Genomic DNA, 144,179 nt, shown 5'->3' with positions numbered 1-144,179 from the left:
TCATTTCTAGTCTGAGTCTTTGGAAGATCCATAATAAAATCCATGGCAATACTCTCTTAGGGTTGATCGGGCATGAAAAAAGGGTGGATTAACGTAGGCATCTTATGCCAATCGTACTTGAATTTTTGGCAAACTAAGGATTCCTTGAGATACTAATCGATGTTTGATTTTAGGCTTGGCCAAAAGAAATATTGCTCCAATGCTAAGGTCATAGGGAAAATACCCTGGTCATCTGCATATGGCGAAGCATGCGCTTCATCCATGATTTTCTTCGTCAATGTGGTCGCAACACAAATTTCTTGGTGGTGGTAGAGGTAACCATATTGAATTGAATAGAAATATTCATTCTCTCCATTCTAGAACTTTATCCAAATGGAGGAGAAGTTTGGGTTGTCCAGATACAAGTCAGGAAGTGATTCCAGTTCTTGGTTATATACATAAGTGATTGCATTCACCCTTGGCCATCTGGACAGTGCATCCGCCACCACATTCTTACTTCCTATTGTATGAAGGATTTGAAAATAAACCATGGATATAAAGTTTTCCCATGTAATTTGCTTCTTAGATAATTTCTATGTAAGTAAACACTGCAGACTTTTATGAACAATTTTGATCACAAAATCCGCTCCTAGAAGGTAAAGCTTCCAGGTAGACAAGGTGTGAATTAAAGCCAGAAGCTCCTTGGACTTCTCAGATAATTTCCGTTTGTGTAAGGAAATATCGTAGATTTTGATGGTCAATTTTGATCACAAAATCTACTCCTAGAAGGTAATGCTTCCAAGTAGACAAGGCATGAATCGCAACCATTAGTTTCTTCTCATAGATCGAGGCATGCAATTTTTCATCCTTAAGTTGTCTACTTTTATAAGCCATTGCATGGGCTTCTTCGTTAAGCACTGCACTACCACAATCACCTGAAGCATCTTTGTGAACCTCAGTGTGCTATTATCAAAATAGACACATAATTCAGTAAGTACTTTAGCTTCTTATCATGTGCCCCCATTTGAAAGGGGTTTTCTTCCTAGCTAGGTGAGGGAGTAGTTGTGCTTCATAAACCTCTGATAATATGAGCATAATGAAGGAGAGGATCCGGGAGCACAGTGGAAACGGAAAGAATACACACACACACACACACACACACACTCACATACACACCATAGCCACACACACAGGTTGGAGGGGAGAGCCAACACACACTGTGTGTCCCCCTTTCTTTCTTCTCTATCTTATGCACTAAGGCACAATACACATTGTACTTAGTGTTAGTGGCTCACACAAGTGTATAGCTATACACTTAGGGTTAGTAGCAATTAGTGATGGGCGGTCGGCCACATGGCCATTAAACCTAACATTCTCCCATTTGATGTCCAATGTGGGAGACCACAAGAATGGAAGAGGACCACTCTTCACCCAATGCTCATCAACTCACGACAGTGCTGAAACTGATGGCTAGAGAGACTTTTAGTGAGTGCATCCATTATGTTCTCTGATGTAGGAATCTTCACTAAATCAAGGCCCTTGTCTGCTAGGCATTCACGAGAAAAGTGATAATGCACATCAATGTGTTTGTTCTGGAATGAAACATTGGATTTTTAGCCAAGGCAATAGCACTCTAATTATCACAATGAATAACTGGTGTACATGGCTCCAATTCAAGATCTTTCACTAGGAAAGCAAGCCAAATAGCTTCTTTGCATGCCTCACTCAATCCTTCAAGACTGTACATCAAAGCAAGCCATCACAGCTTTTTCCTCAGCAGATTTGGGACAGTTGTTCTTGCTAAGTTTTAAATATGCAGGCAATGGAGTACTCAAAGCCGTCCCCTTATTCATGTTGAAACGATCAAGAACCTTGTGCACATACTCTTTCTAAGAAAGGAAGATGTAATGACATCCATTTGATCAAGCTCCATATCTTCAGTGGCAACCAAAGCAAGCAACATTCTCTAGTGGCCATCTTGACCACTAGAGAAAAGATTTCCTGGAAATCAACACCATATTCTTGCTTGAAAACTTTGGCCACTAAACAAGCTTTGTAATTTTCAATCTTCTTCTTGTAAACCCATTTACAAGGCAATGCTTTCCTACCTTTTGGCAACGGAACAAGTTCCCATGTTTTGTTCTTTGAAATATTGGACAGCTCCCTCTTCATAGCATGTTCCCACTGAACCTTATCATTGGCTGGCATAGCCTCTTTGTAACAAGAAGGCTCACCACTATCTGTCAATAAAACAAAATCCACACCTGGGAGAAAACATTCTGGCGGATGTGAGACTCTTTGAGATCTCCACGGCTGATCAAAACTCATACTAGCATGTGTAACTCAGGAGTTGTGTAGATAGGAGGTGATACATTGGAAAATGTCCCTTTCTAGAATTCAACCTCTTTCACTGGCTGTCTATGCATCTTAGTCTCATTAAAGACCACATCACTGCTACAAATCAATGATCGACTTTCCGGATCCCAGAAATGATAGCCAAATTGACCATCTACACCATAGCCAATGAAGATGCATTTCTTGGACTTAGGATCTAGCTTAGCACGTAACTCCTTGGGTACATATGCATAAACTTCACAACCAAATGTGCAAAGTTTTTCATAAGACAATTTATATCCTGACCATAACTCCAAAGGTACACGAAACTGTAATGAAGCATGTGGTGATCTATTGATCAAGTACACGGTTGTGTATAATGCTTCAGCCCAAAACGCTTGCGGTAAATTAGCCAGTGATAGCATAGACATAATCCGCTCTTGGATGGTCGTATTCATTCGTTCCGCAATACCATTTTGTGCAAGGGTATAAGGATATGTAAACGCACGCTTAATTCCCCTACTTGAACAGAAGTCTGTAAACTCTTTGGAGACATATTCTCCACCATTGTCTGAGCACAAAGCTTTCAACTTATGTTTAGATTGAGTTTCAACACTAGATAAGAACTTCTTAAAGCAAGAAAAGGTCTCCTCATCTTTAGACTTCATGGCGTAGATCCAAACATGCCATGTTGCCTTGTCAATGAATGTAACATAATAGGATGCACCATCATGGGATTTAGAAGGCATAGTCCCACATAAATCACTGTGCAACAAGCTCTAAGGGTTTTCTTTCTTTGTCAAAATAATGTGTATGATGTGTCCATGTTTGCTTTCCATAGTGACAATGCTCACAAAAGGAAAAATAAAAAATGACAAAGATGGTAAGTAGCCCAAGCAAGAGAGTGTCTCCATTCCCTTCTTTGACATATGTCCTAATCGGCTATGCCATAAAGCAACGGTTGGTAGCTCCGTTACAGAAACAACACTGGTTTTATTAGATACATAAAGGATAAAATGAACCGACTTTAGAACCATGGGCTATAATAAGATGACCCTTTGCAACACACTAAGACTGCTGATGAAAAGTGACTTTGTAACCCAAGTCATCAAGACGTCCAACCAAAATCAGATTGTGTGTCAAGGTTGGAACATGACACACATTATGGATGATAAACTTCACCCCATTTTCCATAACCATGGCAATATCACCTACGCCAACAATGTCACAAGAGTAACTGTCACCAGGTGTAATAGAGTCAATGGTTTCCTCGTACATAGTAAACCAATGCCTATGAGGTGTGACATGCAATGAAGCACCCAAATCAAGAGTCCATGTATGGGATACTTCACCACTAACAAGGAGTTCAGCTGGCATAGAACTCTGCAAAGATAGAGTTTCCTTTGCATCATAAAAGACATCATTATTTTCAGTCAACATATTAATGTCTTGTGCATCATTGTCATCCTGAACTATGTTCAGTTATTCAATATTAATAGAACTCTTTGGTTTCTCCTCTTTATCATCATGATCTTTGATTTTACCTTTGCCCTTCTCTTTGTCACGCTTCCGAGCATAACAATCCTTCTTTATGTGACCAAACTTATCACAAGAATGGCATTGAACATTGCTGCGACCACGAGACTTTGATCTACCCTTTGATGCATCTCTATCGCCCTCTTTCTTGGACTCACATTGCGAACAACAGCCCTTATGTTGCTTATCATCCCTTTGCACATAATGAGCTTCGCCATGATGCGAGCTAGTCATTGTCTTTCGACGCATCTCCTCTGACAAAAGTGCACTAGTAACATCATCGTACTTTAGCTTACCATTAGGAACGAGTTACTAACAGCTGTGCAAAAGATATCCCAAGAGGGTGGCAACGAACAAAGAAAAAAGATTGCTTTCATCTCATCATCAATGGTCATGCGATGTTCACGAATTTGGAAAAAAAGAGAATCAAATTCATTGATATGGCTGGCAATGCTAGCTGACTCCTTCATACGAAGGTTGAAAAGTTGTCACATCAGCTAGCCATATCCTTTTCGTAAGTGTCGCATAATTTCTACCATAAAGCATGAGCAATCTTGCATTCTAACACTGAAAAGTACACCGACTCACCAAGGTGTAGTCTATAATCATAGACCTACATAGCTCATCAAGCTCCTCCCACTGAAACTGAGTCATATGCATATCTTCAGTTCTAGCCGCATAGGCAATAGGCAACTTTTGCTTCTTTTGGAAAAGCACATCATGCATTTGGTTCTTCCAAAGCTAAAAATTAGTGTCATCAAACTTCTTTATGTCATAAATTGTCACGGTCTTTGCTAGTAGACATGCTGACAAAACTACCAAAAGATTTTGGGAAAATTTCGGCAGAGTCTCCTTTGTATTTGGGACTATACCAACCAAAATACGAGACGAAATGACCAAGTATGTCACTCACAAAGCATAAAAGAGGGCAATGCGTCTCAAAAGCACACTGTACAGAGACCAACTGAGGCGCATAAACTGTCAAATTGACGATAGACTCTCAACTCAGCGTCAAAAGCACCTATACCACTCTATACATGTCCTATGGCGAGGCCTCGTAAGGGATGCTCCAGCTACCTATATCACCGAAGGTATCTTCATTTGATAATACCCCAGCTCAATGAAAACCTCATGTTATCGACCCTCAACAACATAGGTTATGCAGAAAAACATATAACCAAGTCTCAAAAATGGCTAACATCCGGACCAAGTCTCAGAAATGGCCGGGACTGTACTGGCCAAAAGATGGCTCCACAAAAGGGTACAATGGCAGTATCCACAAAGAAGTACAAGTCTATCACGAGTCTCAAATAGGCACCAAAATCATGTGCATGCAAAGAAATATCCCTGCGGGGAGTCAAACTGCTCTCAAAAGAGCTCAAACACTGTCAAAAGTGCCAACATATGCATGTACACATACAAAATTACTCCAATGGAACCAAAATATCGCAAGCACTAAAACTTGTAGCTTGTGAGTTGATGCCGATGTCGTAGCCGAAGCCTAGATTGAGGCCGAGAAGCACAGAGAAAGCTAAGCAAGCCGCTCTATGTACTTGTACATGTACCTGTACGTGTATCTATATCTGTAGTCAAAGAAGACAATGCCGTCAAACTCCCACTCTATGTGTGTGTATGAGGCCACTCCGAAAGAGGCTACACACTCCTGAATGAGCCGTGGGCTCTTGTAGATGGAAGAGACTGTAACAATGGTTCCTGTAATGGCTATGCAAGCTTTGCAGCACAAACCACCAAAAGAGGGCTGAAAATTCAACTCCTGAACCGTAGCTCGAATGAGGTTTTTGATGGCATGAATGGCTCTGAAGGGGGGGTAAAGCATTAGGACACCTTCTGGAAACGCTCTCAGAAAGTTGAATTTACTGATGCCAAACTCGAAACTTATTTGCACTCTTGAAAGTGTGTGCGCGTGTGGAAGCGATTTTGGGAATGAAACCGCTCTAATACCAAATGAAGGAGAGGATTCGGGTGTTAAGTATGGAGCCTGATTTACCCTTGTAATTTTCTGTGGTAAAAGCGCACATTTGTAAGGCCCCCATTATGAGGAGAAGCCATCGTGCGTGAAGGAAAATCACTCACCGGAAACCAAAATTTTCACGGACAAGAATCAGGGGCAACTTTAAAGGCCGGAATATTCTTTTTCGCCGGAATATTATGGCCGGACGGCGGCCGGAAAGTGGTCGGAAAACAACTGGTCGGTTGGCCGGTGGCCGGTAGTCAATGGCCGATGGCCGGTGGTCGGAAGTCAATGGCCGGTGGCCAAATTCAAAAGCGGACTTGTCTTCTCAAGGGCGGCCACACATGGGCGAATTGGAGGGTCCGATTTGGACTTATTCGCACAAGGGCGGCTACACATGGCTGTCTCTCATAAGAGAGGGCAGCCCTTTTGGCCTATAAAAGGAGGCCATTTCTACACACATTTCACTGTGTGAAGTTGATGCAACAAGGTGAGTGTGAGGTGGTGAGAGTGAAGCAAGGCGGGAGCTCCATTAAGGGTATAATCCCTTTGTAAACTACTTCTTGTTTTGAAGTACTAAAGCCATTGAGTGGCTGCTTTCCCGTGGACGTAGCCCACATTGGGTGAACCACGTATATCGTGTGTACTCTCTCTCTCTCTCTACTCTATAATCTCGTGTATATAAATCTGTCTCTCTCCATTAAGTAATCTACTCAATTATCTATTTAGCTACGTCTTATTTCCTAACATCGGGAGCACAGCTGAAGAGGGAAGAAGAATACACACGCACACTCACACACACACCACCATAGCCACACACACAGGCTGGAGGGGGAGAGCCGACACACACTATGTGTCCCCTTTCTTGCTTCTCTATCTTATGCAATAAGGCACAATACACATTGTACTTAGTGTTGGTGCATCACACAAGTGTATAGCTGTACACTTAGGGTTAGTAGCAGTTAGTGATGCATGGTCGGCCACATGGCCATTAAACCTAACACATAATCCCGAAAATCTATGTATATCATGTACAATAGTGGGACTTGTCCAGTCTTGTACAACTTGGATCTTTGATGGATCCATACTCACTTGATTGTGAGAGAGTATATGGCCTAAATAGTGTATCTCTATGAGATAGAATTCACTTTTCTTTGCATTGATATGAAACTCATGCTTTTAAAATTCTTCAAAATTATATCGAAGTGTTATTTATGTTCCTCTTTTGAGTTAGAGAAGATTAATATGCCGTCAAAGGATACTTTTGTAAAGGTTGGACTGAAGATACGATCCATCATTTGATTGAATGTGGCACGAGTACTGGTTATGCCAAAGGCATCACCAAAATTCATAAAGTCCAAAATTGGTGCAAAAAGAAATCTTGTGAAAATCTTTAGGGATGATGTGTATCGTATGATACCCCCTTTTTAAGTCTATGCGACTAAAGAAGCTTGCACCATGTAACTTATCAAGAATGTCATAAATCTGAGGAATCATTCAACAATTCTTGATTGTGAGCTTTTTTAGAGATTGGTAATCTATGCACACTTTAAATGTGTCATCTTTCTTCTACATCAGTAGAATTGGAGAGAACTAGGGTAAATTGCTTGACCGTACTAGAATTTTCTCTAGAAGCACATTGACTTGCTTCAAAATTTCCTCTTGTAGAGCAAGACTTACCATGTAGGGGGTTGGTTAAGAGATCAATGCAGTAATATTTTAGACATTTTGAAGGTATTTTATCAAGAAGAGTTTCAGTGGTCATTGTACCTTTCAGTAAATTGAAAATCATGCTTAATTTCAATATTCGAGAGAGAACTCTCTTTAGAGTTTTTATGAAGATATAGCTTACAATAAGGAATACCCAATCCCCAATAGCATAAAAAATTTAAACTTTCTTGCCTTCATGCTCAAGGGTGAGGGACTTCTCCACATAATGTGGGACTGGTTGAATGTAGAAGTGCCATGGCATACCCAAGATGATATTACATTCCCGATAGGTGGCATCAAAAATGATTCATGGTCCTTGTACTTGCCAATCCAAAGATTGAGTTGTCCTTGCACAGTAGTTTCATTGGTGATCAACCCTCAAGTGTTGATCTAGATGTGACCAAAGTTCCTAGCTCAACAGGTGTGAGGCTCAAGAGCGTTGCAGTATCAAGTGACAGGAAATTGTTCGTTTATTCTAGATCATAGAGGATCAATACTTGTTGGTTATCCAAATATCTTCAACCCTTTAAAAAGGACGCTTCCCTTCTCTATTTTTGTATTCCCTTACACATCAGAAATAGAATTTAAGCTTGGTAAAGTGGGTTCCTTCTTTGTTCGTTCTTTCCTCAAAGATGCTTCTTCCTACAATTGCTGCACAATAGTGTGAATGATATTTAAGCCGCTTATAGGTGCCCTATGGATTCTCAGGCTGATCAGGGTCCTTAAGGGAATTCTTTCTGCGTTGGTTTCCATGATCATTATATACGCTTCTTTGTCTTGCACAGTACATGCTTTGTTCCATCCTTTTGGGGGTACCAGTGGAGTGTAGGTCTTGAAGCAATGATGGCCAACTCCATCATCCTTTCAAGGGTATCATGTGAATACACCTTTATATTCTTTCAAAACTACAATTGAAGGCCTGATTCTTACTTCCACATCTTATCCTCATCAAAAATCTTCATGAAAGGGACGACCTTCAAAAGAACTGACCAATCCTTGTCAACATAGGCTGTGAATTTCTCATGTTTCTTTTGGGTGAGCGAGTCCCAATCTTGATTTTTTACAGGTTTCTCATGTTTCTTTTGGGTGAGCAAGTCCCAATCTTGATTTTTTCCAGGTTTTCCTAAGAGCATTGAAGCTCTGCAAACCTATCTGGATTCCATTTTTGGAATCCCTGAGCGTAAGCAAAATCCTCCTTGCTCCTTCTCCATGATCGAGTATTTGTAAAAAGCACAAACACAATGGCAAAGAATCATAAATCTTATGCACAACCAATACATGTCGCTCCAAGCATAGAAAGCAACCTCTGTACACCAACTTGTTGTGACCACTTGCAACTTCATCTCAGTAGAACCTCCTTGTAGTAGCGCTAGCTTAACTGGTGGAAGTGGGGGTGTTGTTGTTGCTTTCATAGGCTCCAAAGGCTTGCCAAGATAGCAAGAGAGGCAATGTTTTTCTCCCAATAATAGCAGGTGAAGAGGGGCAATCGACGATAGATTTCTAGAGAGAGGAGAGAGATCGCTACCTATATGGTTTTTTAGCTAGATAGTTGGGAATTCCCCTAGCCAAGGACATGTTAGACATTCAGTTGCAATAACCTTCCAATAGAGTCATTGTAGAACTTGTCTTGGGGTGCTCATCAACTACCCAAGTGGAGAGAGATAGCAAGAGAGGCGATGTTTTTCTCCCAATAATAGCAGGTGAAGAGGGGCAATCGACGATAGATTTCTAGAGAGAGGAGAGAGATCGCTACCTATATGGTTTTTTAGCTAGATAGTTGGGAATTCCCCTAGCCATGGGCATGTTAGACATTCAGTTGCAATAACCTTCCAATAGAGTCATTGTAGAACTTGTCTTGGGATGCTCATCAACTACCCAAGTGGAGACTCGATGGCCATTTAAATCATCAGAATTACAAAGACCAAGGGCTCTTGGAATGTGAAAATGCAAGCATCAAATCAAGCTCTCAGGTTGTGAAAATGCAAGCATCAAGTTTGTCACCGCCAATCAATCCTCAGCTTTTGGCTCTCTCACATCGCTAGTGACCCCACAACCTACTCAAGGCAAAAGTATTTTGTTTTTTTTTCTTTCCCTATGTTGGTTTAGCCCATGGCACTTCCAAAACACACACACAGTCACAAAGTGATGATATGGCATGACCAAGTGGAAGAGAAATGGCCGAGTAAGAGAAACTGAGCCAACCAACTTTAAAAACTTTTGAGCACCGGCCGATGGCCAAACCCTAAAAATCCCAAAGCTTGAGGTTTGAGGCTAATTTTTGTAAAATGTGCTGACATGCTATGTGGTAGTCCATACAAATGATGATGTGGAACAACTATATGGATTTTTTACAAAATGCATTGGTGCTCGCAGCAGCCATATGGTACGCTGTACAAATTTTGCAAAATAGTGCTACAAAATAATGCTGAAGGTTTTGGGTAGATTTTGATGCTAGCTTTTGGGAACATATGATTTTGGAGTCTAGTGCTTTTGAATCTAATTCTTTTGGGGCTCTGCTTTTAGGCATCCCTTGTAAGTTTAAAAGGAACCTTGGGCCTCACTTTGTAGAGCATCTAGATGCAGAGTTTGGAGCAGTGGACCCTCAAGAGTTGTACTTTACAACTCGTAATAATAAAGAAATACCATAAGGGGTGCCAGTCTATGGGGCTAGTGATTCTTGGCATGGAACTCCACCATGTCCTGTCAACTCTCTCTCTCTCTCTCTCTCTCTTAGTGATTTGGCAATTTTTTTTAGTGTGTGTGTTGTTCAGTGGTATCCAAGCTTAGAAAGGGTCTTCTTCTACGGAGGATACAATCCCTTCTACAACACACATAGGTTCTTGAGGAGAATATGATAGATTAGTGAAAATTTTGTTTCTCAAAGAATCTTCGTGTCCTTGCCCTGGTCTTATTAGAATCTAAAAGAGTAGTTAATATTTTTCTTGTCAAAGAATCTTTGTGTCCCTGCCCCGTACTTATTAGCCACTTCCACCCTTAGTCCATCGTGCATCGAGCATGATTCGGCAGGCACACTCCCATCTGCATCACTCTCTCTTAAGGGGCATAAGCCATAAAGAACCCAAGACCACACATGGGTTCTCACGGAGAATCTGACAAAGACAACACTTCTCACTGGGAAGGCAAAGAATAGTTGGAGCCTGGCGGGTGAAGAAAAGAATGAAGAATTGGGAAAAATTTAACAAGGAAGTTTACCAAAGACGGAGTAAAAACGACAGCTGTAGGTTCATACAGTGTGGAAAGATTGATCAAGTACTCCAAAGACCCGAACTTTGCAAAAGACCTGAAGAATTACCCGATGGATGAGATTCACTCAGGATGGCATGAGGCCATTGATTCTCCTCTCAATTCAGGAAGAAAGTTGAGAGACAAGTAGAAAAGTGAAAATTGTACTCATAGAGCTGGAGAGAGCTCTTGACAAGAAGATGAACTAGATAATGAAAGTCTTGAAGCACTCTCACAAGAATATTTCCTCAATTATTTGGTTTGGAAGTTGAATTTGAGGTGGCAAGCAGATCCAAGAAGCGTAATTGTTTCAAGGATGACAAGATTTCTCTTTGTCTTGAGAGGGTTTTGATAGTTCGTCGTCCTCTAGTTCTAGTGAGGATGAGAAAAGGCAAAAGAAGCAGAGAAAAAGCAAGAATAACAAGAAAAGAAGATTTGGGAAAAAGTCTAGGAGGCATGGGAGGCCATCTAGCAGTTCAGAGGAGGAGAGCTTGTCCTCTTCTTCTAACAATGATTAGATGAGCAAGAAGACCAAGGAGTGCAAGGAAGGGGGTCACACCGTCAAGTTTGAGACGTTTTTTAGGCTACAAGGACACCCACTGAGCCCTTGAGTTTATACAACAATTTGATGTCGCCTTGTTTGGATATCAGTTCACAGACCACTCCAAGGTGCAAAGAGCGGCATCTTACTTGAAAGGAACTGCACATACATTGTGGTCTACTCTGTTGTTATGCAAAGAAGCAGTCAAATTCAAGAAAATGTTATCATCAACTTGGATGTCAAATGAAAGAGATGTCATCACGGATTGGCATCATCTGAGGATGACTAAGAAAGATACGTTAGATGACTACTACGAGAGGTTTTGGGATACTTATTTTCTAGTGTCTTCATTTCAAAAGATTACTTTGTGGGACTAGATTGAGCACTTTTGTTGTGGTTTACCAAAAGAGATTCCAAAGTATTGTCTAGAACAAAGGTCTGACTATATGAATAGACTTATGGGACATGCTAATCAAGATTTGGGATGCATGTTGGCCCATTGACTTATCCTACGAACAGGACAATATCCACCTCATTAGGGCAAGAGTCTTCCAGTGAAGAGAATGAATCAGGGAAATCAAATCACATGATTTGGTGAATCTAATGGTAGCACATCTGAGGGTTCTGACAAACTAAGGGAACCATATGCAATTTCATCAGGGAATTTTGAAAAAGAACACAGATCAGCAAATGATAGTGCGTCTTTGGGTTTTGATGATTGATATTGACGTTATGTGTTGAATCTTGCTACAATCCGGGATACTTTCCGCGTCCCCAAAAGCATGGTGCCGCAACCCCACTGCCACATCCCTTAGCAAAATCATTTATATATCGTCCGCATCTAGCACCTTGCTCATCAACCACACCAAAACAAGTCATCTTGCAACCCTGTTCTGCCCTTTGAATGGCCCATACCGACTTCACAACATTCACTTCTGGCCAATAATCCTTCATGGTAGTGGCTAGTGAAGCTTGGTTTCTTTGAGCATGCACAGGTTATGAGACAGTAACATACTCAAGTCTATGGCTATCCTCTTCAAGTGGCTCATCTGCATCAACAAATATTGGTCTCTTTTTTCTCACACTCTTTTCTCTAGGAAGACCTCTATTCATTTCAGGCGTGTTAAAACCCATATCAAGCATTGAAGAATTTGCCACATCAACCAACTTCTTTGCAGCACATGAAGTAGATTGTTGATTGTAGAATCTTTGTGCAAGGTCTTGTATTCCTGGACCGGTTGAAGTCCTTACTTCCTTCAAGTAAGCATTGTACTTCACACTCTGCAACACTGCCATTGACATGTCTGCCCCTACTACTTCAAACAAACTAATTTTATCTTTATAGCCAGCAGATGCTCGCATGCTAGCATGTTTGGTTTCGGCCAAATTAGTCGAGGGCACAAAGACACCAGATGCATCTTGAGTCAAAAACCTTCCACCCCAATGTGATACTCTTACATCCCACCAAGAAGCGTTCCTCCTGATTTCCTCATTCAAGATAGAATCCCTAACACCATCAAAGGTCAAATTGGGGTTATTGGATAATGAAACCACCAATGTTTCCCATGACTCAGGAAAGGTCATAAGCAAGAAGATAGCTTTCAGCTTATCATCAAAAGGAGGCAAGCCTGAGTCCTGTAACTGCGACAAAGTACCTGCGAACAAGGACAAGTGCTCTGCAATGCTCTTGGACTCATCTAGTTGCATGCCAACAAGTTTTCGCATCAAATGCACTTGGTTGACAGGCTTTGTATTCTCATACATTCCCTTTAACTTCTCCCACACATCAAAGGTGCTTGTGAGATCTTTGACATCAATGACTGTCTCATCGGTCATGGCCATTTTAATGTATGTAGCAGCCTTCCTGTTCAGGCTAACCCATGCTTCATCCGTCATATTCTGTGGCTTTACCTGTTCAAGTGCCCCTTCACAATCCTTAAGAAATAGGATTCCCTGAATCCTGTCTTTCCAAAGGTTGAAACCTGTTCCATCGAACCTCCTAATCTCGAAGAGATTCTTCACATCCGAAGAAGATGAGGCCATAGTTGCACAAATAAGAGGGCTAATATGCTGAATTTTGGGCAAAATGCACAAAAACCGGAGTATAGCCTCACAGAGGTGTGCACTACAGCTCCAAATGGTCACTGGAGCAATTTGGGGCAAAATAGGTCGATTTGAGCACAAAAAACAATTTCTGAAATTTATGCGCAGGAAAATTCAGCGAGTGAATTTGTGCTCAAAAACAACAAATTTAGTTGTTTTTAGCCTCATAGAACATACATAAGGCTAATGCATAGCCTTTAGAAGCATGTAAGAGCAAAAGCCCCAATTTGTAGCATCAAACTGCATAAAATTGAGCCACAAATGGTCATACATAGCCAAAATTTGTCAATTGTGCGTAGATTGCATCAATTAGCACTTTCCCCAATGTAGTCGTATCATAAAAACACTTGCAAAAACCTGCATAAATCTGAAATCTGCTGAAAACACTTGTTTTAGGACCTGTTTCAGTGTTTTCGGGTAGCGAGGACTTAGCAAAAATGTTCCCACACCTTAATACATCATTTGCAAAACCTGTATTTTGTTGTCATAACCTGTAATTTGCTGATTTTGACCTACTTTTAGCCTGTTTTAGGTCAATTTCACTTGCTGGGAACTCTCTAGTATCCGGGGACGAGTCCTTTGGATGAAATTGCAAAATCTCCCGTAAAAGTTGACCTCCTTGGCTGAAAATCAGCGTTTGCAGGTTTGGGAGCAAACCCTAATTGGGCTCTGATACCAGTTGATGAGCGCACAGCAGTGTGTGCAAGTGAAAGAGAATGCGGAAAAATGTACAAGGTGTGCCCCTTGGAGAGAGACGAGTGCAAACAGGAAGGAGGGCGCTAGAAGAACGATAGGACAGAGAGAGAGGGGCACGCTACATGATAGTTTGGGGGGAATAAGTTAGTAAGTTAAAAACTCACATTCCCTTTATTGATTTGTATAGGACCAATTTAAAGTTAGTGGCCAAGTTCAATGTGAACTTGGCCAAAGGTTAGGAACCTTTAAAATATACATTAAAGGGGGCCATTTGGGCCTTTAACCCTTTAACCCAACACTGTAGGGGCTAGCGCTATGGCTTATCTATCGCCGTGGAGTAGGAATGCCAAGGCTGATGTGGTTCAAAAACTTTAGGGCTTATCTAGAAGCAAAAAGCTAGCAGGTTGTGGGTGCTGCAAAGCCGCTAGAGAAAAGCTGCTACTAGTGCTTACAGATCTTCTGTGTGAAAACGTTGGCCTAAGCGCTCCTTATATATGACTTTTGGCCACATCAGGAAACTTAGGTCAAGTCGAGAAAAATGTGCAAATGAGCGCACACAAGCGACGACTCACTGTTCGGTGAACCATTTGACGAATCGATTGGACCGACACGTTACTCTAATCTAGACCTATATGCTCCTCATGCCAGATATCCATCAAAGTGTAATAACATTTGCCAAAACGCGTATACAACCCACTTATGCTCTTAAGAGGGTTCCAAAACTAAAAAATGGGCTCTAGAAGTTGATGAAGCATATCCACATGGCACATAGAGCCATTGTCACATTTCACATGTGTGCAATTGTTTGCTTTGTACATTTGAAGAAGGTAAACAACTGAGTTAAGAAAGGTTAATGATACTAAGTTGATTCTAAAATCGTTTAACCTCTGGAAGTTTCTCCAACTTCTTGGAAGATGAATCCATGCCTATACCAACTTTTGGCATCCCAATCCTAATGTGCATCAGTCCAGAATCAGCTCTCTTCCAACCAACCGACTGGCTGAAGATGTGCAAGGGTATCGTGTACAAATCAACGCTTTCAAATCACCTCCAACCTTCAAAAAGGCAGCCAAGACTTCGTTCAACTCTTCCTTGAAAATCAGCAGCACTTCTCGATCTCCAACCATTTGAAAATCACAAGTACACATGAAGTCTTCTTGCAATGAAAACATAACGGATATCGACCAGCCTCCCGATGACCCAACAATATTGATTCTAGAATCTCATCCGTGACGCAGATGGAGTCACACGTCCCACCGGTCGTAGATGAAAGCTGCAGCACCAGTACACCTTCTTATCTGACACAGTATCGAACTGCAGTGGATCATTTTCTTGTAGATATTATGTAGATGATTCAAGATCAGTCTGTTGATGTGCACAGTTGTCTGCCTTCTACTGTTAAGAAAGACAAACGATGTACTCTTGAGAAACTGAATCTCGGCATTACTTTGATCCCTGTCAAAACTCTGCAAGTTTTCCAACTTCTTGGAAGAGAGATTTACACTTGTAAGTGTTGTGCTCGAAGAATAAGCTGCTCCAACCATACACTTCTTCGGAGTTTACCACTTTCCTTTCTTCAAGCTCATGGCAAATTACATAACTTCTTGCATGTAAGATATTTGTTGCTTTGTTCATTTTGCATTCCCTAATCTTTGGATGTAGATTGTTTTGTTCAATTTTTGTTCTCTGGTCGTACGATGGAGATCACTTACCTATTAACAGAACATATCGATTCAAGCCATGGATCTTAACTACAAGTACAGACTTGCATCAATTCCGATAGTTTATTCTGCTTTATCGAACTCAAGACGCCATTCACCTTTCTGTATTTGCATTTGGTAAACATAGAAGTAAGATTTCATTGCTGCTTATGGTTTAGATAACGAACTCATATATGCAAGACTTGGATTGAGAATCATATCTAATGGCAGTCATGTGATTGGAAAAAGTGAGAAATTGATGATTCCCTGTGTTGTATTACTGCACAATGTGCACTTGTTTAAGAACCATTAGTGTCTTATTTCTATAAACTCTATTTATATGTATGTTGCTGTCTTTTAGAATTTAAATAAAGATTTTTTCCCTAGCAATATCTAAAACGATATAACATTCATGGATTAGGGATTCATCAAGCCAACACGTGACATGCATAATAATTATCTTCTCTTGTAGTGTCTTCAAATTAAGGATAGGCTTGGGTTATGTGTATTTAAAACGTGTTAATATTGTTTAGTTGACTTTGAAGTTGATTTTGAAGTTAAGACCTTATATATTGTACTAAGATCTATTGTTATTGCATAGATAAAACTATAATTTTTTTGTGTTTTGAAGTATAAAACACTCTTGCACTTGCATCTTGAAATGAAGGTACTTCTTGCTTCATACATATTTTTGCAGAGCATGCAATGTTAAAGTAAGTATGGATGAGTTGATTTTGAACGTTTACTAGAGTGAGCAATCTAAATACCGATTAAGAAATATGCTTTCATATCATATCTCTTTTAACATAAGATGGTCTTATATATGCACAACAAAGGACTCATTATAAGTGGCCAAAGTAGCTCTTATGATTATTCTTGACAATAACCTATCGTATTTTTGATAAGTTGTTACTGCGTTTGTGCTAATATCGTTGCCCAATAGTAAGGATTAAAAGGCTTAGAAAAGTGTATCTTTAATCATAAATGTGTGTGTGTGTGTGTGTGTGTGTGTGTGTGTGTGTGTGTGTGTGTGTGTGTGTGTGTGTGTGAGAGAGAGAGAGAGAGAGACTTCATGCTCTTTTCTAGATGTTTGTTTTCAAAAGTAAGTGTGAAGTTAACGTACAAATCAGTGAAGTGAAGCAAGTGTGATATTTTAGGTCACCTCTTTTGTTTTATTGACTCATCTTTGGGAAACACCTCGACAAATGGCTGTCACTTCGACCATATTTGTGTTCATTGCATCTGTACATTGGTCATTGCGTTATTATGTTGATCCATCTTTCAAAGGGACTTCGACAGCAGACGGTCGTCACTTCAACCATGCATGCCGTCGTTCAATCTATGCGATGATCATTTTTTTGGTTACATTGACCATCTCTCGGGAAGGCTTCGACAAATGATCATTACTTGGATGCAGTCTGGTGTCCTCTTAACCCAAGAGGGATCCTCTTCCTCGCTTTGTTGATATATCTTCACAGCAAGCTTCGATAGATGATCGTTAATTTGGTCGGATCTATCATTATTCAAATCAAAGAGTGGTAATTTTCTTTACTCTGTTGATGCATCTTTGATAGATAGTCGTTGTCACTACCGAGTCTATCATTATCTAAAGTATGCAATGGACATGTAATCTCTTGCCATTTCACTTTGACAGATGATCATGAAATCAATCAAGTGTGTCATCGGTGAAATGATAGAGCTTTTTACTTTTTACTTTGTTGACCCATCTCTCAGAAAAACTTTGATAGATAGTCGTTGCTACGGCTGAGTCTATCGTCACCTAAAACTATGCAGTGGACATGTGATCTCTTGCCATTTCACGTCAATAGATGATGGTGAAATCGATCGGTTGTATCGTGTGTGAAATTGTAGAGAGTTTTACTTTGTTGATCCATCTTTCAAGAAGACTGTGAACAGATAGTCATTACTACGGCTGAGTTTGTCATTACTCTATTGATCTATCTTTCAAAAAGACTTTGATTGATAATCATTACTATAGCTGAGTCTATTGTCATATGAATTGTGTGATAGACATGTGGTGAGCTCTTGCCATTTTACTTCGATAGGTGATCGTGAAATCGATCATGTGTATTGTTGGTGAAATGGTGGAGCTTTTTACTTTGTTGATGCGTCTTTCAAGAAGACTTCGACATATGGTCGTTACTACGGTTGACTTTGTCGTTATCTGAATTGTATGGTGGACGAGTGAGCTCTTGTCATTTTATTTCAACAAATGATCGTGAAATCCAAAAGGTCTATTATTGGTGAAATGATAGAACTTAGATCTGATGTGATTTGTTATTCCGTTTGATATTTAATCATATCATATGACTCAGTCTATCATCTTTTATTGGCAAATCATTGTGCATAAAGTCCTCGTTACATACGAACTTATCTTCCTGTGATGATGTCATTTTTTGTCATCAGATTACGTCCACTATGCTATAATACTTTGATTTTCTACCACTATAGGTCAAGAAATTGAAATAATTACTAGCTTGATAAATAATGCACCATCTATTATCACGGCATTGGTAGACACGGTGAATGCAACACATAGCGAAGGAGTTCTTCACAATGTTCATCATATATGGAACGTTCGGTTTGAATGCACCAAAGAGGGAATGCGCCAAATAGGACTATTCAACTCGGGCTTGGCTTTGAGAGATGGGATTGAGCAGAGATCAACTAACATCATAGCAAAGAAGACCACGATGCAAGACCATAGAGAGCTCCCGATATTCTAAATATTGCTTCTCCTTGTCCTTGAAATAAAGCAACCGATATGTATGCTCTGGCTTGGTTGATAAAAATGTTCACAATCTTTTGTGATGAATTTAAACACTTTCATAAAGTGAAATAGAATGGACGTGTAAAAATAGATACCAGAGTCAATAAAGAATGGACTACATAGTATAAATGTATTGTGCCAAAAAATAGAAAGATTGCCATTGATTTTTAGAGACGTTACATAAGTTTGACTTGAAATATGAAAAGTATCTACGACCGACTTCTGAGATGGCATAACATCTCACTTAAATCAAGAACTCTTCAAATATCAAATAATCTTTTATGCATGTACATAGTTTCTTCATCTTTTGTACATACGTATAGTCTTTTCACTGTCAAGAAGTTTTCGGCATCAACATACTCTCCTCTTTCCCTCCTGTGCTCTCACTTTATGAGGTTTCTTTATTCTTAAATATTAAGTGTATTGTGAGAATGTTAAATTGAGAAAAATATGATTATACATTGTTTCTTCATTCATTTGCAAATGTTTGCTTTCATTTTCATACTCCCAAAAAAAAGTTGTATTGTCAATCTTTATGTTGTAGAATCATGTGGGTTTTGCATGGCATGATGAACTTAAATCGATAGTTCTTGCATGGTGTGATGAATTAAGATCATTACTTCTTTGCTTCAGATAAATATTTTCTTATTTGGAAATATAGTTGATACAAAACGTCATACTTTATAAATTAAGCTTAATCTTTAGAAGCTAAAAGATCTTCTCTAACGTCAGTTTCTTCAAAAAATCCACCGTTCAACTGCTCTATAATATTAAGAATAAGAAATTGAGCTGGAACCTACATAAATTAAAAATTCCATTTTAAAAGAAAAAAAAAGGATAGTTCGATTAAATAGGTCGAAAGGCATTTTCTTCAGTGATATTTTCCTCGAGTAATGTTTCTTTTGACGATTAAGGTCGTATTGTAATTACAATAAAAATTTTATAAGACAAAAATTTGCTTTGGCATAGTTCAAAAATTATTTAAGCAAAATTTGTGTGTATTGAATTTTGTGTAGTTTGCTCTTCTCATCAATTGAGACCTAACTTTAAGAGTCTCATGCATCACCAAAAATAATTGTTGTTTAGCTCACAAGTAGGAGCTTCTATATCTCGTGTTAACCTTCAAACCTGCATCGCTATTCAGAATTGTAGTTTTGCTATTTTCTTGAATATCTAACATTTTCAAGGATTGAAAAAAGAAATCTTCTTTTGTGCATATGCCATGAGTTGTTAAAGGCAATGTATTATTATTTGCATGATGCAAGGTTTAGTATATTCAAAAACATGCTTGACACAAGATATCGCAATTTTCAATTACCTTTCTGAACTTTTAAGATCTTTTTTAAAATTAATATTGACAATATCATCGTTATTTGCATGTCATTTTAATATTTGCAAAAACCGACAGAGCTATAGTTCAAATATTTACATGTATTGAAAGCAAGTTCCATTTCAAATTTCTTTTAGCACAAGATAGTTTAATACCATGTGTCCGGCGATTTCCTTCAACATGATTCTTCGCTTGGTAATTAAAATCATCAAAATATATCATGGAAGATCACAACAACAAAAAATAGCCTCGATACACTTAAAAAGAAACTTAAAATGATTGCTAGAACTCTGAACAGTGCTCCTTTGACTTTAATTGAGGTCACAATTTAATGACAGATTGATAATCAAGATTGGATATGATTCTATAAACTCCAAACAATTGCATGATAAGAAGCACCTTTTTAAAAGACATGACTACATTGTATAGCCAAAAAAATATTATTTAAATAACTTTAATTATTTCACTATGACGAATTTCAAGATTGCACTGCCAAGTCAATCAAAATACATAGTGAAAATTAGACCCAAATAAATTATGACCCAGCTATTCAATCATTTGCTCGATAAATAACTGTAAATTAAAAAATGTAGGATGACGAATTTCAAGGGTGCATTGGTAAGACACTCAAAATACATAGTAGAAATAAGGCAAAAATAAATTATGACCAAACTATTCAATCATTCGCTCTATGAATGGCACTATAAATTAAAATACATAGACATTGATTGAAAAAACCATCTAGAGAGAGATAAATGCAAAAGGAGAACATGATCACATTGTACAGTAAAAAACATTACTTAAATAACTTTACTTCTTTCACTATTACTTTGAAGATCTCACTGATGAGACAATCAAGACACATGCTGATCCAATAATACATAACCAAGCTATTCATCCATTTGCTCAATAAATAATATTGAAAATAAAAATATATAGGCACTCATTGAGAGATCCACTGAGAGGAAGAGAATAACAAAGACAGATGCAGATAAGCGTTAGCTAAAATTTGTTGCAAAGTAATAGCAATAAATTCTCTCTCTCTCTTTCTCTCTCTCTCTCTCTCTCTCTCTCTCTCTCTCTCTCTCTCTCTCTCTCCAAACACTTTGGTAAACTTAAAATGGTTTTTATCTAAAGTTGAAATAATCTATTTTTCTTCTTGCTTTGAAAGATCTTTGCAATGGATGTGTCTTCTTCATCATTTTTTATCAAATCATATCTCACTTCAGTAGACATATTAGAGAAGAATAGGACATAGCTTTCGACATGGCTTTTCATTCTAATGATGCAAAAAATATAGACATTGATGTTATTTTGTTTTATTGTTTTCAATGCTATATATATTTGTTTGTTCTCGCCTAATATACAATGAAATTTTAATCTCCATTCATCTCATAGAGCCAAGCAAAAGAAATCAAGCACAATGTAGTGCTATTCTGCTAAAAGTAAAATGTGTACATTCAAAGAGAGAGAGAGAGAGAGAGAGAGAGAGAGCACTCCGATCGAGCTTAGCAAAACATCTGTAAGCTTCCTTACGAAGGGACAAAAAAGAGCTGTAAAAAAATGAACATGCTTTCGATGATGAATCTTCATTTCCAAAGAACACAGAACAATCTCGCAGTGAGCATCATTTCTACATCTCCCTTACTACTTCTCGTTAATATGTGACGGTTCAAAAATATCATATAATAATGCAGTAATCAAGATATCAAGCGTGCACAAAGGGAATATCTTCTTGAGAATATAATCTCCAGACCTCAAAACATAGATCTGATCAATCTTGATGAGGATAATAATGATGATGACAAAGTCATCGCATATCAAGCAGTCCCTCAAAAGAAATTTTGCTTACATTGCTTCACATTACTGATCTTTGTGGTATGACATCTTGATTTGCTATAGAAGGATATATGTTGAACAACTACAGTGCACACAAGATTAACGAGTCATTCAGTAATGAATATTTCAAAGTGGACATTGTAGATTTACATAGCTCCACTTATAAACCTTTTCCTCAGCAAACTTAAATTTCAAAAAATTGCTATAGAAGGATATGAGTTGAACAACTACGGTACACAAAAGATAAACATGTTATTCAACTACAAATATATCAAAGTGGACATTGCAAATTCACACGACTCACACACCATCACAGTTGTTACAAAAGCTCCATTTGTTATGCGTGTGGCAAGAATTATTAGATTTTTCTATGAAAAAGGAGATATCCTGTCTATTTTAGATTTGACTACCGTGTTGCCATTTCAAAGTAATTGACTCCATCGTGAATTGCTTGAAACATAGAATAGACAAACAAAATACCTTGGATATGGTCAAGATGTGGGTACAAGCTTACAACACTGCATATAAACGTACTGTAATTGGTTTGACATGAATAATTTCTTACAAGTTTTTGGCGTCTTGCAATTCACAAATATAAACAGTGTTTTGCTCAAACATGCTTACAAAAATATCAATCTAACAAAATATATAAGACTACATGCAATTTATATCGCGTTGCATGTGAAAATTTCACTAAGAAAATTCAAATCCCAACGCTTCAATGAAGATCAAAATAATGAAAAAGTGCATAGAGGCTACAAGAGGTGGTCAATCTCTTTGAAAACAAGAAACAAATCACATCTAACTCAAACTACACTTAAATGGCAGTTTAGTCGATGATGTGTTACGTTTAGAAAAGCCTTTTTGCAAGTCTACTCCAAAAGCGTCATCGCCATAAGAAAGGTTCTTGCTTCTATTTTTTGCACTAGAAAGTTTAAAAGCAATGTTGCAAGCATAATAGTAGCGTTCATTGAACAACAAGAAGTAAAGAGAAAAAAAAAACTTCACTTTATACACAAACAAATTGAGTATAGCTTTTCCACTGAAATAGAGATCAACATTCTATAAATACAACGTAAATGAACCTCTCCTTTATATATAAAATAATCTAGACAAGAATGTTAGATGATTGTGTATTCTAGTGTTGCAGTTTGTTCCAAATCACTTTATAGTCTCACAAAAAAAGTGAATTTGTTATTTTGATTTGTGACAAAAATTATTGAGCTCGTAACATCACTTTTAAATGCGAACTAAGTACTAGAAAGAGAGAGAGAGAGAGAGAGAGAGAGAGAGAGAGAGAGAGATGAAATGAAATGTGATATTAGCGTCTTCGAAAGGCCTTAATGACCTATAATATCAGAATGTTACAATGTGGTGGATTTAATACGAAGTCAGAGTAACAAGATGACAAAATGATAAAATAAACATATTATGGAATCCTAAACTGGTACTAGGTGTGAACTAAACAGCTAGCTGGGATAGCTAAATCACAATAGATCCAGCAGTCATCGCGGGCGAATCTCATCAATCTCCTCCATGGTCAGCAGTCTAACCGGGAGTCATGCATGTGTGCCAAAGTGATCCAAATCCTATGATGTAGCCTACGTCGATACTGTGTAGTCCTCCGTAGTCGTGGGTGTCAAGATCTCCCCAGCTCACTCGCTCAATCGATCTGTGTGCCTCTGATGTGAGACGACAAGCTTTGTTGTGGTAGTAGCTCCTTAGGTTGTCCAATGTCTGCTGTAAAGGAGTTTGTGATGTGTCTATGACACTGGCTAGCCTCTCCTCTCATCAGTCTCTCTCTAAGCCTACGCAGCTCGAGTAGAAACAAACCCACGAATCTCTGACCCTCGTACCTCATGACTTTGGAGCGTGGTCCAAAGCCCTCCCTGAACAAACAGTGGAAGCGGCCTTGTATCTCGTAGTAGACGGGGCAATGGCATGTGTAGTGCAACTCTCTCTTAGGCTCCATGTCACACAAGGGGTATGTCCTGGCCTCTGTTGGTACTCTGCTGTATCTCCTAGTGTCGATCTGCACCTAGTGTGAAGATGTGCTATTTGGCCAATAGCACAGTGTATCACATGAGACAAGTGGGTGTCCATGTATCTAGGCCTCTTCACAAAAGTGTCCTCCGTAAGCTGGAGAAGATGCTCTCCATAGAAAGCCATCTTCGTGCCCAGCTCCTGTGCTGGTTGTATCCATGTCCTCCTGGTGTCTAGCTTAGTCAGGTCTTGGCGGATGAGCCTAGTGATCTCCGACTGTGTAAAAGTCAAACAGGGTGCATCCACTGAGTCCTGGAAGGAGGGCAATCTATGTATGTTGAACCCATGCGCCTGAAACCATGATGTCATCTCCCCATACCAACATGTTGTATCTCCCTACATGGCTAATTGTCGAGAAGACTCAAGTGCAAGGCAGGCGTATTTGTCTCTGGGAAGTTCCCACATGCATGTGTATGAAGGAGACAAATCTGATGAGCGCCTCAACCACTAGTGGAGGGGCAACTAGCTCTACTCGGATAATGGCACAAGGTACTGAAGCCTTGTCTTTAATGAGCTGCAAAATCATAGAGACCAGAGGCTTCTCCATGTCCCCCCATCCATCATTGCAAATTGTCCTCCCATGATCCAATCAAGGCCCCCATATCTCAGCTCCATAGAGCAATGCAAAATCCACCAGAGTGTCAAAGAGCCAGAGCTTCATCCGAGGCTCCTGACACTGAACATGTGAACACATCCTCTCTAATCTACCCAATGCCACATGGGCTCTGGTCAATCTAGTCTCTGCTGCTCTCCTCAATGAAAATACTGGTCCACTAAAAACCACTCCAAGGTAAGTGTAAGCATCTGTATACTCCAATGTCTCCTGGCCGTATGTGAATGCGGGCGATGACCTCCTAATCCACTATGGGGTTGTATTAAATACCACAACCTTGATTTTACCAAGGTTAACAGACAAACCACTTTCATGGGCAAACCTATGCAAAGCATTCAAGTGACATTGCACCCCCTTCGAAGAGTCGGAGATCAACACAATATCATCAGCATATAACAATAGCGGAATCCATGTCCCTACTAGCGGTGCACATCTATCACCATCTCTCTCAATGTAGTCAGAAACCTCATCCACATACATACCAAATAGAATAAAAGAGAGCGGGCCCCAATAGTGGAGTAAACCGGTGTAGATAGACCCTCTGAGGTGCGTACATGCCCTATTACGGATCTGTACAATGCCATGATCCCCCAAATGAGCTTTGTGGGTACTCCCGTCTCCTGTAATCTGCACATCAATCTAGCTCGGGGTACTGTGTCAAATGCTTCGCGGAAGTCCACAAAGTTACAATAGATCCATCTCCCTTGGGATTTGCCCTCCTCAATGATGGCGATGAGTGTCAAGATATGGCCAAGAGTAGAAAAACCTCTCATGAACCCTACCTGCCCCGCTGCACACATTCCCTCCCTCTCTGCCCATCCTGTCAATGGCCTTCTTCACCATCTCAATGGTGAAAAAAGAATGTGTGTAGGCATGGATCGGGGGGTCGAGAAGGAGCAGCTATCCAAAAACTATGTACAAAGATGATGCGTACTAATCCCAAGTCTCTTTAGGGGTAATGGCCGAGCCGGGGGGGGGGGGGGGGGGGGGGGAGCCGCCATGCCTCACGCAAGTCCCGACTCAAGAATAGCTGGTATAGATCCTACTCTAGTCGAGCCAATCCGCCGCACTAGGCATTGGAAGTCAATCTATGAGTGTCTATGAGTGATGTCCCCCAAAAGCACCTCCCTCTGAAGTCTAGCTCTAGTCTGGCGGCATTCCTCATCATACCAGCTGTTCTGAGGCATGCTCCCAGAACGGCGTCTCTGGTCAGGCTAGGTGTGTGGGTATGCCTCTACTATTGCATCCTGTAATGGCTGTGTCAGTATAGTAGTAAGCTCCTCCAAAGGTCACTCTGGCTCCTCACTGCATAGGCGTCTGTAGATCCCATCTATGTATACAAAATATGTCTCTCGCGTGAAGGTGTAGCGAGTAGGAGCTGCTACCCGTGGCCAATGTAGCACACTGAACTAGAAAGAGATGGTCAACGACACAAGAGCATGATCCACTACCAGAGAGAGAGAGAGAGAGAGAGAGAGAGAGAGAGAGAGAGAGAGAGAAAACAAAACATATAGAAGCATGAAAGAAGACTCTTAATATAAAAGCAAAAACAGATAAAACATCCCGCAAAAGCATGAAAAAGGCTCTTCAAAGTATACCAAAGAGAAGATGAGCAAAAACAAATAAACATCACACAAAAACAGAAGCAAAGACGAACAATGAATATACAACATCAGAGGAAACTGAAAGTGAATACAAACCTTACATTCATATTCATTGCTACATAGATAAGCTTTTTGCAGATATAAAAAATATTTTAGACTTCACAAATGACTTAATAAAAAATAGAATAGATATTGAATCGGGACTAGATTTACTACTATCTTATGAGCTGCTTGGAGAAGGCTTGAAGAAACAAAACCAAAAGCGACAGTCATTGCAGATGAGCTTGCCCACATCTATATGCAGCTTCATGAAAGCTTGAGTGGGGGCACAACCCCATCGGACTATTTTATTTTTTAGCGATTAAGCGGACTGTCCGCATCAACCAAAGATCGTGCACGGTCTGTTGATCCCACTTAAAAATGTGGACACCATTTAAACTCATCACCAAAAATGTGGCTGTCAAATAGTCCTGAAGAAGGGGAGGGGGGCGAGTCCTCTAAAAGGGAATATTGCCAAAAAGTTCTCATACAACGCAATGCAACCCATGAAACACGAGTCATTATCAAGCAATTTAGCTATCTTTTGATTTCCAGTAACTCACTGTTTTGTTCTTTCTTCAGTTCTAGTTAATTATGCTTTGCAATGACTTTTATCCACCATATTTCACAAACGGCCAACAGACAGTTGGCTTTAAACGCACTAACCTGGTGCAAAACGTCCCAAAAAAACCAAACTCGGGCTCTGTTCTGTGCTCGGCCAAGCATATGCACATTAATTCATGAAACTGGCACTATTAGCTCTGCCTACCAAATGAATTTGGTGACTGCAATAAGAGTCAGGACACATGATGGCTGCGCACATTGTACAAGCTCGTTGCGTAAGTACCAAGCAAAAGCCCATTGCAAACCTGATGCACAAAGTTTCGCTGAGAGGTTCTAATCCCATGACAATTGCAAAAAAATGATGTAGATCAATCATATATTTACCACAATCATAGTGGTGTGTTTGGTAGAATATAAAGCATAGGTCTCGTCCACTTCGCATGACAGGATGAACATCACTTTTCATTAACTTTAGATATGGCACACTCAAAAACGTTACAATGATAGCTTATGCTTGTTAAGGCTGGAGGTCAGCCTGTGAGTTTCCAAGTTCCAACTCTTAAGTCAAACAGTTTCGATACCTGAGATTGGAATAAATGAAACTGCTTCAGGAGCACAAATTTGCCCAACACAAATGCAGATCCAGAAAAGTTGTTAATGGTGTTATCTGAATCGGTCTCTGTAACAGTTATATACCTTGAAGTTCTTAACAAACGATGAATCACAGCTGAAACACCTTGACAAATTTTCATCTCATATATCACTGGAACACAATTACAACAATAGGCCGCAGCTCTCCTCTTTGATGCCTCATTGAGGCACTGTAAGCGAGGCTGGCAATGCTATACTCCAATTTATCGGTGACTGAGGAGCTTTTCTTTGTGAGTGCCACCTCATCACCAATATTTCCGAGAGAGAAACTCACAGGCCGATTTTTATGAGACTTGAATAACAGGACTCGCAGGCTGGCTGCATTGCCCCCATGAATCACCTTTCAATTGAATACAGAGGATCCTATGCGTGGTACATGTACAAGCTGTTCAATGCCGCACAAGCAATCAAATTCGATTGAGGGTGCCAAGCCATATGCAGAAGCTTTGACTTGAAATCCTGGTCACCAACTTGGGTGTCGGTTGCAGAACTCTCATTAGCTGGTATAACACATGAAAATTGAGATACAAGTTCTTTAGCTCGGGAAGATCTAAACTCGCAAGCATTAAGTGACAGATTAACAAACCTAAACTAGGTTCTGAGACAAAAAAATAACCACCAACATCGATAGAGATGATACAATACACAAGAAAGACAGATCTTGCACCAACCTTTCTTTCCACGGCGTCCAAAACTAGGAAGACTCCTGGAAGTCTTTGCGACAGTTTGTGAGAAACGCCTTCGCAAACAGCCCCCGAAGGTATAATTAAAATATGCTAGACAACTCAGTCAAACTCATAATTCAGATCAATCACTCACTTTGTCGGATGTTTATTCGCTTCCAGTGTGGTAGCTTCATCACTACCTGGTGTGACCCCAAACACCCGAAACAAGTTACTGCATCCACCAGTAACATAGTCAGTGCTTAAGCCTTGAGTTCAATGTCACTTCGTATTCATATTTCAAAAACGGCCTGAATGCAGGGAAATGTATAGCAGTGCATATGCCTCGCAAATTCAGCACACAGACTGCTCTTGAACATGACAAGGTTTTACTTTGACACTGGTAAACAAGTTACAAAGCTTATTTCATACTGGAGTGATGCCTCCTTTTTCTCTCACTATAATATCTTCTAATACAGTGCAGGACATTGACAAAAACGCAAACAAAAAACATATTCAGGCACGATCGATTACCTGTAAGATCCAGTGGCAACTCTCAGGCCATCCCCACTTGTGCAGCAGTCAAATTTGTCAAAAATCGAGTCGTTTTCATATAAATCACAGAGCTGCAGGCAAGGAATAAAAGAAAACAGATTCAGCAGCATTGATACTAGTCTGCGAATGGACCCCTCCTTATTTAAAATAGTTAGAATAGCTGTTCCCAAACAACCCGTGGAGTGCCATCCAGTAAAGTATAGGTGGACAATGGTGTTCTCGCTCTTAGTTACAGGTATTTCTGTCGTACCATACCCATCATGTCCAGATTATCACCTCACACACAAGTTATCTGCTCATAGCTTGACTCATGTTGGATACCTTACACAAAGTTTGCCATTAACTGATATTGCTTATCACTACCTGGCAGTAGCCGTTTTGTTTGTAATTGATGGCCATACGTACAGGACTAATTTTGGTATTGGAGGGACATAGCACAAGGAACTTCAGTTGTTTGATCTAAAAAGTGAAAATACACAACCGGTGCCTGATTTGTTGATCAGGGCAAATCCGTCCACCGTGGTTAGACATCACCAATGAACAAGGGTGATGGTCTCCTCACAAACATACAAGGCGGTCTAAATGCAAGGCATGGGCGTACATCAAGTCGATGCACTTGATGGCATACCATGTAATGAAGCCCTAATTATTGTACAGATTTTTGTAACTCCTTGAGTAATTTGCAACGCAGTCCTTGTAATTCTTAGTCTTTGAATGTGCACACCACAATTTGTTTTTAATTGCCAGAGCATCTTACCTCACATTTGAGATGTATACTTACGAGCAGAAATTTTGCATAGTTGGCAATTGTAAAGGAAAAGTGTTTGTATTGATGGATAAATAGAGGAAAGCAACATATAGCTCCTAAAGGTCACCCAATTGTAGCTCTTGCCCAATGACTTTTACTAAAAGAGTAATGGCTTTGTGTGTGCCTTCATCTTCTTTATCATCATCCACAAATCTAACACTTCCAAAAGACTGGTAGCATCCTACCTCACTTTCATTACATTCCTTCTCTCGTTCATGTATCCCTTGTGCCTTTGGTTTTTTTCTTATTCGTTTCCATCAGCTGCCTCTTTGCCTTGTTTTCATTGTTTGTTGGGAAATTAGATGACCCTGGGAAGGGTAGTAAAATTTTGGCATTGCACCCCTGTCCAATGTGAATGACAGATATGAGTGATCAGCAACTGCTTCAATTGGTCTAGGTGATATGTCAAAGCCACCAATTCGCGTAAGCACCTCAAAACCGGCAAAAATATAGTCCATTGTGCTCCCCCGTCTTCAAGTTGCCAAGGATAATAGCCCCCAAAACCCTAGACATTTTTCTAGAGAATTAGGAATGGCCAATCCATGTGCTGCTCCCATCTCCAATATACCATAGTCTCTCACAATGCCCAAATCATGTGGGGAGAGAGAGAGAGAGAGAGAGAGAGAGAGAAATGAAATGAAATGTTATATTAACGTCTTCAAAAGGCCAAAGTGACCTATGAGACCAGAAAGTTACAATGTGGTGGATCTGATACAAAGTCAGAGTAACAAGATGACAAAATAAAATATTATGGAATCCTAGACTGCTGGGTGTGGACTAAACAACTAAAACAGCTAGCTGGGATAGGTAGATCATAGGAGATCCAGCATCGGTCGCTTGCGGATCTCATCAATCTCCTCCATGGTCAGTAATCTGACCAAGTGTTGTGCATGTCGAGCCAAAGTGACCTGGATCCTCTCAGAGAGAGAGAGAGAGAGAGAGAGAGAGAGAGAGAGAGAGAGAGAGAGAGAGATTCTACAAATCTCCATCAAAGTAAAACTGATATGGGAGCTACCACAAACACCCATTTTCATCATCATGATTGACTTCTTGTAGGCTGTAAGTTCATGGACTCGCTCAATCCATGTTGACTATGCTTATCAGGTTCACCTTCTAAGAATTTATTGACTTACTCTTCATTCAATGTTGAGCAAACATAATGCAACATTCATCAGGCTGACCCAAGCTTGTATGGTAGAAATAAATAGGGTAAGGACTTTAACCAAAGCAGTACTAGCTTGCACCTTGGGCCGAAGATACTCATGTACTTTGAAAGTGGAAATTGGTGCGGACTCCATGTTCATGTCCCAAAGCTGAAACAACCAACTTGACATTTATTAGAAAATTAATTAAGCCATTTATCTCAATCCTGTGTATTTGTCACAAAAAACATAAGAAACTGTTGCAAATAAGTGACCCTCACGTAAAAACTAATCGTCTATCATCTTCATTGGTACTTTCTTCTTTCAAGGGTGTATCAGGAGGACTTGGAAGTCACCATCTTTTTCTACAGCCAACAGTTCTGCTCCACATCTTCCATGGCATCTGCCATCGTGCAGTCTGAACCTAGCCTTAGTGGGCACCACGGGTAATCAGTGTCTACCCGAGTTCAATGCATGCTTTATCACTCTTTGGTTTAGATGTATAAGCATGATGTAACCATCCTAAGGAGTGGGCGGGTGTAGTATGTGGTGGTACAAAGAAGGGGGATACATGAAAGGAAATGAAATGTTATATTAAACGTCTTCAAAAGGCCAAAATGAACTATGAGACCAAACCGGTACAATCTTGATGAGTTATATATATATATATATATATATATATATATGTGTGTGTGTGTGTGTGTGTGTGTGTGTGTGTGTGTGTATATGTATACACGTATACGTATACGTACATACATACATACATACATACATACATATATATATATATATATATATATATATATATATATATATATATATATATACACACACACACACACACACACACACACACACACACACACACGTGTATATAGCTATATATATATATATACGTATATATACACGTGTATATATACGACGTATATATATATATATATATATATATATATATATATATATATATATATAGAGAGAGAGAGAGAGAGAGAGAGAGTGTATATGTATATGTATACCATATATAGAGAGATGTAATGTTAGATTAAAGTCTTCAAAAGGCCAAAGTGACCTATGAGACCAGAGCGTTACAATGTGGTGAATCTGATACAAAGTCAGAGTAACAAAATGACAAAATAAAAATACTATGGAATCAAAAAATTTCAGGAAAGGCTCCCTGCTGCTGCACGCAAACCCCCCCCCCCCCCCCCCCCCCCCCCCCCCCCCGCCATCGCTGCCCTCGCGTTGCTCTCCCCCTGCGCCCCTTTCCCTGTCTGCTGTTGTGCGCAGCTGACCTCACTGCTGCCCATCCCGCTACCCACTGCGCAGCCCCCCGCCCGCTGCCCATTGCGCAGTCCCCGCCCGCTGCCCTCTGCTCTTCCCCCGGCTGCAGCCCACTGCTCTTCCCCCGCCCGCTGCCCACTTCACTTCCCCGCCCGCTACCCGCCCATCCCCTTGCCGCTTCCCTGTCCGTCCATCAACATAGCCTCTCCTACTTGTCAGGCCACGCCAGCACATTCGGCGTGCTTGGTCCAACGGGAGTTTCCCCCTCGTCGTCCTTCTCCGCCTCTTCTACATAGCAGCAGACACAGATGGAGGCTCAAGCTCCGCCACAGAGGAACTCCAGTGAAGTGCCCTCGCCCGACCCCGCTGAGCCCACCATTTGACTTGCTCTTTCACCGACAGAGCAAGCGAGCCTAGCCGCAGAGGTAGAGCGCCTCTAGGCGACTTCTATCATTTGCAAGATTCTTGGCACCAGACCTAGCAGAGGAGAGCTGCGTGATCTTCTCCAGGCCCGCCTTCTTGCAGAGGTGGGCAAGATCTTGGACGTTCGGTTCCTCGGACGAGGCTACTATCAGATCAAGTTTGAGACCTCCGGGTCTTGAGATGGCGTCCAAGGTCATCGCCATGAGCCCCTTGACCATCCGAGCAGTTCGAGCCCACTTTCGACAGTGGAGACATGGTTTTGACCCAGCTTCAGATGTTCTTGTAGAGGAGGCAAACCTGCCCATCTTCGTCTGCTTTCCTAGTTTGAGGAGGGAGTACCTACCACTTTTGTCCAGGAAAGGCTCTGCGATTGGGAATGTCTTGGAGACACCTCGCATGGCAACCTCAGTAGCTGCCAAGGCGGCCGGCATTCCCTCGGTACATGTTCTGGTTAGGAACACCCACACTCTCCCGAAAGTCATCTTACTTTTTCGGGTGAGTGGTGGTTGGTTCCGACAAAGCGTGGAGTATTCGGGCCTCCCGAATCAATGCTTCATTTGTCGACAAATGGGCCATCTTGCAAAGGCCTGTCCACGGAGGAGGCCCCGACCTGCACCACAAGCCCAGCCCCAGCCCTCAAAGGCTGGCCAGCAGCAGCAGGCAGAGCCACAAAGTACACAGGCGCAGCCACCCTGCAAGCCTAGGGGTCAAGCAGAGGAGGGCTGGCAGCAGGTTCGTGGTCGGCATAGGCAGGGGCCACCGCGCCAGCCTGGCACTCAGATGGTCCTCAGGCTCCTCCCAGTAGCAGTGGGTTCCCACGGGGAACCGATTTGACCCTCTTCAGCAGGACGAGGTCCCTTCTCCACCTCAACATATATCCTCCACCTCAACCGCACCCTCAACATATATCCTCCCTGCCCCTTGCTCCCGCTCCCCCCCCCTCCCCCTCCTCCCTCTGCCCCTCCACCTCGCCCTCCATCCTCCGTCGATTCCCCTTACCCTCCCCTCCCCCCCTTCTCCCCCTGCTCCCTCACCTCCTCCCGCTCCAGTCTCACAACCACCCCAAGGGGCAGGGTCTTCTTCAACTGCTAGGAGATCTCTTGGCAGCGCCTTTGCCACGAGCCGTTTGGCGAGAGAGGGACAGCCTTTCTTGCGACCTCCTCTTCTAGTGTAGATGTCTCCCTTTGTAGCAGTTCCTCGTGGTCTGACGAGCTTCGACATTCGTCGTCGTTGGGATTTCTTAGTCTACGACTTTACACGTTTTCTCGGCGACCCTTCTCCAGACCTTGAGGCAGCCTGCTTCAGAGTTCATGCATTGTTCCTTGTAGCTAGGGGGATAGAGGCCTTGGACTCAACGGTTGGCTTCTCCTTCCCCCTCTGCGGGGCACGGACCAAGCTGAGTGGACTATAGACTCAGTGTTGGAGTGGCTGCAGACACAGGCCCTAGAGTTCTCTCATCACATGGGAGACCTAGGAGTTACAGACATGCTTCAGACTCTTTGGCCATTGGCCAAGTTTGTTGTGACACCTCCAGACACAACAGGATGTAGACACATTGTGGTTCACTTTTTTGCTGACACGCAAAGCCCGCCATGCTATGTACACATACATGAGGACTCCTGGACAGAGGAGACTGCTTTACGCACGGCTCAGTCTTCTTGGGCTTGGGTTGGACTTTCTTTGCAGTCACGCCTATCTCGAGGACGCTCGGACGCGGATTACTCCCCATCTAAGCATGCCTCGAAGATAGAACGGTTAGCTGTTGCGGCAGCATCAATTCTCTCTCGCTCCCCATGAGGATCGTCTCATGGAATGTACAGGGACTAGGTGGGCCCCAGTTTCAGCGTCAGAGGGGCCGACTACATCAGGAGCTTCAGCGATGCCTCGTGGGAGGAGAGATTGACCTTCTTATGCTACAGGAGCATCATCTGTGTGAGAGCCGCATTAGACGTTGTGGTCAGCTTTTGCGTGGATGGTATGAGAGTTTTTGGTCAGCTGCATTTGGACCTGGAGGCATCCAGGGCGGGGTATGTATGACTATTGCGGATTCTTTGCGGCAGGCCATTGTGGGCAAAGGGATTATTGTGCCAGGCAAGGCTCAGTGGATCACTATGCAGGTTCAGGGTTGTCTCGTGGGCTTCCTGAACATTTATGCGCCCAATGTGGCGAGTGCACGTGGAGAGTTTTAGTCTCAGATTGTTGAGTCTTTGCCGCAGGCAGAGAAATGATGCAAAGGGGGTGACTTCGACATGTTGGAGGAACCCTCTGACAAGATTGGTGGTTGTAACAGACTTGGACACTCCAAGTCAAGAATCAACCGCGACAGCACCAAATAACCACTTCAAAACAATTTACAGATCACAATAAATTTGCACTGGCTCGGCGGAGTTCCGTGCCTAGAGATATCGGCCCCAAAGACTGGCGCCCCTTTCGGTATTTCTTTTTGTATTAATCAATCATCAAAGTACAAGAGAGCGGTTAGGGTTTCACTCTCAGACTCTGCGTCCAGATGCTCTAAGAAGTGAGGCCCTCACCACTAATTTAAAGGTTACAAGGGATGCGTAAAAGCAGAGCCCCAAAAGCTTTTAAAATCAAAAGCATCAGTTCTCTCTCTCTCTCTTAGAGAGTCTTTTCTCTTTTTTTTATAAAAAAAAACAAAAGCAAAATTCGCGTCGCTCATCATTTTCCCAAAAAAAAAAATTTTTTTTTTTTTAATAAATAATTTGCCTCTGCCATTTCTGGAATTTAGGGTTTTTGGCAAAAATTAGGGTTTGCAGGAATTTTAGGGTTTTTGGCAGAAATTAGGGTTTCTGCTGTCCGCCACGTCATCACTTTGTGACATACCCCCCTCTTGAAAGCATTGTAATCGACCGCGATTACGCCTGCAAAACTGACAAAAGCCATAAACCATCTTAGCAGACACTGACTTTTAGTACCTACGTACTAGGAACGCACATCTAGCACATGTACAAAATCGACAATCACATCACACGACATCACAGGACATCACCAGACATCACAGGACATCACATGACATTCAACATTCATTCGGATCTTAGACCATGATTTATCGGCAATGTAGCTAGCAATCACATCTAGGTCCAATCGGGACCTCATCGATGTCCGATTGACTAACCCCTATTGCAACCATGTCTATTCGAGATCAATCAGACCAAAATGCTGCAGTCATTTCGGTTATCAGTTCCTGCACTCACAAGAAGTCAAGAACAAATCAGTATCATAATCAGGAATTCCATTTCATAAAGTCATCCAGCAAAATACTGTCAGCTCTCAGTATCCCTGAAGCTCAAAGAGACATCAGTGACTTTAGTATCAAAATCGAGGCATCTGTTGACAAGGGAGCGGAGTAACTCCCCTCTTGTGCATCCCACTGCACCAGATCTTCGGCCAAGCTGAGTTCTGGGTTCCGTTTGGAGTAGACTATGCTAAACCAAAACATCGAGGTAAAGTTTCACAATCCGAGGAGTATCTGCTAGGTCCTCCTTCTCCATCCACTTCGCATCAAATGCAGGAAAGTTCTTGAACTTAACCAAGAACCGCCTTCGGACTTTACCTTTCTTCGTATCATTATGTGCCAAAATCTGTTCAGGAACAAGGATCTCCTCGTTTTCTTCCACTTCGGGTTGCTCATCAGGCTCCCCATCATCAAGCACATCACCTTTAACAGGGTACAAGAGACTCACATGCAATGCATTACGAATCCTCCAAGTATCTGGCAGTTCCAATCGGAAGGAGACATCATTTATCTTGTCAGTAATCTGGAAAGGTCCGTACTATCACATACTAAGCTTTGGAAAAAGCCTCTCCTTTCCCTTTTTCTTTCTTAGGCATGCCTTCTCAAAAGTAAGAGCACCCAATCATCCTCCTTCAATTTCCAGTCGCGACGATGGCGATCCGCTACCTTTTTCCATCGTTCTTGAGACTCCTGCAAAGTCTCGCGAACCTTGGCAAAAGCCGTATCCAAATCTCGCGAATATTCATCCGCTTCAAATTTTCAATCTTTCGTGCTCAGGAAGGATGGAACCTTCACAGCACTTTCAACAATCTCACATGGCGTCTTCCCCGTCGAAGAGTGTATCGTGTTATTGTAGGCAAATTCCACCAAAGGTAAGTTCTTTTCCCATTGAGTCTTCTGATGCGAGATACAAGACTTCAATAAATCTAAAATCACTGAATTGGCAATCTCAAATTGCCCGTCAGTCTGCAAGTGGAACGATGACGAGAACTGCAACCGCGTGCCAATGTTCTCCCAAATTGCCTTCCAAAACAAACTCATAAATCTCGGGACTCTGTCGGAGACAATCGTCTCAGGCGTGCCATGTAATCGGAAAATCATCGTGATCATTCTGTATTCTCGGGAGATCAAAAAAAAATGAAATCCATTTCAATATTTTCCCAGGGGCGGGTGGGTATGGGTAAAGGCTGTAACAATCCCTGTGCCTTATGCCTATCAAACTTGACCTTCTGGCATACCAAGCAACTGCGCACAAACTCTTCCACATCCTTCTTCAGTCTCCGCCAAAAGAAATCTCTCTCTGCCCCTTTCATGGCGGTAGCAATGCCGCAGTGACCCGTAAAAGGTGGACAGTGGCAATCAGTCATAACCTTTTCCCTCAAAGGCTGTGTAACGCACAACATAGTCTTTTTCATCAAGTAGCCTTCTCGAAGGGAGTATCCAGCTACTGTCTTCCCATCCCATATCCGTGTGAAAATATCTTCAAAATCTGTATCTCTAGCACACTCATCGGCCATATCCTCGAAGCTCCTATGATGTATCGCGGAAACCAGAACCAACGGTTTTCGAGACAAAGCATCTGCCACCACATTCTTCTGTCCCTGCACATGGACAATCTCGAAGTGGAACTGTGACAAGATGTTCACCCACCGCATCTGCTTTTCCGAAAGCTGCTTCTGTGACAAGAAGTAGCGCAAACTCAGATGGTCTGTAAAGACAATAAAATCCGCTCCGAGTAGGTAATGCTGCCACTGAGTAAGAGCGTGGATAACCGCCAAAAGCTCTTTCCCATAGATCTGTGCTGTCATCTCCGGCCTAGAGAACAAACGGCTCTCGTAAGCTATGACATGGCCTTCTTCCATCAAGACCGCACCCAGACTACGACCACAAGCATCACAAAATACTTCAAATGACTTCTGCAAGTCCGGCAAAGTCAAAATAGGTCCCGTAGTCAATTTCTCTTTCAACGTCTGAAAGGCAGTCACCTCTGGGGGTCCCCACGAAAAAGGTACTCCTTTCTGTGTCAAGATATGCAAAGGGGAAGCAACCTCTACAAACTTTCGTATGAACCGAATGTAGTACGAACACAGTCCCAAGAAGCTTTTAACTTCATGGACATTCTTCAAGTCGTGCCAATTACGGATAGTCTCTATCTTGGCCGGATCCATTTACACTCCTGCGGCTGACACAATGTGTCCCAAAAAGTGTATCTCTGGTAGGAAAAATTCACTTTTCTTTGCATTAATCACTAACTTGTAGCCATGTAATTGGCACAGTCTTGCTTAATAGAAGCGTGGACCACCAAGTGCGAGCATTCCCCTTAAAATAAGAGGCAGCTCTCCGAATCTTGGAGTGCTCTGAATAGCGGCCTCCCGCGAAAGCAATGTCAAACTACTGAATAAAAGACAAAGCCTTCGAAGCATCTGAGTATCCCGAAAAAGTATCAAACTTAAGTGCTTGGCCACCTTCCTTAAACTCTCGGACTTTCTTGCTTTTATCTTCGAGAAAGTCATACTGGTTGGCTTTGTAAAAATTCCTCTTGTTTGCATAAAAGTTTCCGTTGTCAGAGTCTGAACTGTCCGTAGACGAGTCCTCTGTAGAAGTGTCACTCATTGGGCGAGACCTAGATTTCCTTGCCTTTTTCTTGCCCTTTCCGAAGCGTTGTTTCTTGCTTCACTTTTTGCTTTTCCTGTCTTCTTCGCTCGAGTCTGAAGAGCTAGTAGAAATGTCAGAAGAAGAAGAAGAACTAGGTAGGCCTTCAAACTTGACGCGCTTCTTCAGTTTCTTTGCTTTGTCGAATGTCGACTGACGACCCAAATATCCCGGGAAGTCAGTACCTTTGTTCTGCTTTTTGCCGTGCTTTTTGCCTTTCTTTTGCACGTCGAAAAGTTGAGCAATATGTGCATCAACCACGTTCTCTAGTTCCTTCTCCGTATATTTCTTGGAGGCAAAAGGTTTCTTGAGAGCGGGTTTCGGGAGTGGTGTTGTGGTCTCTGCCACTCCCTCTGTACCTCTTCCAAAGAGGTCTGGTTCATATATTTTGCCATCTTCGGGTCCTTGGCAAAATTGAGCATCATCTTTGTTGCATCGCCAATCAATTGACGACGCTCCATCTCTCTTTGCTCCGCCTGAGTAGGCCGAGGTGGGCCATACTCTCTGTCTGAATCTTCGTTGTGATCCCAGCCCGCATCTCCAGATGCAGAGGGAGTCGACTGATCATTGCCTGAAGCCATAGGTGCCGCGGAAAAAAAAATCAGGGATCGGATTTCCCGTAGAAGAGAAATCGGCCGGGCTCTGATACCACTGTAACAAACTTGGACACTCCAAGTCAAGAATCAACCGCGACAGCACCAAATAACCACTTCAAAACAATTCACAGATCACAATAGGTTTGCACTGGCCCGGCGGAGTTCCGTGCCTAGAGATATTGGCCCCAAAGACTGGCGTCCCTTTCGGTATTTCTTTTTGTATTAATCAATCTTCAAAGTACAAGAGAGCGGTTAGGGTTTCACTCTCAGACTCTGCGTCCAGATGCTCTAAGAAGTGAGGCCCTCACCACTAATTTAAAAGTTACAAGGGATGCCCAAAAGCAGAGCCCCAAAAGCTTTTCAAATCAAAAGCATCAGTTCTCTCTCTCTCTCTTAGAGAGTCTTTTCTCTTTTTTTTATTTAAAAAAAAAAGCAAAAGCAAAATTCGCGTCGCTCATCATTTTCCAAATTTTTTTGAATTTTTTTTTTTAATAAATAATCTGCCTCCGCGATTTCCGGAATTTAGGGTTTTTGGCAAAAATTAGGGTTTGCAGGAATTTTAGGGTTTTTGGCAGAAATTAGGGTTTTTGCTGTCCGCCACGTCATCACTTTGTGACAGTGGTAGCCATACTACTATGCATGAAGTTGAGCTGGCAGCTTGGGAGAGGTTTTGTATGACTCTACGGGTTACAGATGTGTGGCAGCATTCCAGTTTTGTGCCCCCAGACAGCCTGGCCTTCTCTCGCTCGGACTGCAGAGTGGGAGACGTGAATCTATCTCGGATAGATCGCTTCTACACTAGTGACCACTTCTGTGACTTGGGTGGGATAGTTCAGACCATGCTCCAGAGATCCTTACAGTGACTGATAGACAGAGGAGGGAGAGCACGATGCTTCGCATCCCAGAGAGGGTCTTGTTGGACTCGGCGCTTAGAGAGCGAGTGGAGCCTCTCTAGACAGAGAGCTTAGACATGCAAGATTCTTGTTCTCACAGAGTGGCCTCAGGCCTTGCTCAGCTTAGTCGACTCTTTCTTCAGGAGTCTTCGGCTAGCCTGGCTGAAGCCAGAGAGGAGGAGCAGCGGCTCGGACGGGGCGTTGCTTCCTTCCAGAGGGTGTAGGAGCAGCATCCAGATAGTCCTTGGTTGGCGAAGAAGTTCTACAGCAAGCTCGCCAGGAGCTAGTCAGCACAGAGGAGAGGCGACATGAGTTTGCTTTCCATCGACAGGCACCTCAGTGGACCCAGATGGGTGGCAGAGTGACAGGCGCTTTCTTTGAGGCAGAGGGACGTCGACATTCGCATGCCAAGGTAATTCAGTTGAGAAGGCCCGACAGGTCAGTTGCTTCAGAGCCAGAGTACATGCGTGCAGTTGCCACTGATCTCTACCGTGATCTACTATCTGCAGAGCCTCAGTCAAAGCATCAGGATGCATGCAGAGAGCAAGTGTGTGCACAGATGCCTTGTCTTGTGACTGAGGGCACACAATCAAGTACTTTTGTCAGGAGGTAGAGGTGATCACTTCATGCTCACACGTTCGATCAGACAGGGCTGCCCTCTTGCCCCCTTCCTCTTTCTGTTTTGTGCTGAGGCGATGAGCAGGTTTTTGGTTTCACAGCATGTTGGTTTACGTGGCTTAGCACTGCCTATTCAAGGAGATGAGCTACTAGCCGCTAAGTTTGCTGACAACTCAGCCTTGTACTTGGATGGCCAGGAGGCCAACCTTCACAGGTGTGAGCAAGCTCTTGAGACTTTCTGTTGTGCATCTGGAGCATTGATCAACTGGAGAAAGACAATGGCTTTCTCGGTTGCTAGTGCTCCTATGCCCGATTGGATGCCAGGTGAGGGTTTCAGGTGGATTCCCCCAAGGACTACAGTTCGGTACTTGGGCTGTCAGGTTGGTTTGGACTTGTCTCCCGAGCAGCAGATTGCTCCCGTCCTCCTATCTATCAGGAGAAAGTTGTTACATTGGAGCTCCACACGACTTTCTCTGGCAGACAGAGTTATAGTGGCGAACCAAGTGTTGTTGGCTACTATGTGGTACATCACCTCTTGCTGGATCTTCTCGAGTTCTTGTATCAGCCAGGTAGAGAGGCTCATCAAGAACTTCCTTTGGTCAGGGCGTGACACTCAGATAGCCCGGGCCAGAGTGGCATGGCAAGTCATCACTCTTCCTTGCTCTCAGGGAGGGCTAGACCCAGCACAGCAGAGCAGAGCCCTTCTTGGGAAGTTCATCGTCAGAGGACTTCTTCCTGGTGAGGAGCCTTGGAAGGAGTTCTTGCTTCAGCGGCTTACTGCTAGGGTGCCTTAGGCTGGAGGCCCCTGGCGACCATCGACTAGATGGATTTTCACAGAGATGCATAGAGTTGGCTTGAGCAGGAGACTAGAGGATCACTTCACTGTGAGTTTGTTCCGATCTTGGGAGCAACTGCGGCAAGGCCTAGAGCAACGTCAGCCTACTTGCACGGAGGAGCGCTTGAGACAACCCCTTGTTTGGAACCCCATGGTTAGCACTTAGAGAGGCCACTTGGTTGGTAGTCGGCCTCATGTTTCCTGAGGTCCTATGCCAGAGGGTCCAACACGCTCTTTAGGTGACTGGTTACAGTTTTCAAGCTTGTCAGAGGAGCTTCAAGGCTGTCAGCTACAAGGCATGAGAGGGGTGCAAAGCATTATCACGACATCTCAGAGGTAATACCAGCAGAGTGGCTCACACCTCTCGAATCAGCAGCGCCCAGAAAGATGGGAGCCTTCATGCGATTGGAGGTTCTCATCTCAGTTCGGGCTTGCTCAAAGACTGTACCCTCCCTGTTTTTCAAGCTACAGGGTGAAGGACGCTTACATCGAGTTGCAGTAGAGGCTCCGCAGGTGCCAGAGTGCCGATTTCAGAGGATCCAAGTGGTTGGCATCTATGGGAGGATTTGTGTCATAGATCCCCACCCAGCAACTCTCGAGTCTGGCCACTGGAGACTGTGGGCTTGGGAGAGCTGTTCACTGGCACTCGTACAGTGGGATCGTGGAGAGTGGCTTTCGAGGGACCCTTTCTCCTCTGCAGACCACCTAGGATTCTGTTTCTTTCAGTACACTGTCCGACTGGGATGTCACATACTGGCAGCACAAAGAGAGGCTCGTCCTACTGCAACACCTCGTTGGCAGGAGGAGGGTCTCACAGCTGAGTTCTTGGCATCTTTCTGGGAGAGGTTGTGGGACTCGATACAGCCGAAATGAGTCACTTTGTTCCAGTGGCTGGTTGCACACAGAGCTACAGCAGTTGGGAGCCGGCTGGTACATAGTGGTCTCTCGGCAGCATGTGCAGCTTGTGAACATCTTGTGGAGAGTCAGCGCCACTGTCTTTGGGACTGTCCTTTGGCACAACAGGTGTGGCTTCAGGTTCTTCGGTTGATGCGAGCTCTCTCCACAACTCGGCAGTACACTTAGGAGGCAGCTGCTTGGTCCACTCTCACGGGCCCGGCACTTCAGTTTGAGCTATCTTCCACCAGTAGGATGATAGTGATGCAGGGGGGTCGACCTACACTCAAGCCTGCCACAGAGCTTACTCCACAGGAGTGACACTTTGGTTCATCTGGCGGGCCCGCTGCTTCCGCATCTTCGAGGCTCGCCTTGTATCACCGGCACAAACTATTCGCGATCTTTGGCTAGAGCTGATCCATACTCTCAAAGGACAGCTCGAGAGACTCCACGGCAGCTCCGACCGCATGAAGGAGCGCAGAGAGGCTTTCCTTCGACTTTGGTGTCCTGGGCCTTTTTTCACCATGGTCCAGAGTGTACTCAGATGGCATTACCGTCCACATGTGTGGCTTTTCCCTCCTCCCATTTCTTGATTTAGCCTCATTGTACATATGCTGTTTTTTTTCATTGGAAGAGTCTCCCCATCATGATTGTTGTAGCCCTCTCTTGTAGAGGTGGTTGTAGCCCTATGGGCAGTTTCATTAACTAATAGAAGGATCTTTTTCTCGGAAAAAAAAAAAATACTATGGAATCCTAAACTGGTAGGTGTGAACTAAGAAGCTAGATGGGATAGCTAAATTACAAGTCACAAGAGATCCAACATCGATCACTAGCGGATCTCATCAATCTCCTCCATGGTCAACAGTTTGATCGGGCGTCATGCACGTTGGACCAAAGTGATCCGAATCCTCTGATGTAGCCTCCGTCGATGCTGTGTAGTCCTCCGCAGTCGTGGGCGTCTGGATCTCCCTAGCTCAATCGCTCGGTCGATCATTGTGCCTCTGGTGTCAGGCGACAAGCTCTGCTGTGGTAGTAGCTCCTCCGAGTGTCCAATGTCTACTCTAAAGAAGTCTGTGATGTGTCTCTGAAACTGGCTAGCCTCTCCTCTCATCTGGCTCTCTCTGTGTCTACGTAGCTCGAGCAAAAACAAACCCAGGCATCTCTGATCCTCGTACCTCATGACTTTGAAGAGTGGTCCAAAGCCCTCTTTGAACAAGCAATGTAAGCGGCCTCGTATCTCGTAGTAGACGGGCAATGGCATGTTGGGTTAAAGGCCTAAATAACCCCGTTTTGTACATTTTTATACAATGTGAACCTGGACACATTTTTTTAAAGTCACTTATAATAAAAGTGGGAAAACCCAAAACTCACTTATTGAGTTTTCTACCAAAACGTGAGCTCTCTCTCTCTCTCCCTGCTTGGATCGCTAGCGCTTCCTCTCTACTGCACTCTGCCTCTTGCTTCTTGCCCCAATCCTGCACTATATCGCGACGCGCACCTACCAGTACCCTCTGCTTCGCGCTTTCAACTGGTATCAGAGCCCTAGGGTTTTAGAAGGACCTGCGCAGGTGGCTGGACAGCATGCAAAAGGTGTTTTCTTGCAACAATCTCCAGTTCTATCGCAAACCTCCTTGCTTCCAAGGTCACCGGGATACCTAGAGTGCCAAAGCAGCCCAAAACAAGCTGTTTTTAGGTCAAAAACAGGTTAATACAGCAAAGTACAGGTTCTCTCATGATGTATTAAGTTGTGGGAACACTTGTACTTGGTCCCTACTACCCTAAATCAACCAATTTGCTGAAAAACAGGTTCTAAAACAGGTTTTTACAGCAAATTACAGATTTACGCAAGTTTATGCAAATGTACATTTGATGTATTTGGATTGGGGAAAGTATTAAATGCTGTAATTCCCGAGCATTAAGCAAGTTTTGGATGCAAAATGCCCTTTTCGAGTCAATTTTCTGCACTTCTATGCTAAAAATTGGGGCTTTGGTCCATACATGCTCCCAAAGGCTGTGTTTTTGCATTATGTACACTCTTTGAGATTAGAAACAACAACGTTTGTTGTTTTTGGGCAAAAATTTGCTTGCTGAATTTTCTACACAAAAAATTCAGAAATTGCTATTCTTGCCTAAACTTGCATAGTTTTGGCTCAAATTATTTTGGTGACACTTTGGAGCTGTTGTGCACATTGTGGTGAGGTTATATTCTGTTTTTGGTGCATTTTGCCCAAAAATTTCAGCATTTAAGCCCTCTTGTTTGTGCAACTATGGCATCGACTTCCTCTGACGTTAAGAATCTCTTCGAGATCAAGTGGTTTGAGGGAACAGGTTTTGATCTTTGGAAGGATAGGATTCCAGGAATCCTATTTCTTAAAGATTGTGACAGGGCACTTGAAGCAGAGAAGCCAGAAGATATGTCAAATGCAGCATGGCTTACATTGAACAAGAAGGCCATTACCTACATTAAAATGGCCGTCTCTGACGAGATCTTGGTAGATCTCAAGGGTCTTGTCAATGCGTTTGAGTTGTGGGAGAAATTGAAGGCAACGTATGAGAATACGACCCCAGTTAATCAGGTGCATTTGATGCGGAAACTTGTTGGCATGCAGTTAGATGAGTCCAAGAGCGCTGCAGAGCATTTGTCATTGTTTATAGGTACTCTGTCACGAGGACGTGGCAATTGCTAACCTTAGTTGTTGGTTTCTTTCCAATGATTTTTGTTTTATTTTTGAGACCCTCTTTTTGAAGTTGCAAATGGTCGGACATTGTATGGCCAATGTGAACGGTAGTTTCACCCGCAGACGGGAAGTTGGTCGGCACTGGAATTCGTACAGTAAGAGGATGTCTAGGCTCAGAGCAAGATCATACAGGTTCCCCCCGTCGCACTTAGCAAGTTGGTGGATACTAGGAAGTGAACTCAATAAAGGCATAAAGTCAAGGTGGGATCACCAACAGAAAGTATCCGACAGTTTGGCCACATTGCACTTTTGGATGCGGTCCCAATGAGGATAGATGGTCAGAAGACCAGCGGGAGCTCGACGGAAGCATCTCCTAAAAATTAGGGAACTGCTATTTTGGGCCGTGAAATGTGTTCGCGTCATTACCTTCGGTATGACCAAGGGAACATTTTAGTACTCTGCTGCAAAGTCAACTGATGCACGAGTTGAGAGATTTTTAAGCAGGAAACCCAATGCGGGGAAATTGCATGTATGAGTGCCAAGTGGCACTTTGTGGTCAATTTACCAAGTTTGGGAGAACAGAACCCGTAACTAACTTTCTGGAGCAGTTTTGGAGGCTGTTAACTTGGATTTTTAGCCATTTCTCTCCATTTTTGAGCTTCCCATGACTTTGCCTAGGTCCAAGGAGCTCATTTTCAGCATTGGAAGGCATCAGATGCGTGTTTACAGGGCTGTTTTGCTGCGTTTTCAGCGATACGCAGGTTTTGGCAGCCATGGAAATCTTCTCCTTTTTGCATCTATTTGTTCACAGATGCATTACAGGTCAAGGGCAGAAGAGAGGGCGCTCGATTTATGCTGGGAGGATGCTTCATTGAGAGCCTGTCACAGGTTAAGAGCTATGGAGTGCTTTCTTTCCCTCTATGTACAGTATGGTGACGGGAGTGATGCCCCGCACGCTACATACTGCTCTCTTTCTCCCCTACGTGCAGTTATGTGATGCCCCACAAGAGGGCTACTCATTTGACTGATGTACAGTTGTGTGGGTTCATGCTTTTGTGCTGAGGCAAGAGCCTCCTTGAGCAGGAACAGGGGTAGCTAACTGCTGCTCCAAAGCAGGCACTGGTGAGGGTCATAACCTCACCGTACAGGTGCAAAATCAGCGTTGTGTATGCGCTGTAATTTGACTGTTTTTCAGCCATACGGACGCCAGGATCATTGGGAATCGTGCCCCACTGGCAGAGGACAGTTAGGGGACGTTTGGGGCTGAAAACAGGGGAAAAACCAGTAAATACAGCGTGCTGAATTTACTGTTTTTGGACAGGAATCAAAGGGTATACGACAGTGCAAGCGAGTTCCAGCAGGGGAATTGGTTTCGCGCAAGTTTTGGGGCTGTTATGCTGCCGAAATTTGGCCAAATCAAATGGTATCTAGGTGGATACACGTGAAGGATTCCCAGGACCTTACCTTGTAATTTACCCTCCTAAAGAATAAAGAAATACCGAAAGGGGCGCCAATTTTGGGGCCTACAGGTTGTCGGCGTCTGCTCGGAGCATTCTAGCTTCCGAGCCGTGTGTGTGATGAAGTGTTAATTCTCGTTACAGGTCTCCTTTGCAAAGTGCTCTGTGTGTGTGTTTAAGTAAAGATTTTCGGGTGAAAGCCAACGCCTACCGCCCTACGGGCCGGTTTCATGGTTCCGTTGCCGGGACATCAGTCACTTTTTCCTCAAAGAGTAAGTCTGGATTGTTCAGGGTAAAGACACACAGTGCAGGAATACGGGATTACACTATGGCCGACAAAGGGAATGGAATAATGGAAGAGGGTTCCTCTTCCCAGGACAGACAAAAAATTCCGCATGTTCGCCCTGCCAAAAAGTGGTCAAATTAGGGCTGATTTTCTGCTGCGTTTTAGGGTTTGCAAGTATGAACCAAGATGAGATAGGGAGAGGTCTCACGGTGGTAGATTGGCCACTAGATCTCCTGCGGGAGTGATGTGGGTCTGCCAGGTGACATGCTGCTTGCCGATTCTCTGAGGCGATTGCTTGGATTCTATGACGCATTGGTAAATCATCTTGAAATTTGAGCTTGCTTGGTCGTGGGTAGTACGCCACAGTGTTGGTGGAATTATGCTCGTTTGTAGAGGCAAGAGCCTGTTGCATACGTAAAAGTTAAGGGACAGGTTGCAAGATGCTATGGTGAAGTTCAAGAACTATCCACCTATGGATGCAAAGTGGATGGAAGAGCATGAATTGTCAGAGTCACCAAATGTATTGCAGCTTTACCTTGAGGCCTTTGGGTTACAGCCTACGTATGCCCCAACCCAATGTTTGCAAAGGAGGGGTAATGATAGAGCTAGCACATCAAATGTACTCATGGATTCAGTGCAACAGCAGTGTACAGTTTGACAAAAGTATGAAGGTCTCATTAAGTCATTTGTACATATGTTTTGACAGTCTTTCTTGCGGATACATGCGATGATAAAAGAGTGCTAACAACACAAGATCATCTATGGCATGTATTTATGGTATGCAATCGAGGACGTTTGCGATTTCAAGAGGGGGGTATGTCACGAGGACGTGGCAATTGCTAACCTTAGTTGTTGGTTTCTTTCCAATGATTTTTGTTTTATTTTTGAGACCCTCTTTTTGAAGTTGCAAATGGTCGGACATTGTATGGCCAATGTGAACGGTAGTTTCACCCGCAGACGGGAAGTTGGTCGGCACTGGAATTCGTACAGTAAGAGGATGTCTAGGCTCAGAGCAAGATCATACACGTTCCCCCCGTCGCACTTAGCAAGTTGGTGGATACTAGGAAGTGAACTCAATAAAGGCATAAAGTCAAGGTGGGATCACCAACAGAAAGTATCCGACAGTTTGGCCACATTGCACTTTTGGATGCGGTCCCAATGAGGATAGATGGTCAGAAGACCAGCGGGAGCTCGACGGAAGCATCTCCTAAAAATTAGGGAACTGCTATTTTGGGCCGTGAAATGTGTTCGCGTCATTACCTTCGGTATGACCAAGGGAACATTTTAGTACTTTGCTGCAAAGTCAACTGATGCACGAGTTGAGAGATTTTTAAGCAGGAAACCCAATGCGGGGAAATTGCATGTATGAGTGCCAAGTGGCACTTTGTGGTCAATTTACCAAGTTTGGGAGAACAGAACCCGTAACTGACTTTCTGGAGCAGTTTTGGAGGCTGTTAACTTGGATTTTTAGCCATTTCTCTCCATTTTTGAGCTTCCCATGACTTTGCCTAGGTCCAAGGAGCTCATTTTCAGCATTGGAAGGCATCAGATGCGTGTTTACAGGGCTGTTTTGCTGCGTTTTCAGCGATACGCAGGTTTTGGCAGCCATGGAAATCTTCTCCTTTTTGCATCTATTTGTTCACAGATGCATTACAGGTCAAGGGCAGAAGAGAGGGCACTCGATTTATGCTGGGAGGATGCTTCATTGAGAGCCTGTCACAGGTTAAGAGCTATGGAGTGCTTTCTTTCCCTCTATGTACAGTATGGTGACGGGAGTGATGCCCCGCACGCTACATATTGCTCTCTTTCTCCCCTACGTGCAGTTATGTGATGCCCCACAAGAGGGCTACTCATTTGACTGATGTACAGTTGTGTGGGTTCATGCTTTTGTGCTGAGGCAAGAGCCTCCTTGAGCAGGAACAGGGGTAGCTAACTGCTGCTCCAAAGCAGGCACTGGTGAGGGTCATAACCTCACCGTACAGGTGCAAAATCAGCGTTGTGTATGCGCTGTAATTTGACTGTTTTTCAGCCATACGGACGCTAGGATCATTGGGAATCGTGCCCCACTGGCAGAGGACAGTTAGCGGACGTTTGGGGCTGAAAACAGGGCAAAAACCAGTAAATACAGCGTGCTGAATTTACTGTTTTTGGACAGGAATCAGAGGGTATACGACAGTGCAAGCGAGTTCCAGCAGGGGAATTGGTTTCGCGCAAGTTTTGGGGCTGTTATGCTACCGAAATTTGGCCAAATCAAATGGTATCTAGGTGGATACACGTGAAGGATTCCCAGGACCTTACCTTGTAATTTACCCTCCTAAAGAATAAAGAAATACCGAAAGGGGCGCCAATTTTGGGGCCTACAGGTTGTCGGCGTCTGCTCGGAGCATTCTAGCTTCCGAGCCGTGTGTGTGATGAAGTGTTAATTCTCGTTACAGGTCTCCTTTGCAAAGTGCTCTGTGTGTGTGTTTAAGTAAAGATTTTCGGGTGAAAGCCAACGCCTACCGCCCTACGGGCCGGTTTCATACTCTATCTCAGTTCTTCTTGCTGATGACTCTACCTGATTCTTGGGAAACATTGGTGGTCTCACTGTCAAATAATCCCAACTTGACTTTTGATGGAGTTAGGGGCTCAATATTGAATGAAGAAATCAGGAGGAAAGCAAGTGGAGAAGGAGGTGGCTCAGCCAACATGGTTAGAGGCAAGACAGAGAAGAAGAATGCCTATGCACAGAGAAGTAAGAGTAAGAGTAGAGAAAGGGGAAATGCCAGCAAAGGCAAGGGTGATATGACATGCTATCAATGTGGCAGGAAAGGTCACAAGAAACCTGATTGCAGGTACTATACGGCAGAATTGGAAAGGAAGAAGAACGGTGGAGACAAAAAGAAAGAGAAGGAGATCAAGACAGATGCACAGGACAGTCCAAAGGACAAAGAAAAGGCCAATGTGGTCTCTAGTGTTGTTATTGAGGAGCTGTCAGATGTCAACATCTTATGTGCCACTTTGTCAACTGATGATGCTCATAAGAGTGATGCCTCTCCCCCAGACAGCCTTGCCTTCTCTCATTCGGACCGCAGAGTGGGAGGAGTGAATCTATCGCGCATAGATCACTTCTACACTAGTGACCATTTCAGTGACTTGGGAGGGACACTGGGCATTTTGGCAAGGACTTCCTTCTCGGACCATGCACCAGTGATCCTCACAGTGGCAGACAGGCAGAGGAGTGGGAGCACGATGCTTTGCATCCCAGAGAGGGTCTTGTTGGACTCGGCACTCAGAGAGCGGGTAGAGGCTCTCTGGACAGAGAGCTTGGAAAGGAAAGATTCTCCTGTTGACAGAGTGGCCTCAGGCCTAGCTCAGATTAGCCGTTTTTTTTCTCCAGGAGTCTCTGACTCGCCGGGCTGCAGCGAGAGAGGAGGAGCAGCGTCTCAGACAGGGCATTGCTTCGTTACAGAGGATGCAGGAGCAGCATCTAGATAGTCCTATGTTGGAGGAGCACCTACAGTAGGCTCGACAGGAGCTTGTTGGCACAGAGGAGAGGCGACATGAGTTTGCTTTCCACCGACAGACATCTCAGTGGACCCAAGTGGGCGACAGAGTGACTGGTGCTTTCTTTGAGGTAGTGAGACCTCGGCATTCGCATGCCAAGGTCAGTCAGTTCAGGAGGCCCGACGGGTCAGTTGCTTCTAAGCCCGAGGATATGCGTGCAGTTGCTACTGACTTTTACCCAGAATAACAGGGAACGGGCGGAACGGACCCCTCCCGTTCTCGGAACACGTTCCCGGCCAGGTTGGGTCCCCGAAACGGAAACGGGAACGGAACGGCGTTCCGTTCCCGGGTGTAACCGAAACGGCTAGGCGGAACGGGCAGGGAACGGCCGAACCGAAACGGGAACGCGTGAGCGGAACAGAACGGGAACAGCCGATTTCAAATTTTGAAAAAAAAGACCGTCTTTTTAAAAAAACAGGGGGCGTTTAGGGACCGTTTTTGAACGTTTGGGGGAGGGGTAGAGCTCTCTAAGTCCTATATAATGCCTCAAGGGTAAGGTTGAGAGCTCATAGCCTCATCCTTCCCTCAAGGCTCAAGCTCTCAAGCTCTCTACGTCGGCTCTAGCCTCTTCCAAGTTCCTCAAGGCTCAACCTTCAAGGCCTCAAGTTCTCTGTCCTTCTCCCTTGGGCCTCAAGGCTCAAGTGAAAGCTCACTCTCCCTCTCTCCATCTCTCCCTTTTCCTCTCTCTCTCACGGCTCGCCATCTCTCCATAATACATATCTCCCTCATCTCCCTCTCCCTATCACTCTATCTCTCCCTCTCCCTCTCCCTATCTCTCTCGAGTCCCTCTCCCTTTCTCTCTCAAGCTCCCTCCCTCTCTCGAGTCTCACATGGCGCAAGCTTCCGCATCAAGTGAACGTGTGCCCTTGGGTGCGAAGAAGAAGAAGGAGGAAGTATCATGGTGGGACGAAGTGCATTCCTGAGTGTTGGGAAAGTCCGGTGGTGCCCGTGCATGGAAGTGCAAACTATGCGGCTTCGAGAGGCAATCCCGCACAACCAAAGTCCGCGCTCACCTCCTTAAGCTAGAGGGACAACAAGTGGCAATATGCAAGGAGGTCAACGAGCATTTGTTGAACGTCTTTCAAGCCAAGGATGCCGCCATCAAAGCCAACAAGGAAGAGAAGAATGCGGCCAAGCCGAAGCGCCCCGCAATCGACCCCAACGATTTGCTCTTTCCCTCTTCTACACCTTCTTCATCCATCGGTGGTAATAGTAATGCGGCGACGGCGGAGACGGGGGCGACATCATTTCGATCGGCATTCTCAACCCCTAATACTACGCAGGTCTCCACTCCCAAGCCGCACCAACGCACTCTACATGCCACTTGGGATCCGAAAAGGAAGGAGGATGTGGATGCAAGTGTTGCACGCTTCTTCTATCATGACCACATTCCCTTCATAAAGGCTCGGTAAGACATTCCTCCATTTTTGGATTTAGATATATTGACCAATTTATTAATTTAATTTTGAATCCTAATACCTATGTGTTACCTCTTATGTGTAGGTCGGAGTACTTCAAGACTATGTGCACAAGGATAGGAGAGTATGGGGCACGATATGTGCCACCCTCTTCCGAGGCCCTCCGCACTACTCTACTCGATAGAGAGAAGGCCGTTGTGGAGATGGCAACCCTTAACATGAAGAGGCAATGGACCAAGTATGGAGTGACCCTCATTGCGGATGGATGGAGCGACACTAGGAGGAGATCCATTCATGGCATTGTTGCCTATTCCAAAGGGGAAATGTATTTTGCCCACTCCCATGATGCTACAGAAACAGGAAAATCAGCCGATGTCCTTGCAGGAGAGTGGGCCTCCGCCATAGAGACCATTGGGTCCGAACTTGTGATAGGGCTAGTCACTGATGGGGAGGCATCGAACAGGGCAGCCGGGGCTATTTTAGAAGGCACATACCCCCACATCACGGTGTCCTTTTGTATGGCACATTGCCTTAACAACCTCCTGAAGGATTTCGGCAAACTACCTTGGATAGAGCCTCTCTTTGCATCTACAGCCAAAGTGGTTTCTTTTGTCAACAACCACAACGTCCTTCGAGCAGAGTTCTTGAAGCGGTCGGGGGGGAAAGTTCTTCTCAAGTATTGTGAGACCCGCTTTGCCTACAACTTTCTTATCGTAAGCCGATTTGTGGAGTGTCAGAGTGCAGTGCGGCAGCTCTTCATCAGTACAGAGTTTGCTGAGACTTCCCCTGCACGTACAGCAACAGGGATCATTTGTACAGAGAAGGTAGAGGATCCAGAGTTCTGGGAGTCTCTCAAGACTCTTGACAAAATGGTAAAACCAGTGATTCACTTGCTTAGAGTGATAGATGGTATGCAACCTTGTGTTGGCAAGGTTTATGAAGCAATGGATCGCATGGTGGAGGCGCTTGGAGATCTTGAGAAGGACCCAGATAGGCTTGAAGAAATCAAAGACCTATGCAGCAGCAGGTGGAACTCCTATAGTTCACCTCTTCATGGTGCAGCTTTTGTGTTGGATCCAGAGTTCCAAGGTGCAGGACAGGAGCATGATTCAGAGGTAAATACACATTGGAACACTATTTTGAAGAGGCTTCACCCTGATAGAGACATGCAGCGCAAAATCAAGGATCAGCTTGCATTTTACAGGGATATGCGAGGATCATTTGGGACTGCCGATGCCCAAATTGATCGCGCCAAGATTTCCTCGGTCTTGTGGTGGCAAGAAAATGGTTCAGATGGTCCCGATCTTCAACGACTTGATATCCGCATTCTCAGCCAAGCGGTTAGCTCCTCTTGCTTGGAGCAATTGTGGAGTGTTTACAGCCACATTGCATCTAGAAAGAGGAACCGACTTGAAGTGGAGAAAGCAATGACCTTGTTTTTGTCAGTTCAAACTTACGAATGCTTTGCAAGTCAGCATCTAAAGTGACAGACCCTTTTCTACAGTGGGAGATGGAGGCAGAGACAGAGGTGCTTGGAGAGGCGGCAGCATCTACACATGAGGATGAGCCTATGCAGGAGGATTGGGATGATATTAATGACATCCAGGACACCACTACAGATTGGGAGGCAGGAGGCTCTTCTCAAGCATGACTCATGAGTCATGACTGATTGCTCCTTATATCTTTTTGTAGCGCCTTGGCTGGCCTTGTAAGCCATCGTCATGATCTATCTAGTATCATTGTTTTGCTCCAAGCTTTTGTGTGGAGTCTGGACTCTTTTAATTTTAAGTTAAGTTAATGTCCTTTCTATGAAGAATCAAGATGCTTCTGTGTCATGTGAATGGTGCATTCGTGTCATGAGTCATGACCGCACCTTAAGACTTAAGCATCATTGCAAAGCATGCCTAAATAGGATTCTACTTGGAGTAATGAGTGTGTGTGGCTCTCTACTAACATATAGGTTGAATGCACCCTAATTTAAGCATAATTCGATTTTACCGTTCCGGCCCCCGTTCCCGTTCCGCTTTTTCCGGGGGCCCCTGTTCCGGAAACGTTCCGGAGACCCCGTTCCCGTTCCGGGTAACTTTGCTTTTACCGTGAGTTACTATCTACAGAATCCCAGTCAGAGCGTCAGGATGCATGCACGGAGCAGGTTTGGGCACAGATGCCTTGTCTTGTGACTGAGGAGATGCGTCAGAGGCTTGAGCTACCACTTCACCTTGAGGAGCTGCACACAGCTCTCAGGACCCTCCCCCGTGGTAGCTGTCCAGGTGAGGATGGACTGACTCCAAGTTTTTTCTTGGAGTACTGGGACCTGCTTGGCCCAGATCTCTGTAGTGCTTTTCAGTACATTTGCACACAAGAGTGATGCTTGACAACATGAGTGAGGGCCTGATCTACCTCATTCCCAAGGAGGGTGGCTCCTTGGATGAGATTCGACAGTGGCGACCCATCACCATCCTCAACTCAGCCTACAAAATTCTTGCCAAGGCTCTGAGTTTGAGGATTCAGCCACTTCTAGAGAGCCTTATACATGGGACTCAGACAGGTTTTGTCAAGCAACGCAGTATCCTTGACAACATCTTTACTTTCTGGGAGGCTTCTGCCCTGGCACGGCTCCGTGGTGAGGACCTAGTGATTCTTCTTCTCGATTTTGAGAAGGCATACGACAGAGTTGACTAGGACTTTCTAGAGGGCAATCTACGCAGGATGGGCTTCTCAAATGCTTGGATCAGAGGGGTGTCAGCTTTGTACAGAATAGCTCACAGTCAGGTACTTTTGGCAGGAGGTAGAGGTGATCGCTTCCTGCTCACACGTTCGGTCAGACAGGGCTGTCCTCTTGCCCCCTTCCTCTTTCTATTCTATGCGGAGGCGATGAGTAGGTTTTTGGTGTCACAGCAGGTTGGTCTACGGGGCTTAGCACTCCCTATTCGGGGAGATGAGCTACTGGACGCTGAGTTTGCCGACGACTCAGCCTCATACTTAGATGGCCAGGAGGCCAACCTTCACAGGTGTGAGCAGGCTCTGGAGACCTTCTGTTGTGCATAGGGCGCACTGATCAACTGGAGAAAGACAGTGGCTTTCTCCGTTGGTAGTGCTCTTATGCCCGATTGGATGCCAGGAGAGGGTTTTAGGTGGATTCCCCCAGGGACTGCAGTTCGGTACGTGGGCTGTCAGGTTGGTTTGGACTTGTCTCCCGAGCAGCAGATTGCTCCCCTTCTCCTGTCTATCAGGAGAAAGTTGTTACATTGGAGCTCAGCACGACTTTCTTTGGCTGGCAGAGTAGTAGTTGCCAAACAGGTGTTGTTGGCGACTATGTGGTACATCACTTCTTGCTGGATCTTCTCAAGTTCTTGTATCAGCCAAGTAGAGAGTCTCATCAGGAACTTCCTTTGGTCAGGACATGACACTCAGATAGCCCGAGCCAAAGTGGGTTCGTAGGTCATCACTCTTCCTTGTTCACAGGGAGGGCTTGGGATCATCGACCCAGCACAGCACAGCAGAGCCCTTCTTGGGAAGCTCATCGTCAAAGGACTTCTTCCAAGTGAGGAGCCTCTTCCAAGTGAGGAGCCCTGGAAGGAGTTCTTGCTACAACGGCTTCGTGCTAGGGTGCCTCAGGTAGGAGGCCCTTGGCAACCTTCGACCAGATGGATCTTTACAGAGATGCGCAGAGTTGGTTTGAGCAGGAGACTGGAGGCCCGCTTCGTTGTGAGTTTGCTTCGATCTTGGGAGCTCTTGCAGTGACTGGTTAGAGTTCACAGGTTTGTCAGAGGAGGTGCAGGGTTTCCAGCTACAGGGCATGAGAGGGGTGCAGAGCATGTGCCAGGACATCTCAGAGTCAGTTCCAGCTGAGTGGCTCACGCCTCTCGAGCCAGTAGGACCCAGGTGGATGGGAGCCTTTACACGACTGGAGGTTCTCATCTCAGTCAAGGCCTGCTCAAAGACTGTTCAATCCCTTTTCTTCGAGCTTCAGGGTGGGGGACGCCTTCAACGAGTTGCAGTAGAGGCCCCGCAGGTGGCAGAGTGCTGTTTTCAGAGGATCCGAGTAGTGGGCATCTGTGGGAGGACTTGTGTCATAGATCCTGACCCAGCAACTCTTGAGACTGGACACTGGAGGCTGTGGGCTTGAGAGTGTTGTCCACTGGCACGAGTACAGTGGGATCCTGGTGAGTGGCTCTGGAGGGACCCCATCTCTTCTGCAGACCACTCGGGAGTCCCGTTCTTTCAGTACACTGTTCGACTAGGACGTCATATACTAGCAGCACAGAAAGAGGCCAGCCCCGCTGCAGCACCTCATTGGCAGGAGGAGGGTCTCACAACTGAGTTCTTGGCAACATTTTGGGAGAGGTTGTGGGACTCCAGACAGCCAAGGCGAGTCACCTTGTTTCAGTGGCTGGTCGCACACAGAGCTATAGCAGTCGAGCTGGCTAGTGCATAGTGGTCTTTCGGCCGCATGTGCAGCTTGTGACCATCTTATGGAGAGTCAGCGCCACTGTCTTTGGGAAGACGGGAGTGCGCCCGATGCGCGATGAAGTATGGGTTGGAGCGCGAAGATACCTCACATAATAATTCCAATAGCTATGTCTGCTCTTTTGTAGGAACGGTATGCTTTCAGAAAAGCACACGCCTGATGCTCTGATACCACTATCACCATACAGGCACCACGTGCCAATAGAAAAGAACAGACTGAACAGACTTTTAGCACTTCAATAACAACAGAACTAAGAGAGAGAGAGAGAGAGAGAGAGAGAGACGACACGCGACACGGAGTGGCGGAATTCCACCCCAGAGAGTATTGGCCCCAAACCTTGGCGCCCCTTTCGGTATTTCTTTATATTGCATCAACACAGTACAAGCCGGTACTCCAGACTCTGCACCTTCGTACTGAAGCATGCCAGAGAGTGAGCCCTAACCTCATATTTAAAGGCCCTTGGCCTAAAAAGCAATTTACAGTAAAAAGCCTTCAAACTTAAAAGCTTCTGGTCCAAAAGCAAAGCCAAAAAGCTGTCAACGTAAATCATGCAAATCCGTACAGCCTGCCACGTCATCATGCCAACGCAATTTTCGAAAATCTGCTACGCTGCCCTTAGGTTAGAATTAGGGTTTCTGCAGTTTTCAGAATTAGGGTTTGTAGCTTTTAGGATTAGGGTTTCAGCAGTTAGGGTTTCTGGCAGAATTTAGGGTTTCCATTCTTTAGGCTTTGACACGTCAGCAGTTTGTTATATCTCCCCTTCTTGAAAGAGAGTAATCGTCCGCGATTACAGCATATCTGCAAAACGACTCAAGTTAGCTCAAAAATTTCCGAGGGTCATTCCGAGGGACATTCTGAGGGACATCAATTGGCTCTTTTTATCAAGGAGTTAGCTTCTCCTTTCGGTTGTTTTGATCAAGGAGTTAGCTTCTCCTTTCTGCTCTTTTGATCAAGGAGTTAGCTTCTCCTTTCGGTTGTTTTGATCAAGGAGTTTGCTTCTCCATTCGTCCATATCGGAACTCTTGATATTCCGGCGTAGTAAAATTAGCCATCAAACCCAGACTGTACTGATCTTCCACGGGTGTCTTGATGCACTAAAATTAAATACCCAGGCAATCTCATCCAATTAGGAATATTCAGTAATTGACACATCACAATGCAACACAAATGCTCACATATGCATGTTACAAGACACAACAAACAACGCCGCTGAGCGCTCCCCCGAGACAAACGGTCTACGGTATGAAGCTACTCAACGACTACCTCGTCACTCCCCCCGCAAATAACCTAAAAAGGTTCGGGCCATGAGCTCATAGGACTGTACAACCAAACGCTCCCCAGACCGCAGTCTGCGTCGCTCGGAGGTTCAAGCATACAACCAAATGCTCCCTAGACATCGGCCTGCGTCGTTCCGAGGTTTTCTAGCATACAATGAAATGCTCCCCAGGCATCGGCTTGCGTCGTTCTAAGGTTCAAACAATATCAAGACAGTATTTCTCACTCCTCCACTCGGGAGTAAAAATCACCAATCAATGAAACCAGTATTGAAACCAGAGTCAAACAATTCAAATCGGCACCAAAACAAGTGCAAAACAGATACCATCCATTTCAAACAAATTCCAAACAGGATCACCAAACAAGATCAAACATAACTCAAACTTAAAAAGTAATCTCGGCATCAGTCGAGCTCGAAAAGTCGATTGACTTTCCATCCTCAAACCTGCACCAAAAATTAGGGTTAGGTTCGTTCAATAAGGTCGTAGCCGAGCACAGCATGGTCCATCAGCTCTTGGACAAACAATGTTTCTTTGACGGCAATGGTAGTCCCAAAATAGCAATCGCACTGGACCTCCAAGGTCATCTACTCGTGAAGAGACATCTACTGGGAGATGTCGAGAAACTTCGAGTTATAATCTGCTAGGGTTTCCATGGCAAGCATTTCACGATACCCCACTCTGCCAGAAGTTGCACTCCGAAGGAAGATGTCAGAAACCATATAACTTCGGGCAAATTTTTATTTTTTTCTTGAAAGCTTGCCAAGTACTTGGAGTATGCTGCTTGGTAGCTGTAGACATCAACATCTGCATGGCACTGCTTCTGAGAAAAACAGTGACTTGAAACAAATCTGGATCCTTCTCTTGCAAGTGACCTTAATTGGCTTATACCCTGTAAGACACTGTGGTGAAGACGGGAGCGCGCTCGATGCGCGATGAAGTATGGGTTGGAGCGCGAAGATACCTCACATAATAATTCCAATAGCTGGGCGAAGATACCTCACATAATAATTCCAATAGCTCTGTCTGCTCTTTTGTAGGACCGGTATGCTTTCAGAAAAGCACACGCCTGATGCTCTGATACCACTGTCACAAGACGGGCACCACGTGCCAATAGAAAAGAACAGACTCAACAGACTTTTAGCACTTCAATAACAACAGAACTAAGAGAGAGAGAGAGAGAGAGACGACACGCGACACGGAGTGGCGCAATTCCACCCCAAAGAGTATTGGCCCCAAACCTTGGCGCCCCTCTCGGTATTTCTTTATATTGCATCAACACAATACAAGCCGGTACTCCAGACTCTGCACCTTCGTATTGAAGCATGCCAGAGAGTGAGCCCTAACCTCATATTTAAAGGCCCTTGGCTTAAAAAGCAGTTTACAGTAAAAAGCCTTCAAACTTAAAAGCTTCTCGTCCAAAAGCAAAGCCAAAAAGCTGTCAACGTAAATCACGGAAATCAGTACAGCCTGCCACGTCATCATGCCAACGCAATTTTCAAAAATTTGCTACGCTGTCCTTAGGGTTAGAATTAGGGTTTCTGTAGTTTTTAGGGTTAGGGTTTCCAAAATTAGGGTTTCAACAATTAGGGTTCCTGGCAGAATTTAGGGTTTCCATTCTTTAGGCTTTGACACGTCAGCAGTTTGTTATATCTCCCATCATGGTTGTTGTAGCCCTCTCCTGAAGAGGTGGTTGTAGCCCCATGGGCAGTTTCAGTAACTAATAGAAGGATCTTTTTCTCGAAAAAAAAGTTTGATGCCTCTCTCAATGTTCATACACAAGTTATGCAAATCACCAAGAGTGATCTAATTGATGCTTTATTGACTGTTAATGATACATTCTCCCAGACTTGGATAGTTGATTCCGGTGCTTCATTTCATGTGACTCCTATCAAGGAGTGCTTTTCTACTTTTGTTGCAGGCAGCCATGGCCATGTTTACCTTGGAAACAATAATGCATGTTCCATTGAGGGTATTGGCACCGTGCATCTTTCTATAGATGGCACAAATGAGCTTGTCTTACAAGATGTTAGATATGTGCCAAGAATCAAGAAGAGTCTGCTTTCTGTTGTTCAAATGGATATGCATGGTTACAGCATTTTGTTTGAGAGAGGATCATGGAAGATCACAAAAGGTTCAAGGCTGATTGTAAAAGGTACAAAGAAAGGGACACTTTACTGCTTGCGTGGAAAGGCCTTGTTGGGCAAATTTATTGCTTTGGCTGAAATTAACTCACATATGGAGTTGTGGCATAAGAGGCTTGGCCATATGAGCCAAAAAGGCCTTACTAAGCTTTGTAATTTGAACAAGCTTGATGCTAAAGGCACAAAGAATGATTTTTGTAATGAATGTCAATATGGCAAGCAAGTGAAATGTTCTTATTACTCCCGTGTCTCTCGCAAATCTAATGTGCTTGATCTTGTACATTCTGATGTTTGTAGCATGCCCACTAAATCTATGGGGGGTCCACATTATTTTGTCTCTTTCGTTGATGATCATTCTAGAAAAATCTGGGTTCATTTGCTCAAATCTAAGGATGAAGCCTTTGCTGCGTTTAAAAAATTTCATGCATTTGTGACCACCCAGACATGTAAAAAGCTGAAATGCTTACATACGAATAATGGGGGTGAGTTCACTAGTGGTGAATTTTACAAATTTTGTGAAAATTTGGGCATTAAGAGGGAGCTTACTGTTCCATACAACCCCTCTTCTAATGGTGTGGCTGAAAGATACAATAGGACTTTATGTGAGAGGGTGAGATGCATGTTGTCCCAGCTAATCTCCATCGTGGATGTTGGGGAGAAGCTCTAAAAACGGCAGTGCATATATGTAATCGATCCCCTCACATGTCTTTGAAAGGTGACAACCCTGAAGAGGTTTGGTCTGATAAATCTGCTTCATATGATCACTTACGCGTCTTTGGTTGAGAAGCGTTTGTGCATGTAAGACCTGAGTTGAGGAGTAAGCTGGATGCAAAGTCCATTAAAGGCCTCTTCATAAGATACGATGAAGAAGGTGAAATGGGCTACATAATTTGGTTACCTCAGCTCAAAAAGGTTGTACGCAGCCGGGATGTTGTTTTTAATGAGGCAAGGCTGCTTAAAAACAATTGTGCCCCTAATGGTGACCATAACAAGATCGAATTTCAGCATATACAGCCACCTATTAGGCCTAATTTTGACCCTCGGGATGCACCACATATGGCTAAAAATGTTGATGAACCAGTGGTGTTTGAGCCAGATGATGTTGGACAACAAAATGAGGCTCCTGAAGGGCATGTGCAGCCACATAACAATGCTGAAAACAGGGCTGAAAATGATGTACAACAGCCCTTTGTTGATGATATCATTGTTCCACCTGTTGTAGACCCATTTCCAAATAATGTGGATCATTGGGTGAGGCGTTCTACTCGTCCAAGGCGGAAGGTGAGTAGATATGATCCCTCTTTGCATTATATTATGCTGACAAATGAAGGGGAGCATCTCACTTATAAAGAGGCTAAGACATGTGAGTCAAGCAGTAAGTGGAAGCTTGCCATGCAAGAGGAAATGAAATCCTTGTATGCAAATGATACTTGGGATCTTGTGCCATTGCCTAAAAGGAGAAAGGCTCTTCCTAACAAATGGGTATACAAAATTAAGATTGTGGATGAAAAGCCCAAGTACAAGGCAAGATTGGTTGCAAAAAAATATGCACAGAAAGAAGGAATTGATTTTCAAGAAATCTTTTCTCCTCTTGTAATTACAACATTACGTGTCCTTTTTGCTCTTGTTGCGGTGCTTCATTTGGAATTGAATCAAATGGATGTAAAAACATTGTTTTTGCATGGTGACATTGAAGAGGAAATATACATGAAACAACCTGAGGGTTTTGTAGTTCCTACATGCGAGGAACTTGTATGCAAACTGAAAAGGGCTCTGTGTGGTTTGAGACAATCATCACGGTAGTGGTATAAGAAGTTTAACACTTTTATGTTGTCTCAAGGCTTTAAACGCAACCATGCAGATCATTGTTTGTATACGAAAAGGGATGAAGATGGTAGTCCCATCATACTTGTTCTCTATGTTGATGACATGCTACTTGCCGAGAAACATATAGTTTTGATGCTTTGAAACGTAAGCTAAATTCAGCATTTGCTATGAAGGATTTGGGTGATGCAGAACATATTTTGGGCATGCGTATTAAAAGAGATAGAAAGCTGAAATTGTTGTTTTTATCTCAAGAAAGGTACATTGCAAAAGTACTTGACAGGTTTAATATGGCTGATGCTAAGCCTCTTGGAGTACCTTTACCTCCATACACTAAGCTTAGCAAAGCAGATTGCCCAAAGGATGAGGTGGCATTGAAAGCAATGAAGGGAATCCCATATGCATCAACTTGTGGTTCTCTTATGTATGCTATGGTTGCCACTCGTCCCGACATTGCTTATGCAGTGGGAGTTGTTAGTCGATACATGTCCAATCTTGGCAAAGCGCATTGGGAAGCTGTCAAATGCATTTTGAGATATTTGAAAGGTACACAATCAAAGTATCTTTGTTAAGGAAAACGGATATTGTGATGCAGACATGGTAGGTGACATGGATACCATGAAATCTACCAGTGGACATGTATTTGCCATTGTTGGTGGTGCAATCTCTTGGTGTTCTAGGTTGCAAAAATTGTGGCATTGAGTACTATTGAGGCTGAATATATTTCAGCCACAGAGGCTTCAAAGGAGGCCATTTGGTTGGACAGACTTGCAAAAGAACTTGGCATGCCTGCTCATACACCCGTGTTGGGTTGTGATAGCCAGAGTGCTGTCTATTTAGCCAAAAATTCCATGTTTCATGCGCGTACCACTTCATACGTCAAGTATTGGAGGATTGTCTAGTCACCTTGACTAAGATCCATACACATGATAACCCTGCAGATGTTCTCACCAAGAGTCTTGCTAAGGCTCAACATGAGCATTGCATACAGCTGGTGAGAGTTAGTTAACTTAAAGCCGTCATTTATGCCTTTAAGTGGGAAGTTGTTGGGTTAAAGGCCTAAATAACCCCGTTTTGTACATTTTTAAACTTTGTCCAGGTTCACATTGAACATGGACACATTTTTTTAAAGTCACTTATAATAAAAGTGGGAAAACCCAAAACTCCCTTATTGAGTTTTTTCCAAAAAAGTGAGCTCTCTCTCTCTCTCCCCCTGCTTCGATCCCTAGCGCTTCCTCTCTGCTGCACTCTGCCTCCTGCTTCTTGCCCCAATCCTGCACTACATCGCGACACGCACCTATTGGTACCCTCTGCTTCGCGCTTTCAGTGGCATGTGTAGTGCAACTCTGTCTCAAGCTCCATGTCACACAGGGAGCATGTCCTGGCCTCTGCTGGTACTCCGTTGTATCTCCCAGTCTCGATCCACAACCGGTGTGAAGATGTGCGTAACTGGCCAATAGCACACCGTATCCCATGAGACAAGTGGGTGTCCATGTATCCGGGCCTCGTCACAAAAGCATCCTCGTAAGCTGGAGAAGATGCTCTCCATAGAAAGCCATCTTCCTACCCAGCTCATGTGCTGGCTGTATCCATGTCCTCCTAGTGTCAAGCTGAGTCAGGTCCTGGCGGATGAGCCTGGTGATCTCGAACTGTGTAAGAGTCAGAGAGGGGGCATCCAGTGAGTACTGGAAGGGGGGCAATCTGTCTATGCTGAACCCATGCGCCTGAAACCATGGTCATCTCCCCATACCAACATGCTCTATCTCCTTGCATGGCTAACTATCGAGAGGACTCAAGTGCAAGGCGGACGTATCTATCTCTGGGAAGTTCCCACATGCGGTGTATGAAGGAGATAGATTTAGTGAGCGCCTCAACCACTAGTGGGAGGGCAGCTAACTCTGCTTGGATAATGGCAAGTGGTACTGAAGCCTTGGCTCTAATGAGCCGCAAAATCATAGAGACTAGAGGCTTCTCCATGTCCCCCCATCCATCAGTGCGACTTGTCCTCCCGTGATGATCCAATGAAGGCCCCCATATCTCAGCTCCATAGAGCAATGCAGAAGCCACGAACGTGTCAAAGAGCCAGAGCTTCATTCGAGGTTCCTGAAATTGAACCTGTGAAGACATCCTCTCCAATCTACCCAATGCCGAATGAGCTCTCGTCAATCTAGTCTCTGCTGCTCTCCTCAATGAAAATGCTGGTCCACTAAAAACCACTCCAAGGTAAGTGTAAGCATTTGTATACTCCATTGTCTCCCGGCCGTATGTGAATGCCCGCGGGACCTCCTGATCCACTGTGGGGTGGTATTAAATACCATGACCTTGGTTTACCAAGGTTGACAGACAAACCACTTTCATGGACAACCTATGCAAAGCATCCAAGTGAGAGAGAGAGAGAGAGAGAGAGAGAAATGAAATGTTATATTAACGTCTTCGAAAGGCCAAAATGACCTATGAGACCAAAAAGTTACAATAGGTGAATCTGATACCATGTCTGAGTATGAAAAGTACAACGATCTAACTAACTAACAATAAAACACTGAGGGGATGAATCTGAAGCTGATTCACGGGATTTGGGGGGGGGGGGGGGGGGGGGGGTGTTTGTGGGTTCAAATGAAATCTCTCATTGGTCGCTGTCAAATCTCATCAACATCCTCCATGGTCAGTATTCTGGTTGGGCGTCTTGCATGTCGAGCTAGAGTGATTTGTATCTTCTGTTGCGGCCTTCATCGATGGTGGGAGACCCCTCGAGGTCGTGGGCGTTTGGATCTGCCTAGCTCAATGGCTCAATCAATCAACGTACCTCTAGTGTATGGTGGGAGACCCCTCGAAGTTGTGGGCGTCTGGATCTACCTAGCTCGGTCAATCAATGTACCTCTTGTGTATGTGGGTTCTGAGATTTGTTGTGATCACCGCTCCTCTGGCTCTCCCCTGGCTGGTGTAAAGAAATCTGTGATTCGTCTCTGAGACTCTCTCTCCCCTGATGTCCTCATCAAGCTCTCCTTAATTCTCCGCAGCTCTAGCAAGAACAATCCGAGACATCTCTGATCCTCATATCTCATGACTCTAGAAAATGGTCTGAAACCCTCTCTGAACAGACACTGGAAGCGGCCGTGTATCTCATAGTACGTCGGGCAATGACATGTGTAGTGCAGCTCTGTCTCTGGCTCTAAGAGACATAGGTACCATATGCTGGCCCTTGCTGGTAGCCCTCGAAATCGGTCTGTCTCGATCTGGAGCTACTGTGAGGATGTGCGGATCTGCCCAATAGCGCATCGTATCCCATGGGATAAGTGCGTATCCATGTATACAAGCATAGTCACAAAACCGTCCTCCGTGAGTTGGAGAACATGCTCTCTGTAGCAGGCCATCTTCGTGTCCAACTCCAGTGTCAGCTATATCCATTTGCTCCTGGTATCTAGCTGAATCAGATCCTAGCGTATGAGTCTGGTGATCTCTGTTCGTGTGAGAGACAACGAGGGTGCATCCAGAGAGTATTGAAACGGAGGCAATCTATCCATGCTGAAACCATGTGACTGAAACCATGCTGTCATCTATCCATACCAACATGCTGTATCGCCTTGCAGCGCTAGTTGTCGAGATGACTCCAAGGCAAGCCGAGCATATATGTCCCTGGGGAGGTCCCATAAACTGTGTATAAAGGATACTGATCTAGTCAGTGCCTCAACCACGGGGGAAGGGGGGGGGGGGGGGGGGGGGGGGCTCGGATAATCTCATGCGACACTGAGGCCTTGGCCCGAATCATCCGAGCGATCATAGAGACCAAAGGCCTCTCCATACATCTCCATCCATCTGTGTTGCCAGATCTCCCATGATGGTCTACTGAGCAGCTAGCTCGGCTCGAATAATCTCATGCGGCACTGAGGCCTTGGCCCGAATCATCCGAGCGATCATAGAGACCAAAGGCCTCTCCATACATCTGTGTTGCCAGATCTCCCATGATGGTCTACTGAGGGTCCCCATACCTGAACTCCGTAGAGCATAGCTAAAGTCACTAGAGTGTCAAAAAAAGCCAGAGCTTTGTTCGCGGTTCCTGGAACTGAACCTACGAGCATCCTCTCCAATCCTCCCAAGGCTGCATATACTCTCATCAGTCTAGTTTCTGATGCTCGCCTCATTGAAAACACCGGTCCACCGAAAACTACCCCAAGATAAGTATATGCATCTGTGTACTCCACATTCTCCTCGCCATACGTAAATGTGGGTGCATGTGGGTGCTGACCTCCTCACCCACTGTGGTGTGGTGTTGAACACCATGACCTTGGTTTTCCCAAGGTTGACCGACAATCCACTGTCGCTAGCAAATATATGCAAAGCATCTGAATGACGTTGCATCCCCTCTGGAGAGTTAGAAATCAACACAATATCATTAGCATATAGTAACAACGGAATCCATGTTCCTGCTCGCTAAGCCCCTCTGTCTCCCTGACGTTCTACATAGTCTGAAAACTCATTTACATACATCCCAAAGAGAGTGGGGGGGGGGGGGGGGGGGGGGGGGGGGGGGGCTCGAATAATCTCATGCGACACTGAGACCTTGGCCCGAATCACCCGAGCGATCATAGAGACCAAAGGCCTCTCCATATATCTCCATCCATCTGTGTTGCCAGATCTCCCATGATGGTCTACTGAGCAGCTAGCTCGGCTCGGATAATCTCATGCGGCACTGAGGCCTTGGCCCGAATCCTCCGAGCGATCATAGAGACCAAAGGCCTCTCCATCCATCTGTGTTGTCGAATCTCCCATGATGGTCTACTGAGGGTCCCCATACCTGAACTCCATAGAGCATAGCTAGAGTCACGAGAGTGTCAAAAAAAGCCAGAGCTTTGTTCGCGGTTCCTGGAACTGAACCTACGAACATCCTCTCCAATCCTCCCAAGGCTGCATATACTCTCATCAGTCTAGTTTCTGATGCTCTCCTCATTGAAAACACCGGTCCACCAAAAACTACCCCAAAATTAGTATATGCATCTCCGTACTCCACATTCTCCTCGCCATACGTAAATGTGGGTGCATGTGGGTGTTGACCTCCTGACCCACTGTGGTGTGGTGTTGAACACCATGACCTTGGCTTTCCCAAGGTTGACCGACAATCCACTGTCGCTAGCAAATATATGCAAAGCATCTGAATGAAGTTGTATCGCCTCTGGAGAATTAGAAATCAACACAATATCATTAGCATATAGTAACAACGGAATCCATGTTCCTGCTCGCTAAGCCCCTCTGTCTCCTTGACGTTCTACATAGTCTGAAAACTCATATACATACATCCCAAAGAGAGTGGGGGGGGGGGGGGGGGGGGGGGGGGGGGGGGGGCCTCGGATAATCTCATGCGACACTGAGACCTTGGCCCGAATCACCCGAGCGATCATAGAGACCAAAGGCCTCTCCATACATCTCCATCCATCTATGTTGCCACATCTCCCATGATGGTCTACTGAGCAGCTAGCTCGGCTCGGATAATCTCATGCGGCACTGAGGCCTTGGCCCGAATCATCCGAGCGATCATAGAGACCAAAGGCCTCTCCATACATCTCCATCCATCTGTGTTGCCAGATCTCCCATGATGGTCTATTGAGGGTCCCCATACCTGAACTCCGTAGAGCATAGCTAAAGTCACTAGAGTGTCAAAAAAAGCCAGAGCTTTGTTCGCGGTTCCTGGAACTGAACCTACGAACATCCTCTCCAATCCGCCTCGGCCCGAATCATCCGAGCAATCATAGAGACCAAAGGCCTCTCCATACATCTCCATCCATCTGCGTTGCCAGATCTCCCATGATGGTCTACTGAGCAGCTAGCTCGGCTCGGATAATCTCATGCGGCACTGAGGCCTTGGCCCGAATCATCCGAGCGATCATAGAGACCAAAGGCCTCTCCATACATCTCCATGGATCTGTGTTGCCAGATCTCCCATGATGGTCTACTGAGGGTCCCCATACCTGAACTCCGTAGAGCATAGCTAAAGTCACTAGAGTGTCAAAAAAAGCCAAAGCTTTGTTCGCGGTTCTTGGAACTGAACCTACGAACACCTCTCCAATCCTCCCAAGGCTGCATATACTCTCATCAGTCTAGTTTCTGATGCTCGCCTCATTGAAAACACCGGTCCACCGAAAACTACCCCAAGATAAGTATATGCATCTGTGTACTCCACATTCTCCTCGCCATACGTAAATGTGGGTGCATGTGGGTGTTGACCTCCTCACCCACTGTGGTGTGGTGTTGAACACCATGACCTTGGTTTTCCCAAGGTTGACCGACGATCCACTGTCGCTAGCAAATATATGCAAAGCATCTGAATGACGTTGCATCCCCTCTGGAGAGTTAGAAATCAACACAATATCATTAGCATATAGTAACAACGGAATCCATGTTCCTGCTCGCTAAGCCCCTCTGTCTCCCTGACGTTCTACATAGTCTGAAAACTCATTTACATACATCCCAAAGAGAGTGGGAGATAGGGGGCATCCCTACTTCACTCCAATAGCGGAGTGGACCATGTCAGACATTCCCTCAATAGTGCGTATCTACCCCATCACTGTCCTGTATAAAGCCAGAATACCCCATATCAGCTCTATAGGCACACCCATGTCTTGTAGTCTGCGTATAAGTCTGGCTCTCGGCACTATGTCAAAAGCTTTGCAGAAATCCACAAAGCTACAATAGATCCTCTTGCCATGGTGTCTACCCTCCTCAATAATAGCTCTCAGTGTCAGAATTTGGTCAGGAGTGGAGAAACCTCTTCTGAATCCTACCTGCCCTGGTGCTCGTATGGCTTCTAGCTCTGCCCATCTACTCAGCTCCTCCTCAAGAACGAATGCATACAACCTAGCCAATGTGTGACCAACCATGATGGTGCTATAATTTCCGAGAATCATGGGATCTCCTGACTTGAAAATAGGCACAATCATAGACATACTCCAAGTCTCAGGAAAGCCTTCATCCATGGCTCGATTAAACATCATAGCAAGAAGCTCTACAAGCATATCTCTAGCATGGGTGAAGCTGCTCTCCTATCATACGATCATGATCATGTGCTCTCCTTGTCTTCATCTTGTCAATGGCTTTCTTTACCCTCTCGGCAATAAAGAAAGTACATGTCTTAGGGCATGTCTCTAGTGGGTTCGGCAAAGGTGGTTGCCCTGATGCTGTGTAGAGAAATGTGGCATATTCCCCCCATGACTCTGTGGAGGTGATCGTTGGTGGTGGTGAATGCTCGTGGAATAGCCTCCATGCTTCGCGTGAGTCTTGACTCATAAATAGCTGATACAGATCCCGCTCTAGCTGAGATACATTAGCCCTTTTCTTTCGTCGCACTAGGCGGCAGAAGATAATCCGTGACTTTCTGTGTGGTAATACCCATGAGCACTTCCCTCTATAATTTGATCCTCATCTCTCTACACTCCTCATCATACCAACTGTTCTCGGGCATGCTCCAGATCATCTCCGTGTAGGTTGGTTGTGGGGGTATGCCTCTGATGCTGCATCATGGAGCGTCTCTGCCAGTATCTGAGTTCATCTAGTGGCCGTCCCGGCTGCTGAGTGCATAACTGCCTGTATATCTCATCCATATACACAGAATCTGTCTCCCTCATGAAGGTATACCGAGCGTGCGTGGGAACCTCTCCTAATGGAGTTGTGCTGAACTGAAACGTAAGAGTGAAAGACAAGATAGCATGATCAATTGCTACTCCAACTGGCCTAGTGCCTACCATGAAATCTTGAAAGAATGGAATGAGACCTGGCTGGGCCATAGCATAATCCACTATACTAGCACCATGTCGATGTGGAAAGCATGTAAAACCTCCAATTGTCGAAAATCTTTGTAGGCCATTCATATGGCCAATCTATGTGCAGTTTCCATATATATCAAGTATCTGCCATACTCAGTGTACTCCTCATCTTGTGATAGTCTGGATAGGCCCATCTCTGTAACGTCCAGCTCCCTAAGCATCTCCTCAGAAGTATCATAAAATATTGTCTAATGATGGGCAGTCCTAGCATTGAAGTCCCCTAGTATGACAATGTCACCATCCTTGGAAAAGTCCCATAGATCATTATCCAAAAAGCGTCATCACCCAAGGATGATGACATTGTCCCCGCCGACCCGACGTCGGACCGCGGCCCGTGGTTGTCACCACATTTTCGGCCCGTCTGCCTCGTTTTTCCACGTTTTCTCCGCGTTCTCGGCCCGTGTTGCCCCGTTTTGCCCCGTTTCACCACGTCCCTTGCGTGATTGCCCCGTTTTGCCCCGTTCCTTGCGTTTTCTCCACGTTCCCCACAGTTTTTCACCGTTTTGCCTCGTTTGACTCGCGTTTTGCCCCGTTTTCACCGCGTTCTCCGCATTCTTGGCCCGTTTTGCCCCGTTTTGACGCGTCCCTCCACGTTCCCCATCGTTTTTCAACGTTTTACCTCGTTTTGCCCCGTCTTACACCGTTTGGGTCCGGTTTTCATCGTTTTTGAGCCATTTTTCGCGGTTTTCATCGTTTTGGACCACGTTTTGCGCTCTTTCACAGTTTTTCAACGTTTTCAAGCCGTTTTTCGCAGTTTTTCAGTTTTTTGATATTTTTGAATTTCCCTCGGCTCCGGCCACAAGAGCACCCCAATGGCGGGAAATCAAGAAGATGAAGAAGGATACAGGACTGAACCGGAACCGCATAGTGCCCCGAAGAAGAACAAAAAGAAGAAGCCGCGACAAGACCACCAAGAATCAATGGAAGAAAGACTGGAGGCACGCATCATGGCCTCCGTAGAACACCAAATCAACGTGATGTCCGCTAATCTGAGCGACCTGCTGCAAACACAGCTAGGCCAGCGACACGAAGATCGCCCGGGTCCTAGTAATGTCAACACGCGGCGAAACACACAAAGACGACCGCGGCCCGGAAGATTAGAGACAGTCGACGAAGATGAAGGCTACCTGGTTGACCGAAGTGAAGGGCGCTACTACAGCCCTGAGAGAACCCTAGAAGATGAAAACAGACTGGGCAAATTCAAACCCATCCTCCCAGAGAAATACAAAGGCCATCGCACCTCACTGGAACTCAACAAGTGGTTCAGTGAGGTAGAAGACTACATGCAGTGGAACAACATAGGCAGACGCAGATGGGTGCAAGTGGCCAAAACCTTCCTGGCCGACGACGCCTATGTACGGTTCCTCACTGAACAGCCATCGAAGCACTGGGAGGACTGGGAAGACTTACAAAGAGACATGCTCAGCTACTTTGTCCCAGAGAATGAAGGCAACAAAGTCAGAGATTCGTGGCGCGATCTACGCCAAGACGGCCACATATCAGATTACGTTGTCAAGTACCGCCGCCTGATGCTTCAACTTCCACTTATGCACACAGCAGACAGGCTACATGGATTCCTGTACGGCCTTAAGCCCTGGGCCCGTCGCGAGGTAGAGAAGCAAAACCCCAACACCTGGGAAGTGGCCGCCAACATGGCCGAAAAACTACGGGATACAAACTCAACCCCAGGTTTTCCCCCGAATAACCCTCGCCCCAACAATTTTGCCCCCAACAACTCAACTAACCCAACCGCCGGGCTAGGCCGCGGATTTGTACCCAATAACAAAAGCAACGAATCCCGCTCACCACCGCGCAGCTCTTTTGCGAGCAATTCCTACAGCACCACGTCCAGTAGTTTTGTCCCCAATACCTACAAGGGCAACAATAACAACCCGCGCCCCGATCGCGTCTGGTGCAGTGACTGCAGGATTGCTCATGGCCCCTACTACGCTTGTGTACGCAAGCGCAATCAAGCAGCCTCCTCATCTAGCAGGGTCAACACCCTCCAAATCGAAGAACCACCCTCCCCCCCGAATAAGCGTCGAAGAACTGGCTAGCCCTGTTGCTAACCAGCAACCCCGGATTGGAGCAGTTTCCCTCCACCCGCAATGCATGGCAGCGACAATAACGGACATTCAGAACTTATATGTCCAGGCAACAATTGGATCCCAGCAGCAATGGATCATGGTGGACTCAGGCGCCACACACAATTTTCTATCACTACAATGTGCCGCGCGCCTGGGCCTACGCCTCACCACCGTCAATGAAACGATAGTCAAGTTTGCCCAAGGAAAGGATAACAATGTATAGGCAGCCCGTCAAGTCAGGATCGAGATGGGTGAATTCACATGTCGCCTTGACTTCATAGTGGTCCCAATGGACGACTTTGAGGCAATCATTGGTCTCTCCTTCAACGACAAGTACCTCATTGCACTCCTAGGCATGAAGGTGGACCAATTACTGCTGAATAATCAAGGCAAAGCAGTGACAGTACAAGGCGCCAGACTCACAACAAAGCAAGCTTTCACCCGCCAGGCGCATCTTCAAACCAATCCCCCTCCCATCAACCGCCAAGACCCTGCTCAATTGGCAGCAATGAAAGGCAAACAAAAAGTCCCAGAGACATCTTCCCCCAAACTCAATCTTATGAGTGCAAAGCAAGCAGAGCGGGCTCTCAAGAAAGGAGCTTAAGTTCACCTCTGCATCATGCAAGCACAAGAGCAGCCCACAGCAAGGCTCAACTCCATCACCATCGAGCAAGCCAAAGTGGGTGATCCCTCCCTTACCCCCATCCTCCACAAATACAAGGATGTCATGCCTCCAGAACTCCCCCGGCCTACCCCCTCCCCGTCAAATTCAACATGAAATTGACCTCATCCCAGGAAGCACACCCCCGACGAAGGCCCCCTACCGCATGAACGACACCGAGCTAAAAGAGCTCAAGAAGCAACTCCAGGAATTGGAGAATCAAGGTTTCATCCGACCCAGCAGCTCTCCTTTTGGGGCCCCAGTTCTGTTCGTCAAGAAGAAAGATGGCTCGATGCGGCTCTGTGTGGATTATCGGGCCCTCAACAAAATAACTATCAAAAACAAGTACCCAGTTTCACTCATGGAAGACCTCTTGGACAGATTACAGGGTGCCAAGTACTTCACGCGCATCGATCTTCGCTCAGGCTATCACCAAGTCCGCATTGCCCTTAAAGACATTGCGAAGACCGCCTTCCGCACACGCTACGGCTCCTGGGAATAGCTTTTCCTGGGTTTCGGTCTCATCGGCGGTCCTGGCACCTTTTGCAGAATCATCCACGACAGTTTCCGCGACATGATTGACGACTTTCTCATCACTTACATCGATGATCTGCTCATTTACAGCAAGACCTTAGAAGAGCACCAGAAGCATGTCGCCGCAGTACTCCAGCGCCTCCGGGAACACTAACTTTATGCTGTGACGTCGTTAGGCTGTGACGGGAGGCTTTGCAGGTATGAAGTGAGCTTGCTTGGTGAAGTAGTCTACGACCACCATGATGGTAGTGTGGCCGTGGGAGGGGGGGAGGTCGACGATGAAGTCCATACTTACCATGTCCCAAGGCCGAGGTCGACGATGAAGTCCATACTTACCATGTCCCAAGGCCTTGGGACATGGTAAGTATGGACTTCATCGTCGACCTCCCCCCCTCCCACGGCCACACTACCATCATGGTGGTCGTAGACTACTTCACCAAGCAAGCTCACTTCATACCTGCAAAGCCTCCCGTCACAGCCTAACGACGTCACAGCATAAAGTTAGTGTTTCCGGAGGCGCTGGAGTACTGCGGCGACATGCTTCTGGTGCTCTTCTGAGGTCTTGCTGTAAATGAGCAGATCATCGACGTAAGTGATGAGAAAGTCGTCAATCATGTCGCGGAAACTGTCGTGGATGATTCTACAAAAGGTGCCAGGATCGCCGGTGAGACCGAAACCCAGGAAAAGCTATTCCCAGGAGCCGTAGCGTGTACGGAAGGCGGTCTTCGCAATGTCTTTAAGGGCAATGCGGACTTGGTGATAGCCTGAGCGAAGATCGATGCGCGTGAAGTACTTGGCACCCTGTAATCTGTCCAAGAGGTCTTCCATGAGCGGAACTGGGTACTTGTTTTTGATAGTTATTTTGTTGAGGGCCCGATAATCCACACAGAGCCGCATCGAGCCATCTTTCTTCTTGACGAACAGAACTGGGGCCCCAAAAGGAGAGCTGCTGGGTCGGATGAAACCTTGATTCTCCAATTCCTGGAGTTGCTTCTTGAGCTCTTTTAGCTCGGTGTCGTTCATGCGGTAGGGGGCCTTCGTCGGGGGTGTGCTTCCTGGGATGAGGTCAATTTCATGTTGAATTTGACGGGGAGGGGGTAGGCCGGGGGGAGTTCTGGAGGCATGACATCCTTGTATTTGTGGAGGATGGGGGTAAGGGAGGGATCACCCACTTTGGCTTGCTCGATGGTGATGGAGTTGAGCCTTGCTGTGGGCTGCTCTTGTGCTTGCATGATGCAGAGGTGAACTTAAGCTCCTTTCTTGAGAGCCCGCTCTGCTTGCTTTGCACTCATAAGATTGAGTTTGGGGGAAGATGTCTCTGGGACTTTTTGTTTGCCTTTCATTGCTGCCAATTGAGCAGGGTCTTGGCGGTTGATGGGAGGGGGATTGGTTTGAAGATGCGCCTGGCGGGTGAAAGCTTGCTTTGTTGTGAGTCTGGCGCCTTGTACTGTCACTGCTTTGCCTTGATTATTCAGCAGTAATTGGTCCACCTTCATGCCTAGGAGTGCAATGAGGTACTTGTCGTTGAAGGAGAGACCAATGATTGCCTCAAAGTCGTCCATTGGGACCACTATGAAGTCAAGGCGACATGTGAATTCACCCATCTCGATCCTGACTTGACGGGCTGCCTATACATTGTTATCCTTTCCTTGGGCAAACTTGACTATCGTTTCATTGACGGTGGTGAGGCGTAGGCCCAGGCGCGCGGCACATTGTAGTGATAGAAAATTGTGTGTGGCGCCTGAGTCCACCATGATCCATTGCTGCTGGGATCCAATTGTTGCCTGGACATATAAGTTCTGAATGTCCGTTATTGTCGCTGCCATGCATTGCGGGTGGAGGGAAACTGCTCCAATCCGGGGTTGCTGGTTAGCAACAGGGCTAGCCAGTTCTTCGACGCTTATTCGGGGGGGAGGGTGGTTCTTCGATTTGGAGGGTGTTGACCCTGCTAGATGAGGAGGCTGCTTGATTGCGCTTGCGTACACAAGCGTAGTAGGGGCCATGAGCAATCCTGCAGTCACTGCACCAGACGCGATCGGGGCGCGGGTTGTTATTGTTGCCCTTGTAGGTATTGGGGACAAAACTACTGGACGTGGTGCTGTAGGAATTGCTCGCAAAAGAGCTGCGCGGTGGTGAGCGGGATTCGTTGCTTTTGTTATTGGGTACAAATCCGCGGCCTAGCCCGGCGGTTGGGTTAGTTGAGTTGTTGGGGGCAAAATTGTTGGGGCGAGGGTTATTCGGGGGAAAACCTGGGGTTGAGTTTGTATCCCGTAGTTTTTCGGCCATGTTGGCGGCCACTTCCCAGGTGTTGGGGTTTTGCTTCTCTACCTCGCGACGGGCCCAGGGCTTAAGGCCGTACAGGAATCCATGTAGCCTGTCTGCTGTGTGCATAAGTGGAAGTTGAAGCATCAGGCGGCGGTACTTGACAACGTAATCTGATATGTGGCCGTCTTGGCGTAGATCGCGCCACGAATCTCTGACTTTGTTGCCTTCATTCTCTGGGACAAAGTAGCTGAGCATGTCTCTTTGTAAGTCTTCCCAGTCCTCCCAGTGCTTCGATGGCTGTTCAGTGAGGAACCGTACATAGGCGTCGTCGGCCAGGAAGGTTTTGGCCACTTGCACCCATCTGCGTCTGCCTATGTTGTTCCACTGCATGTAGTCTTCTACCTCACTGAACCACTTGTTGAGTTCCAGTGAGGTGCGATGGCCTTTGTATTTCTCTGGGAGGATGGGTTTGAATTTGCCCAGTCTGTTTTCATCTTCTAGGGTTCTCTCAGGGCTGTAGTAGCGCCCTTCACTTCGGTCAACCAGGTAGCCTTCATCTTCGTCGACTGTCTCTAATCTTCCGGGCCGCGGTCGTCTTTGTGTGTTTCGCCGCGTGTTGACATTACTAGGACCCGGGCGATCTTCGTGTCGCTGGCCTAGCTGTGTTTGCAGCAGGTCGCTCAGATTAGCGGACATCACGTTGATTTGGTGTTCTACGGAGGCCATGATGCGTGCCTCCAGTCTTTCTTCCATTGATTCTTGGTGGTCTTGTCGCGGCTTCTTCTTTTTGTTCTTCTTCGGGGCACTATGCGGTTCCGGTTCAGTCCTGTATCCTTCTTCATCTTCTTGATTTCCCGCCATTGGGGTGCTCTTGTGGCCGGAGCCGAGGGAAATTCAAAAATATCAAAAAACTGAAAAACTGCGAAAAACGGCTTGAAAACGTTGAAAAACTGTGAAAGAGCGCAAAACGTGGTCCAAAACGATGAAAACCGCGAAAAATGGCTCAAAAACGATGAAAACCGGACCCAAACGGTGTAAGACGGGGCAAAACGAGGTAAAACGTTGAAAAACGATGGGGAACGTGGAGGGACGCGTCAAAACGGGGCAAAACGGGCCAAGAATGCGGAGAACGCGGTGAAAACGGGGTAAAACGCGAGTCAAACGAGGCAAAACGGTGAAAAACTGTGGGGAACGTGGAGAAAACGCAAGGAACGGGGCAAAAAGGGGCAATCACGCAAGGGACGTGGTGAAACGGGGCAAAACGGGGCAACACGAGCCGAGAACGCGGAGAAAACGTGAAAAAACGAGGAAGACGGGCCGAAAACGTGGTGACAACCACGGGCTGCGGGCCGACATCGGGTCGGCGGGGACAATGTCATCATCCTTGGACAAGTCCCATAGGTCATTATCCAAAATGCGTCTCAAAATAAAAAATGATGTCTCTCCCAGTGAAACTATCCTCAAAGGCACCTACATCAAGACAAAGTGATCCATTACAATTCCAGGCTGCCATCTCTAGTGTCGTCCCATAGATCTCGCACAGTCATGCGGAGCGTCGCTCCAGTATCACCACCCTTCCATCCCCATAAAACGCAATCTTCCCTTTCTCCCTTGCTGCTCTAATTTCCGGCATTACCTCTTGCATATGAGCAATCTACGAGAGGGTGAGGTCATCTCCAAGAAAGATGCATGTCTTTTTTAGAGTCGGTCTCTTCTTCAAGAAGTCCTCCTTCGCTTCCATGGAGGGGAAACGGAGGATGAGTGCCCTTCCCTTCGAGGTTTTCCCATTGCTCCCACTTTTCTTATTGCCCACTCTCCAAGCCCTCGTATGCGTCTACTCGTTAATCGTCACCAGAGTCATGAGTTCTTTCGCCTCTTCATCCACATCATCTTGGTCTTTGACGCCACATATCCTTACGTGTAAGGCCCATACACGTCTCCTTTGCTCCTCTTAAGGATATGTGGCCTCAGAGACCAAGATAATGTGGATGAAGACGTGAAAGACGTGTAAGGCCCGTACACGTCTCCATTGCTCCTCTTCTAATGTAAGGTTAATGATGGTTGGTGTGGGGGTGGTGGTTATTTCCTTGCCCTTTCCTTTCTTGACAATCTCGATCCATTTCTCGCTCTCTTCTGGTTTTTGTTGGGCCTTTGTGATGACATCTACCCACGAGGTCGTCATTTCTTCTAATGCTCCTCACCTTCTTTGATGGCCCGCGCTTGTTCTTTAATCGTGTTAAGCTCTTTGATTACTGAGGGCTGAAGCTCTCTCTCCTAGAGGACGTTTTGCAATCGCACCTCTGCAAGCTCTTTCTCGAGTAGTGCAATTTCCTCATCTTGGGTCTTCACACGATCCTCAAGTGTATGTATCGTGCTTTCCTGTGCCGACATGCGCTCGTCGAGTGTCTTAATAGTACCTAGGAGGTGGCGATTAATCTTGTTGATGGACTCATTCATTTCTTCTTTGCATTTTTGAATGGCATCCTCCATAGGGTCATCCTTGCCATTTTGTTTCCTCATGAGTGAAGGCCGCAAAAGGAGAGGGAGAGAGATAGAATGAAGTGAAGGAGAGGCTGAAGTGGAGAAGTGGAAGAGGGAGGAAAATCAATAAAAAAAATTTCTTTTTTTTCTCTCTACACGCGTAAGTTTTCTCTCTTTACGCTTTTTCTCTCTACGCTTTAATTTTCTCTCCCTACGCTTGAATATTCTCAACTTTCTCTCTCTACGCTCGGGCAACTTTCTCTCTCTACGCTTGAACACTCAGTTTTTTCTCTCTACGAAAAGGGGGAAGGGGGAGAAGGGGAGGGGGGGGGGGAGGGGGGAGCTAGGGTGCAGAGGGGGAGAGCGCGAGGAGCAGGAAAGCGAGGGCACGAGAAGGAGAGGCGGCGGGAGCGCGAGAGAGGGAAAGAGGGAGACGCAGCGGGAGCGCGACAAAGCTGGGGTGCAAAGGGGAAGAGCGCGAGGCAGCAGGGTAGCAGGAGCGCAACGGAGCTGGGGTGCAAAGGGGGAGAATGAGAGGCAAAACGGGGATGCAGAGGGGGGGAGAGCACGAGGCAGTAGGGCAGCAAGAGCGCGACACACACACACACACACACACACACACACAGAGATGAAATGAAATGAAATGAAATGTTATATTAACGTCTTCAAAAGGCCAAAGTGACCTATAAAAAGTTACAATGTGGTGGATGCGATACAAAATCAGAGTAACAAAATAACAACATAACAAAACAAAAATACTATGGAATCCTAAGCTGCTCGATGTGAACTAAGCAAAGTGAGCAGCTGGCTAGGATAGCTAAATAGTTAAATCACAGGAGATCCAGCATCAATCGCTGGCTAATCTCATCAATCTCCTCCATGGTCAGTAGTCTGACCGAGCTTGTGCATGCCTGGCCAAAGTGATCCGAATCTTCTGATGTAACCTCCATCGATGCTCTGTAGTCCACTGCAGTCGTGGGCGCCTAGATCTCCCCATCTCAATCGCTCGATCAGTATGCCTCTGGTGTGAGACGAATGTGAGCTCTGCTGTGGGAATAGCTCCTCTGGCTGTCCAATGTCTGCTCTAAAGAAATCTGTGATCCGTCTTTGAGACTGGCCAGCCTCTCCACTCATCAAGCTATCTCTATGTTTGCGTAGCTCAAGCAAGAACAAACCCAGGCATTTCTGATCCTCGTATCCCATGACTCGGGAGAGTGGTCCAAAACCCTCTCTAAACAAGCAATGGAAGCGGCCCCGTATCTCGTAGTAGCCGAGGCAGCACTGTGTAAAGCAACTCTGTCTCAGGCTCCATGTCACACAAGGAGCATGTCCTGGCCTCTGTTGGTACTCCGTTGTATCTCCAAGTCTCAATCCGCAGCTGGTGAGAAGATGTGCGTATCTTGCCAATAGCACATCGTATCCCATGAGATAGGTAGGTGTCCACGTATCTGGGTCTCGTCACAAAACCGTCCTTTGTAAGATGGAGAAGATGCTCTCTGTAGAAAGCCATCTTCATGCCCAGCTCCTGTGCTAGCTGTATCCATGTCCTCCTGGTGTCTAGCTAAGTCAAGTCTTGGCGGATGAGCCTGGTGATCTCGGACTGTGTAAGGGTGAGAGATGGTGCATCCAGTGAGTACTGGAAGGGTGGCAACGTATCTATGCTGAACCCATGCGCCTGAAACCATGATGTCATCTCCCCATACCAGCATGTTCTATCTCCTTGCATGGCTAACTGTCGAGAGGACTCAAGTGCAAGGCGGGCATATCTGTCTCTGGGAAGTTCCCACATGCGGTGTATGGAGACTGATCTCGTGAGCGCCTCAACCACTAGTGGGGGAGCCGCTAGCTCTGCTTGGATAATGGCACGTGGTACTGAAGCCTTGGCTCTAATGAGCCATGAGATCATAGAGACCAGAGGTTTCTCCATACTCCCCAATCCATTAGTGCGAGCCGACCTCCCGTGATGATCCAATGAAGGTCCCCATATCTCAGCTCCATAGAGCAATGCAAAAACCACCAACGTGTCAAAGAGCCGGAGCTTCGTCCGAGGCTCCTGAAACTGAACCTGCGAACACGTCCTCTTCAATCTACCCAATGTTGCATGGCTCTAGTCAATCAAGTCTCTGCTGCTCTCCTCAGTGAAAATGCAGCTCCGCTAAAAACCACTCCAAGGTAAGTGTAAGCATCTGTATACTCCACAGTCTCCTGGCCGTATGTGAATGTAGGTGTTGCCCTCCTGATCGACTGTGGGGTGGTATTAAACACCATAACCTTGGTTTAAACCAAGGTTGACAGACAAACCACTTTCGTGGGCAAACCTATGCAAAGCATCCAAGTGACGTTGCATCCCCTCCGGAGAGTCGGAGATCAACACAATATCATCAATATATAACAATAGTGGAATCCATGTCCCTACCAGCTGTGCAGCTCTATCACCATCGCTCTCAATGTAGTCAGAAACCTCATCCACATACATATCGAATAGAGTAGGAGAGCGGGCAGCCCTGCTTCACCCCAATAGTGGAGTGAACCGGTGTACATAGACCCTCAGAGGTGCGTACATGCCCTACTATTGATCTGTAAATGCCATGATCCTCCCAATGAGCTCTCTAGGTACTCCCATCTCCTGTAATCTGTGCATCAATCTAGCTCTGAGTACTGTGTCAAAAGGCTTTGCGGAGGTCCACAAAGCTACAATAGATCCGTCTCCCATGAGATATGCCCTCCTCAATGATGGCCCAGAGTGTCAAGATATGCTCAAGAGTAGAAAAGCCTCTCCTGAACCTTGCTTGCCCAACTGCACGCATTCCTTCCCTCGCTACCCATCTACTCAAAACTGTTGCTCAAGAATGGATGCGTACAACCGTGTCAGTGTGTGTCCAATCATGATAGTGCGATAATTCCCAGGCTCCATAGGGTCTCCTGACTTAAAGATAGGTACAATCGTAGATAGGCTCCAAGTATCAAGCAAGCCCTCACACATGGCACAGTTAATTATAACTGCTAGAAGCTCTACTAGTAGATATGTGGCATGCATGAAATGCTCAGCCACTAAGCCATCATGATCATATGCTCTCCCAGTCCTCATCCTGTCAATGGCTTTCTTCACCATCTCAGCGGTGAAAAAAGCACATGTGTGTGGACATGGATCGGGGGGGGTCAGGAAGGGACGGCTGTCCAGGTATTGTGTACAAAGATGACGCGTACTGACCCTAGGTCTATGTAGAGGTAATGGGGAGAGGGGGGGGGGGGGGGGGGAGTGCTCATGAAAGTGTTGCCACGCCTCACGCGAGTCCTGACTCAAGAGTAGCTAGTATAGATCTTGCTCTAGTCGAGCCAAAAATGCCCTCTTCTTCCGCCGCACTAGGCGTCGGAAGTCAATCGGTGATTGTCTATGAGTGATGTCTCCCAAAAGCACCTCCCTCTGAAGTCTAGCTCTAGTCTGCCGGCATTCCTCATCATACCAACTGTTCTGAGGCATGCTCCCTGAACGGCGTCTCTGCTCAGGTTGGGTGTGTGGGTATGCCTCTGCTGCTGCATCATGTAATGTCTGTGCCAGTATAGTAGTAAGCTCCTCCAGAGGTCGCCCTGGCTCCTCAATGCATAGGCATCTGCAAATCCCGTCTATTTATATAGAATACGTCTCCCGCGTGAAGGTGTAGCGAGTAGGGGCTGCTACCCGTGGCCTGTGTGCTACACTGAACTGGAAGAAATAGTCAACGACACAAGAGCATGATCCATTGCCACCGCAACCGGTCTGAGCCCAACTGTGAGATCCTGGATACTAGAGATGAGACTCGGCTGTGCCATGACATAATCCACTCTGCTGGCTCCATGTCTGTGTGGAAAGCATATGAAACCTCCCGCAGCGGGAAATCTCCGGAGGCCATTCAAGATGGCCAGTCCATGTGCAGTGCCCATGTCTATCAAGTGTCGCCCATACTCCGTATATTCCACATCCTGTCATAGTCTGGACAGGCCCGTCTCTACAACATCTAGCTCTCTCAGCATCTCCTCTCAAGTATCATAAAATATTGTCTGGTGATAGACAAGCCTAGCATTAAGTCCCCTAGAATGATAATGTCACCATCTTCAGAGAACTCCCATATGTCATCATCCAACATAGAAAAGGGGGACTGTCCTCTGGGCTATGCATCAACTGACGTACTCGGGGGAAAGTAGCAAATAGCAATGTAAAGAAATCTGCTTGTCTCTGCTCTCAATCTCACCCGCATGTACCTAGCCTGCTCATCCCTGCGGGCTAAATGTATCAATGGCTGCAACTCCTCTCTAAATAACATTGTCACTCCCCCTGAGCCTCGTCCTTTGTGTCACTCCCCCTGAGCCTCGTCCTTTGTGCTTTGATCGCGTCTCCTGTCTGTAAGCTGTCTCCCATCTGTATCCACCAATGTGAGGCATAGATTGCCCAGGGGCCTGATGTGTCTTAGAGTAGAAGATGATGTCTCTTCCAGTAAAACTATCCTCAAAAGCACCCACATCAAGACGCATAGATCCATTACAATTCCAAGCGGCAACTTTGAGTGTGGTCCCATAAGTCTCACACCGTCTATGTGCGTGAGAGAGAGAGAGAGAGAGAGAGAGAGAGAGAGAGAGAGAGAGAGAGAGAGAGAGAGATGAAATGTTAAATGAAATGAAATGTTATATTAACGTCTTCAAAAGGCCATAATGACCTATGAGACCCGAAAGTTACAAAGTGGTGGATCTGATACATAGTCAGAGTAACAAAATAACCTAACAACAATACAAAACAAAGATATATACTATGGGGTCCCACTTGTCTCATGGGATACGAGGTGCTATTGGCCAGTTACGCAAATCGTCTCACCAATTGCGGATTGAGACTGGGAGATACAGCGGAGTACCAGCAGAGGACGGGACATACCCCTTGTGTAACATGGAACCTGAGACAGAGCTACACTATACATGTCGCTTCCCCGTCTACTACGAGATACGAGGCCGCTTCCATTGCTTGTTCAGAGAAGGTTTTGGACCACTCTCAAGAGTCATGGGATACGAAGATCAAAGATGTCTGGGTTCGTTCTTGCTCGAGCTGCGCAGACACAGAGATAGCCTAATGAATGGCGAGGCTAGCCAGTCTCAAAGACGGATCACAGACTTCTTCAGAGCAAACACGGGACAGCCGCAAGAGAGAGATGAAATGAAATGTTATATTAACGTCTTCAAAAGGCCAAAATAACCTATGAGACCAATCTGTTACAAAATAGTGAATCTGATACCATGTCTAGGTACAAAAAGACCAAAACAAAAATACTAGTACTACTAGAATCCATCCTCATCTGTACTCTGGATGTCAAGAGAGTATGGCTCAAATCCTCTACTGTAGTCTCCGTCGATGCTGTGTAGCCCCTCTCCTCAATCGTGGCCGTCTGGATCTCCGTAGCTCGAGTGCTCGGTGGATGAGAGTGTCGATAGTGGTCGAATGAGTGTGGGCCGATTTCTGCAGTGATTGCTACTCTCTGGCTGTCCCATATCTAGTGAAAAGAAATATGTAATCTGTCTCTAGGACTGTCTCTCTCTAGGACCCCATAGTATATATCTTTGTTTTGTACTGTTGTTAGGTTATTTTGTTACTCTGACTTTGTATCAGATCCACCACTTTGTAACTTTCGGGTCTCATAGGTCATTGTGGCCTTTTGAAGACGTTAATATAACATTTCATTTCTAGCTCTCCCCAATAAAGTGTCTCTATATATGTGTAACTCAAGTAGATATAGCCGAAGACATCTCTGATCCTCATAACTCATGACCCTAGAGAAAGGACAGAAACCCTCTCTAAATAAGCGGTGGAAACGGCTCCGAATCTCATAGTACACTGTGCAATGACATGTGTAATGTAGCTCTGTCTCTGGCTCTAGCTGGCATAAGCGGCATATCCTGCTGTCTGCTGGTATCCCTCAAAATCTACCAGTCTCAATCTCAAGTTGATGTGAGGATGTGCGTATCTGACCAATGGCACACCGCAAACCATGAGACATATGTGTATCCATGTAGATGGGTCGAATCACAAACCCATCTCCTGTGAGGTGGAGAAGATGCTCTCTATAGAAAGCCATCTTCGTGCCCAACTCCTGTGACGGCTCTATCCATGTCCTCCTGGTATCCAATTGGATCAGGTCCTGACAAATGAATCTATTAATCTCCACCTGTGTAAGAGATATCGAGGGTGTCTGAAGAGAGTATTGGAAGGGGGCAGCCTGTCCATTATGAAACCATGATGTCATATGTGCATATCAGCATGAAGTGTCCCCCTGAAGAGCTAATTGTATGGAAGACTCAAGGGCGAGTATAGCATACCTGTCTCTAATAGTATCCCACAAGTTGTGCACGAAGGAGACTGATCTGGTAAGCCCCTCAATCTCCATAGGGGAGGCAGCTAGCTCTGCTAGAATGATAGCGTGGGGTACGGAGGCCTTGGCTCTGATCAATCGAGAGATCATAGATACCAAGGGCCTCTCCATACGTCTCCAACCATCCTGGCAGACAGAAGGTCCCCATATCTGCACCCATACAACATAGCTGAGACCGCTAAAGATCAGAGAGCCATAACTTTGTCAGAGGTTCCTGGAACTGAACCTACGAACACATCCTCTCCAAACCTCCCAAGGCCGCATAAACTCTAGTCAATCTAGTCTATCACCAGCGTGTGACTACTATCTATCCTTTTTGTTGATTTCTTTCTTATTATCTATTTACTTTCACTTTTTGGAAACACCCCTCAGGAAATCTAACTGCCCTGCATTGCATAGCTAGTGTGGAACTGTCCAGAGGGAGTCCATGCCTGAGGGCAAGAGAGCACTAAGGTTGGACAAGGACTATGGTTAGCCAAGTGGGGTCATTGACTAGCCAAAGTGGAATCCTTTGCTACAGAAGCTACATTTCAGTTCTGGATGTGGCCGCAGTGTACAAAGAGGGTCGGATGACCTAGAAAGATACAATGGCAGCATCTCCTAAAATTTAGGGAACTGCTATTTTGGGACCTGAAAATGTGTTGGCGTCATTACCTCCGGAATGACAAGGGGAACATTTTCTTACTCTACCGTGAAGTCAACTGGGCAACCGGTTGGGAGATTTTTAGGCGGCAACCCCGAAACGGGAAAATGCTTGTAAATGTGCCAAGTGGCACATTTTGGTGCACTTGCCTCATGCAACAAGAAGTGGCGCTAAATTTAGGAGGGGGAGAGCCTCATTTTCAGTTTTTGTCACAGGTTAAGAGCTATGGAGTGCTTGCTTTCCCTCTTATGCACAATGCGGTGCCAGGAGTGATACCCTGCACGCTACGCACTGCCCTCTTTCTCCCCTTTGGCAGTATGTTATGCCCCTCTAGTGGGCTCTTCATTTGACCAATGTACATTTGTGTGGATTCATGCACGATTGCCGAGGCAAGAGCCTCTTGCACAGGTACTGGATTAGCTAGCGGCTAATCCCCCACAGGTACAGGTGAATTCCGAGAGGTTTCACGCCAAAAATCTCGTCTGATTCAAAGGGCAAGTAGCCCTACAGGTGCGGGAGCTCGAGGACTTGCTACGGATGCGACCGGCACGCAAAACGGAGCCCGAAACAGTGAATTACAGCCTGCTGTGTATTTTTGCAGGTTTAGGGTTTTGGCCCTAAACAGACCCTAATAGCCCCAAGAGGTTCGAGGACGCAAGGGGACCGCTGTACAGGTGATCTGGCGCATTTTCAGGGCTGAAAACAGAGAATTCAGCGTGCTGCAGATTCTCGCCAGGTTTTGCAAAGTGCCCGTATGCGTCGGGAAAGTCAGTCAATGCGTGGGAATACTGACTGTGAAGGGTTCTAGTACAGTTATGCTGCCGAAATCGGGCTGGAACAGTGGAAATTCAGCCGCGTTTGTGCGGGGCAGCTTGTAGGGAACCACAGCGTTTATTCCCTCTTTTGAACAATAAAGAAATACCGAAAGGGGCGCCTAAGTTAGGGGCCAATCTGGTGTCCGTCTACTCATACAGGTGCAATCTAGCAGCCTGTATCCCTCTCCCCTTTGTTGTGTCTTGAAAGTACAGGTAAAATAGACGACTAATAATGGGTGAAAGCTAAATCAAGGTTTAAAGTAAAGTCTACCGCCCTTTTTGGATTGAACACGCCGGTTTCATAGTCTCTACTGCTCTCTCCAAAGAAAACCTCGGCCCGGTGAAGACAACCCCAAGGTAAGTGTATGCATCTGTATACTCTACAATCTCCTGACCATATGTGAAAGTCGGTGCTGATCTCTTGAACCACTGTGGTGTGGTGTTAAAACACCATAACCTTGGTTTGACCAAGATTTATAGACAATCCACTATCCTCTGCAAAATTGTGTAGTGCATCCAACTATGGCTGCATATGCTCTGGTGAGTCAGAGATCAACACGATATCATCAGCATATAACAACAATGGGATCCACGTCCCTGCCAGCTGGGCACCTCTATCACCCTCTCTGTCAATGTAATCAGACACATCATCAACATACATACCAAAAAGAGTAGGAGACAATGGGCAACCTTGTTTCACCCCAATGTCTGAGTGAACTAAATCAGATATCCCCTCTGGGGTGCGTACATGTCCCATCACTGATTTGTATAGAGCCATAATCCCCCAAATCAACACTATGGGCATCCCCATCTCCTGCAACAATCGAGCTCTTGGTACCATGTCAAATGCTTTGCGGAAATCCACAAAGCTACAATAAATCCGTCTCCCATGTGACCTACCCTCCTCAATGATGGCTCTCAGTGTCAGAATATGATCAAGAGTGGAGAAACCCCTCCTAAAACCGGCCTGTCCCTTTGTCCGTACACCCTCACCCTTTGCCCAATTACTCAACTGCTGCTCAAGAATGGATGCATACAACCGTGCCAATGTGTGCCCAACCATTAGTGGGGTAATTCCCAGGCTCTATAGGATGACCTGCCTTGAAGATAGGCACAATAGTAGACAACTTCCAAGTCTCAGGTAACCCCTCACACATGGCACGATTGAACAACATTGCAAGAACCTCTACCAGCATATCTCTAGCATGTATAAAGTGCTTTGCCACTAGATCATCATGATCATATGCCCTGCTGGTCCTCATCCTGTCAATGGCTCTCTTTACCATCTCAGTGGTAAAGAAGGTGCTGATAGGTGGGCAAGTCTCTAAAAATCCACTTCAAATGAAAAGAGAGAGAAAGTTGTGCAAAATGCCAAATGGACCTATGAGACCAAAGATTTACATTCATTTCCAGAAAAGACTCATCTCATCTCTTTGCTTGGCCACTGAAAGTTGTTGTTGTAAACGCATATCCCTACTGCACACCACTCCCACACCACCCCACCCCCCCCACACCCCGGGGTCATCCCTATCTGCAATGGTCTTTGCTTGACACTAGAACTGCTAAGGTCTTATCTTGTTCACAAGCACCTTATACTGCTTGCACTGGTTAACCCAGAATCTCCTAACAATGTCCACCCTAGCCTTGTTTCATATATAAAGAGATCAAATAAACCGTGGTATAATTAAAGATTGCAGATTTTAATACCTTTAGCGACATATAGTCACGACTCAAAATGTAGCGTCCACCTTTAGGAAACTTGATATCAGAAATGGATGCAATGATTTCTGTGAAAAATGAACTGGTTCCAGGAGCCTGGACTTCCTCAAATCTGTTGCAAAAAATTAGGGTGAGAACATCCACACAGTAAGCTATGTGCTAGTCTTCAGTCAGTTCTGACCAGTATTCAGCTTTTTTTTAAAAATGACATACTTACATCTTTGTGTGCCTATCACAGAGAGCTGACTGACGCATGTCCACAAGACGTATAGTGCCTTTCGAGCTACTATAAGCTAGTGTGTTGCATTGAACTGGATGAAACTCTGCTGACGTTATTACTTCTGCAATTGTTAAATACACAAATAATAAAAACGAAAGGCCCAAGCTTGTATTGCCCAGGATGAAGTTCTCCTGACATTATTACTTATGCACTTCCAACATACATAAACAGAGGTCCTAGCTTGTACACTACTCCAAACATATCAACCGACCTCTGAGCAGCTTGTAAAAATTTCGAGGGAAGGTGGCTGAGAGAAATAGTCTATCATGATGCAACGAGATAAGGCAGCCCTTTCAAAAAAAAAACTTCAAATGCAAAATGCCACTGGTAGTTTTGTTGATTTTCTACTAAGGACTGCTACGGCAACAAACAAAGACGCGGAAAAAGTTAAACCCCTTCAAGCCTACTTTATGATATATCAAATAAGACAGACCATTTGGGAAATCTCATAGTGTAAATGTTATTTTCATCTTCAGCCATATTATGAGTAGTGATACACTTGAAGGGCCAGCACAATGGCCTCTACGTACACAAATACGACTCGCTTCACGCAAAGTGCAGGCATCTGCCATCTGTCAATGGCTTTGGGGTGCTCACATTATCAAAGAACAACAGGCCTAGGGACTTGATGGCAGGTTGACCACTAATAGGACATGAGGACCTCAACCAGCACTATAATCCCAGCACAGGGATTAAGAACCCGAGTGGGATGAGCCCCTAGCTAGGATGGCTGGGTACTTGCTAAGATTGAATGCAGAAAGATGCAAAAGGAACTCAGAAATGATCAGAAGGCACTAGCTAAAACTAACTGGTGTGACAAACAGAAAGGAAACTCAAGACACGATAAAAATGCCCCAGATATGGGATGCACAAGCACAAGCACCAATCTGCACATTTTGAAAGCATGGAAATGTTTTGCTGCAAAAACCATGCTTCTAACCAAGGCTAATGATCTATGGTACCTAGCTTCATCACCGAGAAGTTCGGAAGAAGTGTTGAAACACGTGACATGAGCAAATAGCTACAGAAATGAAACACTGGATGACAAGTCTGACAATCTGACTCCACCTGGTTGTTTGTTGTGTTGATTATGCCAAAGCCGTGCCTTCTAAGGATCCTGATTTATTAAGCCTTGCCCTGGTCCTCAGAGAAAGGCTTAAACTTTTCCATCTCGTGTGTTTGTCTGGGAGATATTCTGCAAAGAACTTGTTGGATTGATCTACTTGCACTAATTGAGTAAAAATGGCAGACAAAAATTGTTCGAAGGCTTGGGTTTCCACATATACAGAAAACTCAGGGTGCATAAAGGTGTCAATAAGCTCTACCTTGTAAATTGCAGTCTATGAAGAGAGAAGGAGAGGAGAAAGTGAACTACTGGTTCTGTGATGAGAATTTTCTCTGAGACGTTCCATTCTTCTGTTTGAAACTTCTCAATTATGTAGATAGTGTCACAAGATGAAAAGATACAACGCTTGTTCAGGAAACTCAAACAATGTTCTTATATTAAAAAAAAAAGGACTATATTACATTTACTACTCAACAAAAAAATGAATCAAACAAAAGAGACGGGTAAGATAATAGATGAAGTTCCTCTATTTTTATTACAAAAAATCGATCGTAAAGTCATTAACATCAAGAATATGAGACTAAAGTAGCCAATATATTGAGGTACATTTATGGAACTATGGCAGGGGGTTAAAAAGTCTCTCAGTGGAAAATTTTAGCCCGGTAATTAGATACTACAAAGCGAAATATAAGGCCTCCTAGCACACGCAGAACTAAAGTGATGTCAATGGAAGACGTGCCACTAGAGTGGTTATTTCTGCATATAGCTTCAGAAAACCAATGGTTTTTTCCATAAATTTGGGTTAGTGGACCCACAAGTGACTCGAAATATTCAGAATGCTTCATTGGAAGAACAACTAGAGCATCTAGCCGGAATATGTCTTAGAACAGATATTCCTACTGGCAGTCCCTAAAGTGCACGCATCCAAGCAATCTGCCTGCTAAGCCTGGGCCTCCATATACATGACGAGAACTGAGATAGAAAAGCAAGAGAGCTTCTGGTCATCCCAATACCATGAACATTGTCGGCCCTGAGGAAAGAGATTCTGTTTAATGAGGATGCAACTGCTGTGAGCTCAAAGAAGGACACTGCAACCTTTGGATCCTGACACACAGGTCCCTGCCACTCTCCTGGATCCCAAACAATGTATTCACTAATGTTTTTGGACGTATAAACATGCACTAGAACTTCAAGCTTGACACAAATATTTTACTAATAGTTCAGGCAAGCAATTTGTAGCAGCCGAGCCAGTTACAATTCAACTGAATTACATCATAGAAGCCAATTTACCTGCAAGATCTTCCATGTTTGTAGGCTTGATGTCAACAATATTAAAGCTTTGATTGCTTACTTCAAAATTCCACAGATTGATCCGCAGGTCATCAGCAGAAATATAAGTTTCACCATCACTGCCACACAAACCGGTAGCAATAAATAAAAAGTCGTATACAAAAGGCAAACGAGTCCAGGCAAAACTATTAAGTGCTGAACTACCAAAAGAATAACCCCTCTATTATTCTTTCAACTCAAGCGAAAGTGGAGGAGTTGGTGCTGAGCATGACAAATACATCAATCAATCTGAGATTAGCAGCAGACAGAAACTTCTAGGAATCTTGCAATGGATGGTGGACAGCAGAAACATGCCCCTCACATGTCACTACTCCAACACGAGGAATTTATCTACACTCAAGAACCCAATCCTAGTACCAAGATCAACCTGATTTGTTGCAGGAGAGATGCAGCCTGAATGGGATGACTATACTGTGATGCCCTCAAACTCCTTGACCTTAAGACCGTTCAATATGGACAAAACATAAATAGAGGAATGTGACTGTGTCTAACAATTGCAGATCTCTGTGCAGCACAAGGTCCAAAATGTTTTCTATCTTAGAAATGCCTGCTGTAAATGTGATATACTTCTTGCATTTTCTCAATCCTGGTACCTGTTAATTGAAATGGAGTTTATGTGATAATCATGAGCATGTCCATAGACTTTTCTGCATCTTGCCACATATGTTACCTCATTGGTGCATAGCTGTCATGTAGCAAAACCGTCACAGTGAGACTGTCATAAAATACAAATTAAAACCAAAAATAATGCCAATACAAACTAACAGTGTCAACCTTTTGAACAGACTCAGCATGATAGCTAACACGAAATGCACGAAAAGGTGGAAAAACAGCCTGTGGATATTTATGCAAGTATCCTCCTTTTTTAACAACCACTACACCAAACTAGATTTTGCTTTGATGAGGAAATGGTTACAAAATGCTTCATAGTTTTATTTATACATGTTTAATAGGCTTCAACAATACATTTCAGCTTCAATATAACTGAGGCAATGAGATACAATAGAAATGGCTTTAAGCTGCTGGAAAAGATACAACTACCGTGGGCAAGCGAAGAGGGTTTGTTCTGTTGAGGAAATAGTTATCATCTTTAATTGAGCCACTTCTACGTAGAGCTGAGTCCTCATTAATTCCCCATGATGCATGTCCATTTGGACTCGTAACAAGGTTTCCTCCAGCTAAATTCCCATTGCTCAGCCTAGTGGCCAGATCCAAGTTTGTCTCATTAACCTTTTTGACCTTCCTCTCCAAGACCTGATACAAAGCGACAGTTTCCTTGTCAGCAGCAACAGAATCGTCAAATGGTCGATCATGAACATGGAGTACATGATAAAGGAGGGCAGGAAAAATTCAATAAAATAAAAGTGAAACTTTTAAAAACCTTGTTTTTGTATTACAAAACACAGGAAAACATCAAGTTCCATATGCATGGTACATTCAGCAAAAGCTTTCAGAATAAGATCATCAACATCAGGCACGTTGCATAATGGAAAAGAAATCTAATCAAGCAAAAGCTTGGATCACGATCTTCAAGTAAGAATTAGGCAGCCAAGCAGCATACCTAAGGTGACACAAGAATTAAAATTTAGCCAATCTCATAAATCTTCAGTACGAAATAACAAGTCGTGATTCTCTCTAATTCCAGCTAGCAAGCCTCACAATGGACGTCAGCCCTTATCAAGATTTTGGACCTGGAGTCCTGATGTAGAATGGATTCACAAGACCTCTCAATTTTCAGCAAGTAGCTGCAAACACAATGAATGGAACCCAAAACTTGAGACATAAAACTCTTTTTATTTTGAACATGGTAAAAACGAATTAACCAATACAGCTCACTGGAACAGTCCTACTTTCAGACAAAATCCAAGAAAAAATGAGGTGCTTGCTTACAAAATTCCACCTTCCATGATTTGATAGTCTTGTTATTTGTTGAAAGTATGAATAGAGCACCGTTAGCCGTATTGCTCCACCTGACTTTGTTAATTTTTTCCTCAATTTCCAGGCTTTTGAGATAATCAAACTGCCACATGTATATAACCAGACAGACAATGAGATTGCGAACAACAGGGTTCAGATAGATGATTACAAAAAACATAAGAAGTTCTAAAATCAAGCAATGCAAAAATGTATGTTATTACACATGAAATATAGTCATAAGTAGCACGTAAAAGATAGATCCTCCTCTCTGGAGGAATAACAAATTAGCAGTGACTGATCAGGACTAGATAAGCATTGACATCTGATCTGCAAGCAGCTCTCAGGATTGACCATGCATTCAAATAAAATATCCTGGTTAGAAATCTTTTTCATATATAATTTGCATAAAGGACTAATGCTTAACATAATGATAATATTTTTCAACCTTGACTGTTCAGGAAAATTTGCCATACCTCAGGTTCGTGACTTTGAAACTCAGTCTTGTAGTGAAACTCTGGGTGCTTCACAGTCGTGGAATCTGCTCTTTCAAGCTCTTTTCGAGATCGAAGCTGCATACCATTCAGAAGATAATAAAGTTAAAATTAAGTCAGATGAAGATCGATTCTCCATAGAAAAAAGCTTACATCTTTTGCATCAGTCTTTTGAAAAAGAACAACGCGGCCACCCCGATCCCCTGTAGCCAAATGCTCCCCTGTCTTGTCAAATTCGATGGCAGAAATAATATCCACTGCCAAATCAACAGAGAAGGTTAGGTCAGAAATTTATCTGAAATGCATAAAACAAATATGGCAAAACTACCTGATCAAAACAGCTAGCCCATTAAATGTGACTACAGAGGCGTATTCATGAATGACCAACAAGCTTTCGGGCCCCATATATATGGCACCCATCAAAGCTTCTATCATTGAGGGTGCCACGAGTACTCCAGCTAGCTGATGGCCCTCTTATCAGGACCCAAACTTCATGGCTTCAAACACACACTATCATGATACAAGCTACTTATATGGAGACGAGGGAGTAGGATCAATGTCATCTCTCAATTGCAACAGCACTGAGGACAGCCATCTCTCCACCATCGATGCACTCCGAAGGGCACCCAGAGACATCCCCAGATAGAGCCTACACATTCTTGTACATCTTACAAGAGACATAAATAGATTGCTTGACAAACACACTCCTGAAGTTTGAACATTAGGCATTTCATCCATAACAGGCCGAGACACAGATCAACTTTATATCAACATATCCCATAAGCCCCCTCTATGTTTAGCACACATCCTTTGATTGTTCTCACCTCTGATGCACTTTATCCTAACCCAGAATGAGCAGTGGCAACCAGGAATCCTATCTGACCATACTTATTGCATGTTTGTGGTAGGATGTACAGGGACTGGAAATAGAGACCATCTACATGGTACACAAATTAGTATTTTATGTTCATCCATGATGTAGATTGGACCTTGCTAATAAATAAGCCAATTAGACCTTTCGTGGTGTTGATAAGTCTCTTATGATGGGAATGGGATCATGCTAGCTAAGGTGGGTGATAGACAAACATTGTGCACACAAGTGAGTGTGTGTAGGCTAGATTATCACGCAAGCGAATTAGGTTCCAAGATAGATTAACTTGGACGCATAAACACGATTTTGAGTAGTTTGCTAACCCATCACACGCACACCATAGACAAGAGAGACATGAAATGCAAACAGGATGTCAATACATATCCACTAAGTATGACAGATCCACAAAGGATGACATAGACAGAATGACAAAAAATACTTTCCATGAAGTAGAGAGGTGACAATCTTCGTCTTCGATTCTTAAAACACGCCTATCCGTCCCCCTTTTTCTTCATTTCATTCTTGGAGTCTTCTATCCTCACCATGTTGGTGGTGCCAATGATGTCAATGTCACCAGAGCCTTCTCTAGAGCTTTATTGAAAACAAGTGCAAATCCTAAGATGCAAAAAAGTGAAAACATACTTAAATTTCCTCCCCTTGAAGTGGTTTTTCTCAATTCCCAATGCCTTGGAGTGCTTTGGAGTGGTCTTTGCTCTTGGAAATTGTTCCAAGGCCAGTGCCTAAGCTCCTTACAATTGCACATATCCTTGGTGATAGATATAAAAAATCATACATTGCAAAACTGTTGTGTTTGGCTGCAAGATTTTAATTTAAATGCAAGAGAGAGAGAGCGAGAATTTTGCCCTTTTGTGAATTTGTGTGAAGTACCTCTTCACACAAGTGAAGCTACCCTTAACGGTTTCGTTTTACCTTGGCATATTTGGCATGGAGATGCGTCTCTCGAAGCTCGTGAGATCCTCAACTTTGCCTTCAAGCCTTGAAGTGCTTGATCCTCTTGGTGAGAGCGTCTCTTTAATGCCTTTGGCTTTGTTGCAAGTGAGACTGCGAGACTGACCTCTTGTAGAAAATATGAGGCTTTGAAGTCTTTAGGCAATAATCTCGCTGGACTGCCCCCCCGAAGGAGTTTGAGGTTGGCCGAGGGAACTGCTTCTTGCGGATCCGAAAGGGCTCCAAAGTGGATTTTATAAGTCGCTTTTGTAACAAACTTGGACACTCCAAGTCAAGAATCAACCGCGACAGCACCAAATAACCACATCAAAACAATTCACAAATCACAATAGATTTGCACTGGCCCAACGGAGTTCCGTGCCTAGACATATTGGCCCCAAAGACTGGCGCCCCTTTCGGTATTTCTTTTTGTATTAATCAATCATCAAAGTACAAGAGAGCGGTTAGGGTTTCACTCAAAGACTCTGCGTCCAAATGCTCTGAGAAGTGAGGCCCTCACCACTAATTTAAAGGTTACAAGGGATGCCCAAAAGCAGAGCCCCAAAAGCTTTTAAAATCAAAAGCATCAGTTCTCTCTCTCTCTTAGAGAGTCTTTTCTCTTTTTTTTTATAAAAAAAAGCAAAAGCAAAATTCGCGTCGCTCATCATTTTCCAAAAAAAAAAATAATAATAATCCCCCTCCGCGATTTCCGGAAATTAGGGTTTCTGGCAGAAATTAGGGTTTGCAGGAATTTTAGGGTTTCTGCTGTCCGCCACGTCATCACTTTGTGACATACCCCCCTCTTGAAAGCATTGTAATCGACCGCGATTACGCCTGCAAAACTGACAAAAGCCATAAAGCATCTTAGCAGACACTGACTGTTAGTACCTACGTACTAGGAACGCACATCTAGCACATGTACAAAATCGACAATCACATCACACGACATCACAGGACATCACCAGACATCACAAGACATCACATGACATTCAACATTCATTCGGATCTTAGACCATGATTTATCGGCAATGTAGCTAGCAATCACATCTAGGTCCAATCGGGACCTCATCGATGTCCGATTGACTAACCCCTATTACAACCATGTCTATTCGAGATCAAGTAGACCAAAATGCTGCAGTCATTTCGGCTATCAGTTCCTGCACTCACAAGAAGTCAAGAACAAATCAGCATCATAATCAGGAATTCCATTTCATAAAGTCATCCACCGAAATACTGTCAGCTCTCAGTATCCCTGAAGCTCAAAGAGACATCAGTGACTTTAGTATCAAAATCGAGGCATCTGTTGACAAAGGAGTGGAGTGACTCCCCTCTTGTGCATCCCAGTGCACCAGATCTCCGGCCAAGCTGAATTCTGGGTTCCGTTTGGAGTAGACTATGCTAAACCAAAACATCGAGGTAAAGTTTCACAATCCGAGGAGTATCTGCTAGGTCCTCCTCCTCCATCCACTTCGCATCAAATGCAGGAAAGTTCTTGAACTTAACCAAGAACCCGCCTTCGGACTTTACCTTTCTTCGTATCATTATGTGCCAAAATCTGTTCAAGAACAAGGATCTCCTCGTTTTCTTCCACTTTGGGTTGCTCATCAGGCTCCCCATCATCAGGCACATCACCGTTAATAGGTTTCAAGAGACTCACATGCAATGCATTATGAATCCTCCAAGTATCTGGCAGTTCCAATCGGAAGGAGACATCATTTATCTTGTCAGTGATCTGGAAAGGTCCGTAGTATCACATACTAAGCTTTGGGAAAAGCCTCTCCTTTCCCTTTTTCTTTCTTAGGCGTGCCTTCTCAAAAGTAAGAGCACCCAATCATCCTCCTTCAGTTTCCAGTCGCGACGATGGCGATCCGCTGCCTTTTTCTGTCGTTCTTGAGACTTCTGCAAAGTCTCGCGAACCTTGGCAAAAGCCGTATCCAAATCTCGCGAATATTCATCCGCTTCAAATTTCTAATCTTTCGTGCTCAGGAAGGATGGAACCTTCGCAGCAGTTTCAACAATCTCTCATGGCGTCTTCCCCGTCGAAGAGTGTATCGTGTTATTGTAGGCAAATTCCACCAAAGATAAGTTCTTTTCCCATTGAGTCTTCTGATGCGAGATACAAGACTTCAATAAATCTAAAATCACTGAATTGGCAATCTCAAATTGCCCGTCAGTCTGCAAGTGGAACGATGACGAGAACTGCAACCGCGTGCCAATGTTCTCCCAAATTGCCTTCCAAAACAAACTCATAAATCTCGGGACTCTGTCGGAGACAATCGTCTCAGGCGTGCCATGTAATCGGAAAATCATCGTGATCATTCTGTATTCTCGGGAGATCAAAAAAAAATGAAATCCATTTCAATATTTTCCCAGGGGCGGGTGGGTATGGGTAAAGGCTGTAACAATCCCTGTGCCTTATGCCTATCAAACTTGACCTTCTGGCATACTAAGCCACTGCGCACAAACTCTTCCACATCCTTCTTCAGTCTCCGCCAAAAGAAATCTCTCTCTGCCCCTTTCATGGCGGTAGCAATGCCGCAGTGACCCGTAAAAGGTGGACAGTGGCAATCAGTCATAACCTTTTCCCTCAAAGGCTGTGTAACGCACAACATAGTCTTTTTCATCAAGTAGCCTTCTCGAAGGGAGTATCCAGCTACTGTCTTCCCATCCCATATCCGTGTGAAAATATCTTCAAAATCTGTATCTCTAGCACACTCATCGGCCATATCCTCGAAGCTCCTATGATGTATCGCGGAAACCAGAACCAACGGTTTTCGAGACAAAGCATCTGCCACCACATTCTTCTGTCCCTGCACATGGACAATCTCGAAGTGGAACTGTGACAAGATGTTCACCCACCGCATCTGCTTTTCCGAAAGCTGCTTCTGTGACAAGAAGTAGCGCAAACTCAGATGGTCTGTAAAGACAATAAAATCCGCTCCGAGTAGGTAATGCCGCCACTGAGTAAGAGCGTGGATAACCGCCAAAAGCTCTTTCCCATAGATCTGTGTTGTTCTCCGGCCTAGAGAACAAACGGCTCTCGTAAGCTATGACATGGCCTTCTTGCATCAAGACCGCACCCAGACTACGACCACAAGCATCACAATATACTTCAAATGACTTCTGCAAGTCCGGCAAAGTCAAAATAGGTCCCGTAGTCAATTTCTCTTTCAATGTCCGAAAGGCAGTCACCTCTGTGGGTCCCCACGAAAAAGGTACTCCTTTCTATGTCAAGGTATGCAAAGGGGAAGCAACCTCTACAAACTTTCGTATGAACCGCCTGTAGTACGAACACAGTCCCAAGAAGCTTCTAACTTCATGGACATTTCTCAAATCGGGCCAATCACGGATAGTCTCTATCTTGGCCGGGTTCATTTGCACTCCTGCTGTTGACACAATGTGTCCCAAAAAATGTATCTCTGGTAGAAAAAATTCACTTTTCGTAGCATTACTCACTAATGTGTGATCTCGTAATTCCTGAAAGACTTGAAGCAAATGATCTCTGTGTTCTGCCTCATTCTTGGAGAAAACAATGATGTCGTCAAAGAAAGTGCCAACAAATAGCCTGTACTCTCGAAAAATCCTGTCCATCATCCGGTTAAATGTCGCAGGAGCATTGGTTCAGCCAAAAGGCATCATCAAAAACTCAAATAACCCGAAAGTCGTCCGAAAAGCTGTCTTGTAGACATCTCCTGGCGCTATCCTGATCTGATGATATCCACTCTTCAAGTCAATCCTGCTAAAGCACGAGGATCCCTGTAACCTGTCGAGTATATCATCGATCCTAGGAATCGGAAATCTGTTCTTGATGGTGATTTCGTTGAGAGTGCTATAATCAAAGCACATTCTCCAAGATCCGTCTTTCTTCAAAACCAACAACACTGGAGAGCAATACGGTGAAGTACTAGGCTGGACAAGACCCTTTTCCAAGAGGTCTTTCACTAAGTTCATAATCTTTTCATTCTGTACTCGGCTCGCACGATAAGGTGGCCGATTCGGTGGCGTGCTTCCAGATATCAGATCAATGGTATGATCTTCAGGCCCTCTCAAAAGCAATCGGCATGAGCGTGGAGAAAAAAATCTTGGCGTTCTTTTCTTCAGGTCAAAACATATTCAACCTTTATCCATCGTTCAGTTCGCCCAAAAGAATGAGTAAGAAAACTGAAGTTCATCAAGTACAATCTCTAAGCCCTTCATTTATCAAAGTCGCTTTCTCGGCCCGGTAGTCAACCACGACGTAGTTCTTGTGGTACCAAGGGATCCCGAGTAGAACGTCACTCGCGTGCCCTGAACACCCCTGTCATTGCAAACGAAGTTTGCCAATGCTCGGTGTAATGGCAACATCCCATCCGGGTGCCAGTTGAACTACCTCTGTCTGTGGCGTCAGTCTGTCGGGCGTAGTTCCAAATCGAGCCGCCAATTCCAAGTGAAAAGAAGTTGGCCTTGGCTCCTTCAAAAGAGCTTCCTGATCCTTCACTTTGCCCCAAAAAAAAGCGGCAAAGTTTGTACTTTCATTCATTTGATTCGGTGCAAGTCCCACGCCATGTGATACCAGTTCTACTTTTCTATCTGCCTTTTTTGCCACATTCCTCAGCTGCTCTCAAACTCTTAGGCTTGTCGTCGTCTTTATCATTCTGTTCTTTCTGTGCCTTTTTTAGGGCACTTCGCGCAGATATGTCCATGTTCCCCGCATCCAAAGCACTTCCCCTCTCTGATGAAGCGAGCTCTCTCCTCGGGAGTAAGCTTGGGTCGTGCATCCTTTTTTTTCTCCGGGTTGCTCTTTTTCATTCTACTTTCATTCCCAGAAGTTTGTTTGGCTCGTTGTGTCATGGCCTCATCTGTGGGGTAGGTCAGACTGCCAGAGTGAATGGCAAAGCCCCGCTTCGCATGACTCATCAACTCCTGAACAGAAGCTGACTTCTGTTCCAAGCAGTGATTTCGGATCTCTGTAGGTAGACCCAAGGTAAACCGCTCAATCTGTTCTCTGAACGAGATCTTCTTGAATGAAGAGGCGGGTAGAAAAGAGCTCCAGAATCTTTCACAATAAGAATTCACTGTATCGCTCTTGGTCATCCGGAGATGGTTCCAAGCAGCTCGTATATCTCGCTCAAACTCTTGAGTCAACCAAGAAGGAATAAAAAGCCTCTTGAATTTCAGCCATGTAACTGGCACAGTCTTGCTTAATAGAAGCGTGGACCACCAAGTACGAGCATTCCCCTTAAAGTAAGAGGCAGCTCTCCGAATCTTGGAGTGCTCTGAATAGCGTCCTCCTGCGAAAGCGATGTCAAACTGCTCTATAAAAGACAAAGCCTTCGAAGCATCTGAGTATCCTGAAAAGTATCAAACTTGATCGAGAGGCCACCTTCCTTAAACTCTCGGACTTTCTTGCTTTTATCTTCAAGAAAGTCATACTGGTTGGCTTTGTAAAAATTCTTCTTGTTCGCATAAAACTTTCCGTCATCGGAATCTGAGCTGTCTATAGACGAGTCCTCAGTAGAACTGTCAATCTCTGGGCGAGATTTAGCCTTCTTTGCCTTTCTCTTGCCCTTTCCAAAGCGTTGCTTCTTGCTTCGCTTTTTACCTTTTCTGTCTTCTTCGCTCGAATCCGAGGAGCTAGAAGAACTGTCAGAAGAAGAAGAAGAAGAACTGGGTAGGTCTTCAAACTTGACGCGCTTCTTCAATTTCTTTGCCTTGTCAAATGTCGACCGACGACCCAAATATCCAGGGAAGTCAGTGCCTTTCTTCTGCTTTTTGCCGTGCTTTTTGGCTTTCTTTTGCGTGTCAAAAAGCTGAGCAATCCGTGCATCAACCACGTTCTCCAGTTCCTTCTCCGTATATTTCTTGGAGGCAAAAGGTTTCTTGAGAGCGAGTTTCGAGAGTGGTGTTGTGGTTCTCTGCCACTCCGTCTGTACCTCTTCTAAAGAGGTCTGGTTCATATATTTTGCTCTCTCTCGCCGCTCCGCCTAAGTAGGCCAAGGCGGGCCATACTCTCTGCCTGAATCTTCGTTGTGATCCCAGCCCGCATCTCCAGATGCAGAACGAGTCGACTGATCATTGCCTGAAGCCATAGGTGCCGCGGAAAAAAAATTCGGGGATCGGATTTCTCGTAAAAGAGAAATCGGCCATGCTCTGATACCACTGTAACAAACTTGGACACTCCAAGTCAAGAATCAACCGCGACAGCACCAAATAACCACTTCAAAACAATTCACAGATCACAATAGATTTGCACTGGCCCGGCGGAGTTCCGTGCCTAGAGATATTGGCCCCAAAGACTTGCGTCCCTTTCGGTATTTCTTTTTGTATTAATCAATCATCAAAGTACAAGAGAGCGGTTAGGGTTTCACTCTCAGACTCTGCGTCCAGATGCTCTGAGAAGTGAGGCCCTCACCACTAATTTAAAGGTTACAAGGGATGCCCAAAAGCAGAGCCCCAAAAGCTTTTAAAATCAAAAGCATCAGTTCTCTCTCTCTCTTAGAGTCTTTTCTCTTTTTTTTATAAAAAAAAGCAAAAGCAAAATTCGCGTCGCTCATCATTTTCCCAAAAAAAAAAAAAATTAATAATCCGCCTCCGCGATTTCCGGAAATTAGGGTTTCTTGCAAAAATTAGGGTTTGCAGGAATTTTAGGGTTTCTGCTGTCCGCCACGTCATCACTTTGTGACAGCTTTACTGATGTCGACCAAAAGATAGCACACGGTGTGCACAGTTGCCTACGGACCCATCTTTTCAAGGCGATGAAATTTACCACCAAGGTCAAGTTCGGCCAGGTTCCCCCACTTACTAAAATTGGGAGTCTTGATCCCACAACCTCGCAAGTGTATGCTCTATTCCCAGCAGCCTAATCACTTGGGCCACGGCCTCACATTGTGGAAGAGCTCTGAAATATGAAACTTAGATCCGGGTTTGTAGTAAGTCACACACAAATACACACCTAAGTTTAGCAAAGTGATTAGGGGCCTAAACTTAACCCAAATACAGTAATTAAGGAGGCTACAAGAAGTTGGAACAAAGGAGATCAACACTAAACAATATATATATATATATATATATATATATATATATATATATATATATATATATATATATATATATATATATATATATATATATATATATATATATATATATATATATATATGTGTGTGTGTGTGGCTCCACGAAGACGGCGGTCTAGACGATCACCCACTCCTCCCAAGAGGAAAAGATCAACACATAGTCCTTCTCCTCATCACTCTGAATGGCAAGAGAGGAAACAAAGGAAGAAAAGGACTAGGAAGAGATCACCCTCTTCTCCTTCTTCTTCACCTTCCTCCTCTTCCGATGAAAGTTATGGCTATTCTCCTAGAGAATACAAGAGGGGAGGACATCGCAAATCATTTCCTGCATGGCGAAGGTCACAAAAGCTAAAGAAGTTCAAGGAAGGAGGAAAGAGTATCTCTTTTCTCACCTATGATGGCACCTTTGGTGCTACCGACAAAGTGTTGGCCTTCATCCAGCAATTTGATGCAGCCTTTGGAGACGAGGGCTTCACAGAGTCCTCCAAGCTACGCCATGTAGCTATGCACTTCCAAAAATCAGCTCGTCAATGGTGGGCTAGCCTTCGTGGCAATGGTGAAGCCCCAAAGACATGGAAAACTCTACGAGTTTCCATCATGAAGCAATTCCTTGCAAGCGATGCAAAGGAAAAAGTGCTTACCGAATGGCGCAGCTTGAAGCTCCTCTCCCATGAGTCTATCCACAAATATGTAGACAAGTTTTGGGATTTACATCTCAAGGCTACTGTCTTTCAAAAGATAGACTTTGTCGAGCAAAGGCAGCAATTCTGTGCCGGATTACCTGAAGAGATGGCCGAATACATCAACTCTCAACGACCTGGTACTATTAGCGAAGTAATACATCACACCATGGTTGCTTCACGTATCAATTTCCATCAAGGGGCTAGACGTAATGTCAAGCCCATGGAAAACAAAGACAAAAATGATGCAAAGGGGAAAACCAATGTTCAAAATACTTCCCAAGTCAATTCCAACAACAACAACAATCGGTCCAAGGAGAAGGGAATCAAGAAGAGTTAGACTTGTCTAATTTTCTAAAAGGATTCCAAGATGTGTTCATCGATGATATCCCCATGGACTTACCTCCAAACCGAGGGGATGATGACCATCGCATTGAGCTCCTTCCTAGAAGCTCACCACCTAACAAGCCTCCTTATCGAGTCTCACAAGCTCAACAAGAGGAGATCATGAGGCAAGTACAAGAGCTAGTAGACAAAGGGATGGTGAGGCCTAGTTCCTCTCCCTTTTGTTCTCCAGTCCTTTTAGTGCAAAAGAAAGATGGTACATACCGTATGTGTGTGGACTATCGAGTACTAAACCATATCACTATCAAAAACAGATTTCCCGTACCTCGGGTAGAAGATCTGTTTGATAAGCTACAAGGCTCTACCTACTTCAGTAGGATTGACCTTAAGAGTGGCTATCATCAAATAAGGATAGTGGATGAAGATATCCTAAAGACCGCGTTTCGCACAACATTTGGTCTTTATGAATATCTAGTCATGCCTTTTGGCTTGACTAATGCACCAGCTACGTTCAATCGTCTGATGGAGAATATACATATATATATATATATATATATATATATATATATATATATATATATATACATATATATATATATATATATATATACATACATACATACATACCTATATAGTACATCTATATATGTATATGTATCTATATATGTATGTATGTATATATGTATCTATATAGATATACATATATACGTATCTATATCTATATAGATATACATATATACGTATCTATATAGATATACATATATACGTATCTATATATATATATATATATATATATATATATATATAAATATATATATATATATATATATATATATATATATATATATATATATATATATATATAATACTTCTGCTAATCTCTTTTCGTTAGCCTAACAATGCGGGTAGTGACACATCCTCAATGAGGGTACGTATCCCGTCGTTATTAAACCTCTAAAAGGGATTAGTGCAGTCTAATGTGCAATGCAAGAGCGGTTAATTAACAACCACGATTAGCAAGAGGGGAAGTGCTAATGTGACCTAGCGTAGGGAAATGATTAAGAGATGCTAATTATACTAACACACAAATGCATAGTAATAAACTTAGCTAGCCACCGTAGCTCTAATACCACTTGATGGGAATGGGATCGTGCTAGCTAAGGTGAGTGATAGACAAACATTGTGCACACAAGTGAATGTGTGTAGGCTAGATTATTACTCGAGCGAATTAGGTTCCAAGATAAATTAACTTGGACTCATAAACACGATCTTGAGTAGTTTGCTAACTCGTCACAAGCTCACCATTGACAAAGAGAGACATGTAATGCAAACTTGGAATGATTGTTTATTCATGCAAGGAGCTTTAAGTAGCTCTACAGCCTCACGCCTTTACATGTGAGATAATTCCCCTATTCTCTCATTCACTCACAGTCTAGTGACTCTAGGACAAAGCCCATAACCTTACATCTTAGACATGACATCCATCAATAAAAACCCATGGGCATGCTCCAAAACACTACACAAAGGTACAACCGGACCCAAAAGCTACGAGCAATGAAAGGAGTGTTGTCACAAGTGTGATGGTGTGGCAACTCAGTGGACTAAAAATGTCTCTAGAAGGTCAAGCCAAAGTGAAGACCCATAGATTGGGTTTATTTATTTATTTTTATCTTGTTATTTAAGTGCTAACGTGGTAGTCATGCAGACACCCGCAATTTGCACCATAAAACGTGCTAACACGTGGCAGAGCTGTACAACCGTTTGCTACAGCTTTTGGAGCACGTGAAAAGCTTTTGGGACACCCAAGTTTAGGGCCCCCTATAACTCTTCATAAACAGTGCCAAGGTACTCTCTCTGCAACTAAGCTTGGGAGCACTACGAGAAGAGGGACCCTCTGAAACTGACCTGTAGCCTTACTAGAAGGCAGTAAACCTTAGCTTTCACCCGTAACTTTTCCTGCACTTTATGACAAAAAGTAACATCACAAGAGAACCTGCATCTGGAATTCACCACTTCAAAACAATTCACGACCTGGTACCTAGAGTGCTCCCCAATAGACAACAAACCCTGTAGGGCCCAGAGACCGGTGCCCCTTTCAGTATTTCTTTATTCAAAGACAAATAAACAACCCGAACACTTACACCAAGCTGTCCAAACTTGTGAAGGGCTGAAATTGCAGGTTTTTTACCCAATTTCGGCAACATAACAACGCTGCAACCCCTGAAGGTCAAAAGTACATGTCTAGAACGGTTTCCCTTGCATTTTAGAAGCTTTCTGATGAGCTGCAACTCAATTTTAGCGTGCTGTAATTTTCTGTTCGGTCACTATCAAGTGCCCAAAGCCCTATATAAGCACCCCAAGACTTCCCCGAGGCACCCTTCGTGTTATCTTGCAGATTAGGTTTGAAACCCTAAACCTGCAAATAACACAGCAAGTTGTACTTCTTTGTTTTGGGTCGTTTTGGGCATAGCAAACACGTCTACGCGTGCCTCAAGAGCTCCCGCACGCTATGGGACAATTTCCCCTTGATTTGGACGAGTTTTCACACAAGAAAACTCTCTGTTTTTGCAATTCATCGCAATGAAACTGTGCGTACTTGTGAGGGATTAGCAATTATCTAATCCGGTTCCTGTTCAAAAGGCTCTTGCCTTGGCAAATGTACATAAAACCCACAAAATTGTACATGGTCATCTGAGAAGCCCAACTAGTGAGGCATTACCATATGTGCAAAGAGGGGAGAGAGATGCACAAGAACAAATCATCACACTGCATGAGACAATGGAGAACGCAAACTTTCCATTAAAGCTGTAATCACCTACCCCCACTACTCACATACACATTATACTCACTTATGAGCTTCCTCTCTCAATTTTGAGCGCCCCCCAGCTAGGATGAGCCTTCTGGATGTGTGTGTTGGCTTGCAGGTTGCTCTCCTACTGTGTCTAGTTTGCGCCTTTTGGTTTAATTTCCTAGTACCCACCCAACTTATAAAGTCCTCCGAGAGGCCTAAAAGACTTTTAATTGAGCCTAGCCACTTCTTTACTAGTTAGATTCCAGTGACGATAGGCCCAACCATCTCGTGGCTACCTGGCCTTGACTCCTACGGGTGAAACTCACTGGCCATGCAATATTCGAGCATTTGGGATTTCAAAAAGAGGGTCCCAAAAATTAAGTAAAAATCAAGGGAAGGAAACCAACAAATAAAGGTAGTGTTTGTCACAATCTCGTGACACACCCCCTCTTGAAATCACAAACGTCCTCGATTGCATGCCTGTTATACATGCCACAAATGATTTATTGTGACTAGCACCCATTTATCATTGCATGTATCCGCAAGGAAAAACTATTGTCATTTCTGTCTATCATAGAAGTGAGCATTGTACCTTTAACATTTAAAAAAACCCAGTAGGCACTCAGTAGAAGCAGAGACAGAAGACAAGCGCAGTGCACAAGTGCAGAGTGCAACCAAATAGCTTGCCCCAGCGTTTCCTCACAAGATCAGCCTAGCGTTTGCAAATTCAGCTAATTCAGCCAGCGTTTTCAGTTTTCAGCCCTTGGCCTTGCAAGAACCCGCTCCCATTGTCACAAGACGAGCACCACGTGCCAATAGAAAAGAACAGATTGAACAACTTTAAGCACTTTAAATAACAACTGAACTGAAAAAGATGCACGACACGAGACGGGGAGTGGCGAAGTTCCACCCCAAGAGAGCACTAGCCCCAAATGATGACACCCCTTTCGGTATTTCTTTATTATTGCTGATTCACAAAGTACAACAACCGGGGAGCATCTCCTCTGCAATCTACGCGTTGAAGAGTGCCAGAGAGGACCCCCAAGGCTCATATTTAAAATCCTAAAGCCTAAAAGAATCAAATATGAAAAGCTGACCCCAGAAAAAACACTTTCCTAAAATTTTGAGATTTTCTTAAAAATCCGCCGCAAATTGCGAAACGTCCGTACAGGTGCCACGTCATCATATTTTGATGTGCAAAGTCTTCTGAGTGTAATTTGCTTTATTTTTTATGCCTTTATGTCACTTGGGCCCCATCGGACTAGGTCACGTATGTTGGTGGGAACTCTTCTTTAAAAATAGGCCACTCGTCAAGACTTTGTAAGTCTGTAAAACTTCTTCTTCTGTTGCTGGTTCTTCTTAGGGTTTTGGCCCCTTGGCCGGGATTTGAAGGTTGGCTCCGTTCTTCAATGGCTTGACACGTCAGTAGTTTGTGACATCCCCCCTTCTTGAAAGAAAGTAATTGTCAATGATTACAGCATATTTGTAAAACAACTTAAGTTAGCTCAAAAGTTTCCGAGAGTCGTTCCGGGGGACAATCTGAGGAAAAATCAGTTTGCTCTTTTTTTGTTAAGGAGTTGGCTTCTCCTTTCGACTCTTTTGATCAAGGAGTTGGCTTCTCCTTTCGTCCAGATCGGAACTCTTGATATTCCGGCGTACTAAAATTAGCCATCACACCCAGACTGCATTGATCTTCCACAGGTGTCTTGATGCACTACAATTACATACCCAAGCAATCTCATACAATTAAGAATATTCAATGGTTGGCACATCACAATGCAACACAATATGCATGTTACAAGACACAACGAACAGCGTTGCTGAGCACTCCCCAAGACAAACGGTCTGTAGTATGAAGCTACGCAACGACTACCTCGTCACTTCCCCCGCAAATAACCTAAAAAGGTCCGGGCCATGAGCTCAAAGGACTGTGCAACCAAATGCTCCCCAGACCGCAGTTTGCGTCGCTTGGAGGTTCAAGCATAAACCAAACGCTCCCCGGAGATCGGCCTGCATCGTTCGAAGGTTTTTCTAGCATACAACGAAACGCTCCCCAAACATCAGCCTGCGTAGTTCCGAGGTTTTCATTCACAAAGAAACGCTCCCAGACAACCCGCCTACGTCGTTTCGAGGTTTTTAAACATACAACGCAACGTTGCCCAGACATCGGCCTACGTCGTTTCGAGGTCAAATAATACCAAAACAATATTTCTCACTTCTCCACCCGGGAGTACAATCACCAATCAATGAAACCAGTAGAAAACCAGAGTCAAACAATTCAAATCTGCATCAAGACAGATGCAAAACAGATACCATCCATTCCAAACAAATATCAAACAGGATCACCAAACAAGTTCTCAAGCAGAACTCAAATTTAAAAAGCAATCTTGACATCAGTCGAGCTCAAAAAGTCGACTGACTTTCCATCTTGAAGCCTGCACCAAAACTTCTTTTTTTTCGACACACCAGAGGGCCCACAGGGGGAGGTGCTTATCCCTTCCAAATATTAGCCATGTTACATGGTCGGGCAAGGGCCGCGTACCATCGGGCAAGAGCCACGCGTAGGCATCACCATGGCCACCTAATTGATGCACCACATGCTGGGAACGACAGAGAGCCTGCACCAAAACTTAGGGTTAGGTTCCTTTCATAAGGTCATATTTAAAAGCCTAAAGCCTAAAAGAATCAAATATGAAAAGCTGACCCCAGAAAAAACACTTTCCTAAAATTTTGAGATTTTCTTTAAAATCCGCCGCAAATTGCGAAACGTCCGTACAGGTGCCACATCATCATATTTTGATGTGCAAAGTCTTCTAAGTGTAATTTGCTTTATTTTTTATGCCTTTATGTCACTTGGGCCCCATCGGACCAGGTCACGTATGTTGGTGGGAACTCTTCTTTAAAAATAGGCCACTCGTCAAGACTTCGTAAGTCTGTAAAACTTCTTCTTCTTCTTCTATTGCTGGTCCTTCTTAGGGTTTTGGCCCCTTGGCCGGGATTTGAAGGTTGGCTCCGTTCTTCAGTGGCTTGACACGTCAACAGTTTGTGGCATCCCCCCTTCTTGAAAGCAAGTGATTGTCAGTGATTACAGCATATTTGTAAAACAACTTAAGTTAGCTCAAAAGTTTCCGAGGGTCGTTCCGGGGGACAATCTGAGGAACAATCAGTTTGCTCTTTTTTTGTTAAGGAGTTGGCTTCTCCTTTCGACTCTTTTGATCAAGGAGTTGGCTTCTCCTTTCGACTCTATTGATCAAGGAGTTGGCTTCTCCTTTCGTCCAGATCGGAACTCTTGATATTCCGGCGTACTAAAATTAGCCATCACACCCAGACTGCATTGATCTTCCACAGGTGTCTTGATGCACTACAATTACATACCCAAGCAATCTCATACAATTAAGAATATTCAATGGTTGGCACATCACAATGCAACACAATATGCATGTTACAAGACACAACGAACAGCGTTGCTGAGCACTCCCCAAGACAAACGGTCTGTAGTATGAAGCTACGCAACGACTACCTCGTCACTTCCCCCGCAAATAACCTAAAAAGGTCCGGGCCATGAGCTCAAAGGACTGTGCAACCAAATGCTCCCCAGACCGCAGTTTGCGTCGCTTGGAGGTTCAAGCATACAACCAAACGCTCCCCGGAGATCGGCCTACATCGTTCGGAAGTTTTTCTAGCATACAACGAAACGCTCCCCAAACATCAGTCTGCGTAGTTCCGAGGTTTTCATTCACAAAGAAACACTCCCAGACAACCGCCTACGTCGTTTCGAGGTTTTTAAACATACAACGCAACGCTGCCCAGACATCGGCCTACGTCGTTTCGAGGTTCAAATAATACCAAAACAATATTTCTCACTTCTCCACACGGGAGTACAATCACCAATCAATGAAACCAGTAGAAAACCAGAGTCAAACAATTCAAATCTGCATCAAGACAGGTGCAAAACAGATACCATCCATTCCAAATAAATATCAAACAGGATCACCAAACAAGTTCTCAAGCAGAACTCAAATTTAAAAAGCAATCTTGACATCAGTCGAGCTCAAAAAGTCGACTGACTTTCCATCTTGAAGCCTGCACCAAAACTTAGGGTTAGGTTCCTTTCATAAGGTCGTAGCCGACCACAGTATGGTCCATTAGTTCTTGGACAGACAATGTTCTTCTAGCGGCGATGGTAGTCCCAAGACATAGCAATCACATCGGACCTCCAAGGTTATCAGCTCGAGAAGAGACATCTACTGAGAGATGTCGCGAAATTTCAAGATATAATCTGCTAGGGTTTCCATGGCAAGCATTTCAGGATACCCCACTCTGCCAGAAGTTTCACTCTGAAGGAAGATGTCAGAAACCATATAGCTTCGAGCAAAAATTTTCTTGAAAGCTTGCCAAGTCCTTGGAGTGTGCGGCTTGGTAGCTATAGACATCAACATCTGCATGGCACTACTTTTAGAAAAACAGTGACTCCAAACAAATCTTGGGTCCTTCTCTTGCAAGTGATCTTTTTGGCTTATGCCCTGTAAGACATGAGCGATGAAGACAAGAGCACGTCCCATGCGCGATGAAGTAAGGGTGGGAGTGCCTAATAAGTCTGAGTTCGGGACACGAAGATTCTTCAATACAATTTCTGGCAGCGCCACCTTGCTCTGTCTGCTCTTTGGTAGGGTGGGAGTGCCTAATAAGTCCGGGTTCGGGACACGAAGATTCTTCAATACAATTTCTGGCAGCACCACCTTGCTCTGTCTACTCTTTGGTAGAATCGGTATGCTTTCAGAAAAACACACGCTTGATGCTTTGATACCACTGTCACAAGTGCCTAATAAGTCCGGGTTCGGGACACGAAGATTCTTCAATACAATTTCTAGCAGCGCCACCTTGCTCTGTCTGCTCTTTGGTAGAATCGGTATGCTTTCATAAAAACACACGCTTGATGCTTTGATACCGTTGCCAATAGAAAAGAATAGATCGAAAAACTTTAAGCACTTCAAATGACAACTGAACTAAAAAAGATGCATGACGCGGCTAAGTTCCACCCAAAGAGAGCACTAGCCCCAAATGATGACGCCCCTTTCGATATTTCTTTATTATTGCTAATTCGCAAAGTACAACAGTCGGGGAGCACCTCCTCTACAATCTACGCGTTGAAGAGTGCAAGAGAGGGCCCCCAAGGCTCATATTTAAAGGCCTAAAGCCTAAAAGCATCAAATATAAAAAGTTGATCCAAAAAAACACTTTCCTAAAATTTTGAGATTTTCTTAAAAATCCGCCGCAAATTACAGAACGTCCGTACAGGTGCCACGTCATCATATTTTGATGTACCAAGTCTTCTGAGTGTGTTTTGCTTTATTTTTAATGCCTTATGTCACTTGGGCCCCATCAGACGGGGTTCTATAAGTTGGTGGGAACTCTTCTTTAAAAATAGGACACTCCTCAAGACTTTGTAAGTCTGTAAAACTTCTTCTTCTTCTACTTCTTCTTAGGGTTTTGGCCCCTTGGTCGGGATCTGAAGGTTGGCTCCGTTCTTCAATGGCTGACATGTGAGCAATTTGTGACACCCACTTGGTTGCACATCCTCGCCAATTTCCTAGTCAAGACCCAGATCAACCTAGCGTTTTCAGATTTCAGCCAACGTTTCTACATTTCAGCCCTAGCCCAGCGAAGCGGTTATAGATCCAGGTCGCAGTACCCCCACAGTAGAAAATCCCCAGTAGAGCATCTAGCGTTTTTAGTTTTCAACCTTGACGCCGTCGTCGTCGACATCGTCATCGCAAATATACCTTCATAAGTTCAGAATAGTCTGAACTCATGAATTATAAGAGGGAATAAAGCACTCATAAAACTATAAATGCAAGGGACACACAAAAAGAAAAGAAAAGAAAAACAAAAACAAACAAACTAACTAACTAAATCACTTTGTTTGCTTCGAAACAAAACTAGATAAAACAAAACATTATTAACTAAAAACTGTTTTTAGAAAAGGCATGTGTAAAATAAGTTGACGCAACTTACTTGGCTTAAAACAAGTACTCAACTTTAAGCAAAAAAAGGATAAGACATCTTAAAAACTTAATCCTAGAAATCAAACTTCACACAACAACTTATAACGGAACACATTCTTAAGTCCTCAGGTAAGCTAAATATGAAATCGAAAAATGAATACTACTACAAACCTACGAAGAGCAAAGAACCAAACTTGACAATATGAGATCTCAACTTCACTGCTTGTCCAGACAGGAAGAATAAGATTATCACCTTTATCATGCATAGCTTGGACAACAGCTATGACATCCCTACTCACGTCGTCAGTGCCCAAGAGTAGGTGCAAGTTTATATAGAGGTCATTCATGCTTTGAACGTACTCTACAAAACCAACGAGCTGAGTTTCTATCACCCTCCGGAGGTGATGGGCATACTCAGCCATGATAAAGGCTAGCAATTGTCAAGCTATAGTGAAAATACTAGAAGCGCTAAAGATCAAAACAACAACATAAGGTGTTATTAAGTCAAACAATAAGTGGGCTTTTTAGCTCCCCACTTCTATTGAATTTACTACTGATTATCTTGAACATTCCAAAGGAAGAAACACTAAAAATAAACTTACTACGATGCAAAAATAAACGAACTTTTTTCATGATTCTTTTGAATGAGTATCCTTTTTCAACTAGTAAAGAAATAAGATGGCAAGATTGAACAACAAAAGTAGATTTACTAGAACAAAGACGAGAAAATCTAAATAGTTGAGAGCAAATGACACCATACTTAGCTAAGAGAAATGTTCGAAGAAATGTGAGGCATGCGGATGATTTTTAGATTGGCATATTCTGGTTCAAGGCGCTTATCATAGATATCTACTTCTAATCCCAAGGGAGTCTGAAAAATCTTAAGGTCTAAAAAGGCACAACAATCACTATTTGTGGTACAATTAAGTTCACAAAACTCCTTGGGATAAATCCCTCCGCCTACAGAACTCGAATTCAAGTACATAAAATCTTGAAAAGAAGGAACGTCAGGGACAAAAAGATCATCTACAAAGCGTCTTACATTGCATAACTTGTGCAAAAATATTGGACAAGTGTTAGCAAGGACAAGACGCTCCATAAAATCAAACTCATAAGTAAAAAGATAGAAATTAGCAAGAAAAACAGCACAATTGGTGCCCATAGGGATACCAATTGTTTGCTTGAAAAGAGAGTCGCCGATAGTTATATATAAATTGTCCAAAAGAAAATCTAACAAAGATATGATTTCAATGTCATCTACAATCCTGGTGAATCTCTTTCTTCCTTTGTCTACATCTACATTCTTATTTTTCAGCCATAAGAAGTCAAAGTTCAAGGCTGCCTTTTCTACTAGCAATGCCTTGTACCTATCCTTCTCAAGCTTGTACGCAAAAACTTTTGAAATAAGAGACTTGACTCTAAATTTAAGGTCCTCCAAATTTAGCTTCGTCATCGCAAATCCCTATCTTGACGACAACACCTTCGTTGCCATCGTCATAGTCTCCATCATCGTCGTCGACATAGTCATCATCAAGTACCACAGCATCTAAAAGCATTGTACCAAACTTTATGCAATCTAAAGCAAATACCTCTCTAGCAATAGAGAGGGAGGGCCCTTGGAGGGGGGTTTGGGACCCCATCTGGTGTCGTCTCTTCTCTCTCTCTAGCTGTCACCAGCGTGTGACTACTATCTATCCTTTTTGTTGATTTCTTTCTTATTATCTATTTACTTTCACTTTTTGGAAACACCCCTCGGGAAATCTAACTGCCCTGCATTGCATAGCTAGAGTGGAACTGTCCAGAGGGAGTCCAGGCCTGAGGGCAAGAGAGCACTAAGGTTGGACAAGGACTATGGTTAGCCAAGTGGGGTCATTGACTAGCCAAAGTGGAATCCTTTGCTACAGAGGCTACATTTCAGTTCTGGATGTGGCCGCAGTGTACAAAGAGGGTCGGATGACCTAGAAAGATACAATGGCAGCATCTCCTAAAATTTAGGGAACTGCTATTTTGGGACCTGAAAATGTGTTGACGTCATTACCTCCGGAATGACAAAGGGAACATTTTCTTACTCTGTCGTAAAGTCAACTGGGCAACCGGTTGGGATATTTTTAGACGGCAACCCCGAAACAGGAAAATGCTTATAAATGTGCCAAGTGGCACCTTCTGGTGCACTTGCCTCATGCAACAAGAAGTGGCGCTGAATTTAGGAGAGGGAGAGCCTCATTTTCAATTTTTGTCACAGGTTAAGAGCTATGGAGTGCTTGCTTTCCCTCTTATGCACAGTGCGGTGCCAGGAGTGATGCCCTGCACGCTACGCACTGCCCTCTCTCTCCCCTTTGGCAGTATGTTATGCCCCACTAGTGGGCTCTTCATTTGACCAATGTACAGTTGTGTGGGTTCATGCGCGATTGCCGAGGCAAGAGCCTCTTGCACAGATACTGGATTAGCTAGCGGCTAATCCCCCCGCAGGTACAGGTGAATTCGGAGAGGTTTCACGCCAGAAATCTCGTCCGATTCAAAGAGCAAGTAGGCCTACACGTGCGGGAGCTCGAGGACTTGCTACGGATGCGACCGGCACGCGAAACGGAGCCCCAAGCAGTAAATTACAGCCTGCTGTGTATTTTTGCAGGTTTAGGGCTTTGGCCCTAAACGGACCCTAACACCCCCAGGAGGTTCGGGGACCCAAGGGGACCGCTGTACAGATGATCTGGCGCATTTTCAGGGCTGAAAACAGAGAATTCAGCATGCTGCAGATTCTCGCCAGGTTTTGCAAAGTGCCCGTATGCGTCGGGAAAGTCAGTCAATGCGTGGGAATACTGACTGTGAAGGGTTCTAGTATAGTTATGCTGCCGAAATTGGGCTGGAACAGTGGAAATTCAGCCGAGTTTGTGCGGGGCAGCTTGTAGGGAACCACAGCGTTTATTCCCTCTTTTGAACAATAAAGAAATACCGAAAGGGGCGCCTAAGTTAGAATCTGGTGTCCGTCTACTCATACAGGTGCGATCTAGCAGCCTGTATCACTCTCCCCTTTGTTGTGTCTTGAAAGTACAGGTAAAATAGACGACTAATAATGGGTGAAAGCTAAATCAAGGTTTAAATTAAAGTCTACCGCCCTTTTCGGATTGAACAGGCCGGTTACATGGTTCCATCGACGGGATTAAATCACTTTTTCCCTTTTTGTTGATTTCTTTCTTATTATCTATTTACTTTCACTTTTTGGAAACACCCCTCGGGAAATCTAACGGCCCTGCATTGCATAGCTAGTGTGGAACTGTCCAGAGGGAGTCCAGGCCTGAGGGCAAGAGAGCACTAAGGTTGGACAAGGACTATGGTTAGCCAAGTGGGATCATTGACTAGCCAAAGTGGAATCCTTTGCTACAGAGGCTACATTTCAGTTCTGGATGTGGCCGCAGTGTACAAAGAGGGTCGGATGACCTAGAAAGATACAATGGCAGCATCTCCTAAAATTTAGGGAACTGCTATTTTGGGACCTGAAAATGTGTTGACGTCATTACCTCCGGAATGACAAAGGGAACATTTTCTTACTCTGTCGTAAAGTCAACTGGGCAACCGGTTGGGATATTTTTAGACGGCAACCCCGAAACGGGAAAATGCTTATAAATGTGCCAAGTGGCACCTTCTGGTGCACTTGCCTCATGCAACAAGAAGTGGCGCTGAATTTAGGAGGGGGAGAGCCTCATTTTCAGTTTTTGTCACAGGTTAAGAGCTATGGAGTGCTTGCTTTCCCTCTTATGCACAGTGCGGTGCCAGGAGTGATGCCCTGCACGCTACGCACTGCCCTCTCTCTCCCCTTTGGCAGTATGTTATGCCCCACTAGTGGGCTCTTCATTTGACCAATGTACAGTTGTGTGGGTTCATGCGCGATTGCCGAGGCAAGAGCCTCTTGCACAGGTACTGGATTAGCTAGCGGCTAATCCCCCCGCAGGTACAAGTGAATTCGGAGAGGTTTCACGCCAGAAATCTCGTCCGATTCAAAGGGCAAGTAGCCCTACACGTGCGGGAGCTCGAGGACTTGCTACGGATGCGACCGGCACGCGAAACGGAGCCCCAAGCAGTAAATTACAGCCTGCTGTGTATTTTTGCAAGTTTAGGGTTTTGGCCCTAAACGGACCCTAATACCCCCAGGAGGTTCGGGGACGCAAGGGGACCGCTGTACAGATGATCTGGCGCATTTTCAGGGCTGAAAACAGAGAATTCAGCATGCTGCAGATTCTCGCCAGGTTTTGCAAAGTGCCCGTATGCGTCGGGAAAGTCAGTCAATGCGTGGGAATACTGACTGTGAAGGGTTCTAGTATAGTTATGCTGCCGAAATCGGGCTGGAACAGTGGAAATTCAGCCGAGTTTGTGCGGGGCAGCTTGTAGGGAACCACAGCGTTTATTCCCTCTTTTGAACAATAAAGAAATACCGAAAGGGGCGCCTAAGTTAGAATCTGGTGTCCGTCTACTCATACAGGTGCGATCTAGCAGTCTGTATCCCTCTCCCCTTTGTTGTGTCTTGAAAGTACAGGTAAAATAGACGACTAATAATGGGTGAAAGCTAAATCAAGGTTTAAATTAAAGTCTACCGCCCTTTTCGGATTGAACAGGCCGGTTACATGGTTCCATCGACGGGATTAAATCACTTTTTCCCTTTTTGTTGATTTCTTTCTTATTATCTATTTACTTTCACTTTTTGGAAACACCCCTCGGGAAATCTAACGGCCCTGCATTGCATAGCTAGTGTGGAACTGTCCAGAGGGAGTCCAGGCCTGAGGGCAAGAGAGCACTAAGGTTGGACAAGGACTATGGTTAGCCAAGTGGGATCATTGACTAGCCAAAGTGGAATCCTTTGCTACAGAGGCTACATTTCAGTTCTGGATGTGGCCGCAGTGTACAAAGAGGGTCGGATGACCTAGAAAGATACAATGGCAGCATCTCCTAAAATTTAGGGAACTGCTATTTTGGGACCTGAAAATGTGTTGACGTCATTACCTCCGGAATGACAAAGGGAACATTTTCTTACTCTGTCGTAAAGTCAACTGGGCAACCGGTTGGGATATTTTTAGACGGCAACCCCGAAACGGGAAAATGCTTATAAATGTGCCAAGTGGCACCTTCTGGTGCACTTGCCTCATGCAACAAGAAGTGGCGCTGAATTTAGGAGGGGGAGAGCCTCATTTTCAGTTTTTGTCACAGGTTAAGAGCTATGGAGTGCTTGCTTTCCCTCTTATGCACAGTGCGGTGCCAGGAGTGATGCCCTGCACGCTACGCACTGCCCTCTCTCTCCCCTTTGGCAGTATGTTATGCCCCACTAGTGGGCTCTTCATTTGACCAATGTACAGTTGTGTGGGTTCATGCGCGATTGCCGAGGCAAGAGCCTCTTGCACAGGTACTGGATTAGCTAGCGGCTAATCCCCCCGCAGGTACAAGTGAATTCGGAGAGGTTTCACGCCAGAAATCTCGTCCGATTCAAAGGGCAAGTAGCCCTACAGGTGCGGGAGCTCGAGGACTTGCTACGGATGCAACCGGCACGCGAAACGGAGCCCAAAGCAGTAAATTACAGCCTGCTGTGTATTTTTGCAGGTTTAGGGTTTTGGCCCTAAACGGACCCTAATACCCCCAGGAGGTTCGGGGACGCATGGGGACCGCTGTACAGGTGATCTGGCGCATTTTCAGGGCTGAAAACAGAGAATTCAGCGTGCTGCAGATTCTCGCCAGGTTTTGCAAAGTGCCCGTATGCGTCGGGAAAGTCAATCAATGCGTGGGAATACTGACTGTGAAGGGTTTAGAACAGTTATGCTGCCGAAATCGGGCTGGAACAGTGGAAATTCAGCCGAGTTTGTGCGGGGCAGCTTGTAGGGAACCACAGCATTTATTCCCTCTTTTGAACAATAAAGAAATACCGAAAGGGGCGCCTAAGTTAGGGGCCAATCTGGTGTCCGTCTACTCATACAAGTGCGATCTAGCAGCCTGTATCCCTCTCCCCTTTGTTGTGTCTTGAAAGTACAGGTAAAATAGACGACTAATAATGGGTGAAAGCTAAATCAAGGTTTAAAGTAAAGTCTACCGCCTTTTTCGGATTGAACAGACCGGTTACACTAGCACTCTCTTGAGCACTCACTCACAATTGCCTCCCACTCTCATGTTTGTTCATTGCACATTTACTCTCATTAAGTCGAGGAAGGCTCTCCCTTTCTCTAGGTAAAAGGAACCTTGAGCACTTACTGTTCACTCATCCTGAGCCATACACATCATACACTTCCGTTGCACATTACATTGAGCTTGGAAAACAATCTCTCCTTGCCCTTCATTTTCTTTAATCTTTCCTTTTCAAATTGCAATAGAACCCAATCACCAAGAGAAGACAAGAGTTCACGTCAATGACGATCAGCAACCCTTTTCTGCTTTGCCAGAGTCTTCTCCAAGGCAAGCTTAATTTTCTTATGCATTTCATCCATATTTTCTACATATTGATCTGTTTCAAAAATCGTGCCTTTTGTGTGCAAAATGAGAGAAACCGTTTTGCCACCCTCAACAATTTCATGCACTGTATTGTTGTATGCATACTCAAGCGGAGGTAAATAATGTTCTCACTTGACTTTATTTTTTGATACATAGCATTTAAGTAGGTCTAAGGCAGTAAAATTGGCCTTGTAAGGTGCAACGGAAGTGACTGTTGAACTTTCCTCAAGATGAGTGCTCCAAACTGTGCTCAAGGGTTCCTTTTACTTACAGTAGAGAGAGCCTTCCGTTCCTTTAGTGAAATAGTGCAAATGATCACAAACAAAGTGGTAAACACTGTGAATGAAAGTAGTGAGACTAAGAGATAGAGAGAGAAGAATATGACACCAGAATGTTGTCAAACCCTCCTCCGAAGGCCCCACTCTCTATGGCGAGAGCGGTCTACTATTGATTGCACAAATCTCTACTGGGTTTTGGACTTGCCGACGATGTCGACAACGATGAGGACGACGACAAGACGGCGGGCTGAAATCTGAAAACACTAATGGCTGAAATCTGCAAATCTTTATCTGCTGAATTCTAACTCTGTCGGTGACGACGACTATGTGACGACGACACGCTGAAAACGCAGATGCTGAAATCTGTGTTTTCCGGGCTGAATCTGCAAACTTCGGTGGATCTGACCGTGCGGCGAGATTAGTTGCGGGAAGGTGAGATCTGCGAGGTTTGGGGGTTCTACTAGGGAGTCAGACTGCTGAAAACTTAAAGCGTTGGTCTAACTGCTCGTTCCATCGCGGAGAATCTGCAAAACGTTGGGTTGATTGCCTGATGCAAAAACGCTAGGGCTGATTCTGTTGTTCTGCTAACGCTAGGGATGATCTGTGAACTGATGGAAAAACGCTAGTGGATCTAATGTGTCTTACTGTCGCCAGGGCTGATCTGCAACTGCAAAACGCCAGGCTGAGTCTTGAAGCAAAAACGCTATGGTATCTGTTTGAGGGGGTCTTGCTGAGAAGGTGCACTATCGGATGTCTAGTCGTTGCTGCCTCTTCTGCCAGAAAGTGCTAGCGTTGGGTTTTCTTGTATACTTGCTTGTCAAATTGCCCTACCCAGTTTCACAACAAAAGTCGCTTAATAATAATATGTGAAAACGGCTAAAATAGGGAAAATAGGTCTATGCATTGTAAAAATGCTCCTGATGGGTTCTGATGGAAATCTGATGATCATGCTGTGTACAACCAGAGGATATGCATCTACTCTAAGTGCCTAGGCATGCACGGTTTGCGAACAGACTCACAAAAGTGCTAGAACACTTCTTAAGCTAGGCTAACTGAACTGGACTGAACCCTTGTCATGAAGTAGCTTGTCCACATACACATAGGGTTAGATGTGCACGTGACATCTAATAAGTGAAAATGACTAGAATAGGGAAAATAGGTCTATGCACTGTAAAAATATATACCTTCATAAGTTCAGAATAGTCTGAACTCAGGAATTATAAGAGGGAATAAAGCACTCATAAAACTATAAAAGCAAGGGACACACGAAAAGAAAAGAAAAACAAAAACAAACTAACTAACTAACTAAATCACTTTGTTTGCTTCGAAACAAAACTAGATAAAACAAAACATTATTAACTAAAAAATGTTTTTAGAAAAGGCATGTGTAAAATAAGTTGACGCAACTTACTTGGCTTAAAACAAGTACTCAACTTTAAGTAAAAAAAGGATAAGACATCTTAAAAACTTAATCCTAGAAATCAAACTTCACACAACAACTTATAACGGAACACATTCTCAAGTCCTCAGGTAAGCTAAATATGAAATCGAAAAATGAATACTACTACAAACCTACGAAGAGCAAAGAACCAAACTTGACAATATGAGATCTCAACTTCACTGCTTGTCCAAACAGGAAGAATAAGATTATCACCTTTATCATGCATAGCTTGGACAACAGCTATGACATCCCTACTCACGTCGTCAATGCCCAAGAGTAGGTGCAGGTTTATATAGAGGTCATTCATGCTTTGAACGTACTCTACAAAACCAACGAGCTGAGTTTCTATCACCCTCCGGAGGTGATGGGCATACTCAGCCATGATAAAGGCTAGCAATTGTCAAGCTATAGTGAAAATACTAGAAACGCTAAAGATCAAAACAACAACATAAGGTGTTATTAAGTCAAACAATAAGTCGGCTTTTTAGCTCCCCACTTCTATTGAATTTACTACTGATTATCTTGAACATTCCAAAGGAAGAAACACTAAAAATAAACTTACTACGATGCAAAAATGAACGAACTTTTTTCATGATTCTTTTGAATGAGTATCCTTTTTCAACTAGTAAAGAAATAAGATGGCAAGATTGAACAACAAAAGTAGATTTACTAGAACAAAGACGAGAAAATCTAAATAGTTGAGAGCAAATGACACCGTACTTAGCTAAAAGAGAAATGTTCGAAGAAATGTGAGGCATGCGGATGATTTTTAGATTGGCATATTTTGGTTCAAGGCGGTTATCATAGATATCTGCTTCTAATCCCAAGGGAGTCTGAAAAATCTTAAGGTCTAAAAAGGCACAACAATCACTATTTGTGGTACAATTAAGTTCACAAAACTCCTTGGGATAAATCCCTCCGCCTACAGAACTCGAATTCAAGTACATAAAATCTTGAAAAGAAGGAACGTCAGGGACAAAAAGATCATCTACAAAGCGTCTTACATTGCATAACCTGTGCAAAAATATTGGGCAAGTGTTAGCAAGGACAAGACGCTCCATAAAATCAAACTCATAAGTAAAAAGATAGAAATTAGCAAGAAAAACAGCACAATTGGTACCCATAGGGATACCAATTGTTTGCTTGAAAAGAGTCGCCGATGGTTATATATAAATTGTCCAAAAGAAAATCTAACCAAGATATGATTTCAATGTCATCTACAATCCTGGTGAATCTCTTTCTTCCTTTGTCTACATCTACATTCTTATTTTTCAGCCATAAGAAGTCAAAGTTCAAGGCTGACTTTTCTACTAGCAATGCCTTGTACCTATCCTTCTCAAGCTTGTACGCAAAAACTTTTGAAATAAGAGACTTGACTCTAAATTTAAGGTCCTCCAAATTTAGCTTCGTGTATAGCGTTGTAAAGTCAAAAGTTTGGAGACATAAAGGAGAAGATTTCTCCTTAAGGCTTCTTGAAGAGTTCAAAAACTTTAAAACAGGAATCACACCTACTGAATCATTTAAAATCCAACTTGAATCGGTAGGTACGTCTGCTTCCTTTAGCATATTATTCCACAATTCATTTACGCTAGGTAAAATGGCTTTGAAACAATAACTAAGCCATTTGGAAACCTCGGTCAAAGAGGTGTTACAAGAAGCAACTATAAATCTAGGCTTTATAGGGTTCTTGTGGAACTTCCAAACGGTATATAAAAAAGGTAATTTAGGCTGGCACTTAAAACCAAAAGACTTACAAAAGTCTTGATGTTTCAAGATAACCTCTTGCATTGAAAGATCACAATCACTGTAAGTCTGAGAATTTACTTCACCTAACAAGCATTCTAAATAGAACTTTTTGCACGTAACAACAAAGTTATTAGAGCACTTATCTACATAAGAGATTACAAAATCACGATGAAATTTCCTAAGAGCATCACGATCAGAAGAAGATAAGCTATTCCTTCTTGAAGAAACTTTCCGAGAGCAAGATGCTAATTTCAAAGAAGCTTTCTTGAGGATTACAGACTTCCAATGGGTAAAAATACCTTGAACTCCTAAAGACTCCTCAAACTTTACTACGAAACTAGAAATTCCTTTTTCTATGGCTTTGAGAAGGCAAGAGTCGTTTGAGGAAGGGAGCCTATATTTAGTACCTCTTGAGAAAAGGTCTTTCAAAGAATCCGAAGGAAGGATAGAACAATCGGCAGTAACTACATGACCCAAAGCTCCATTTACGTAAGAAGAAAAGGCAGTTTTACTACAAGGGCAATCAATACTTGAGATTGCAAGCCTCTCTTGCTTTTTAAGATTACGTCCTATGTCACTATAGTTGAAAGCTTTTTGTCCTAAAGTTTTCACATATTTGAAAGCTACGACAGGATGGTTCCATACCTTTCTCACACAAGGAGGGAGAGCATCCAAAGCTTCTTGAGATCTCAAAATAGAGCTTAATCCAATCTTGTCTAAGTCAGGGGAGATAAAGATAGTTATCAACAAATCTTTCTTTCCAACCAAGGGATTTTTCAGACTAGGACATTTGGACTTCAGAAATTTGCCTAACAGTACTCGAAGTTGAGTACTATGAGACTCTCTTAGCTCCAAATCTTCATAAGAGTAGTTCTCAAGGGTATACAAGAGCTTAAATAGGATCCTTATATTATACCTTTCAAATATTTTATAAGAAAAAGAACCCAATTCCATGGCGCTAGATAAGTAAATCAATCTCCGTTTGAAATCTCTATAAGCAAAAATTCTATGGCTAGAAGTAGTCATAGTCTGTATCAAGAAAGATTTAAGTTTTTAACTAAGTCTAATTTGAAGAATTTGCATGTTTTTGGTGATGGTCCTATTCATTGGGCTTCTTTTAAGAATGTCTTAGTTAGTACTCATTACACAAGTTCTTCCATAAAAGCCCTCAATCGTTTGAGGCGTTTAAGGAAAAAACATCTTGCGGTAGATTGTCCTCTAAGTCCGGTTCATACCTCTCAAGTTATTTATGTTATTTATAATATTCACGATAGTTCTATGATGTATGTTGGCCAAACCTTTCGAACAGCTTTTGTTCGTTTTCAGGAACATGTAAGAGAAGCGAGAAAAGTTCAAAGTAAGAGCACCGTACATGAAAGTGTGAAACCCTTGTATGCGGCAATAGCAAAACATGGGTTTGAGTCTTTCCGTTGTTTTCCCATTGAGCACATAGAAGGTAATTTTAGAAACTCTAAAGAGTTCTATAAATCAACATGGCCTCGAGAGATGTTTTGGATGAGAACTTTGCATACTTTTTCCCCTAAAGGGTTCAACTTGGAAGGAAAGTCTTCTTTACGTAAAAATAAGACAATTTACCATAAGAAACCTATGCTTTGGCGAAGGCATCCCAAACCCGAGTTAGTTCTCCCTTCAAGTCAGTTTAAAAGAATTTGGATTCCTAAAGGTTCTCGTTCAGATCCGCCTTCTATCCCTAAAATCAATCCAGTTGTTTTGCACAACACTATTTCTAGTAGAGTACAAGGTCTCCCTAGGGCTTCAATCTCTAGAATTGAGAGTGATGACCCAAATGCTTCTGATGGTTTCTGACGGAAATTTGATGATCATACTGTGTGCAACCAAAGGATATGCATCTACTCAGTGCTTGGGCATGCACGATCTACGAACAGACTCACAAAAGTGTCAGAACACTTCCTAAGCTAGGCTAACTCAATTGGACTGAACCCTTGGCATGAAGTAGCTTGTCCACGTGCACATAGGGTTAGATGTGCACGTGACATCCCCTCCTTTTCAAAGTGAGGTACTGGTACCGAACTGTATGGCGTCGAGGGAGATTGCCAACAGCGTCCGGAATCCTGGAAAGGACTCTTCGCCGGCCCACTCTGATGTGTGGGTCGTGCAATACTTGAACTTCATAAAGGTCTGCAAAGCTTGCTTCTTTGGGCTGCACCGAAAGCGACACAAAGTCATCTGGGGCTCCTTCAATTCTTCAACTTCGTCTATAGTCATGCGGCTACTTTCTTCAAGAATCTCCGAGGATGAAAATTCCTGAAACCACTTCCAGCACAAAAACATGAACATACCCATTCCATGTAAAGTGACTAAACAAATTCTAATCTTCCTAAAAGATTGTACATGCAATGTAGATGAACATAGAGACGGAGTGCCAAACTGTTCATCAAACACACGCAAACAATGGGGTCGAATGCCCATAGCTTGTTGCAACCTAGTGACGAGATAATTCACAAACATGGGAGCATCATCATTAGCACCTTCATGTGCAAAATCAAAGCTATCAATGTTCATTCTACTCTCTTGATTATTGTCAGCCATGTTAACAAAATTTATGTTTATACTTAGTATATGCTTTGGCAATACAAAACCTTAGTTGCCACTCCTCTTAGCCTTTGAAAATCGGCTCTTAAGTATCTACACCCACGGCTCAATTCGGATACTGTGTCATGCCAAGGAAGAGAAATGGAATGTGAATTCCTTGAATGCAAACATTTCATCTTTTTGAGTGATCCACATACATCCGTGCTCATTCATGAGTGAATCGTGTTCATCATGCAATATGGCATGCCTGTGAAAAGGGATCACATAAGAACGGTGACTAAAATACAGGCAAGCATTACGAATGAAACACTCGAACAATGCGTGCTGACTAATCATTTGAACACATAATACTTCCTGTGGGGGTTCTTTGGACCTCGACTCAAGAGCCAAGATCGGTTCTTCATGATCGATCGAATCTGTAATGAGGTTAGCTTCACTAGACAAAGTATCCACTAGCCCATCTTCCTTGTGAACAATCACATCATCATCCTGCAAATATTCATGCTCGTGAATAATCACATCTGTATCCTGTAAACCATCATGCTCGTGAATAATCACATCTTGATCATGCAAATCATCATGCTTATCATCGTCATGCTGATCATAATCATGCAATTCCTGTGTGTCGTGCTTTGGAGAAGACAAGAGTGAGAGAGTCTCCTTCTCCCGAATCTCTTTAAGTTGCGCCTGCACATTAGAAAGGAGTCGCAACAACTCTTTCATGTGTTGGTCGCTCATCGCTTTTCTTTCTGTGTTCGCGATCTAATTCTGCTTTTCTTTCTGCGCCCTCCAAGTGTGCTTGCTCGCGCTCACGCTCTATGGCTGCCATTCTTTCTTTGTGTTCACGATCAAATTTTGCCTTCCTTTTTGCTCTTCTTGCTTCGCGTTCTAACTTCCTGTCCATCATCATCTTGTCAAAAACCTCCATAGGAGTTGGTGCAATTCTGGGCGTAGATGGGGAAGGGGGAGGGTCGGAAAAACCTCCTGGTGGAGAAAACTCTTCTTCGCCATTCCCATGCTCACCACCTCCATACGAAGTATCCATTCTACTTTCGGTGATGACCATCCACTAAAGTCGTGGGTTCTTAAGTTCACGAGGAACTTGGGTTCTTGTGGGTCTTGGGTTCTCGGGTTCTTGGGGGTCTTGAGTCTTGAGGTTCTTGAGGGTCTGGAGATTTTTGAGGGTCGTGAGGTTCTTCTTTAGCTTGCAATCTGTGTTAGAGAAGGATCTTCACTTTACCCGAGCTCTTCTCTTTTCCGCGGGCACACCCCTTGGCGGTCTTGCGCTCACACCAAGTTTGCTTTTTCCCACCTCACGTCGATTGGCCGGCCACTAAGTGCACGGTCCGCTCTCAATGAGTGAAAAGAGAAACAAGAGAAGGCTGGACAGGCCCTTCTTTCTTGGGTTTCCTGTCATTCTTCAAAAACACGATTAGGAATCGACACGCCCAAGAGAACTTAGGTTACGTGAGACCGCAACAAGCAAAAAAAAAATTGTGGTTCTTTCCTTTAGTGATACAGAACACTGCCAAAGCTCTGATACCAATGTAAGGTGCAGCGGATGTGAATGTTGAACTTTGCTCAAGATGAGTGCTCCGAACTATGCTCAAGGGTTCCTTTTACTTGCGGAAGAGAGAGCCTTCCGTTCCTTTAGTGAGAGAGTGCAAATGATCACAAACAAAGTGCCAACGATGACGACGAAGACAACGACGAGACGGGCTGAAATCTGAAAACGCTAATGGCTGAAATCTGCAAATCTTTATCTGCTGAATTCTGACTCTATGTCGATGACGACGATACGCTGAAAACGCAGATACTGAAATCTGCGTTTTCCGGGCTGAATCTGCAAGCTTCGGTGGATCTGACCGTGCGGCGAGGATCTGTTGCGTGAAGGTGAGATCTGCTAGGTTTGGGGATTCTACTGCGGAGTCTGACTGCTGAAACTGAAAACGCTGGTCTAACTGCTGGTTCGATCACGGAGAATCTGCAAAACATTGGGTTGACTGTCTGATGTAAAAACGCTAGGGCTGATTTTGTTGTTCTGCTAACGCTAGGGCTGATTTGTGAATTGATGGAAAAACGCTAGTGGATCTGATGTGTCTTGTTGTCGCCAGGGCTGGTCTGCAATTGCAAAATGCCAGGCTAAGTCTTGAAGCAAAAACGCTATGGTATTTGCTAGGGCTGAGAAGGGGCACTGTCGGATGTCTGGTCCTTGCTGCCTCTTCTGCCAGAAAGGGCTAGCGCTAGGTTTCTATACATACTTGCTTAGTGAATTTGCCCTACCCAGTTTTCAACAAAAGTCACTTAAAAATAATAAGTGAAAAATGACTAAAATAGGGAAAATAGCTCTATGCACCGTAAAAATGCTCCTGATGGGTTCTGATAGAAATATGATGATCATGCTCTGTGCAACCAGAGGATATGCATCTACTCTAAGTGCCTGGGTATGCACGATCTACGAACAGACTCACAAAAGTGCCAGAACACTTCCTAAGCTAGGCTAACTGAACTGGAATGAACCCTTGTCATGAAGTAACTTGTCAACGTACACATAGGGTTAAATGTGCACATGACAGGCCTCTTCTTACTGTCCATCAGTTTGTGAATAAAATGAGAATGAAAACTTAAGCGTTCTTCCCATGTTTTCAAACAAACCTCTCCATAACAAACTTGTCATGTGAGGATCACAATCGCTGACAATTGACTATGGCATACCATGGTACTTAAACACATTGTACCTACATCAACAATCGTGCCATCAGATCAGATTTTATTTTCTTCTTCCTAACTGGAATAAAATGAGCATGTTTGTTGAACCTGCAAACAATGGTTCATATACCATCATTCATGTCTACATTCTCGAAAGATCAAAGATAAAATCCATTGCAATACTTTCCCATGGCTTATCTGGAATAGGCAATGGTTATAACAACCCTGGTGCCTTTTGCCTGTCACTTGACCTTTTGGCAAATTAAGCATGCTCGCACAAAGGCATCCACATCTCTCCTCAAAGTAGGCCACTAAAAGAATGTCTCGGCCGCTTTCACTGTCGTATCTACACAACGATTTCCTGCATACGATGGGACATGACTTTCTACCATAACCTTATGTCGCAATGGCCTATTGACACATAGTTTGTCATGCATCATCATAAAACCATTCCAAAGAGATAGTGCTCATGGTGTTGTCCATTCAACGATTGTTCAAAGATCCTTGCAAAATCTTCATTTTTAGCATATTAATCCTTCATATCATCAAGCTCATGATCATAAGGAATTGACACAGCTGAAATTTGTGGCTTTCTTGACAATGCATCAGCCACAACATTCACTTGATAGACTGCCCATTTACCTTGTTTGCGAGCTTCGTGCATCTTCTTGAGTTCACTTGCTTTGGTCTTGAGTTGGTTCGAGGTCAATTCTTCGGCGATCCATAGCTTTGTTCCCTTTAGGAGATGAGACTGGCATAGTATTTTCCATCGCTCTTCTTTATCCTTGAGAGTAAGGATACAATGCTTGGGTGGCACCTTTCTATGTGTGTCATTGATCCATGAGACGGTGTATTTTACTGGTTGGAGAATGCCATTGAGCTTGGCGATTGCGTCTTCAAGAGTGTCTTCGTCTGTGCACCATGGTGAGGGGAGTCCTCCAATCCGGACCTTGAGGCTAATAGATTCTTGTAGCCGATTTTCTTGTAAGGCTGCTTGAACTTCGTTGAGAATCTTTTACAAGTTGCTTCGTGGACTTCTTTCTGGGCTTCTTTGACAATTTCAGCAAAAGCGTTTTCGGCCTCGTGTGCTTTCACAAGTAGAGCTTGGCTCTCTACTTCCTTTGTTTCCTCAAGCTTGCACAAACGCTGCTTGAGTTTAGCATTTTCCTCGATGAGCTCTTGTATCTGCGCCTCTAGGGCCATAGTTTTTTCCAGGCGCGTCCGATTTAATCGGGCTTCCTCACGCGTGCGCGCATGGTTGCCGCATGGTTCAGTTTTTCGGACGCGAGCAGGGGATTTTTGACGCGCTAGCAAAAAAACCCCCGATTTGTCAAATGTGCCCAAAACGCCTCTGCGCGAATTGTGAAAAACCTGCAGCCATCCCGTTTGTGCAGAGAGAGCCCCCATCAAAGCTTGAGAGCCGAGAGGACTCGAGACCGCGAGCCGGGAGCCCTACCCAGTGCCCATACACTCTCCCGCGCGCGGCTGATTCTTCACCTACGCCGTCCGTTACTCGTGAGGCCTCCACTTTGTCAAGGTTTGCAACTTTGCAGTGTGCACCTTGCAAGTTTGCAGAATCCATATGGGCCGAGTGAAGCGTCCCGAATGGCAGTATGTAGAACAATTGAAGCCTCAAAAGAAAGGGCAATTTACATGTAAATGCAAGTATTGTGGGCATACTTGGGACGGCGGTCCCTCCCGTATTCGTGCACATTTATTGTCCCTCTCTGGCTATGGTGTAGGCCCATGTGGACTGGTGCCAGAGGACGTCAAAGAGGTGGTCACAAGATTGCATGTAGATGTACAGAATGATGGGAAGGACCCAAATGCATTTGTAGATGCCTTGGTGGATGATTTGGGAGCTAATGCCTCTGCCTCAGGCTCAATGAGTACACATGCATCAGGGAGTGCTCATGTAAGTGCCAATGGGACTTCGGCTTCCAAATCAAATGTGGGGTCCTCGAGCAAGAAGAGGAAGGTTGCACAAGGGCCCTTGGCAAGTGCATTTAGCTTGCAAGCACGCAAGCAAGCAGATCAAGCCTTGCGCAGGTTTTTTTATGCAGAGGACATTCCTGAATGGAAAGTGCGGAGTCCTTTCTTTTTGGAAATAGTCAAGGCAATTGGACAAGTTGGTCCATCGTATGTGCCTCCCACATACAATGCTTTGCGCACCACAGAGTTAAATGATGAGGTCAAATGCATTGGTCATAAGATCATGGGTGTGCGCGAGAAATGGAAAAAACATGGATGCACAATTGTATGTGATGGATGGTCTGACACTAGACGCAGGTCTATCATTAACTTTCTTGCATGCTCTATACATGGTTCTGTGTTTTTGAAATCTGTGGACACATCTGGGGAGACAAAGACATCAGAATTTATTTTCAAGCAGCTTAAGGATGTGATTATTGGGGTAGGACCCTCCAATGTTGTGCAGGTATGCATGGACAATGCAACTAATTGTGTTGGGGCCGGGCAAATTGTGGAAGAGAAATGGAAACACATTTTTTTCACGAGGTGTGCATGCCATTGCTTGGACCTCTTGTTTGAGGATATTGGGAAGCTCCCTTGGATTGCAAAAATTCTTGAAGATGCAACAAAGGTTGTCACATTTGTCACAAGGAAGTCCAGTGTCTTGGCATTGTTTCGAATGCTTAGCAAGAAGGAATTGTTGAAGCCATCGGCCACTCGATTTGCCTACTACTTCATCATGTTGGCTAGTCTTGTGGATGAGAGATGTATGCAAGGTGTGCGTAGGCTTATGATTGATGCAAAATTTGTGAAAATGAAGGCATCCAGGACTGCAAAGGCCATAGTGGTCTCGGACATTGTGTTTAATGCATCCTTTTGGCAAGAGGCCAAGTTGATTTTGAAGATTTGTGCTCCCATCTTTAAGATACTTCGTTTGGCTGATAGGGAAGGAGCCACCATGGGGCTTGTGTATGAGCTTACGGATCGCATGGTTGAGCAAATTCAAAACATGCAAGGTATTGATGCGGCAAGGATGCAAGAGATCAAGGACCTATGCGTTGATAGATGGAATATGATGCACACACCATTGCATGCTGTGGGATACTTGTTGCATCCTATATGGCGAGGAAGAGGGCAATTCAATGATAGTGAGGTTCATGACGGGTGGATGACATTTTTGGACAGGTATACCAAGGGTGATTTGACCATGCAAGGTACCCTCATTGATGAGTTGGACACTTTCCTCACTGAAAGAAAGTCATTTGCTCATCCTATTGCAAAGGATCCAAAGAGAATGCAAGAGGGTGTAAAATGGTGGGAGACTTTTGGGGCTTGCACGCCCACATTGCAGACTCTTGCACTTAAGGTGCTTTCTCAAGGGACATGTGCCTCTCCATGTGAGAGAAATTGGAGCACCTTCTCTCTCATTCACACCAAGAGAAGAAATAGGTTACTTCCTGCTCATACCGAGAAGCTTGTCTACATACACACCAACTTGAGGCTCTTATGCAAGATCAAAGAGCGCGGCTATGAGAGAATGGAGGTGACATTGGAGATGCTTAATAAAGAGAAGGATGAGGATCGCTTGCTTGAGTTGCAGGAGATTCAGGAGGCTATTGCACAGAGCACTGCTGATGTTATGGAGTCTCTTCCGATTAGCATGCCCAGTGATATTGGGACTTCATGCTCTGTTGCTGAGGATGAGGCTTGGGATGAGGATGAGGATGATGAGGGTGATGATGAGGATGATGATGATGATGAGGAGGTGGCCTTTGATGAGAGTTAGAGCTCATTGCATTTTGCTCTAGCCTCGGTCCTGACTCCTCTTAGCTCTACAGTCTACTTATGTTTTGGATTCACTATTTAGCATGGAGCGGCTGGACTCCACCCTCTAGGCTCTATTTATGTTTTGTCATTTGAATTTTGGAGTACTCAGTACACAGTCTTGTTGGTTTTGGAGGCTCCATATTTTGCCATCTAGTATGATCATGATTCATTGATCATTTGATGTATCTATTGATCAGAGATCTTGATCTGTTTCTCGGCTCCCGACTCCTTGATTTAGCTAGATTCTACATTTTCAAGTTTCTATGATGTTTTAATGCATTATGTGGCTTTGGGCTACTCTCTAGAGTTTAGTGTTTTAATTTTAATTGCTATTTGTTATGAGATATATATATATACACTAATTTTTTAGTGCCGTATGGTATTCCACGTATGGAATCTTCGGGGGGTCTGAATCGGGCTTATATCGGGCTTCCATACCCGCTCGAGTGAGACGCATGGTTGCCGCATGAAAAAACTATGTCTAGGGCTATGATCCTCGCATCTTGGCGAGCAATAGGGTCCTTCTTCGGTGCCGCTGCCACCGCAAGAAACGTCTTGCGGGTGCGAGAGATTGGTGTAGAGGACATCTTACCACGAAGGTGAGAATGCCCCCTTACTTGAGGCTTAGGGTTATGAGCGAGCCTTACGAACGTGGCCAAGGCTCACTGTGTGAAGGGCTCCCTCTTTAGCGTCGCTGCCAACAGTTGAGCAAAGGAGAACGCTGACACGCTGCCGGCATTGAACAAGGACGCCCGTCGGTTTTTGCTGCGCAGTACAGTAGCAGGACGCCAATCGGTTTTTGTTCGTAGTACAGTAGTTGAAGTTGTCGCACAGGCTACGCCAGAGAGGTGGGGCTTGCCCGTGTAGGCTACGCCAGAGACAGGGGGTGTTTACAGCTGCAGGCAAGGCTGCGCTAAGGCTAACGTCTCCCCACAGGGAGGCCTCTCGCCCAAGGGAAGGCTTTGGTGGCGAGCTGCTAGGGTTTCTGTTGCGCAGAGAGAGAGAGAGAGAGAGAGAGAGAGAGAGAGAGAGAGAGAGAGAGTCTCCTGAACCAATCAACCGTGGCAATGAATAACTGATACAATGTACAATGGGGGGCAAGGGGTCACATATATACCACCTCAGTAAATTACCCTACCCAGACTTTGACAAATAAGTAAAATAAATACCTAAAAGCCATACTAAGTAATGGGATCACATTCCGCAGTTCACTTGAGATGCCAAACTCTAACAAAAAGCCACCCCCTCTCTTTCAATTTCCATCTGAGTTATTGCATTTAGCATTAGCATTTTCGTAGAGTAGCATTGATCGCTTTTATCCGTCCTCAAGCAATCCCTATCTTGCTAAAACTCCTTGCGTTGATGTTGAATTCAAATCCCCTCCTGCAATCAGCCCTAAAATTGTGATGTACTCCTTCAAAGAGACCCATATATGCAAGCTTTATGGATTGTTTTGCTGATTTTGTTGCAAACATCTCATGTGTGTGAGGTACACGGATGTAGATTATGATTGCCTCATATCCTAGTGACTCCAAAGAGAGTGGATAATGTCAAGCCAAATGCTAGCGAGCACCTCCTATAAGGCCGATGGTACCGCACTGAGAACATGGTGGCAACGAGCCTTCCAAACGTTCCTCAAGATGATGCTCACTATCGTGCAAAATAAATCGTCATTGTGTTGTGGATCACCTTATCTAGCTATCGTCGGGATCATGCTCAAAGTTCCTCTCTAATATCCATCTGATGTTAGCATGAACATCGGATCCGTGTCAAAACCCTCATAAAATAATTGTTCTCCTAGGAGATCCTTGAGCCAAGATACCGCACCCCAAAGTGGCACAGCCAAACAGTAAACCAACTCTACCGAACAGAAGTGTAAACACTCTCCAAATGACACGAAGCGGGGAAGATCCATAAGCAGTGGCTGGAGACTGAACATTTGAAGTACAAATATGATGCATGTAATATCATGTCCCAGGGAAGCAACCCACATCCCAAAAGGTTATAACCAATATTTGCAGCCACGTAGACCGTGTCTTTGCTGCTTGACTATGCCAATCCTTACTGTTTACTCAAAAAAGGACACCAGACTCCAAAGCCCACCATGATTTGTAGAAGGCCACTGTCACTCCCCTAGGTCCCAAAATAGCTGAGAGATAGGTCTCCCCTCCCATATCCATAATCGTCACGATGAAGCCTCCTCTTATCGGGTCTACACACTGTCCCTTCCCCTTGGCACCAACTACTATGACCAGCTACCAAGGAGATCTCCTCATTGAAAAGGAAGCAAATACGACCAGATCCGTCATGTTGACTAGCCACGCTAAAGTATGGGGCCTTGTATCTCCTCAATAAAAAGGATGTAGATATGACCAAATTTGTCTTGTCAAGAAGCTACTAGTTGGAGGTGCTTAACTAAGATGGTAATCCCTTGGGCTTCTCATCAAAGAAAGCCCACCAACCCACATGCTCTAGCACAGTAACAGCACCTCGAAGTATCCTAGTCCCAATGCTCAAGTATAGCCTCCTCTATCTCAAGTCTCCTCTAGCTCTGATATCATACTGCTATGCCATCTAATGATCTGGCAAGAGTCTGGCCTTACACCAAGAAAGCATAGAGTGTGCTTGTCCAAAATCCCAAATGGCCCACTCAACGAATTTCCACTCCCCCATATGCTCAGAATATAAACAAAGAAGACATCCACACAAGGGATTGTCTCTCTATCACCTCCATGCAACGGGGTGACAGCTTGATCAATTACTCCTCATGGAAATCCAGATTTGAATTATGTGGAATGCATATAAGGAGACAAGTGTGACAATGATACAAGAGCATCAGGAAATGGGAACATCATGCCCTACTGCCAGGGGTGTATATTTATTATTTCTATCTCCATACCACAGTACTACTAAGCCACAGTAGACCGTAGCAGAATCTTCTAAGGTTCATTGCCCAAAAAAAAGCCTCAGACAATTAGCTTCGTAAGAAGTGCTCTACTTTGCATCTCTCGGTCAACGATAACCAAGCCACCCTCTATCCTAGGAAAGATGATAGTAGACCGTGCCTCCAAGGTAAGTGACTACTTGACATAAACTCAAGTTCTTAATGGAATGCATATAAGGAGACACATGTGACAGTGATACAAAAGCATCAATAAATTTTTAGGGGTGTATATCTCTATCTCCAAACCACCGTAATATAAAGCCAGTAAAGACCGAAGCAGAATCTTCCAAGGTTCATTGCCCGAAAAAAAAGCCTTGGACAATTAGCTTGGTAAGAATTTCTCTACTCTACATCTCTCGATCGGCAATGACCAAGCCACCCTCTATCCTAGGCAAGATGATAGTAGATCATCTGACCCGTGAGGATAACTTACTGCCTTCCAAGGTAAGTGTCTTCTTGACATAATCTCAATAGAATGCATTTAAGGAAACACTTGTGACAGTGATACAAGAGCATCAGTAAATTTTTAGGGGTATATATCTCTATCTCCAAACCACGTACTACTAAAGCCAGAGTAGACCGAAGCAAAATCTTCCAAGGTTCATTGCCCAAAAAAAGCCTCGAACAATTAGCTTGGTAAGAATACTCTGCATCTCTCGATCAGCCATAACCAAGCCACCCTCTATCCTAGACAAGATAATAGTAGACCATGTGGATAACTTACTGCCTTCCAAGGTAAGTGTCTACTTGACATATATTAAAATTCTCACAAAAGACACCTCAGCTCATACATGATTCGCCTATATTGCTTGCACACTAAGCTCATCAGTAAAACTCTGTCTGATATATGTGTGATAACATAGATTGTGCAACAGGTCCAAGTTCTCATTGTGAGAGCAACAAATACCTGCAACACTAATGAAAATCATACTGCTTATATAAAAGTAGGTGGACGCCACATTTCAGAAACCTCTTCATTGCCTGCACAAATGTCTTCTCATTTGAAAGCTGACCATAAACCCACATTCATCCTCATAGGGTTAGCTGCTCTTGCAAAACTTATCATAGATCATTGAGCAATTTACAGGGTTTCTTGCGATATCGGTCTATACAACACAAAAGCCCACTCTTGAAATTTGTAGCCAAGTGCTTTGGATGGTTAGCACTGTTGTGCTGGGCAGAATGAAGAAGTACAAAATATTTAAGCTGCTCGATCCTTCTGTACAGAACCTAAGGCCAGTTGAAGCAGGAGCTACATGCTTATTAGCAGAGCTCTTGAATGCCCACTCCTGACGGTCCAACTTTTTAATGACATTCACATTAACAGCTCTTGTATGCCTGCGCCCCATAGTCCACTTCACAATGGTCCCCCAGTAACAATTAAATTTAAATGAACAGCGAGCATACTCACCTTTAGTTCTCAACTGTAAGCAGAGAAGAATGCCACTGCTGTCACGATCCTAAAAGTAACCTTAAGTTCACATAATAGACTAGAGCATCTACCTTCTTGGACTTCCTCGCCGGGTACACGCTCTCCAAATACTTGTGAGAATTTCCATTCCAACGCTCGAGGTACCGAAGTAGCCGGACTCCCCCCACCAGAGAGCCCTCGTGAAATCATCAGTGTTTGCTCAGCCCTGTTGTTGAGCCTCTATACCAAGTGAACTTTTCACTTTACCAGTAACAGAGAGACTAGATTAGAAGCAGCGGCAGGTTCCTCATCCAGGCATTCCATTTTCCATGGCCCAATTTCTTCTAAGATGTTGACATGAGAAATCTGCTGTTGCATGGTTGAGCTGGAGAGCAAGGTCTCTTCTACCTGGTCGAACTCTATTCTTCTGCGAGGTTCTCACACCGTCGCCGCCAATAGGAGCGGAAGAGCAACAGAATGACTTTTGCGACAATAGTGTGTCTAGGTGAGATGAAGAAGTCGAAGAGAGGGGAGGGAGCAGATAAGCAGGGATCCACTCAGGGCTTTTAAAGTGCACCAAGCGATCAGAGACCAGACCCGAAGCAGAGAAAAACTGAGAACTCCAAAACAAAGCTGCGAGCCCGGACCCAAAGGACACGTCGAGAGCCTAAGTAAAGAAGGAGAACAGAGAATTGAATGAAAAGAGAAAGCTGTTCGCAGGCGAAAAGCTCAAAGAAAAGAGCAAAAGAGGCTGGTGGGCATGTAGGCGAGAAAGAAGGATGCTCTAAGCTACTCTTTTCTGCACTGGAGGGCACTGCTCAAGAGCGAGGGATGATGACGACGCCGGCTTTTGCACCTATTATTCTAATGGCTAGACTAGATGGCCACAGAGAGAGAGAGAGAGATAGAGAGAGAGAGAGAGAGAGAGAGAGACTGCACTCCTCGCCTATGCTTTCCTCATTCCCATTTCGCGAGCCTAGGCTAGTAGATATGAGCTGCGGGAGCTCTCTCTCTCTCTCTCTCTCTCTCATCAATGGCGGAGTGGTACTCACCCTCGTCTTCTGCTTTACCAGCTTGTGTAATGATGACATGGGTCATGGTGACTTCTCACCTTTGGGCTCTTTGCACACCTCACACTAGCTTACAGAGAATCTCGCGATACCACAGATTCATTAATCTATGAATTATGACATAAACATCATTTGTAACGACTAATAAATGAATAATGCAGGAGTCTCAGCTAGCCTCCTGCCTGTTAAAAATTCAAAGCAGCCAGTTAGGAGAATGAGATTGGGGAGACGTAATAGCTAAATGTACAAATTAATATGTGGGAAAATTCACTTATAGGAATAAATAAATAAAATAAATAAAACCGATCGATTTCTCGAAAGATTCCCTCTAAACCTTTCTGATCTCTTTTCCTACGTCACAACTCGTGAAGCCTGACCAAGATTGAGAGAGAGAGAGAGAGAGAGAGAGGAGAACCCTCCGTGTTGGCCTTGCTCATCCATGAGCTTGCTCCTTGTGTGCTATTTGCTTTGCACTATCGTTGGCCTATCACAACCCTGTTGCATTGGCCGTTTTACCTCCTCTTTGTTGAGCCCTAATGTATTAACCCACTTTGGTCTTAGACTATCCCCAAGTTGCCATGATTTTTGCCGAAATCCATTCTACAGTCTTCCTCCTATGTGTGCCTTATCTTGGCGACTCTTAAGAGCTTGGGGAAATAGAAGCCCTGGTGCCCAGTGACGTGAAGACAGGGAAGAAGGGGTGATGGTGACACTCCGCTTGCGCGTCTTATGGTGGAATACCATTCGACCCCATCTAAAAATAGATTAGAGAGACACACTAAGCGTTACACACACACACACACAAACACAGCTCGAAGAGAGGGTAAGAGAGAGAACATATATTGAGATTCCATCAAAGAGCTCCTGCTAGGCTTAAAGGATTTTGTGTCTATTTGAGATCAAGGCTTTTCTTGGATACTAATGGAGGGGTTGAGGTTTTTCTCTAGGAAAATATGAAATAATATATTAGACAAAGAAAAAGTTGATTGCCTCATTGCATGAGTGACCTCACTTTACCCAAGTACCTGAAGGCTAGTAGAGAGCTGCAAGATTGGCCAAATGAAATGGAACCAAATAAAAAACGGCAAAACTTTTGTGTGCCACACATTGTGATCCCCATTCATTGTCTTTTATACACCTATAATATGATATAAGGGAAAGGGTTTTCATGTTGTCCATGTGTGGAGAGTAGTGTGGCTCCAACTTGAAAGCAGTAAAACCTCCAAGATAGTGACTGCTACCTACGAGAGCCCAAGCGGTGGATCCAACCTGCAGGAGAGGATAAAGGCCACCATCTAGCAAAATATCATTCTCTTAGACCCTCTCTTTTCTTTACTTCTTGGGATGGTAAACCAAGCTAATGAGCAAGAGTTGAGAAGGCTTCGAAGGCACAAAATGCGAGCAGGCTCAAGATGCCCAAGATTAACATCCATAATTGAGTTATGCTCATATTGCATTGCCTGCTCCCACTTCACACTATCTTCCATCTCAATAGCCTCTTGGTAGAGCAGGTAGACTCTCCGCAGTTAGTAACCAACGAATAGTCTAAACCTGGCTAAAAACACTCAGGGGCACGAGATACACGTGTAGATCTCCTTATTGCCTGACTGTTGGACTCTGCTCTCGTAGCATCAGTAGCTCTCTCTGGAGCACTACTAGTGGTGGGTACATCGCTAGTTGACTGATTTGTTTGCATAACTAGACTTGAAGCTATGTCCTCGAATCTCATGTTGTGATAGTCAACCTCTTTCACAAGCTATCTATGCATCTTTGATTCATTAAAGATCACTTGTGAGCTGTGAATAACTCTCCAAGATTCTGGATGCTAGAGACGATAACCCATCTCTCCATATGTACCATAGCCAATGAAGTTGCATTTGTGTGACTTCGGGTCAAGCTTCTTTCTAAGCTCTTTAGGCACATGTGAAAATGTCTCTCACCCAAACACATGTTGTAAGATTCCCAATTTTTGGGTCTCTTTTAAAAATAAGAAAAAATGATTTCGATATCCGTTTCGTGAAATTTTGGTTTAAAATGCTTATTTGGCAGTGTTGTAAGGTTCTAAAGTGAAAAACAAGATCGTTTTCATGTTTCAGTAGGCCACACTAATGTATGGTTCAATTTTGGGAGGAAAAGTGCTTTTTTATAGCTTTTCATCCTTTTTGTGCTTTTCGGTGCTTTTTTGCAAAAAGCAGAGCCGGAACTTTAATCTACGAGTCCCAAGGAAGCATTGGTTCATTTTTGTAAAATTATGCTTTTAAAACGTTGTTCACGCTATTTTTAGCTTTTCATGATTTTTTGTGTTTTTTTAGTGAAAAGCGACCCCTCTTTCTTTCTCCGGAGGACAACGAAACCCGTGGTTTAATTTTAGATATTTTTTCTTCTTATACTATTTTTAGCTTTTCGTGTTTTTCAAAGTTTTTGAAAAGCAATGTGCTTTTTTTAGTCACCGTCGAGTTTAAAAACGACCATCCGGTGAAGAAACGAGATTAAACGAAATTTTTACGAGAATTATTTTTGTAAAAAGCAACAACGTAAATACGTCCGAGCAGTACGGGAAAGTCATAATTATGTATGGGCATCACGGTGGAGCATAGTTTAGTCACGATTTAAAGCCTTGAGACAGCATAAAAGTGTCAAACTTCTTATACCACTGTCGTGATAATTGTCTCAAACCATACAGAGCCCTTTTCAGTTTGCATACAAGTTCCTCGCGTGTAGGAACTACAAAACCTTCAGGCTGTTTCATGTATATGTCCTCTTCAATGTCACCATCCAAAAACGTTGTCTTAACATCCATTTGATTCAATTCCAAATCAAGCACCGCAACGAGAGCAAAAAGGGCACGTAAAGTTGTAAGCTTTACAACAGGAGAAAAGATTTCTTGAAAATCAATTCCTTCTTTCTGTGCATATCCTTTTGCAACCAATCTTGCCTTGTACTTGGGTTTTTCATCCACTATCTTAATCTCGTATACCCATTTGTTAGAAAGAGCCTTTCTCCCTTTAGGCAATGGCATAAGATCCCAAGTATCATTTGCATACAAGGATTTCATTTCCTCTTGCATCACAAGCTCCCACTTACTGCTTGACTCACATGATTTGGCCTCTTTATATGTAAGAGGTTCACCCTCATCTGTTAACATTACATGATCCAAAGAGGAGTTAAATCTTTGCGGTTGCCTTCTCAAACGAGTTGACTTGCGTACCCAATGATCTACATTCTCAGGCAACGGTTCTACATCATAAGGCAACTCATTTTCAGCTCTATCATGCTGCTGAAAATCATTTTCAACCAATTCAAGTGGCTGTCCATCCTCATTAAGAGCATCAAAATCATGTGCTACCTCTTCTGGCTCAAGGTTAACTGGCTGATTATCAATTTCAGCTTGCGGTAATGCATCATGAGGCTCTTTTTCAACATCAATGGGTGGCACAGAAGGCTGAAATCTGACTGTTTTCTTGTCAGCATCAGATTTTGTAGCATTCTTAAGCAATTTTGCCTCATTGAACACTACATCTCGGCTGTGTATTACCTTTTTAAACTGTGGTAACCACACTGTATAGCCCATTTCACCTTCTTTCCCATAACCTAGGAACACTCCTTTAATGGACTTCATGTCAAGTTTTGTTCTCAAGTCATTGCGTACATGAACAAAAGCTTCGCGACCAAATACTCTCAAATGATCATAAGAGGCACGTTTGCCAGACCAAACCTCCTCTAGAATGTCATTTTTCAGTGTACTATTAGGAGAGCGATTGCAAATATGAACTGCAGTTTTCAATGCCTCCCCCCAAAACTCTTGGGAAAGATTAGCGGTGGACAACATGCAACACACTTTCTCGCATAAGGTACGATTATACCTCTCAGCCACACCATTAGAAGACGGATTATAAGGGGCTGTCAACTCCCTTTTAATCCCATTTTCATCACAAAAAACGCTGAAAGTCAGCAGATACATGCTCTCCTCCATTATCACATCTGAGACATTTAAGCTTAGTACTCTTTTGCGTAGTGACAAAAGCATGAAACTTCTTAAAAGCATTAAAACTCTCACTCTTACTTTTCAACAAATGTACCCATCCTTTCCTAGTGCAGTCATCAATGAATGTAACAAAATACAATGCACCACCAAAAGACTTAACAGGCATAGTGCATACATCGGAGTGAATAAGATCAAGAGGATTAGCTTTGCGAGAGACACCAGAGTAATAAGAAGATTTCTTTTGCTTTCCATAAAGACAACCATTACAAAAATCCAAGTTTTTGCCTTTTACATCAACCTTCTTTAGAGAGGAAAGCACATCAAAACCCTTTTGGCTCATATGGCCAAGTCTCTCATGCCACAATTCCGTGTGTGAAGCAACTTCAGCAACAGCAAGAAACTTGATAGGCAAAGCTTTGCATCGAAGATAGTACAAAGTACCTCTTTTAGACCCTTTTGCAACAAGCATAGAGCCCTTAAGCAACTTCCATGAACCCTAAGCAAAGATGGTAGTATAACCATGTGCATCTAATTGGCCAACAGATAGCAAACTTTTCTTAATGCCTGGTACAAACCTGACATCATTCAACACAAGCTCTTGACCATTGTTAAGAGCCAAACGCATAGTACCCATTTCCTCAATATTGCAAGCGAAATTATCACCAAGGTACACCTTTCCATAATTGCCTGCAGCATATGTAGCAAAACACTCCAAAGGTGGAGTCACATGGAATGAAGCACCAGAATCCACTATCCATGACTGGGATAGGCCATCATTAGCATTGAGCAATGCATCAATGACATCTTTCTTCGAGATAAGCATGTCTCCTACATTAGCTATCACCAAATCTGAGGGGCATGAAGCCGCAACCAAGATTTCCTCAACGTCTGACAACTCCTCAATGACCACACTAGAGGATACATTTGCATTCTCAACATCCCTGGAGGAATCACTTGCTGATTTTCCCCCTTTCTTCTCATCTTTCTTCTTCTTATCTTGCGTTTTCTTCTTCCTTTCCTGCTCTTTCTTGAAATATCGGGTTTCTTGTGACCCTTTCTGCTACATTGATAACAAGTGACATCCTTATCCTTTGTCTTGCTCTTACTTTTACTTTGAGTCCTATTGCCCGCATCACGCTTTTGATTTCTACCTCTTGCATTGTAGGCAGAACTGCCACCTTCCCCACTAGACTTGCGTTTGTTCTCTTCATTGAGAATAGACCCTCTCACACCGTCATACGTGAGGGTGGGACTGTTGCTCAAAGAGACAACCAAGGTTTCCCAAGTATCTGGCAATGGCATAAGCAAGAAAATAGCTTTCAACTTATCATCAAATTGTTGAAGCCCACTGTCCTGCAAAACTGACTCAACACACTTGTAAAAGCACTCAAGTGCTCAGAAACTGACTTCGAGTCATCAAGCTGCATATTCACCAACTTTCGCATCAAATGCACCTAATTCACAGGCGTGGTGTTTTCATAATTGGACTTTAGCTTTTGCCATATTACATAAGCAGAGTCCAAACGCTTGATGTCCGTCAAAATGTCATCATTGATAGCCATTTTGATGTAGGCCATAGCCTTCTTATTCAACCTGGCCCACTCTTCGTCAGACAAACCTGGTGGCTTATTCTCTTCCAGTGCATCTTCACAATCCTTTAAGAAAAGGATAACCTTGCATGCGTTCTTGCCAGAGGTCGAAGCCTTGACCATCGAACTGTTTGATTTCCATCAAACTTTTAGTGTCATATGCGAAAGAGGAAGAAGCCATTTTAATCCAACCACAAGTGTGTATACAAGAGAGATGCAATAGGCTGAAAATTTCAGCAAATAGGAGCAACCACAAGACTTTGCATACGATAGATCAAAATTTCTTTACATGAAACTGTCCAAATCTGAAATTTCAGCTAAAAAGTGCAATTTCAAGCACCCGTACTCGGCTTTTTACTCATTTTTTTGTGACAAACATCAATACGTGTGATCCCACAACTTTGGTACACCTGCGTATTGCTGTTTTGATCTGTTATAACCTGTAAATCACATGTTTTGATCTAAAAACAACATGTTTTGGGTTGTTTTGGCAGTTTTGGTGACCTATTCGACTCCAAAAGCAAGGGGCTTCGCGATGGAAGTGAAATTGATCGCAGGAGAGCAATTTTAACTCGCTATCCAGCAGACTGCGCAAGGCTGTTTTGAAACCCTAGGGCTCTGATACCAATTGAAAGCGCGAAGCAGAAGGTACCGGTAGGTGCGCGTCGCGATGTAGTGCAGGATTGGGGCAAGAAGCAGGAGGCAAAGTGCAGCAGAGAGGAAGCGCTAGGGATTGAAGAAGGGAGAGAGAGAGAGAGCTCACCTTTTTGGGAAAAACTCAATAAGTGAGTTTTGGGTTTTCTCACTTTTATTATAAGTGACTTTTAAAAAATGTGTCCAGGTTCAATATGAACCTGAACAAAGTATAAAAATGTACAAAAAGAGGTTATTTAGGCTTTTAACCCAACAACATTAATTGTCGGGATTTTATCCAATTGATCAATTTTTAGTGCAAAAATTGAAGGGAAATAGAAAGAGTTGACGTGAAAATTCTACACGTGAAACGAATTATGGCCAAAAAACAATTTGTTGCCTTCTGCACTTGGTTAAAGTTTTGGACCCTAAGCTACTTGGAGAACCTCTATATAGACTCATTGGATGAGCGAACCCACTTAGCCAAATCAAAACCTTAATTAAACTTGTTGATAAATGTATTTTAGATCTCTGAGAGCACTTAGAGTGTAAGTTATTAACCACTCCATGTACGGGTTTACCTACACGTGTAAGGGTGCTACCAAAGGGGAGTATCATATGACGTCGTGAGCTGGATGAGATTTCATATACGTTTTATGGTTTGTTCTGCGGAGTTGATTTCAAAGTGGATGTCCATAAACTTATATGGGGGTATATGGTTAGTCAACCCGAACCATACAGACAAATATGAATAAGGTGGCTTTCTTTTTGTGTTACTGTTTGTTGCACGAGTCTCATATGGGCAAAGTGATGTGATAAAATGATATTATATATTGTGGGGCCGAACTCGATGCATTGGTTTGAAGTCAATACATTCACTTGTGTGTTATGCATGTGCCCGAAAAAGTTGTTTCGCATAAATGTGATGATATGGTTTATGGTTGATCAAAGTGACGGGGTTGTTTTTGCATCATGATTATGTTGATGGAATGATGTCATATGATGTATGGAACCTCACGATGGATGTGGAACTCTCATGTGCATGTGTACGTTGCTTTCCACCCTTTCTAGGTCAAAACTAGCTCTGTGTACTAGGGGGTGAGGTGAGATCATAGTGCATCACTTATGCATGGTTAGACATTGTCAAAATTTGATTTGAAAGCATGATTAGTTGTTGGTCGGACTTATGTTATGCATAAAAATTTCATGTCGTAAGGGCCATGTGTGTGGGCTCAGTTTGATTGCAGTGGATATATCAAACTCCAAGTGCGGGAGTTGGTTCAATATGGAATATGATTTATGGTCAAGGGTTGAGATCCCTCATGAATTATGGTTGTGATTTTGATTGTGGAAGCCGATGTGGCTCTTACATCTTCTTTTGGGATATTGTTGTGCTGCTGAAATTTTTGCAGCCATGTTATGTGCTAAAGTGGTTTTTGCAAGATTGGATGTGCATCACCTTGAGTGGGTGGATTGCTCATCTATGTGATGTGATTGGATTATGATTTATGGTTTTGGATTGGATCATGAAGTTGTTTTGATAGTTTATGGTGGACGTGTAAGGGTAGAGTCCGACTGCTTGGAAAAGACCATTTGTACATATGGAAGATGCTATTGTGATTGGATTCATGTGCTATGTTTCTCATGGCAGCGTCGCTACAAGACTAGGATCACCTAAATCGCTTAGCCTTAGACAAAAGGGTTGATGACATGGGGATTTGCTGGATTGGAGGTGTTGCATAGGTCTTTTTTTTAATTAGGCTCATCTACACGGTTAGTGTGTCTGGGGTTGAATGACCTACACGGCTAATGCATTGAGAATCTTACCTTGGCTTTGCATAAACACTCGTTGCTAAGCATCAAAGAGGCGTTGTGCCTAGATTAGTATAGTTGGTGTTGACACCCTACCACCTACTCGTATTTGGGATCCTTTTAGAGCTCGCGTTCGTGGAGGAAGGCAAAGTGGCCTTAGCCTATGTCTGGCTCAGGTAGGTTGGAGGTGTTATGGCTCGCTCTCTTTGTCCGTAGTAGAGCGGAAGTGGATGGGTGGACTGGTTGATCCCTACACAGGGTCCGATGCTCTGCTAGTCATTTTATATTTTTGATGTTATGGTATACCCAGATTTTGTTATTGCATTAATATATGGTTGTCTGTTTCATTTAGATGGGATATTTAAAGATTATCTTTTGTCATTCTCATGTGTCTCTGTGCACTCTATTTCACCCTCCACTACACTCTCTCTCTCTCTCTCTCTCTCTCTCTCTCTCTCTCTCTCTCTCCTACCCTCCTACAATGCGGTGTACACATATATTCACCCTCCACAATGTTATTTTTATTGAGTACGCTTTCATTGATAACACCCATTCAGAGGTAGCACTAGTCGCTAGGTGCCTCTGAACGCAATCCCGCTCATGGCCTAAACTCCATGCTAGGCCGGGTGCTAAGAACTCCTCCCCTATTCAAATGCTTCTCTAACTCTGAACCACAACTTTTTCAATAAGGACTAAGGGAGAATCGAGCTAAAAATCGATATTTTGCTCGGTCAAATTTCTACTGCAAGACATTGTTGAAAATTCCGCATTCCTTGCATTATGCCACAATGATGCAAGACCTTCACTCCAGCTCTGATACCACTTGGAGAGTGTACGGTACGTGTGGAATGCAAGGGAGAAGAAGAGTAGACACGAGCACAATGTGGGTGGAGCTCTAAAAAAGGATTCGAATTGCCTCACTACTTCTTATTGTTCTATATGATCAAAAGAATAGATAAGGTTAGTACAGTCAATGTGATGGGTGTCTGGCCAATTGGCACGAACCCTAACAACAAGTAAGTTGTTGAGGAGGACATTGTCGTTTTTCAATCCTTTGTAACTACTTATAATGAAAAGTGTGTGAGGGATTTTCAACTGTCTTTTCAAGGCTATATTTTACTAATGGTATCAAGAGGATTTATGATTATGGTGCAACCACAGGAGACCCAAAACCACCACTAGCGAGCTTGCTACTGCAAAAAAAATAAAATAAATAAATAAATGTGGTGGGCACCAACAATTTCGCTAGTGGAAGGGAGACCCCTAACCATCTATCTCTTATCCCTCTATTATCATTGCCTTTCCCCCCTCTTATCAACACCAATCCTACTCTCCTGACCTCTCTTACCCCTACGTGTACTATACCACTATCCCCTCTACCTCTCCCCTCATACACGCTCTAAATCTGTACACTCTACCTTTCTCCTCTCTCTACCCTCTGACTCTTCATCCCTCTACCTTCTACCATCTACTTATGTCCTCCCTATATTCTTTTTCTCTTTGCTCTTCTATATACCCTCTA

The 144,179-nt window shown here is 44.1% G+C and overlaps 2 protein-coding genes across 3 annotated transcripts; one reads left to right on the top strand and one right to left on the bottom strand.

The window, feature by feature from the left end:
- Nucleotides 1-27,083: 27,083 nt before the first annotated feature.
- LOC147424443 (serine/threonine protein phosphatase 2A 55 kDa regulatory subunit B beta isoform-like) lies at nt 27,084-134,652 on the bottom strand. 2 transcript variants are annotated; one of them, XM_086500439.1, is made up of 14 exons: nt 133,661-134,652; nt 91,664-91,767; nt 91,493-91,588; nt 91,003-91,122; nt 90,141-90,356; nt 89,696-89,787; nt 89,043-89,161; nt 86,624-86,747; nt 86,395-86,518; nt 30,558-30,626; nt 28,485-28,576; nt 28,108-28,185; nt 27,960-28,027; nt 27,084-27,788 (listed from the first exon to the last, which is right to left on the bottom strand). In XM_086500439.1, the coding sequence occupies exons 1-14, from the start codon at nt 133,776-133,778 to the stop codon at nt 27,652-27,654; spliced, it is 1,557 nt and encodes a 518-aa protein (XP_086356565.1). In that variant the 5' UTR covers nt 133,779-134,652; the 3' UTR covers nt 27,084-27,651. The 2 variants fall into 2 exon arrangements, with proteins under 2 accessions (XP_086356565.1, XP_086356566.1); XM_086500440.1 differs by having other exon boundaries at nt 90,144-90,356.
- LOC147424444 (uncharacterized) lies at nt 126,134-132,741 on the top strand. The gene has a single exon (XM_086500438.1). It carries the CDS (start codon nt 126,998-127,000, stop codon nt 129,170-129,172), a length of 2,175 nt encoding a protein of 724 aa, XP_086356564.1. The 5' UTR covers nt 126,134-126,997; the 3' UTR covers nt 129,173-132,741.
- Nucleotides 134,653-144,179: the final 9,527 nt, after the last annotated feature.

The sequence above is a fragment of the Adiantum capillus-veneris genome, chromosome 25 (assembly GCF_014529385.1).
Source record: "Adiantum capillus-veneris isolate H3 chromosome 25, ASM1452938v2, whole genome shotgun sequence".
Lineage (NCBI taxonomy): Eukaryota > Viridiplantae > Streptophyta > Polypodiopsida > Polypodiales > Pteridaceae > Adiantum > Adiantum capillus-veneris.
The sequence above is the reverse complement of the archived record's forward strand: the minus strand, read 5'-3'. Positions and strand labels throughout refer to the sequence as shown.

Excerpts from the sequence above, each read along its gene's own strand:
- LOC147424443 (XM_086500439.1), bottom strand. The coding sequence starts at position 133,778 with ATGATTTCACGAGGGCTCTCTGGTGGGGGGAGTCCGGCTACTTCGGTA. Across the intron at positions 91,768-133,660 it reads CGGCGAGGAAGTCCAAGAAG|TGGATATTATTTCTGCCATC; the intron begins GTAGATGCTCTA and ends TTGATTTGGCAG. Across the intron at positions 86,748-89,042 it reads AAACATGGAAGATCTTGCAG|AAGTAATAACGTCAGCAGAG; the intron begins GTAAATTGGCTT and ends TAACAATTGCAG.
- LOC147424444 (XM_086500438.1), top strand. The coding sequence starts at position 126,998 with ATGGGCCGAGTGAAGCGTCCCGAATGGCAGTATGTAGAACAATTGAAG.